The sequence below is a fragment of the Protopterus annectens genome, chromosome 12.part0 (genome assembly GCF_019279795.1).
Source record: "Protopterus annectens isolate FY-2018-M chromosome 12.part0, PAN1.0, whole genome shotgun sequence".
NCBI classification, from domain to species: Eukaryota; Metazoa; Chordata; order Ceratodontiformes; family Protopteridae; genus Protopterus; species Protopterus annectens.
This window is the reverse complement of record NC_056746.1, coordinates 968,547,266-968,691,444: the sequence shown is the minus strand read 5'-3', so window position 1 is coordinate 968,691,444 and position 144,179 is coordinate 968,547,266.

Genomic DNA, 144,179 nt, shown 5'->3' with positions numbered 1-144,179 from the left:
TTGTACTTTATAATGGGTCTGATGAGTGACGAGTAGAGGGGCACAATAACCTCTTTATTTCTAGATGTGAACCCCTTAGTAATTAGATGGGCCACATAGAAGGATTTCAACTACTTTGGCAATATGATTGTCAAAGGAGAGATTACTATCTACCTGGGTCCCCAGATCTCTTATTACCTGTTTGGTATTAAGGGGGCTGCCACCTATGTGGAAATTCATGGGTGTTTTGTTTTTCCCAAACGGGATGACTATGCATTTTTTGGCATTTAGCTTGAGGCCATGACTTTGACACCAGGTGTCAGTCTCAGTAAGGCCCTTTTGGAGGATGTCCGTGTCAGCCGGTGAGTCAGTTATGGCTCCCAGTTTGCAGTCATCAGCAAATTTGGTTAGCCATAGTCTTCCTGTGTTTGCCTATACTTCTGAGAAGTATATGCCGAACAGTAGGGGTCCCAGGACCGAGCCGTGCGGGACACCACTTGTGACTGGTTTAGAGTTGTACCTGGAGCCCGCTGTTCTTACCATGTGAGTTCTGTCTGTAAGCCAGTTGGCAACCCATCTCGTGACGTAGGGGTTTATCTTCAGGCTAGTGAGTTTTTCTGTAATACCCAAGTGGGGAATGGTGTCAAAAGCCTTGGCAAGGTCAAGGTAGGCTGTGTGAACCACCTTTCCTTCATCTATGGCCTTGGTGACTGTCTCGAAGAAGTCAGCCAGATTTAGTAGGCATGATCTGCCCTTAACAAAACCGAACTGGGTCGGATCAAGTGTTTGGAGGTTCCCAATGTCTTTGTTAATGAGTTCCCTGATGATGTGCTCCATAGTCTTGCAGACCAGGCTAGTCAGGCTTATGGGGCGATAGTTACCAGGGTCAGTTGCAGCCCCTCCTTTGTGGAGAGGAATAACCGTTGCTGTAAGCCATTGTATGGGCATGTAGCCTGTGGAGAGGCTGAGGTTGAACAGCGTGTTTAGGTGGGGGGTTATAGTTCATTCTGTAGTTATGCAAGACGCAGCCTGCGACACCATCTGGCCCCATTGATGCTGCATTTTTGGCCTTTGAAAGGGCTGTTTTCACCTATGCGTCTGTGATTTCCAGGACACTACACTTTTCCAGTATTGTTGTGGGCCCTTTTGGGGGTGAGAGGGGGGGTGAAGTTTGCACTGAATCTATCTGCCAGGATGTTGGCAATATCAATAGGTTCAGTATATTTTGTGCTATTTTGCACTAGTTCAGTGCATATCTGCGAGTTGCCACTTAGATCCTTAACATAGCTAAAGAAGGCTTTGTGGTTATCTTTTGAATCCTTGGCTGTTTTTCTTTCGAAGTTAGCCTTGGATAATTTTATGAGGGACCTTAATTTCTTACTGATACTGATCAGGGATGTCTTTCCTTCTTGGGATTTGCTTTTTTTCTGAACTTGTTTCCTCCTTCTACTGTATAGTCTGTTCATGGCAGGGGTCCACCAAACTGGTTTCCTTCTCTTAGAGGAGTGAGTCTTGGTTTTGCTAGGGATGGCATGATGTAGGTGCTCATAGAGTGCATTTGTAAATGTTTCTGCACCTTGGGCAGCATTATCCTTTAGTGTAGGGGCTGTGAAACTTACCACCTCTGTCTTAAGTAAGGTGAAGTTTGCTTTAGAAAAGTTTTTTACTGTGGTTTCCTTAGTTGGGGGTGGTGGTGCGGTGTAGACATCCAGAGTGATTAGTTTATAGTATGATCTAACCAGTGACTGGTTGACCTCCGGTGTGGAACACCTTTCGCCCATGTTGGTGAAGACCAGGTCCAATATGTTTTCACCTCTGGTAGGGGAGTTTACCAGCTGATCCAGGGTATTTGAGTTGATGAATTCCAGGAAGTGCTGGGCCTGGGAGTTTGTACTCGAGTAGTTTTCCCAGTTAATGGTAGGGTAATTGAAATCGCCCAATATCAGGGTGTTCGGTAGGACCTTCACGTTTTCCAGTGTCTCCAGAAAGGTGGAGTGGTGGTCCTGGGTCATGGAGGGTGATCTGTAGCAGGCCACAATTTGCATTGCAGATTTGCCCGATGTTAGTTGCACATGGACGATCTTAGAGGTATCAAGCTGTACCACTAACCTGGAGGTGTAGTTTATTATGAACAGTTTATTATACATGAAGATGGCAGACTCAAATATACTGCTCAGTCCCAGCACTACACATAGAATATTATCATATTTTCAGTAGCCAGTGTGGTCTGCTGCAGGACATGTAACCATGATGTTTAAAGCTAATGACAAATGCATACAGATTCATAGCAGTGATGTATCATCTGCAGAAATCTCATCCATTTCCTTCTGTCTCCCCATGTCTTTCAACAGTGCTTCTCATAAACAACAGAGCTCATCAGTTCAGTTGCTAAGAATGATACCCAAGGCATTCTATTAATCTACTTAGCCTACCATTTTTTAAATAAAATGACCCAAATGAATATATCAAATTAAAAAAAATGTTTGGTATTGACAGTTGGCAGTGCCTTTAGCTAGATTACTTGGTGCCCTGGGCAGTTGGTACCCCATAAAAGAACAGGAGTAGAAAATCAAAACAAAAAGTCTAGGGACAAAGAATTATTATACCTGTACATAACAGTCGTACAGCTCTTTCACCTTTTGAAACATCTTTAAGTGATTTTAACAAAGAGTTACACTAGCTCATTGCTACAGTTCCTAAAAATCACATGAACACATGCACACATACACACCCACACACACACCCAGACACTCTGCAAACAAACCATTTACACAGCCACGATCAAGCGTATCTAAATTAATAGTAATACTGCGCTCACACTCAGCTAAGCAGCTGCTCAGCAGAAGTAATGGCTCCATTGCTTTGCAGGAAATGATCGTCACTTCTTCTACAGGGCTAATCATGCCCACTAACAGTTTGGACCTGGGACAGCTTCTTGCTTTGCCCTATTTTAACTATGGGTTCATTTCACAGTACAGCTGTTTATTTAGACAGTGTGTTTCATGTCACATAAGCATGTTCTGATATATGGCTAGAGCATTTACCAATATGGCTCAGTCATAACCCATGTAAATGACCTGAGACTTACCTCCATAGACTATATGAAGAGAGACATCATGGAGCTCTTAGAATATGTGTCTCAGGCTGGTATGAGCCTAGCATTGAGCAGCATTTTACCTTTTCTGAGGATGATGCCACAATATGAACAGTAGATGATTGACTTTAATAATTGTCTTAGCTTCTGGTGTCATTCTAATGGGTGCAATATTTGTCAGTGTGGAAGGAGATGGTCAATAGACCACGCTGCTTTGCCAGGGATGGTCTGCACCTCTCCCCTCTAGGCTTTCAAATATTAGCAAAAACATTGTTTTTCCCATAGTGCCTTTTTTAGGCACTCTCAAACTGAAAGTACGTCTGACATAGCAAATCAAAACCAAGAAAATCTAAAGGCATTACTGCTCAATGCTAGGAGTCTAAACAAAAAATACCATTCTCTAGAAGCTCTCTTTACCCTAGAGAATGCTGACATCTGTGCAGTTACTGAGACATGGTTTAAAGCTGTGGTAAATACACTGACAGTGCTAGGTTATAATGCCTTCTACACATTTAGGCCAGCTACTTCACAGGCAGGGACTAATGGTGACAGTGTCTCTATTTACATAAAAGATAAATATACTTCAAGGCACTTGAGCTGCTCCATGTTCAAATATTCATAGACAAAAATCCAATAGCACTTCCTTGCAAGCTATTGGTCCCCCTCTATGACCCAGAAAACCCATATCATGTATTTAAACTTATTAAAAGCACTAACCATCCAACCTAATACCATATTCATGGGTGACTTTAATTCGACTACTATTGACTGGGAATCCTATACGACACCAAATGTACATGCACAGAGATTCCTGGATTTTTTAAACACAAACACCTTGGACCAGATAGCCAATACATCAACCAGGGATGCAAACATACTGGATCTGGTTCTCAGTAATATGGGAGAGTGCTACACACCTCCTACTGTAATGCATTCCCTGGTAAGGTTAGACCACAAAATGGTCTTCTTTGAAGTAAAAATAAAAACTGGACCCCTGGCTAAACCTAGAATATTCAGGAACTATTATAAGGCTAACCTCTTGCTATTAAGTGACAACCTGGTTAAAATTCCAGGCTCCCTTAAACCCTGAGAACACTGCTGCCTATACAGAACTGTTCACAGAAACCCTATATAAGCATGTTAATTGCTGCATAGAGGCAGCTGTACCCACCAAGAAGAAGTACAGAACTAACCATAAGGCCTTCTATGGTTACGTCAAAAACCTAAATGGCAATGCTCAGGTCTGTTCTGAGCTAGTACAAAATGGAACAAAATACACTGACCTCAATGACATTGCCAACATCTTGGCTGATAGGTTCAGTGCAAATCCCCCCCCCCCTCACCACCTACAGGGCCTATTACTATTCCAGGGGATTGTGTAACTCCAATTATTACTGATAAGTTGGTTAATAAGGCTCTATCTAAAGCTAAAAACACTGCCTCCATGGGACCAGATGGTGTCCCGAGCTGTGTCATATGCGAACTTCAAAATGAATTAACCCCGCATCTGAATACCCTGTTCAGTCTCAGCCTCTCGACAGGATATGTGCCCATAGAATGGCACACAGCAATGGTGGTTTCACTGCACAACGTTGGGTCCACAACCGACCCTGGGAACTACTGACCAATAAGCCTGATCAGTCTGATCTGTAAGGCAATGGAGCGAATCATTATGGAACTCATAAATGGAGAGATTGGGAACCTCCAAACACTTGACCCCACACAGTTCGGCTTCATCAAGGGCAGATCATGCCTCCTGAACCTGGTGGACTTCTTTGAGACAGTTACTCAGGCTATAGATAAGGGAAAGGAGGTACACAGTTTACCTTGACCTTGCTAAAGTATTTGACACCATTCCCCATTCGGGTATTATTGATAAACTCACCAACCTGGGCATAAACCCTTACGTCACAAGATGGATCGCAAACTGGCTCTCAGACAGATCCCACAAAGTAAGAGTAGCGGGATCTATGTCCGAAACCAGACTAGCAATGAGCGGTGTGCCTCAGGGCTCTGTCTTGGGGCCCCTCCTGTTTGGCATATACTTCTCAGAAGTACAGGCAAGCACTGAAGGACTGTGGCTGACCAAGTTTGCGGACGACTGCAAACTGGGTGCTATAAAAGAGTCTCCAGCCGACATGGATATCCTCCACAAGGCCTTAATGAGACTGATGCATGGTGTCAAAGCCATGGTCTCAAGCTAAATGCTAAAAAATGCGTAGTAATCCCCTTTGGAAAAAACAGAGTACCCGCAAACTACCACATAGGAGGTAACCCCCTGAAATCTGAAGAAGTAATAAGGGATCTAGGGACCCAAGTAGATAGTCAGCTTTCCTTTGATAACCATGTTGCCAAGGTGGTTAGAAAATCCTTCTATGTGATCCATCTGATCACTAAACAGTTCACATCAAGATCTAAGAATGTAGTGGTGCCCCTCTACTCTTCCATCATTAGACCCATTATTGAGTACAATGCACCAATTGGAATGTACCTGGCTAGGCATCTCCAGCAGCTGGAGAGACCACAGAGGTACCTCACTAAGAGGATTACTGGCCTCAAACAGTTGCCCTATGCAGCACGATTGAAAAAACTAAGGCTTTTCTCTGTTGCATACTGCCTTCTCAGAGGCGATCTCTGTCTAACATACAGAGCCATGTCCAACCCAGAACTGTTGAACATGCTCCATCTTAGCAAAACAAAATCTACTCGAGCTACACGCTCTAGGGATATAAACCTCAGCACAGAATGATAGAACATGCTGGAGGGATAGATTCCCTTCGCAAAGACTTCCCTTGCTATGGAACAAGACCCCGATCTACATAAGACAGAGCCTCTCACTATCACTCTTCAAGAGGAACATTGATGAGTGGATGGGTAACAGAAAGTTCACAGCAGGTATCATACCAACAGCTCTACTAGATAGGGCCAAGGGTACTAGCTGCTAGATCAAGGGCCTAGGGAACTAACCAAAGGGGCAGTGAATACCGCACAATGTGGCTGGGCTAATATATGCCTTCGGGCAGATAGCCCAGTACCTACCTATGAACCTATGAACTCAAAAAAACAAGCCACCCTGGTAGAATCACAAAATCAATAGGCTGTATGAAAGGATGAAGAAAATCTTGGCAAAAATTAGGAGATTCTCATCAAACTAAACAAACAACTCAGAGGACAAATAAAGTCTACCAAAGGCACATATGAGGTGTGTTTGGCTTCACAGGTCAAGGACAACCAGGAAAGCATTCTTTAGCTATGTCTGCAACCTCAAAGGCAATACACAATTGTGTGCAGAGCACATTGTAAATGGAGCTACCTATACTGAGCCACAAGGCATTCAGCTCCAACTTTACCCCTCCCTCCCCTCAACCTTCCCTCAGGAAATATCAAATATAACTCCCCCCCTACAATCACTAGAGAACAAATCCTTAATGCTCTCTCTAAGACCAAGAACACTGCAGCAGTGGGTCCAGATAATATCCCAGGATGCTTTCTAAATAGCATGAAACATGACCTATCAGGGCCTTTGGAATTACTATTTAACTGTAGTCCCCAAACAGGTTTTATGTCTCATGAATGGAGAAAGGCAACAGTCATCCCTCTGCACAAAGGTGGGCCATCTACACATCCTGGAAACTACAGACCCATAAGTCTCACTAGTCTTATATGCAAAGCCATGGAAATAATTATCATGGAGTTGATCAATAGAGATATAGTAAACCTCCAGACACTGGACCCAACCCAGTTTGATTTTGTCAAGGGCAGATCATGCCTACTCAACCTAGTGGACTTCTTTAAGAAGGTCACCAAAGCAATGGATGATGGCAAAACTGTTCACACTGCCTACCTTGACCTGGCCAAGGCATTTGACACAATACCCCACTTGGGCATTGTTGACAAACTCAAGAGGTTAGGTACAAGCCCATATGTCACCCAGTAGATAGCCAACTGACTCACAGACAAGACCCAGGAAGTTAAAATTTTGGAGTCCACCTCTACAAAGAGGCCGGTCACAAGTGGAGTTCCTCAGGGATCAGTCATTGAACCGCTCCTTTTTGGCATTTACTTCTCAGAAGTCAAGGCCAATGTCAGTTTAGATGACTAAATTTGCAGATGATTGCAAATTAGGAGCTGTCATTGAATCTCACACTGACACAAATGTTCTCCAGGAGGAGGTGACACAGACAAACAACTGGTGTCAGAGCCATGGACTAAAACTAAATGTTAAGAAATGCATAATAGTATCCTTTGGGAAGTCATCCATCCCTGGTAACTATCATATTGACAACACAGCCCTTAGAGTTGTCCCAGTATTCAGGGAGCTAGGGACACACATAGATAGTAATCTAGCCTTTGACCATCATGTGTCTACTGTGGTGAGGAAATCATTCTATGTTGTGCAATTTATAAACAAAGGTATGGCATCTATTTATTTATTTATTTCAGTTTGATAACCAAGGAAGTCCACTGGGCCAAGAACAGCCCGTTTTCAGTGGAGGCCCGGGGAGAAAAGCACCAATGACAATCACATACACATAAAGCAATACAATCATTTTCAGAAGGCTAAGGATAATGCATAATACACTGGAGGTATAATAAACTCATGCAAAGAAACATAGGGGGAAGTTTTGTATATACAAAATTAGATACAAGTAGATATAATAGAATCTGTAATAGAATTTAAATAGGATTAGGTAAGATGCAATAGAAGACTGTCCAGTAGGCAAGTGAAGGTATGAGAAGTAGGTGTAGCAGAGTATGGAGAAGAGAATGGCTAGAGGTGGAGTTATGTTGGAGAGTGGCATGGGCATGTCCAATCTGAAGATAGATGTGAGAGCAAGAGGGATTTGAAATTGGTGTGGTCTGGTGTATTGCAAAGGGAGGGAGAGAGTTCCATAGTTTAGATATAGAGCAGGATAGCAGGAGGTGGCCAGAGGGACATGAGGGTTTGAAAACTTGTATGAGTTTTTGGTTTTCTGATCTGAGTGAGCAAGTAGGAATGTAGGGGTTTAAGGCGGTAGTGAGAGAGGGGCAGCTAGAGTGTTTGAAGGTGAGCTTGTGGCCAGTGGTAAGTTTAAGGAAATACAGGTAGTTTGGTAGTTCGAGCCATTGCAGAGCAATGACACAGTGGCAGTAGTGGGATGAGTTTTTTGAATGGGTAACAAATTTGCTTATTTTATTGTAGCAGGATTTGAATTTGATTTATAGGGTGAGTTGGAGATTGATTAGCAGAGGAGTGCTGTACAAAAGAGAGGGGAGAAGGTAGGAGGAAGCTAGCGTTTTTCTGGTGGCGGGGATGATATAGTGGTTTGTGCCTGCACAGGAGTCCTACCTTTTGGTGTTTTTTTTTTGATGGTGGTATGGATATTAGTGTCAAACTTTAGATGTTCATCAATGATGACACCGAGAAGTTTAGTATTTGATGCAATTTCGATGGGGATGTCATTCTGGCTGAGTATAGAGGAAGAGTTTGTGTCGATAGGGGAGTTTCTAGAGGGAGAAAAGATCATCAGTTTAGTTTTATTAGCGTTCAGGGACAGGTGATTGTTTCGCATCCAGGTTTCTGTTTTAGAGAAGGATGACTGAGTTTTTAGGATTAGTTTTCAGGGGGAGTATGACGAGCAGGTGATTGTTAAATCATCTGCGTACTGGATTAGTGATGAATTAGGGATGGCACGGTGATAATTATTAATGAATATATTGAGGGGTAGAGGACCTAGAACAGAATCTTGGGGCACTCCAGTGGGGGTCTGTAGGAAGGGAGAGGTTGAGGATTTCTATTGTATGGCTTGTTGTCATTTGAAGAGGTAGCTAGAGAACCAGGCTATGGTTGAAGTAGAGAGGTTGAGAGAGGAGAGTTGGGATAGGAGTAAGGGGTGGGAGACAGTATCAAAAGCTTTGGATAGGTCTACGAACAGTGCAGATATGAGTTTGCCAGAGTCACGTGCTTGGTTAATGGTCTTGAGAAAGAAAAGAGGGCAGTCCTGGTACTGTGACCAGGGCAGAAGCCGTAAGTCAAAGGAAGCCATTGTTCCACTGTATTCAGCATTCATCAGACATATCATTGCATACAATGCCCCCTTTGGTATGTACGTAACCAGGCATATCCAATAACTGGAACATCCATAGAGGTTTCTCACTAAAAGAATACAGAGTATAAGTAAAATGTCCTAGGCGGACCGCCTCAAGTCACTATCCCTGTATTCTGTCTCCTACAGGCTTTTGAGGGAAGATCTATGCCTGGCATACAGGCCATTGTCAGACCCCACTCTGATGGGCCTCCTGCATATCCACAAAACAAAAAACACCAGAATTACCCGTTCTAAAGACAAAACTACCCGTGATATAAATATGACCTGCTGGAGAGATTGGTATGTAACCCAGAGACTACCATGTCTATGGAACAGGATCCCCATCCATGTGAAGCAGAGTTCCTCCCTAACCCAAATCAAGTGCAACTTGGATAATTGGATTGGAAACCAGAAATGTATCCATGGTTTGGCACCTATGTCTCTAATGGACACAGGTATCCTGTAAATGGTTAATCTCCTAGGCCCATGCTTACACTTATCAAGGGTATCAGAACTTGTCAGAGATTTGGGATGGGCTAGGCTAGGCTTAAAAAGGACCTTGTGGTCATTAGCCTAGTAAACACCTATGAACCTATTAATTACTTCATAAAGGCAATACTTCAGCAGTTGAACAGAATTATTACTCAATTGATTTTAAATTATTTTTGCTGGTGAGGAAAGGAGAAATTGGTAGCCCTGTTGGGCCGATGTTGTCAATAAAAATGAGCCATAAATTTAAAAAAAGACAAAGCTGATAGTAGTAATTTCTACTAAATGCAGAACTGACATAGGATTGGATCGCAAAGGAATGGATCCTTTGAGTCTAACTGAATAGTGGGCAAGCAGGCAGGCTACACCACTTATACTTAGCATCATGTCCAGAAATTGGCTCTGCTGAAGTGTAGCCTTAATTGTTGTCTGATCTGCATTTTAAATGGTGTACTGTTCTGTCTTTTTAAAAATTCATTACATTTTCAGCAAGTCACTCATTTTAGGATGTTTTAATGGATGGTGTACAGCTTATAGGACTTTGCATACTGAGAATCTGAACAGTACAGGCTTTATTGTAAGCCTTTGTAGTATATAGCTTGTCACTGGAAGTGCCTGTTCACAAATGTACTATATCCAGTATCTGAATTTTCTTGCCACAACATCTACAGTCATGATTTGTGATTAAATACATCATTTAACCATTTCAGACAAACCCCTAAGTGTACATCTTACTCCACACTTGTCTGTACTCAGTCTAATTCCAGTGCTATTGGCCCAGATAGAGATCTCTATCATACATTTATTAATATAATCATAATCATCTTGTGAAGTCAGAGCAAACCCCATCTTACAGCCATCAATGTATTTATTCATCCAACCATATTTTATTAATGGAAATGTTGTTAACACAGCATTAAACAATAATGGGCCCAACACAGAACCCTGTGCCACCCCTGCTGATATAATACAGTGATCAGAAATATAACCCCAAACTAAAACTACATGCATCCTAATCAGTAACCACTTCATATACCAGTTAATAAGAAAAATATTTAAATTATCTCTTGAAGGAGTATCATGTATTGTTTTATGCTGAAGAGTATCAAAGTTCTTGGCCATATCTAAAAATATAACCACTACAGGCAGAGAAATATCAGTTGTCATGGTAATATGGTAATAAAGCTTAATTAAATTAGTTAAAGTAGATCTTGTGGTACTGAAGCCATGTTGATGTAAATCATATAATTTATTTAAAGCTCTATCTTTTAATATAAGTTCTGTTAAGACACCTTTCAACAAACTTCCCTAATGCAAAGGTCAAGCATATAGGATGAAAATTATTCATATCTAAAGTATTTCTTTTTTTATATATTGGGGTAACAGCTGATAATTTCCAAGAAGATGGTACAGTGCAAGAAATTAATAGAGAATTAAATACTGAAAATAAAGGACAAACCAACTCATCCTTTAAATTCTTTAATAAGACTGGATGAATATCATTCAGACCTGCAGAAGTTTTATTTTAAAGCTTACTTATTATTGTAGCAATAGTATGCATAGAAATATACCGACAAGAAACCATTTTGTACTAATTTAGAAAAAATAAATGGATTATTACCAACAGCAGTAGATGCACCTGAAAATGTCTATTAAAAGCATTAGATATAGAATTATGATTAAACAAGCTGAAGCCATATAAACCACTAACATAAATTACATTAGAATTCTTCCTATGTGAATTGATGTACATATAACAATTCTTTTTATCATCAGCTGATGCCGCCAACTTTATCTCATAATCTGATTTATTCTAATATTCTTCCACAACATTGTTTTCATTTCTCTCCTCTTCTGACTGGAAGGAGACTTTCTATAGTTCCTGAACAACCTCTTCTTTTTCCTATAACATCTAATCAGCCTTTTATTCCACCAGTCTGGAAATTTATTTTGAGTTTTACTATTAACAAAGGAGAGCTGAAGAGAACTAGTCAAAATCCTTTTCAGTGCATTATAACCAAAACATGAATGTAATGCCTCCATGTTGCAATTTCTATTTGTAATACTGTTCTTAATAATATTATAATTAATTTTATTATAATTCTAACATTTTTGTCTTGTAAGTGAAGGCCTAATGGACATGATCTCAAAACTTACTCAGTTATGATCAGACATTCCTAGTGGCATACCAACAGTAAACTTACTAATGTGACCTGGATCATTCATTAGAATTAAATCCAATTTTTTGGGCTGGATTCAATAAAGCCAAGACAATACATATGATAGTGCAGGTTTTGTATTCAGTAAGAGACTCTATATGCCGTGTACATCCACCCAAACACTGTAAACATTATGGCATGGTAATTACTGCATAAGCAGCTGAACTGTATACTAATCAACAATCCAAGATTGAGGGGCTATTCAACAAGCTATAAAACAATTGTGTAGACTCAGTGCAGTTTTTGCCTGCACATTCCAATACCTATTGGAATACAGCCATGCAAACTACTCTACATGGAAACAATGTTAGGGGATACTCTTGTTCTTATATATGTATATGTGTAACAGGCCCAAGTCAATGCTGCTGCTGCTACTAATAGACTTTGCCCAAGAAGGAAAAGGGTGTTTAGACCCTGTTTAACTTTCCACAGTTTGCATGAGGTGGAAATTGTAGAGTGCTACAGGGTGGATAAAGATACACTACAGGAACACTGCAGCTTCATTTGTCCTCAACTCACAGCCAGGGCAAACTGAGGGAGACCAGTATGTGTGGAGACTAAGGTATGTGTAGCACTTTGAATATTAGCTATAGGAACCTTCCAGAGACCAAACGTGGGCATGCTGGGGGTGTGACAGGCATCAGGAGCCAGGATCCTACATCGATGCCTGAATGCCATGCTGCAGCATGCTAGTGATTACATATAGTTTTCCCATATGCCACAGGGCAGACCTACCACCATGCAGGATTTCTACCCTGTAGCACACTTCCCGGAAGTGTTGGGTGCCATAGACTGCATGCACATTTATTTCATTTATTTATTTATTCATCAGCTGTTAACCAGGAAAGTCCGACTTGGAACAAACCCATTTTCAGCAGAGGCCCAGGGAGAAATGCTCCAGATGCATGTCTTTGTAACATAGGAGGAAACCGGAGCACATGGAGGAAACCCACACAGATGCAGGGAGGACATGCAGACTCCACACAGAAGGCACCCCAGCCAAGAATCAAACTAGAGAACCTCTTGCTGTGAGGCAACAATGCCACTGCTGCACCACTGCACCATCCTTTAAATCAAAACACCATCTGAAGAACAAGAAAGGGTGTACATAAACAAAAAGGTCTTCCACTCCATTAACGGTCAGGTTGTGTGAAGAGCTAAGGGAATCATGCTAAATGTGTATGCTGGCAACCCTGGCAGTTACCATGATTCACATATCTGGCACAACTCTCAACTCTATTAGGTGCTTTTAGGGGGGATATCCCACAGTTTTATTTAGTGGGGGGAATGCACCTTATGCACTTGAACTGTGGTTGATGATGCCCATAAGAAATGCACACACACACCAACTGAAAAATGCTATAATAAAGTACATACTCAAACAAGACTTTCATAGATTGTGTGTATTTGAGCTGCTGAAGTCACACTTCTAGCACGTAGATGCATCCGGGGTAGCCCTGCAGTACAATCCCCATACTTGTTGAAATTTTCACTATCTGTGCCATCCTTCATAATATTATCCTGAGTAAACTGCTTCAGCAGGATCAACAAGGGGACGGGGCACACATCCTACTACCACCACTACTGGTCACCAGAGCCACATGCAGGTGAGGAGTCAGAGTGGGAATCACAAGAATCTGTGGATGTAGGCAGAAGTAGGAGTGCACAATATACCCTCACCCTGGCCAAGAAACAATGGATAACACACACGCTCACCAAGTAAGGGGCTAAAACTTTCGTCTTACACACATACATATAGTAACATTTTTGCAAGGCATTTCTCATAATCTTTACTCACCCATGTAATGGCTGTGTACTGCTAGCATCACACAGACTCAGCCCTGAAGTAAAACTCTTGTAACTGCTGGACTTCCAAGGTAAGTGTTGAACCTGGAAAAGGACAATAAATGGCTAAGAACACAAATGGATGACATATCCTTGCATACCGTTACCTGCTAATGTAACTAAGTAGAAGGTGGGTGATTTTTACAGCAATGACATCAGTATATGACATCACTGACATGTCAATAAATGTGCTCTCTATCAAGTAATAGGCCTCATGCATCAAAGATTAAAACACTACAAAAACCTGTAAGAAAGCAGGACAGTTATTCAAAAGAGCATCACAAACACATGTATAGTAAGCACTCATTCAACTATGCACTTTGGACATCAGACAAAAGACTTATGTACCCTGCATCCAAAAGATAGAAACTTAAGGGTATGAAACAGTTATCATCATTTGTGCAGGGTGTTTTGTGTGTGTGTGTGTGTGTGTGTGTGTGTGTGTGTGTGTGTGTGTGTGTGTGTGTGTGTGTGTGTGTGTGTGTGTTGGAGGGGGCAGGGGGGCAGGAAGCCTAGGCTGACACAAAGGGTACTGAGTGAGTGTGAGTAAGAAAGACAGGCAGAGATTTTGATAAAGTATTAAATGGCCACCGAGACAGAATGAGCTGTAAGCCTCACAACTGACCTATATAGCAGATATGTGTGTATGTCTGTATGGTCTCACAAGATGAAATGTGTGTGAGTGTCTGCAAGAACACAGTCAAGCTTTATGCTAACTCTACTTCCTGGTATGTCAGACAGGTGTGAGCCATCCTTGGTGGAGGTGACAGTTCATCATCATCATCTACAACCATGAGAAGTCAGAAGTTGCACTGGCATGTCCATGCCCATAGTCAGATGCACTGCTGCTACCTAAACATGACTGATGTCTGCTGGATGAGCTCTTCTCATGAGTATGGGCAGGACCATGAACTCATGGACTACCACTTCTAGATGTGAACACCTCAATCAGTGTTGCTGACCTCCATCTATGTAGATGCTATCCACCTGCAGCAGACATTTCATCACAGACACTGCCCGTTCCATTGTGTCATTCATCCGATCCATTCAATCGGCAACACAGTGGAGACAGTCATACAAGTCAGCCTGTGCCACATCTACAATTCTAAACATGTCCTTGGAGGACCTATTGGAATGTACCTGCTCCTCCATGATGGCCATTAATATACGTCAAGTGGCACATAAAGACACTCCAGGATTAGGTGGAGGGTGGACAGCAGGCCTCCTCAGACCACCTTTAACAACAATCCTGCACGGTACCTCACCCACACTATGGATACAGCCAGAGTCAGCTGGCACTGAAACCGCAGTAAACACATTACCCTGATCAAGTGTGTCACCCTCTACTTGTCCAATATTTAAGGGCTCACTAGAGTAGGTATATGTAGACCTACTGGCTGTGTCTGATGGAAATATAGGGGTTGAAGGAATGTCAACCTCAGTGTCAAATTCAGCCTCATCATTACAGTCTGCAAGTACTCTGACACCAGGAGGTAAGAGGCCTACACTTCCACTGTCAGGATCACCTGTGATAATAAGCAACAGACAAAGGAAATAAATTAATTCCTACACTGCAATTTAATGTATGCTAAGAAACTAACACTGGTGTCACTATCACAGATGGTACAGCAATGCACACACACTCATGACACTCACCTCACAAATGTAGATAAATGCATATTTTTGTCAAATTGTCATCAATACTCAAATAAAAATGTTTGGCTTACCGTGTGCAGATGACTTCACACTTGCTAGGGAGGATGGTCCTGTAAGAAGTTAAGCAAAAGGTAAGGACACAATCATCACAATTCCAATAACAGGGGGACCAATTTATTGCCTATACATGCCCACTAACAATACTTTTAACTGACACTTGGCTGACATGTTCAACCAAAGCCCATGTGGAATGAACAAAAATGTGTTGTTGACTGTATCAATTTATCAATAGATTCAACCCCCAAAAAAGTTACAAAATAAAAACAACGATGAACTATTACTTTTACAGTATTTTACTATACAATAAATTGTTATAAATTGACATATGTAAGTTTATCTGTAAGCTCAGCCTGGGACATACTTGTCCTCCTAGAAACATCATCATTAATATCAATCACATGCTGTTGTGCACTTTCCACTGAGCTCTCATGATCTCTGACAGTGGACAGGAACTCTTCATTTGGTGTCAGTGGTGGCTCTGTCGCATCCCCCCTTGTAACCAGTAGTCCATGGGCCACTGCAGCTCTTCTCCCCCACACCCCCCCTACTTAAATATACCAACTCCGAGACTGCACCACAGTGGAGGAAATAGCAAACTCTGATGACGGCCCACCGATTTCTTTCCCTGGGAAAGAAATCGATGTTCTGCCAGTTCGCTCTTCTGAGATTTCGAACATTTCAGTTCGATTAAATTAAATTCGGCATTTTCAACATTCAAAATGCTGATAGGAACCCATATATATGTGTATGCACACACATTATTTTTCAATATTACCCACTGGAGAAATACACAACTTCAGGTATTAAAACGTAAAAGGTTATGTGGTTGTAACATATCACAGTCACACACAAACCAAGGTTTGATCCAGATCAAGAAATAACAAGACCAAACCTCTTTAAATTTTTTTGTTGTTGTGCCAACACATAGCTGTAACTTGGCTTCCCACCCTCAAATCAATAGAAAAATAATAGTTTGTACCAAGCAAGAAATAACTTATCAGTCAATTGTTATAACTGGTTTCTAAAACATTCTCATAAAATGTGTACACATTTACAAAATAAATTTGTATATGATTGCCAGTCACCTCTCCCTGTGGCCAGCACTTCCATAGAGGTGTCTATGGGCCATTTTAGAAGCTTAACACCTCTGTGTCATTGACAATATAGAGCATTTTTCACTGAAATGACATAGAAGAGTATAAGATAAACAGTTGTAATAGTAACACTTGTGATGAAAGTTAATAAGGCTATGTATCTGAGAAAGTAAAATTCTTCTTCTTCTTTGGCTGCTCCCATTAAGGGTCACCACAGCAGATAATTTGTTTCCATTTCTTCCTATCCTCTGCATCTTGCTCTGTCACACCAATGACCTGCATGTCCTCTCTAACCACATCCATAAACCTTAACTTTGGCCGTCCTCTTTTCCTGTTACCTGGCAGCTTCATTCTTAGCATCTTTTTCCCAATATACTCTGCATCCCTCCTCAGCACATGTTCAAACCAACGCAATCTAGCCTCTCGGGCTTTGTCTCCAAACCTTCCAACCTGGGCTGACCCTCTAATATACTTATTCCTAATCCTGTCCACCCTCGTCACACCCAGTGAAAATCTTAACATCTTTAACTCTGCCACATCCAGCTCTGACTCCTGCCTTTTTGTCAATGCCACTGTCTCCAAACCATATAACATAGCTGGTCTCACTGCCCTCTTGTAGACCTTCCCTTTCACTCTTACTGGTACTCGTCTGTCACAAATCACTCCTGACACTCTTCTCCACTCACTCCATCCTGCCTGTACTCTCTTTTTCACCTCTCCTCCACACTCACCATTACTCTGAACTGTTGATCCCAAGTATTTAAACTCATCCACCTTCGCCAACTCTACTCCCTGCATCCTTACTATTCCTCTATCCTCCCTCTCATTCACACACATATATTCTGTCTTAGTCCTACTGACCTTCATTCCTCTTCTCTCTAGAGCATATCTCCACCTCTACAGGGTCTCCTCCACCTGTTCCTTACTCTCACTACAGATCACAATGTCATCTGCAAACATCATAGTCCACAGGGACTCCTGTCTGATCTCATCTGTCAACCTGTCCATCACCATTGCAAATAAGAAAGGGCACAGAGCTGATCCTTGATGTAATCCCACCTCTACCTTAAACGCATCTGTCACTCCCACCACAGACCTCACTGTTCTCACACTACCCTCGTACATACCCTGTACCACTCTTACATACTTCTCTGACACTCCTGACGTCCTCATACAATATCACAACTCCTCTGTAGGCACCCTGTCATATACTTTCTCTAAGTCCACAAAGACACAATGCAACTCTTTCTGACCTTCTCTATACTTCTCCATCAACACTCTCAGAGCAAACATTGCATCTGTAGTGCTCTTTCCTGGCATGAAACCATACTGCTAATCACTAATCATCACCTCCATTCTTAACCTAGCCTCCACTACTCTTTCCCATAACTTCATGCTGTGACTGATCAATTTATTCCCTCTGTAGTTACTACAGCTTTGCACATCACCCTTATTCTTAAAAATTGGTACCAAAACACTTTTTCTCCATTCCACAGGCATTCTCTCACTTTCCAAGATTTCATTAAACAATCTAGTTAAAAACTCCACTGCCATTTCACCTAAACAGCTCCATGCTTCCACAGATATGTCATCTGGACCAACATCCTTTCCAGTCTTCATCCTCTTCATAGCTATCCTTACTTCCTCCTTGCTAATACACTGCACTTCATCCTGAGAAAGTAAAATGCCCTGACAAAAATGCTTATGCCAACAGTGAACTTCTATAAAGTGGACACAGATAAAAGTTCCATTTTCTAATGCATATTTAAATAAAAAACTCAATCACTCATATATATTCAATCATACCTTAGTAAGCTCAGAAGTCTTCTGTGCAAATAAATCCAAAATAATAGCAATTTTCTTCTTTGTTGTCCACATACACAACTGTCCTCACCTCTAGGCTCCTTAGCTACATGGTTACCTTTTTATAGTGTAGATTCAGGCCTATGAGCATGGTGAATATGCAAATGAGGTGAGAGCTCAATACAAGTGCTGAATCCCAAACGTTTGGCTTTGTGTAGTAGGCATAAACATAGTGCAGGCAGTCCCTCACTGTTTGTTGTTAATGGTTTGCAACTGTGAATGATTATTGGTATGCAGAAGAAAAACACACCAGCAATTCAGACTCCCTTACCTGCAGTGGGTGTGTCACCCAGATTACAATTACAAGTGTATAAGTAATTGTATCAAGGTTTTAATTGGAAGTGAGCAGCACACATTTCTCAGTTTCTGTACACTAATAGCCAAAATTCCCTGCCTTATTTGAAAACTGTATATTATTGTCATGTGATATTCTCATATATTTTAAGTAAAATGATACAAAATGCCCTACAGACTGCACTTCTGTGATTACAGCACAGATAAGAGAAGAATGAACATAATACAAAGAAGAAACAGAGCTGCATTGCTGCAAACAATACTCTTAAGTGGTTGTGTTATCAGTCATTCCACTTAATATGTAATTAACACATGTACAAACAACTGAGACTGTACAAGTGTTATACGTCTTGTTAATACTGTGGATGAAATGAGACTTGCTTGTCTGTGATTTGTATTCATGCTGTGAAGCTGTTTCTGTGGCAGAGAGGTAAGACACCCTTACTGTGTTTTGGAGGTTCATTAGTATGACAGTTCAAATCCAGACTTGTGTAAAAATCTGTAAAATGTGCTAAAATGTATTTCGTAATGTTGTTTATGTTTTTTCTTTTTTCTTAATATTAATATTTCAACAGCACACTGCTTAAAGCAGACATGGTAAAACGGATATATAAATTGAATTTCATGTAACTTACTTTTATGATAAAGAATCAATAAATTACATCTGTGAATCAAGTGTGTGCATGTAGCAGATCAGTAAACGCAATGAGCCACACAGTATATACTGTCTGTAGATCATGGTTCAGGTCCCACATTTATCCTTTTAAGGATGAAACCTAATAAACACATCTTAGAAGAATTATGCAAGGTGAGCTTTGCCTGTCACATTTGTGCGTCACTTACCTTTGCGCAAACATGGTCTAATAGCCCAAACAAGAGGCAGACATTGTCAATTTCAAAAAGGATACATTGTTATCTCTTTTGCTCACCATCCTGCAAACTCACTAAGTGATGTTACACAATGGTCAGCAATACCTGCAGGTCCAGAACACCTGCAGACAGGAAGCAGACAGCAGTCAATTTCAAAACAGATATATTTTTGCATCTTTTGCTTACCATCCCGCAAGCACAGTTAAGTGGCCTTGCATGACAATTAGCAAGCTCCCAGAACACCTGCAGGTCTAGAACACCTGCATACAGAAAGCATACCATAGTCAATTTTAAAAAGGATATATTGTATCATGTGTGGTTTGCCACCATGCAGATGCTAAGTGGTGTAGTGTGGCAGTCAGCACACATACATAGTAATGATTGTGAAAATACACACTTGCTTCATAGTTGGTCCTATAGCAGCAATTGTTAGCTAAGGGTTATAGTATAGGGGAGCCTAGGTTCTAATCCAGCTAAGACCAAACTTTTCTTATTTTTATTTCACTAGTTTTGAGTTTCCGCTCCTTTGAGAGAATAATATATATTTGTTAACCAGAGTAGTGTAGCAGGTCCAAATGTGAGGTGTCAGTGTAGTACAGATGTGAAACCCCCATATAAACACAAGTGTCCCATACAGTATAGCCACAAAAGAATATAATGTAATGAAAGCACATACGGGGATGTTATTGAAGGGAAACATACATATCATAAGATGTCATTACAAAGGAATCAACCCCACAATCCTGACAGTCCATAAAATGAAAGCTGAACGATGCTAAATTGTGCTCAGCTATGCTTAGCTGGAGTAAGCCTTGCTTAAATTTGTATGTTTAGCAATAATTAGCGTAGTTAAGTGGATTTGCACACTGGTAAGCAGTGCTTAGCATCTACCCGGTTAAGCAATGCTTATCTGTACTAAGCGGGTTTGCCGGTCACTTAGCTTAGCTCAGCATATTCAAAATAGGCCAATCACCGCAAAGGGTGGAAATCCGGCCCTATTTAAATCCCACAGGTGAGAATACAACTATAACCAGTTGTAGCTGATCACTGCAGGCACTATGGCTGGTGTTGGTGAAGGTGTGCATTATTGGGCACAGCGTTGGGGCATTCAAGAGTCAAGGGTCATGGTTGGGCTCCCTGTAAAACACCGTGAAGGGAGAATGCTGCAGGACCAGTACCAGGGCTCCCAATACAAAGTGGAGGTCTGGGGCCATCTCGCATGTGATCTCACCAGTACTAATGGTATCCCTTGGACTGGTGAGCAGGTCCAGCATCATTATGCTGACCTGAAGCATAGGAAGAGGGACATCTTGTACCAATGGAATGTCCCAGCAGTGTGTAACTATCAGTATCAATTATTGTGAAACAAAGTCCAGCCTAAGTATGAGATGGATAGGTATGCATAAATGTTTCTCTTTCTCCTGTACAGCTTCAGCTGCAGATGACAGGGCTGCGAACATGGATGTCCATGCCAGCAGGCTGCTAAGGCTGCGTCACGAGGCTTGTGAGTACAAATCTAGCTTGCAGTAGTCAGGGCAAATAAATAGAAAGGCTGCCAGTAGTTAGAAATGTGTATTGTTTGTACCGAATAAACGTGACATTAGCAGAGTAATCCTGATGTACAGGATATATATCAGTAAAAGTGTCAGTACCTGTCAATAAAACTTAAAACCCCAGACTGTTGTGTTTACTTTGCTATGTGGCAGCATGACTCTGAATGTGTACCGGTTCTGCACAGAAACTATGTCTCTGACAGCATTAATTAATTGAGGCTCATCTGACAAAGATTGTGGAATTGTGAAATAGATTAACTATAAGAAATGCTCCATGCACCAAGATCTGATACCTGAATAATAATGTTGTGTTAACCATTGTTTTCCATAGTTAATATGTGAAGGTATAAATACACAGTATAAGAACTATCTGCCATGCATGAATGTCAGAATTACAAAGCAGATTGTCCAAACAAGAGAGTATTATGCAGAAAACAGTCAAGAAAGAAACAACAGTTCCCCAATAGTTCATTGTGATGAAACACAACCTTGTTGTACCTTTTTGCACAAACAGGCATGGTTCAAAGCCTGGGACTGGTATTAAGCTGTATGCATAATCTCACCCAAGAATATGTGAATAATTGTAGAAACATTCAGGTATTGTTAACAGAAATTTCTTCCACAGGTCCACCAGGTAAGAAAAGGTATAAATGAGCTGTAAGAAGGCTGTAATTATGCAGTGTGGACAACACCCACTGCCCAACTCCAAGGCTGGAAATGACAGTAAGACAGGTACATACACCAAGTAGTATCCTCCAAGAAATGTCCTTCAAGTGTCACACTGTCACAGCTAGTGGCCACTGCAGATACGTAACCTTCAGTATGTGAATATGAGTAGAAACAGTCAGGTAGTGTTAACAGTAATTTCCTCCACATGTCTGCCAGGTAAGAAAAGCCATAAATGAGCTGTAAGAAGGCTGTAATTATACACTGTGTACAAACATACCACTGCCCAACCCAAGGCCATTAGTCGATGTAAAGTGAGGTAATACCTGGAGAGTAATGATTAGAGCAATGATCATTAAAGTTGTGAGCAATTGAAGCTTCTACAGTTGTTAATTGACATCTCTGTCTCTCTCTTACACTATCTGCATCAATAATGTAAACACATAAATCAACGGGTATGTTTTTCACCAAACCTACTGTTGGGACATGTGTTCTATTGTTCTACAAATATTTAAACATTTGATTATTAATGTTCCCTGTTCAAATACTATCATTTGTGGCCTGTTGCTATCAATATAACTTGCATGTCATTATAATGTCCACTGTGGTTCCATATATGCATGTGTTCTGTTTGCTATGCAACTGTTGCAAATCTGCAGTTTTGGGTTAATGGGAACACCCATGCATGCTGTTATAACTAGTCCTGCAATGTGTTGTTCATGACTAACCAACATATGTTGTAAAACTTCAATACCATAACATACCTGGGAAGGCCGATCCCAGCGAATCTGACTGTCCCACCTCAAATGGCTGTGGCACCAGGCCTCAGCATGTCTGGGACCCAATCCAGGACATCCTCGAATGCAGGTCCTTCACCACCTTTGGGGGGAACTGTCTAGGGGAGGGAGCCCCTCCCCCCCTTGGAGCGGGCGTGGACAGGACACTGTCACCCGTCGTCAGTTCTGGGGATTGGTGCATACCAACCTTCAAAAGGAGTTCAGAGATCAGCTACACCAGCTTGAGGGCCACGTGGCAAATCTAGAGGGTCAGCCTGCTCCTCCTAATTAGCCCCCAGCACTGCCACATTTGGGAACATGAAGGTGCAGTGGTGACTGCACATGGGTGGGGACCTCAGTCCCATTGTATCCATTTGAGGGCTTGTGGGGTGTTTGATTCCCCACCACCCTCCCCGTCCAAGATGTTTACCCCCCACATGTCATATACCACCTCTGTCTGCTGTCTTGTCTGTCTTGTCTGTCTTCCTACCCAACCTACCTCCCAAAACATACCTACTATCCTTCCCCAACATCCCACTCTCACCTTATTTAAAAAAAAAGGCAGTCTGTTCCACAAAAAATGTTGCCCCATACATAGCTGTCTATTTCTCACATGTGTCCACTGGACGCATGTAATCTGGTCTAAGTGGCTTAACAGCACATTACCGTTGTCCTAATCCCTCCTCAGGTGTTTGAGTGTCCAAATTCACATCCAAATTCTGTATAAATGCACAGCTGTTGTTGTATCAGAAATGGACAGCTATGGACCTTCCCTACACCCGTCCTGCACATCACTAGTTATCTTTCATATTGTTTTTCCCTCTGCATGCCCCCTTTTTTACCACTTTCCTATCATCCCTTTTTTCTTTTTTTTAAAAGAAATTAGCATGAGGGTAAGTGGGAGTAAGCTGCAGTAAGCAGCAGTAAGTGGCTGTAAGCGAGTTTGCATGATGCTAAGTGATGCCTACAAAGATTAAGCCGTTTCCCATTTAACCATGTGTTGGCATCGCTTACCATCGCACAAACCCGTGCAAACCCACTTCCTACTGCTTAAACCTGCCTTAATCACCCTGACTCCATCAGCCACTGTTCTGCCCAGCAACAAAATAGTCAGTCTTGCCAAGTCTTGAACCTAGGTCCCTCTACATCACACTCAAAGCAATGCACCATGACACCATCTGAGCTGTAGTAATGAATGCTGCTTTTTAAAATATATCATTCAGTACAGGTATAGACGAGTACGGAACAAACACTATGGAATCAGTCATGTTTAGTGTATATAAATATACACATATAGATGTGTACGGTGATAGATAAATATGAAAAAGTATAAACATCAGATATATGGAGCTATACATATAAAACAAATATGTATAGAATATATACATATATATTGTTATATAAACATCTGTATAGATATCAAAAAAGGTATATATATATATATATATATATATATATATATATGTGTGTGTGTGTGTGTGTGTGTGTATATGGGTCTACTACCGTAGATTGAAATTACACTATTTCATAGGTTCATAGGTTCGTACTAAGCTATCTGCCCTAAGGCATTTATAAGCCTAGCCAGAGTGTATGTGGCTTACACCACCCCTTAGAATGAGAATACTACGCCCTTTTAGGGTTTAGTTTACTATGCCTCTGTCTAGTAGTGACACAGAGATGACCCCCGGGGTAAACCTACGATCTCCCATCCATTCGTCGAGATTTCTCTTGAATAGAGTCAGTGAGGGGCTCTGCCTAACATGGACTGGGATTCTGTTCCAGAGTGTAGGGAGCCTCTGGGTTATGAATCTGTCCCTCCAGCACGTCCTATTTATTTCTGTGTTGAGGTTTAAGTCACTTGTTCTCGTGGCTCTTGGATTTGGATTTTCTGAGGTGGAGCATGTCCATTAATTCAGGATTGGACAGGGCCTTGTACGTTAGGCACAGATCACCTCTGAGTAGGCGGTATGCGACTGAATAGAGCTGGAGTTTTTTCAGTCGGGCGGCATATGACATATGTTTAAGACCCTTTATCCTCTTGGTGAGGAAGATTTGGGGTCTTTCCAACTGCTGCAGGTGTTGGGTGAGATACATCCCAAATGGGGCATTGTACTCAATCATTGGCCTGATAAGAGAAGAGTACAGGGGCACAATGACCTCTCTTGATCTAGATGTGAAACCCTTCATGATAAGGTGGGCAATATAGAAGGTCTTCCTAACCACTTTGGCAATGTGAGTGTCAAATGAGAGGTTACTGTCAACCTGGGTCCCTAGGTCCCTGATTACCTCTTCCGTGCCAATGGATTACCACCTATGTGGTAATTTGTCGGTACCTTGTTTTTCCCAAAGGGTATGACTATACATTTTTGGTGTTCAGCTTAAGGCCATGGCTCTGGCACCAATTATCCGTTTCTATGAGGCCTCTCTGAAGGATGTTTGTGTCCGCTGGAGTATCAATTATGGCACCCAGTTTGCAGTCATCTGCGAACTTTGTCAGCCACAATCCTCCTATGTTTGCCTGTACCTCAGAAAAATAAATGCCGAACAAGAGGGGTCCCAGGACTGAGCCCTGTGGGACACCGCTTGTGACTGGCTTAGAGTCTGACATAGCTCCAGCAACTCTGACCCTGTGGGTTCTGTCCTTGAGCCAGTTTGCAACCCATCTTGTGACATATGGGTTTACATTTAAGCTGGTGAGTTTGTCTATGATGCCCGAGTGGGGTATTGTGTGAAAGGCTTTTGCAAGGTCAAGGTAGGCTGTGTGAACTGCCTTACCCTCATCAATGGCCTTAGTGACTGTTTCAAAAAAGTCGACCAAGTTCAAAAGGCAGGATCTGCCCTTGACAAAGCCAAATTGGGTAGGATCCAATGTCTGTAGGTCCCCAATGTCTTTGTTTATGAGTTCCATAATGATCCTGTCCATAGCTTTGCAGACCAGGCTCGTCAAGCTTATGGGGCGGTAATTTCCAGGGTCCGTAGAAGCACCGCCTTTGTGAAGTGGGACCACTGTTGCCGTACGCCACTCTTTGGGTACGTATCCTGTAGTAAGGCTAAGATTAAACAGCAGCCTTATGTGTGTGTTTAGTTCCTCTTGGAGTTCATGTAGCACACAGCCCGGGACACCATCCGGTCCCATTGATGCTGTGTTTTTAGCTTTAGAGAGGGCGGCTCTCACCTGGGCATCTGAGATGTTAGGGAGGCTACACTCTGCTGGGATAGTTATTTCTCCTTTTGGGGGGGAGGAGAAATTTGCACTGAACCTGTCTGCCAGAATGTTGGCAATGTCAGTGGGTTCAGTTTATTTTGTGTCATCTTGGACTAACTCTGAGCATATCTGGGAGTTTCCACCCAGGTTTCTAACATAGCTAAAGAAGGCCTTGTGATTGTCTTTTGTGTCTTTTGCGATTTTTCTCTCAAAGTTGGCCTTGGATGATTTTATGAGTGATCGTAGTTTTTTGCTAGTACTGATCAGAGACGCCTTCCCTTTTAGGGATTTTGCTCTGTCATGTAGTAGCTTCCTCCTCCTGTTGTAAAGTTTGTTTATGGCTGGGGTCCACCAGACCGGGCGCCTGCCTTTGGGGAATGGGTCTTGGTTTTATTTGGGATTGCATGATCCATGCATTCTTGAAGGTGCCCATAGAAGGCATTTGCAAAGGATTCAGCAGTGTGGGTTGTGGTTTCCACTGGCCCAGGGGCCTTGAAGGATACCACTTCAGTCTTAAGAAGTGTGAAGTTTGCTTTTGAGAAGTTCTTCACTGTGGTCTTTTGTGCAGGGGGTGGGGGCAGGATGTGGATTTCCAGTGAGATTAATTTATGGTCTGATCTTACCAAAGAGGGATATACTTCGGTGTGGAGCATTTTGTCCCCATGTTTGTGATGATCAGGTCTAGTATATTGTCTCCTCTTGTGGGAATGGTGACTAGTTGTTCCATTGCATTTGAGTTTATGAATTCTAGGAACCTTTGGGCTAGGGTGTTGGGGCTTGAGTAATGTTCCCAGTCTATGTTTGGGTAGTTGAAGTCTCCCAAAATGATGGTATTTGGAGAGACATTCATACTCTCCAGTGTCTTCAGGAAGGCTGTGTGGGGTTCCTGAGTTTGAGAGGGTGGTCTGTAGCATGCTACAAACTGTAAGGCAGTTTTGCCTATGGTTAGTTGCACCTGGATAGTCTCCAATGCTTCGTGCGTTGCCACTAACCTGGAGGTGTGGGTATCTTTGATGAAAATGGATACTCCCCCTCCTTTTGTGGTTCGGTCCAAGTTTTGGGGCCGGAAAGCATGATATGAGGTAAAACCTGATAGTGCTGGGGTGCTCTCAGGAGCCTTGAACCAGGTTTCAGTCACCACACAGACATTGATGTTCTCCATACTGAGGAGTGCTTCGAGGGCGTGCATCTTGAGGTTTAGACTTCTGGCATTGAGCAGCATTACCCTTAGTTTTTTTCCACTTGTGTTTTCTAGGGAGGTAGGTTTGTCATTTGAGCCTTGCCTAAAAAAGGCACTATGGGGGTGGCAAGAGCCTTGGCCAATATCCGGAAGCCCAGGGGTGACAGGTGCAAGCCATCCCTTGTGAAGCAGCGTGGCTTGTCAAGCATGTCATCCCAAGCAGGCAGACATTGGATCCCCTTAGAATGACACCAGTAATTAAGCCAATTGTTAAAACTGATCATTTTGTCTTTGTACTGTGGCATCATTCTTGGTGAGGGTAAGATGCTGCTCAGGGTCAGGGTCATACCGGCCTGGGCTACATAATCAGAGAGCTCCTCTATGTCTCTTTTCATGTAGTCCAGGGAGGTACGTCTCAGGTCGTTCACACCGGCATGTACAATGACTGAGTCATATTTGTACTTGCTGTGGAGTGACCTGAGTGGTTGTGTTATGTGGCGGATTCTAGCTCCCGACAGGCAGCTTACTGTGACCTTTTCCTTGTTCAGTCTGGTGAGCGGGACGTCAGTGTGTCTGACTATGGAGTCACCTATTACAAGTGTGTCTGGCATGTTGTTTGGCCTTAAGGGCTGTGACTGTTTAGCACACTGACTTTGTGAACTATGTGTTGCATGTGCTATGTCTTGAGGTGGTGGTTGCTTGGGTGTCTGCTTTGGAGGCCTCTGTTGTTTTGGTAGATTTTTAATCAGCGCCTCCGAGTATGTTTTTGTGTGTTTATGTGTTTGGTTTGCTGTTGTGATAGTTCTATGTGAGACGGTTACCTTCTCCTCCTGACTGGCCTTGCCAGTACTGAATTGAGAGAGCTCAGCCTCCAGTTTGGCTATATAGTTGCATCTCTCGCATATATTTGTATTTGTTGGGTGGAGGAGAGGGTTGTCTGTGTACATGAGGCAATTGTAACATTGCCTCAAGATTCCCAGATTCACCAGCTGAACAGGAGAGGACGCCAGCAACTGACCCTTCGACATGCTAGAAATAGTGAAAAAGATTGCTGTGTAACTGAGTCAGAAAGGACCTATAGGGAGATGTGTACTCAACAGAATTTAGGTGAATGAAGTACTTTCTTTTGTTTAAGAGTGCTTTACCTGTATAAAAATGCTTTAGGAGCAAGTGCTGAGCTTTTCAGATAGAGTATAGGCTGTTTAGATTGCAAGTAGAACAGTTCTAAGGGAAAAATTGAAGAGCAGACTTGGCGGAGCCAGAAAAAGTTTAACCTTGTTTAACCGGCGCTGCGCTATGCGCACGACCGCGCAAAGCCGTGCAAAGGCAGATTTTAAGCAGTGAACTACAAAAGAGCTAGGAATGGTCCCAAACAACCAATTACTACAGCTTCTTGTGCTGAGGTCACTTCCCCCAAGGACAGGTAGGCTGCTCAAGGCTCCCCACTCCCACTGGTGAGCAAAGAAACTTCCTTCTATCCAAGTAAGGTAATGGACAACACAGGAACTACACCACAGCCCAGAATACAGCAATGCCTGTATACTGGTCTAAACTAGTTGAGAAAGGCGGGAAAACAAGGATTATTTCTTTGTTTTTGTTTTTGTAGAAATACACAGAAAATGCAGAGACAGTGATAAATTAGTTACACAGGCTTGCACACTTTAGTGGGCAGCCTCCACAGTTAAATTAAACAAACAAACAAGCAAACTTTCGATTAAATTCGACTAAATGTAACTTTAAGTGCAGATTTAAAAATAAATGCAGTAATCAGAAAAAAAAACAGTTCAAGCTAGTTTAAAGTAAGCAACAGAAGCTATTTCCAGTGAAAAAAAAGCAAATATACTTAAATCCAGAAGGTAGTCGCTTTTTCGAGTTCCTTGTTGCTAGGACCACTCTGTAAACCCACGTGGAGCTTGTCTGAGCAGTATAGCCAGAACAAAATGCCCAGAGGTGGATTTTAAGCAGTGAACTACAAAAGAGCTAGGAATGGTCCCAAACAACCAATTACTACAGCTTCTTGTGCTGAGGTCACTTCCCCCAAGGACAGGTAGGCTGCTCAAGGCTCCCCACTCCCACTGCTGAGCAAAGAAACTTCATTCTATCCAAGTAAGGTAATGGACAACACAGGAACTACACCACAGCCCAGAATACAGCAATGCCTGTATACTGGTCTAAACTAGTTGAGAAAGGCGGGAAAACAGGGATTATTTTTTTGTTTTTTTTTGTAGAAATACACAGAAAATGCAGAGACAGTGATAAATTAGTTACATAGGCTAGCACACTTTAGTGGGCAGCCTCCACAGTTAAATTAAACAAACAAACAAGCAAACTTTCGATTAAATTCGACTAAATGTAACTTTAAGTGCAGATTTAAAAATAAATGCAGTAATCAGAAAAAAAACAGTTCAGGCTAGTTTAAAGTAAGCAACAGAAGCTATTTCCAGTGGAAAAAAGCAAATATACTTAAATCCAGAAGGTAGTCGCTTTTTCAAGTTCCTTGCTGCTAGGACCACTCTGTAAACCCAGGAATGTTCAAAATACGATAGTAGTGTCCTACTAACACGAAAGTGCACTTCAGCAAAAGTGCACTTTCGCGAAAGTCACTAAGTCGAACAGGACATTTCCTGCACTGTGGTACGGTAGTGACAGACCTTAGGGTTAGGGCTTGGGTTAAGGATAGTGGATAGCTAGTAGGGCTATCCACTATCCTTAACCCAAGCCCTAACCCTTAGCTTCGTGACTACCAGACCACAGTACAGGAAATAGGTCTATAACTACTGCTCAGTGGAGAAAATATAATTTCCTGCACTGTGGTGCAGTAGTCACGGACCTTAGGGTTAGGGCTTGGATTAAGTATAGTGGATAGCTAGTAGGGCTATCCACTATCCTTAACCCACGCCCTAACCCTAAGGTCTGTGACTACCGCACCACAATACAGGAAATAGGCCCGTAACTACTGCTCAGTTGAGGAAATACAATTTCCTGCAGTGTGGTTCAGTAGTCACAGACTTTAGGGTTAGGGCTTGCGTGGATAGCCCTACTAGCTATCCACTATCCATAACCCAAACCCTAACCCTTAGTTCATTTTAGTGACTTTCGTGAAAGTGCACTTCCGTTGAAGTGCACTTTCGTGTCAGTGGGATACTACTATCGTATTTCGAAATAGTGTAATTTCGATCTACGGTAGTAGACCCGTATATATATATATATATATATATATATATATATATATATATATATATAATCATAACATGTGGTGGAGTCATACCCAGTACCATACCTCTATACCTCTTAGTGCAATAATTCTGGACAAAGCCTGTCAAAATGGGGGGACAGTGGTCCAAGAACAGAGACATAATGTACGTACTGCAGTTATAAATGTAGAATGTTGCTACAGTAACATTGTGTCAGCATACATGTTCAGAAGGATGTCAGTTCTGAAACTGAAATGTATGTTATCATTTACTGACAGAAATCCTCACATCATCATAGTGATTTACCACAGAAATGAAAATAATGATTCTATGGAACAGAACATACATATGAGCAATAATCCTGGACAGTCTGAAACAATCTGGCCAGTCGAGAGGTATGCTTAGAATCCCTTAGTGCAACAACTCTGGACCAAGCCTGACAAAGGGGGGTGTAAAGCCATGAAACTGTGAACATATCCCAAATGCTGGAGTAGATAAGGTGACACAGTTGATGCAGTAACACCATCCTGTCTGTTGTACCATATATTGACTGGAATAACCCAAGTCTAAAACCAAACTACTCCCCACTAGTTACTGACAAAAATCTTCACATCATCCCACTGATGTGTCAGACATACACAACACATATGGGGACTAGTTAACAGTAAATCTGTTAAATATTGGGACATAACATCACAGTAGGGAAACTACACTGAGCTGCTAAGCATGTCACCAAGTACTGTCTAAACATCAGGCAGACTGACACAACATAAATCCAGTTTTGCTATGGGGGAATACACATGTAATTGCAAATATATCAGGCACTACAGGGATGTAACAGCACTGACCAACAGACACCAGTGTGAAAGTGCATACCCAGAACCAATCTCACCACATTCAAAGTGACATACTGGTAAGTCACAGGAACAGTAGAGTATATGGACTGTGTGAACAAAATAATCAGCATGTTTTCCACTCAGACACTACACCTATATATACTGGCCCAATTCACAGTGTTGTCTGATGCCTGAGTGTGGTATGGGACATGTATCAGTATGCCCCTATAAGCATATACAGCTGATAGAGCACCAGAAGCTGGAGCAGCATGCAAAGTCAGATAGAAAAGACCCCTCAACACTTACATCTACCCCCCCCCACACACACACACACACAGGCCAAATAACACATTCACAATACACTGCTACACAACCCTGACAGTCTGTCAACAATTGCCAGAAATACACAGTCCTCTCAACTGTATAGAGTCTCACCGAACATCCAGGCTTTGTCCTCATGTATAAGCCTTCTACATGTAACATGTCTGGCAGTCTGATACATCACTGGGATGATATCTGGAATGAAGTCACTATATAATGCTGTACTATACCTATCCACCTCTTACAGCATGACATATGGACAAAGCCTGACATACTTGGGGGCAGAGGCCCAAACACAGGGACATTATTGACATATTGCTGTCATAAACTGAGAAAGTTGCTGGTGTAACAGGATTGTTGTAACATATCTGTTCTGACAGATATGAAGTCAGAAACATACATGGATGTTACCATCTACTGACTGCAATCCTCAGAGTATGCTACTGAATTTCCAAGACCAAAATATGTATAACACACCAAATATAAGAGTCCAAATTCAGGCCAGTCTGCAGATAGCCCTACAGTTGAGAGTTATGTCAACCACATAACACTATCAGACTTAAATTCATGCAGAGCAGCCATATCCACACAAACCTTGTCAAACTAGCATTCCTTCAACTGTATAACAGCAATACTTACATTCTGTCCCTATGTGTGGAACATGCTTCCCCAGTTTGTTGGGCTGTCTCCACAGTGTTTGTTGTAAGAGGTATTCCCAACTACACTCTGTGATGCTGTTCGGCACACACCTCCATGAAGTACTCCTCTCAGGCAAGGAAAAGAGGCAACTACCACATGAAGAACTCCATTATAGGAGTGTGTTTCCATGGTATTGGGTATGGGAATGATACCACGGCTGTTCCACATACAATTAGCAAGTGGGAGACTCCAACTGGTGCACAGGTCATCAGCTGCTCATGAGCATTACTTACTAAAGGCAAGCTGCTGCCTATACAAAACAGATGTATATCCTACATCTGTCTCAGAGAGAGAGAGACAGGCACACACACACACACACACACACACACACACACACACACACACACACACACACACACACACACACACACATGAACAGACAGACAGATACACACGCACACACACATACACACACACACTGATGGAGTATACCAACTGAACTGAAAACAAAATAACACAGCTATGTCAAACAATTAAGCATGTAATGGAATGTAGTAGAGGGCATGTAAACATGGAAAATAGGAAGTTCAAACAATATTATGTCTTAACAATACATGCTGTACTGATATATTGCTGAGCAGAACCTATGGCCATAGAAACTGTGTGTGTCTGCAGTGATATAGAACATAGCTCAGGGCCCTGAGCCACCCCAGGAAAGGATGGCTCACATACGACCATTACTGGAGTGTGTGTTGCACAATAATGACTGTGACACTGCTAGGCCATGCCCAGTGCAAATCATACCATCAGTAACTCTGCTACGTCCAGCTCTGACTTGTGCCTTTTTTTTTCAGTGCCAGTGTCTCCAACCCATACAACATAGCTGGTCTCCCTACCCTCTTGTTGACCTTCCCTATCACTCTTAATGGTACTTGTCTGTCACAAATGACATATGACACTCTTCCCCACCACCCACATCCTGCCTGTACTCACGTCTTCACCTCTCCCCCACACTCGCCATTACTCTGAACTGTTGTTCCCAGGTATTTACACCTATCCACCTTTGAAAACTGCACTCCCTGCATCCTCACCATTCCTCCACCCTTCCTCTCATTCACACACATATATTCCATCTTAGTCCTGCTGAACATCATTCCTCCCCTCTCTAGACCATACCTCCACCTCTCCAGGTTCTCTTCAACCTGTTCCCTATTCTCACTACAGACCACAATGTCATCTGCAAACAGCACAGTCTAGGTGTACTTCTGTCTGATCATGTCTGTCAACCTGTCCATCGCCACTGCAAATAAGAAAGGGCTCATAGGGGACGTTTGTTCCAAGCTTGGGCTACGGAGTGTTTCTATAAAAGTTTGCCTTCTGTTTTTTTGGGTTGATAGATATCTAGCAGTTGCTGATTAGAGGTAAGGAGTGTCCGAGTTGGAGTATAGACAGAGACAAAGGAAGAGAGAGAGCAGGACAGGATGAAGGTTTGTAAAGAATGCAGTGTAACATTTGAAATTGTGATAGCAGTAGTTGTTGGGGGAGTTCAAGCCACTGGAGAGAGATTAGGCTGAGGCAGTGATGTGCATTGTATGGAGAGTTTGTGATAAATCTAGCTATCTTATGGTAACTTTGTTGAAGTTTGTTCAAGGTTGTGGTCTGAATGTTGGTAAGAACTGGGGCAGCGTATAGAAGGGAGGGGAGGAGGAGGAGTGCCTGTGCAAGGGAGAGTCTGGCATTAGGGCTAGAAATTTTTTGTTGCAATACAGTAAACCTAGTTTCTGGTGTGTCTTTTTTATACATTGGAGTATGTGCTGGTTAAATTTGAGTTCATCAATGATAACTCCAAGGAGTTTTGTGTGGGTTTTGGGTTGGATTGTTGTATTGTTAGAGGAAGTAATAGCAAAGGTGGATTTGTGGTGAGTGAGAGAATGGAGGAGAAAGAGTAAGAGTTTGGTCTTCTTAGGGTTAAGGATAAGTAGATTATCAGACAGCCACTGTTCAGTGGATAGAAAGGCATGTTGGGTTAGGGTATGGAGTTCAGAGATATTGATGGAGATGAGAGTTGAGTTGTCAGCGTATTGGATGAGGGAGGATTGTTTACAAGATGTATAGAGGTCATTGGTAAAGACATTAAACAGCAGGGGACCCAAGATGGAACCTTGTCATACTCCGGTTAGGACAGGTATAAATGGAGAAAAGGATAACAGCCATTTAACAGATTGCTGCCTGCAGAATAGGTAACTGGAGAACTAGGCAAGGGAGGTGGAAGATAGGTTGAGATTAGCAAGTCTAGATAACAGTAGGGGTGGGAGACTGTATCAAAGGCCTTGGAAAGATCTAGGAAGAGGAAAAAATTAGTTTATTGTTATCTTGGGCCTCAGCAATGGTATGTGTGAAAGATAGGAGGGGAGTAGTTATGCTGTGGTTAGGACAGAAACTGTGCTGAGTGGAAGTGTGAAGGTTATGCTGGAGGAGGTAGTTAAGAAGCTGTGAGTGAATGCATTTTTCAAGAATCTTAGAGAGGGGGGATAGGATGGTGATGGGTTGATAGTTAGATGGGTCTGTTGAGTTTCCTCCTTTATGTAGGGGAGTAGTGAAGAAAGATTTCCATAGGATGGGGATGGTGGATTCCTGAATTGATCTCTTGATTAGAATAGATGCTGGATAGGCAATGGATTCAGCAGCAAGTTTGAGGAAGGTAGAAGGTAGATTATCAGTGGAGGGAAAGCAAGGTTTGAGCTTTAGAAGAAGAGATTTGATGTCAGAAGTAGGAACAGGGTGAATGAATAGATTTTTGTCTGGAGGGTTGGGAGGGGTAGGCAAAGAAGTTGTGCTACAGTTGGAAGGTATGAGTGTTTGGATGGTGTCAATAAAGTGTTTGTTGAGAAGGGTAGCTGTTTCCTGAGGGGATGTGTTTGGGTAAGGGCAGGGGTTAGAGGGACTGTCTGGAGAAAGAATTCTGTTAAGAGTAGACCAAAACTTCCAAGGGTTGGATTTGCTATTGAGCTGAGCATAGTTGCAGTAGGAATTTTTGTCATTATTAGTTTGTTTCTTTGTAAGATTACTAAGATGCCTATATTTGTGTAGCAGGGGTAGTTCTTTTGTTTTGATCCAGGCTATCCAAGCACTATCGCTTTTGTGGATAAGGAAACTAGTTTCTTTGGAAAGTCAGGGAGTATAATTGGATTTAATTATAATCTTCCTAGAGGGAGCAAGGGATTTTAGGGTATTCGGGAAGATGCTACTAAATATACTGACTACGTCATTGAGAGGGACTTGTCTAAGGATGGACCAGTCAGTACTTGAAAGAATAGAGTTGAATTAGGATATGTTAAAGTTAGAGAGTTTATGATAATCTCTGTAAAGGTGGGGTTTGGGAGGTTGAGTGGAGTGTCTTTGAACAGAGGTGGGGAGGTGGTCACTAAGGGAGTCTGGTAGTGGGGTCGTGGTAGTGGTGGGGGGAGTTGCTGAGAATCTAGTCAATTATGGAGCTGGAAAATGAGTTTTTATGGAGGCTGGTGGGGGAAGATATCAGTTGATGGAAACCATGTAGGTTGATACTGAGTTGTGGAGAGTCAGTTGTAAGTTTGGACCAGTCTAGGTTGACATCTCCTAAGATGAGGGTTTCATAGGGTATATTGTGGGAAAACTGGGATAGGATATTCTCTATGATGGGCACATTATTCCCAGGGGAGATATAGATGGAAGCAACAGTCAGTTTCTTATGAGGATTAAGGTGGCAGTTTAGGATGATGAGTTCAGCTGGTTGCAAGTCTGGGATGGGTGTGGTGGAAGGATAGAGGTTGAGACTATTGGAGTAGGGGATGACTACTCCAACCTCTTTTTTTGGGAATCTGTCAAAACAATAGATATTATAGCCAGGTGGGAGTATTTCATTGTTAGTGATATGTTGTGCTTAAGCCAAGTTTTGGATAAGAAAAGGATGTGAGGGGTGGTATGGGATATCCAGGTGTGAAGTTCAGTGATTTTGTTAGTTAGGCTTTCAATATTTAGTGAGAATATAGACAGGTGCTTGGATAAGGATGTATTTAGTGTATGAGGCTGGGGATTGTGAGAGGTCTGCGGTGAGGGGAAGGTGGATGAAGGCTTGAGGGGTATGTGGTTGTGAAGAGAGGGGCCTGGGTTGGGGTGGATATCCCCAGATCTGAGTAAATTTTTGTGAGTAGAGAGAGTAAGGTAATAGGTAAATGAAGTCTGTGTAGCTTTGATTTAGATTTGTAGGTAAGTGGGAGGATTTGAACTCTAGGCAGTTTATGAAGACATGAGGTGGAGAGGTTGAACAGCACTGGGGAGATAATAAAGGAGGATGTTGCTGAATGAGTATCATAGGTGTAGGAGGGGGGAGAGCTTAATGGGTAGAAAAGGTGGGAGTGATAAGTGGTTAGAGCAGAGAGGAGTAGGAGGAGTATAGTGGAAATAAGAAGGTATTGCATATTAGAATGTGGGTGGAGAGGTTGTAGGGTGGATATAATAGTTAAGGGTAGGAAGTGATGTTTTAAGCTTGCCAGGAAGTTGTTAGTCAGTGGATGATGAGAGAGGAAGAGGAGGGAGTGGTAGGCAGGCAAAAGCAAGTAATCACAGCAATTTAACCTGAAATGCCTAAAAATAAATGGAGAACAATGTCCAGGAATAGGAAAAGGTCTGTGCGAGTGTACAAGCCACAAAACTACTGAAAAAATACAGTAGAACAGTAACTGAAAACAGTAGGCAAACAGCTACACTGTATCTAGCCTGGGAAAAAGGCTGTCCCTGTTGATTGGAGGGAGGGTTTAACAGGTATCCTACAGGACGCTATCTAGATAAGATGGTATACAACAATGGATGGGAAGGGCAGCCTGTGTTATTTCATGTGTTTGAGCTGTAAAAGAAAAGGGAAAACATGAAACTACCACATCAGAAATGGGGTCAGATAGATGGATCACAGAGAGGAGTTGAGACTGAAGGAAGGAGTGTGTAGAGGACAGAGTAGATTAAAAGTATAATGGACTACATTACATTAGTAGGAATGGTACACTAGTGTATAGGTTTTCAGTGATGGCTAGGTGTGTACACTCTCTTATGGTGTATGAATATACAGGAATGTCTCATAATGCCTGAGCTTGTTTGGACCCCTAGTAATGATTAGATATATATATATGAGCCCTTAGTGATGGTTGGCTATACCATCCTGCAGCCATTCAGTGTTCTTTTTTATGTATATGCTTCCTCCTATTCCACCCACATCTGTTGCTAAACCCCAGCTAAGGCCTACATATCACAATAGCAATGATTCTAGGGAATCTTAGGTGTTCAGCATCAACATTCCTTACCGTGGGTTTAGTAACTGTAACAAAGAAAGCAATGTTTTTTGTATTATTATTATTATTAGTAGTAGTATTATCATTGCTTTATTTAGATATAAAATATGCAAGGCAGATTTTTGTCTTTCCCTCCCAAATCAATGAAACTTAGGGGATGTACCAACTCCTGAGTCTTAAAGATACCAAGTAAAATCAGAGTCATAATGAAGCCTACATAAATGACACAGTGGATATACTTTTAGATATGAAGCAATTTGGGAATCTTAGGTGGAGATGTCACCTTTTAAATCTTTTGGCATTTACTAACAAGTTAACATCAGCATTTGATAAAGGGATCACATGACATACTTCTTGTCATTGCCTTGATAAGGCATGGGACAGTCCCACATAAGGAAAAGAGTGACTAATAACATTAAATGTCAACGTGATTCAGTAATAACCCAACAAGACACAAGTCAGAGTAAGAGAGGTTACCTGTCTATCTTGTTTACTGCTGATGCCCCATAGGCATCTCTTATAAGGCAAGTTCTTCTTAGACTGTTCTTCTAATATCTAAATGTGAGACATATGTAGATGATTGCAAACAATGGTGGATTTTTATAGGGGTGATACAAGCAGCTCCAAGGCAACCCATGTGCACCACAAGAGAAATGCTTCCCACAGCTACTTTGAACTGCAGCATTACCAGCTGTTTTACTTTTGATTTTACTGGCCAGTCCATCATTTAAACAATGATAAGAAAAACATAACAAATTCTACAACCCCTCCACCAAAAAAAAAAAAAAACACCCATAGACCTAATCCTTTAACACAAGATCAAATTACAACAAGATGACTTAAACACTCACTTTCATATTGTATCGATAAATATTTTGTTTACAAGATGAGCAAAACTTATTTGCCTGAAAAAGAAGAAATAGTGCATGGATATCAATAGTGCTATCATTTCAAACAGATTTGGAGGTGGGCAAAGAAAAAAAACATGCATCTGTTAAAAGCATTGTGTTCTAAGTATGCAAAATCACTGCATATCACATTCAATTTCCATTTCCTGAGTTAGCCTCCAGCAAATGATGCTTCCTGATTTGCATACCCAGAATGCAGCACTTTTGCCATATAGATTTTTTTAACCTTATAATCATTATTATTCAAGAAAAAAACTGCAGACTTGTCTCACGCCTTGTGTAACCTTTGTAAAATTAAAAGGAAAACCACAAGTGTCAGTGAAGCACTGTGTCATGCAAAAAAGACTTTAATCCACTGGTTTAGCACTTTCAGCCCAAATATTAGGCCTTCATCAGAACAGACTGTTAAAAATCTGTCCCATTTTTATAGCATCATCAGTACACATCAAACCAATCAGATCTCCGTTTTCTTAAAACTTAATATAAAAAAATATATATATGTGTATAAAATACATCCTAAATAATGCATTCATTTTTAACAAGCATATAAACTATTTACATTTATTATAATAGGCTTTTCTTTTCAACACAGCTTTAGAGTTGACACCATTGTTAAGCCCTGGTGCCCTGCATGCATCCAAAAGAACCTGCCATTTGAACTCTTTAAAATCTAGTTCTCCATCTCTGTCTCCATTGAAATCCACTGGAACATGATCTATAACTGTGAAAAGAAACTTAACACTGTCATTGTTACCCACGCAGTTTAAAGTGTGCTTATAAAGAGCATTGTTCATATTTCTCTTTCTAATGGCATAATAATGTTCATACATCCTGTTTTTAAGTTGCCTATTGGTCTTCCCAATATAAAATGAAAAACAGGTGGAGCATTTTTCCATGTGTACTACAAAGGTAGATTTACAATTGAAAATGCCTGGAACATGTCACCTCTTATTCTGGGTTACAATATCAAATTCTGGTCCCTCTGAAATGTATTTACAAAAAACTGCAACGTTTGCATTTAAAAGTACCTTTGTTAACTTGTGGCTGTTTTCTTTTTCTACTTTCTAACATTTCTTTGAAATTCCTTGCTCTTGTGTTAACAAAAATGGGGGCTTCTCCTACTACCATCTGAAGATCTCTGTTAGAAACTAATATTCTCCAGTTTTTGGACACTATATTTTTGATTTCTTTTCTGTCTGTGTTAAAGGTTGGCAACATTGACGTAACCCAATCCTTCTTGCCCTGTGTGTTACGTCAATGTTGCTGACCTTTAACACAGACAGCAAAGAAATCAAAAATATAGTGTCCAACAACTGGAGAATATTAGTTTCTAACAGTGATCTTCACAGTTATAGATCATGTTCCAGTGGATTTCAATGGAGACAGAGATGGGGAACTAGATTTTAGAGAATTCAAATGACAGGTTCTTTTGGATGCATGCAGGGCACCAGGGGTTAACAATGGTGTCAACTATAAAGCTGTGTTGAAAAGAAAAGCCTATTACAACAAACGTAAATAGTTTTTATACTTGTTAAAAATGAATGCATTATTTAGGATGTATTTTATACACATATATATATTTTTTATATTAAGTTTTAAGAAAACGGAGATCTGATTGGTTTGATGTGTACTGATGATGCTATAAAAATGGAACAGATTTGTAACAGGTTGTTTTGATGAAGGCCTAATTTTTGGGCTGAAAGCACTAAACCAGTGGATTAAAGTATTTTTTTGTGTGACACAGTGCTTCACCGTTACTTGCGGTTTTCCTTTTAATCATTATATATTCATCTTGAAATGGGGGTACTATAGATCTCTTTGGCTTGTTCTGTCTTTTTGTGTAAAAAGATAGGTAGATAGACAGACAGATAGATAGAGATACAGATAGCAATATAGATATAATTGTTGACTTATCCCAGCTGTATTAAAAAGGCTTTGCACAGTATGAAAATACCTGTATAGAGTTACTTCTTTATTATGTTTATATATAATCATATGTTGATGATATAATATATTAACAAATTTGATAAATTGAGTAAAATATGAATGGTATACAGTGTTAACAAGTCTGATAAATTTAGTAGAAATTACGTCTTTATGCATTATGAATTTACAAGTAAGTGAATTGGTAATGACTTCTCTGTTCATGTTTCTACATTTTTACAGTAAGTGAGAGAGCGTGTGTTTTTCAGGCTTGAACGGGTTTCTTGGCTTGGTAGAGTCTCTACCGGTGTGTGGTAAAAGGTACTACAGGCAATACCAAGTAGGAAGCTGGACTGACTGCAGTTCCTAGTTCAATAATACAGATGAAGTTGTACTGCAGCTACCTGGACATGGGGGTGGGGTGCTGCCTTTGACTTTGTATGTGCAAAGTAATGGAAATTGTGAGTGGCCCTCAACCACCTTGGAGGATGTTACACAGTAATGGAGACTGTGTGCTGTTCCCAAACTCCTTGGGAACAGCTTTGTTCATATTGTTAAAAAAGATTAAATTCCCTGGCATACCTCTCAACTGTCTCTGATTTAATAGAATGCCCAGATGTTGTCTTGTATTTTGCCCCATTATAAAATTTTTGATTTTCTGGTAATCACTGAGAATTGCGGTCATAATTCTTATAGTTTAAATAATGTATGTTGATGCAAAGCCTGTTGTTACATCAAATTTTTAAAATTATATGAGTAACGTTTAAAAATTGACTCTGATATTGGACCTTTGTCTCCCATTTATTTTTATCTTTGTCCCTGAATTTTGAGCAAAGAAGTTACAAGTTAAATTCCCTGTGGTATTCTAGCCCTACAGCCACTTCCCTCCTCCTGTATGTGTAAATGCAGGAATGCTGACCATGCCGACCATCATGACTGCATGTATCTGTACACCTTACAGATACATGGATCTGAATATCCTCATGGCACAGCAGCTCCACTTGTGGAACAAAACTGGTACTACAGACAGGCTCCCTGCCTTCAAGACGAGTTGGTTCTTATAGATGGAGTTGTTCTGCCTAAGAAGGTAGTGTGGTTCATTAGTATAGAATATTCCTAAATCAAATTATTTTGCCTGAGTGTAGTGGTTCTGCACTGAAATTAATATTTCAGCATTCTGAAGTACTGAGTTTGGAAAGTTTATTCCTTCTGGGTGATATCCTGGGTGGCAAGTTGGCTTTTAATATTCAGTGTATTTAGGTGGAATGGTAGACCCTGTACTCCCTGGCTCCCCAGTTTTGGAATCCAGTCCTGAATTTTTCTTAGTCAAGAATTTTGTTTCTCAGTGGAGCAACACAAATTCACCACAGAGCATCTAGGGAAGTATTTTTTCTGGGGCTTAGTTTCCCCAACCCCCTACTTAATTTGGTCACTTCCTCCAGAGTTATTACAGTATTGTCTTGGTCAGTTGGATGGTGTCGAAAGGATGCAGGAAAAATTTGAAGTATAAGGCAAAATGTGAGAAAAGGAAGAAAAAGGCAATCTGGATGGTGTGAGGAAGACAGGATGGGGGAACCAATTGGGCCCCTGTGGACGTGTGCAGGTGCGGAGCAGAAGGCAGTGGGAGTGCTGCCATGGATCACTTTACCTTGTGCAAAATTTCACTTAAGACAAGCCCTAGAAAAAAATTATACATTTTATCACAGAGAGGGTGGTTGATCAATTGGCTGTAACAGACATCCTGAAGACCAGAAGAATCAAAGTTTTAATGAAATTCAGCATTACTCAAAACATTAAGTAGTTTGCAAGGGGGAGACAAAAAGTTGAAAATGAAACTATTATGTAGAAAAATGATTAAGTTACTATAAGGGTCATTATCTGCATTTGTATTCTATATTTATGAAAATGAATATTCTCTGAATCGGAAAAATGTTTGCAAATTGTGCACTGTTCACTATGACCCTATGCTAACTGCTGCCCATCTCGGAATGTGCACTGTTTGTCATGACTCTATGCTAATTGCCATCCATTTCAGACTGTATTGTATGTCCCACATGCTTCCACTATGAGTGGATGAAAGTAAATGCACCAAGGATCAGAATCCCCAAACTGTAATCACTGAAAAACATCCTGTCAAAAAAAAAAAACAAACACTTTTTTACATATTTTTGCATGGGTATGCCTCCTTGCATCCCCATGTGAGGGACAAGCCCCCACCTTCAAACTTATATATATATATATATATATATATATATATATATATATATATATATATATATATATATATATACCAATTCCATGGTTGCAATAACGCAAAGAAGGGAGAAATTACACCCAAAAGGGGAATCAGTTCCAGCACAACTAACTGACAGTGATTTTCTATGGATGAACCTTGTGTAGCTGAAGCTCCAGCAATTTTTGTCCACCAGTAGGCTAGCCATTCCACCTCTCTTTGCTGGCCTTATTTTACTTTCTTCTCTCTTCAGTGTTACCTTTACTTGCTGCAACATAGTAATGCATACCACTCCAGATCCTAAACTCTGTCTTAGGAAAACAGAAAAACAACCAGTGACAGTCATATTATAGAGGGCCAGAGAGGGCATCTCCTTTATTTCCATCAATAAAAACTTGATTTTTAGTAGCATGTAGAAATGTGTATGCTAACAATTAATTGATATGATTGTATTGCAGTTTTTTTTTTTTTTGGAGGGAAGAGCTATTTGCTGAAAGGCAAGGGCTTCAGCCCACACTCTGCATGTGTCCTTGATCCAGTTTGCTGTCAGTTCAGTGTTTCACCATGGAAGTCTGAAAGAAATGTATGTGTGTATATTTATATAAAGATATGCTTAGAGGTGGTTTATTGATTTGTGAAATATATGTTTTTTATGGACAGGCTGGCTGACAGCAGTAGCTACTGGCCACTTTCTCCTTCCTAATAGATAACTTGTTAACTGTTTTAACAATCAATGTTTATCTCCACTAGATGTTGAACTAGTTGTGGTCAGTGAAATTTGTGTCCTCATTTAAGGTTAAAATTTTGAAACAAAGAAACTAGTGGTCTTAAAACTAAGTCGATGAGCTCAGTCACAATAATTTCCAAAAATCATACAACCCAGGTAGTGTTCCAAAGCAACAAGACTTTATTCGTCACAGACAAGCGATCCTCAGTAACAAAAAAATCAGAAATATTTTAACAATGTTAAACATATCAGCTTTTATATACTTAAAAGTAGTTGTGGAAAATGTACGTATTGTTTAATTTTAAACCAGCCTATTCAATGCAAACAGTATAAACAGAGCCATAAAAGTGCATTTTAGAACAAGTAGCCACCCCCACATACTACTACTGATTAGATCAAACTAATCCTAGTTAAGGAAAACATTTCCTATCTATCTTGCAACCCACATTCCAAAACCAGGTATTAAGAAAAGCATAAAATACACATAAAAAGACTTTTAACTAAAATCACTTTTGTCTACTTAATGCAATAAAGCCTTCATCAGGTCTGTGACAAGAACCAAAATCAAGGAAAAGCACATAGCTATCCAACGATAAACATAATCTAACTAGTACACTGCAAATATAAAAATATATCTGTCTGATAATATCATCTAGTAAATATCCATCCATGTGTATTAGTGTGCATAAAAAACTAAGTAATTAACAACTCATAGGGCCATGTGCAATGACAGCCCTGCATTTTATGTGGGTAAGACTATGAATAAACTGAACAGGAAGATTTCAGGTCATCTTTCTGACATCAAATGTAAATGCCAGAGGAATACCTTATCCAAACACTTATTAGAACACCCCAGACATCTTGGTTTTAAGTTTATCATTCTGGACTGTATGGAGATGGTTGAGTTTGAAGGGGACGTCAATGGAGTTTAGGAGAAAAAAGAATTATGCTGGCAATTGAAATTAAATGCATTCAGAAAACCAGGACTTAATTATTATTGCTCTATTAAGAGTGTATTGAATTTATGTAAGCTGCCACACAATCTGTAAAGATGTTTTAGGAAATTTTTTGAGGAAATATTTTAGTACTAAAAATATACTAAACAACAATAAAAATTATGTGTAAAATGTATATAAATGTATATATGTTTAATTACATTAACCTCAATTCTGCTTTTATTAGCTTTATTGCATCACACCAGAGATTTAAACAGTAAATTCAAAACACACATTTTTTTCATGCCTCTATTACCATGTAGTATTGGTGTAATTCCCCCATTTACCATACTGGTGCACGTTCATGCACACTTTTATACATTACTAGTTTACTTCATCCACTGACTGTTTTCTGTATTTTTATATGTTTTTCTACTAGTTTTCATTGTATAAACATGTTTTGGGGTTGGAAACATGAAAACTGTTATGGCAGTTTTTTTTTTTTTTTGCAAAGCACTGACATTTTTTCTGACCTGTTAATTACTTAGTTTTTTATGCACACTAATACACATGGATGGACATTGGACATTTACTAGATGATATTATCAGACATATGTATTTTATATGTATAGTGTTCTAGTTAGATTATGTTTATGGCTGGATAGCTATGTGTTTTTTTTTCTTGATTTTAGTTCTTGTCACAGACCTGATGAGGGCTTTATTGCATTCGGTAGCTGAAAGTAATTTTAATTAAACATTTTTATGTGTATTTTATGCTTTTCTTAATACCTGATTTTGGAATGTGGGTTACAAATTGATAAGTAGTGTTTTCTTTAATTAGGTTTTAGTTTGATATAATCAGTAGAAGTGTGTGTGCGGGTGGGTACTTGTTCTAAAATGCACTTCTACGGCCCTGCTTATACTGTTTGCCTTGAATAGGCTGGTTTAAAATTAAACAATACATACATTTTCCACAACTACTTTTAAGTACATAAAAGCTGATATGTTTAACATTGTTAAAATATTTCTGATTTTTTGTTTCTGAGGATTACTTGTCTGTGACGAACAAAGGCTTGTTCCTTTGGACCACTACCTGGGCTTCATGATTTTTGGCAATTATTGTGACTGAGCTCATCAACGTAGTTTTAAGACCACTAGTTTTTTTGTTTATTTTTTTCCTCAACATTCGTGGTGGTGAAGTTGGAACTAGACAGATTCCTGTGCTTGTTCATTTTTTTAAGGTTATAAATTTGGACGCTGAACTGAGGCATGCACAAAATTGTGTCCACTGTTTTTTTTTCAGATTTAAAGTAAAGGCAATGAAGTTTTATCTAACAAATGTAATAAAAAAACACATAGATTAGTACATGCTTAAAATCCTATGGAAGGAATATATAGCAGAGCATGTGTGGTTGTGTGGGGGGGGTCCCCAAAATAACAAGAGGGCAGGAATAGCCCAGGGCCCAAGATATACTTAATCCATCAGAGAGTACAAAACAGCTAATATAATTATTTTAATAAAGATGATAAAATGATCAGTGATGGCATAAAAGAATTACACATCTGGTATATTAATAATGGATTCACATTTATATATATATATATATATATATATATATATATATATATATATATATATATATATATATATATTTCCCACAATATTTTAGCAGTGATATATTTTCATAGTAAGGCATCAACTTGGCAGTTGTAATATGCAGATGTGAAGAGAACATTTGTTTCTGCACGTTGAGATCAAATTTCTTATTTCTGTCGTCTTGCTTTGAAGCTGGGTAATGATACTTTGCTGTCAAGTCCACTATCAACCTTGGCCTGGCTATTTTACTTCATCTGCACCACTGGCTCTAAGAAGCCCCAATGTAATCCTTCACTAGGTGACCCCCTCCCCCCTTCATGGGCATAGCAGCTTAGTTGGGCATTATGCCACAAGGTCAGTAACAGCTATAGTTACTGCATTTGTGCAACAAACTACCTGGCACTGACTTATACTTTTTGCTTGCCAGATTTGCTACATGTTGTTTTCAGTAGGGGTGCATCATGAACAATGTGAAAATCATTTTCAGTTCCTGACCAAAATGTAGTTTTGCATATTGGCTGCAAGCACAAATGTGTGCAAGTAGTCATATAACACTTATTCAAGTGGCAAAATGACAGACTCCAGAATCGAACTCATACCTCAGTCTTAAACCCAGAATTATGATAAAAATTTTTGGGGCTGCCCTATACTTCCTAATAAAAACTTCAAAGTAACTACATCCCCAACTAAGTGATATTGTGTTGGGAAGGAACCGATTTAAATTTGGAATTCTGCATTTATCTATGAGAAGATTATAAGGTGCAGCATTTTTTCACTGAGCAAGAGTTATATAATATTTGCAAGGATGTTTCAAATGGTAAACTAAGCCAAAAATGCATGTATTACGTTTTGGAATTCATCTCCAAATATTGATGAAGTTATGGGTCAATATTTTGAGGAAGGAGTGATCTTAAATAAACATTGACTTTTCAGTGTTATATTTTACCACTTAGCACCTTATTATTTCTCCTGACTTTCCAATGCCATTCACTGACTTACACCTACTCACCATATTCTAAAGAATCCACATAGTTTACAACACACTTCCAGTTTATTATTTTTAATAAGCTCTTAGACAAGCAAGGGAGATGATTCACCCCTTCGGTCAAGGGTGAGTTCCTCTAATAAGTATATTAACATTCATAGCCGGCCTTGGGCATAGGCTACCTAGTCGGTCGCCTAGGGTGCCGCACTAGTAGGGGCGCTTTTCCAGTATTTATTTGGTGTAGGTAGACCAGGATGGGGCACCAGGTGGTGGGGTGAGGGGGCACCATGGAGCCCTTTTGCCTAGGGCAACAGTTGACCTAAGGCCGCTCCTGTTAACATTATGGGAATTACCTAAACAAAATCAGGGAATGCATGCAACTAAGTCAAGTTCAACTGTCCACTGAAACACACAAACGTGTTCATCTCAGCTGTCAGTGTGGTTTCAGAGTGAAGTTGTAACTCTAATTTAAAAAGGCTGCTAAATGGAAATTCATAGGGTCAGCTATGGACATTAGGTTATGTGGGTACTGACCCTTAATTAAAGAATAGGATGAAAAGTTATTGGAATATCAACATAAATAGTAAGGTGTTAGGCGCTGAGAGGTGCCAGCGAATGAGAGGAATTAATAGTTATGTTGATATAAATATAAATACTAAAAAGGAATTAATAGTTACATTCATGTAAATATAAATAAGAAAAGAAAATTTGATAGTTTATATAAACATTCTTTGTAAACTATGCTGCAAAAAATAACTGAGTACAACAAATATGATTCACTTGGATAGTACAGCAGCTATAATAAACATGGAATGTTTTTTAATTTTGTTATACTTTTATATATTGTGAACAGAAAGATAGGACTACAAAATGCACTGTGTCAACAGAGAAATCAATACAGAGAGAAATTATTTTTACACTGTCATGAAACAGGTGGGATTAATATCTACACATACCATGTGACAAAAAGAAATAAATGTGATCCTGATTAGCATGCTAGAGTTGTGAATGACATGTTTGTGAATTCTGTTGAAATTCGGTAAATAATTTAATCATTTCAAAGCAAAACTGCTGGATTTTTAAGTATGTGATAAGCTCCTCAGGTTCCCCTTCCCCAAATAGAGGAATCCACCCTCTGCACCTACTTCATTAATATAATCAACTCTAAGGTCACTGCACTTTGTCAAAAGGGAAATATCCCTAATTAAAAAAAGAGTGTAATTTTCTATTCAGTAGATGTTCACATTAACGTTGATCTTATAACCAGTGTACACTATTGGCATGTTGGCAGCCTGGCTTCCAAGATGGCCCAATGTAGGCAAAAGAATGGCAAGCACTCATCATAGTGATTCCATCTTCCGATTCCATGTACCTTGGGGAAAGTGAGGTCCCCTAAATGATGCCCTTCATACAGTGAAGCAGATCAATTGTAATACTAAATTCCCATATTGTACAGTGTAGTCACCAGTTAATGAGGATAAAATATATGTCACTCTCTTGGGTGAATACTAGGCAAACTGTCCTGAAGGACCTCGTTAAGCCTAGTTAATATCCTGAAGTCAGGATTAAACTCTGTACTTTATGTCTATGAGGTGAAGACATTATCCATTATGCCAAACCCACCCCAAAAAGTGGATGTGCTGGATTAGAACTCTGGTTCACCTCTGTTCTGATCATGAACTCATCATGCTTACACTTCGTGCCACAGGGAAAGCTCAGTACTAAACAGTAGACTCCAGGGTGGCAACAATAAAAATAAAGGTAGAGGGGCTTCAACAATGCTGAAAGAAATTATTTTAAAGAATGTCGTCATCCTTTCAGTGTTAGAAGGCAGTTGTGACGTCATTAACCAAACAGCTTACTGTAAATGGCGCAGGGATGAAAGGGGTTCCTTTTTTTTTCTGGTGTGCCAAAAAGGATGTAAACTGCAGAATACCTTACATTTGCTATATCTGTTCATAGGTTCATAGGTGTGTACTAGGCTAATGGCTTTGGAGCCTTTACAAGCCTAGCCCATAGAAGTGCCCTGGCATCGTGCTGCTGGACGTTAGTTCCTAGTGCCTTTATCAAGTAGAGCCACTGGCGTGATCCCCGGTGTGAACTTGAACTTTCTATTTCCCATCCATTCATCAAGATTTCTCTTGAAGATGGCCAATGAGGTGGTCTGCTTGACATGTATGGGAAGTCTATTCCAGGGCATGGGCAGTCTCTGGGTTATGAACCTGTCCCTCCAGCATGTTCTGTTGATTGTGGTAATGAGGTTGAGGTCTCTGGAGCATGTGGTATGGAGGGATTTGGATTTCTTTAGATGTAGCATTTCTAACAGAGCTGGGTCAGATATGGCTTTGTAAGTCAAGCGGAGATCGCCTCTTAGTAGATGATACGAGACAGAGAATAGCTGGAGATTTTTGAGTCTGTTCATGTACGACATGTGTTTAAGGCCTAGGATCCTCTTCATGAGATACTTTTGTGGCCTTCCCAGCTGTTGCATGTGTCTAGTGAGGTACATGCCAAATGGGGCATTATACTTGATTATTGGCCTAATGATGGAAGTGTAGAGAGAGAGATGATAACTTCTTTCTTCCTGGATGCAAAATCCTTAGCAATGAGATGTGCCACATAGAAGGACTTTCTGACCACAGTGGCAATGTGGTGGTCGAAGGAGAGGTTGCTGTCAACCTGTGTCCCCAGATCTCTTATAATGCTTTCAGTATTCAGTGGGCTCCCATTGATGTGGTAATTAGAGGGAACTGAGTTTTTCCCAAAGGGGATGATGATGCATTTTTTGGTATTAAACTTAAGGGCATGGTTTCGACACCATTCATTGGTCTCAGTGAGGCCTTTTTGTAGGATGTCTGCATCACTAGGGAGTTAATAATGGCTCCCATCTTGCAGTTGTCTGCAAACCTGGTCAGCCAGAGTCCCACCATGTTGGCCTGGACTTCTGATAAGTAGATGCCAAACAGGAGAGGACCCAAGACCTATCTCCATGGGACTGCACTCGTGACTGGTCAACAGTCTGACTTGGAGTCTGCTACTTTCACACTATGGATTCTATCTGTGAGCCAGTTTGCAACCCACCTAGTGATATAGGGGTTGATGCATAGTTTGGTGAGTTTATCAATAATGCCTGAGTGGGGAATGGTATTAAAGGCCTTGGCCAGATCAAGGTAGGCTGAATAAACTACCTTGCCCTCATCCACAGCTCTGGTGAGTGACTCAAAGAAGTCAACCAGGTTGGGCAGGCATGATCAACATTTCACAAAACCAAATTGCGTGGGATATAGAGTTTGGAGATTCCCTATATCCTTGTTAATTAGATCCTTGATGATTTGCTCCATAGCCTTACATATCAGACTCATCAGGCTAATGGGACGATAATTCCCAGGGCCTGTAGTCGCTCCCCCTTTATGGAGAGGGATGACTGTACCAGTGCACTATTCAGTAGGTACAATGCCTGAGGTGAGGCTGTGATTGAACAGGGCAAACAGATGTGGTGCCAGTTCACTTTGTAGTTCATGTTGAACACATCAGGGGATATTGTTGGGTCCCATGGAAGCTGTATTCCATTGGGGGGGGGGGTAAAGTTGGCACTGAATCTGGCGGACAGTATGTTGGCAATATCTGTTGGCTCAGTATAGGAGGTATCATTCTGCTGTAACTCAGAGCAAACCTGGGTATTGCCATGGAGATTCTTGATATAACTATAGAAACTTTGTGGTTGTTTTTAGTGTCTGTCACAATTCTGCCTTCATAGCTGGCTTTAGAGGTTTTGATGAGGGATCTCAACTTTTTGTTGAGGCTAATAAGGGAGTTTTCCAGTCTTGGGAATTCACCTTTTTCTGCAACAGTTTCTTCCTTCTGTTATAGAGTTTATTAATGGCAGGGGACCACCAGATTGGCTTCCTTTTTTGGAGGAGAGTGTCTTGGTTCTGTTGGGTATGGATAGTTCCATGCATTTATGTATGTGTTTGTACAGTGCATTGGTGTATGATTCAGCAGCCATGCATCTATTTTCTATTGACATGGGTGCCGTGAAGTTAGCCACCTCTGTTTTTAGGAGCCCAAAGTCAGCTTTGGAGAAGTTTTTCATGCTGGTTACCTTTGTGGAGGGTATGGGTGAGATGTGGATTTCCAGGGTGATTAGTTTGTGGTTAGATCTAACCAGGGAGGAATTGACTATTGGTGTAGAGCAATGGTTACCCATGTTGGTATGGTAATATTGGTATGGTAATAACCAGGTCAAGGATGTTGCTTCCTCTCTTAAAGAAGCAGTTAATGCTAGCTTTCTGTGTTCACTATGACTCCTAATGATAGTTCACCTGAATTCCATGAACTTTAACTGCATGTTTCCATAAATAAACCCCAATGTCACTTGCCTGGGCTGCACTTGAAAGTCAAACATTTTCTAGTTAAACACGTTTGAATTTAGTAATTTTATTTTCTTTTATCACCATTTGTATAGTTGATAAGTGGGGTCCTCTTTCCAATTACAAAGGAAGGTTTTGAAGTAAATTGTCATAATTTGTATTGCTTTCACACTGGAGTCAACTGTTTTGCACTGAAAGTTTTCTGCAAATTCTGTAGTGGTATATTTTAGGTCTGTTTTAAGAGGTCAAGTCTCGATTAAAACATCTCGTTAATGCATAGAGAATTTGATGGTTCGGGGCACTTTGTTGTGGAGTGTAATGTTCCGTTCAACAGTCGTTATCAGATTTCTTCTCATGGAAAATAATTAATCTGTACTTTAATGTATTGCATGATAATTGTATCAGAATGAAAAAATGGTCGAGTATTTCAATTGCCAGGAGACTTTTGGTAGCTGATTCCTGAAGTACTCCCACCTCCACCTTACCTGTCACTCCCAATGCAGAACTTACTGCTGTCACACTAGCCTTGTACATATCCTGTAGCATTCTTACAGATTACTCCACCACTCCTGACAACCTCATACAATACTACAACTCCGCTCTAGGCATCCAGCCATATGCTGTCTCTAAGTCCACAAAGACACAACGCAGCTACTTCTGACCTTTTCTGTATGTCCCCATCAACACTCTTAGAGCAAACATTGCATCTGTACTGCTCTTTCCTGGCATGAAACCATGCTGCTGATCAGTAATCCTCACCTCCCTTCCTAGCTTAGCTTCCACCACCCTTTACCATTACCTCATGCTGTGACTGATCAGTGTTATCCCTCTGTAGTTACTACAGCTCTGTACACCACCCTTTTTCTCATAATCAGCACCCAAACACACTTTATCCAATCCTCACGCATCCTCTCACTTTCCAAGATTACAGTAAACAATCCAGTTAAAAAGACCACTGCCATTTGTCCTAAACACCTCCATGCTTCCACAGGTTTGTCATCTGAACCAACAGCCTTTCCATTCTTAAACCTCTTCATAGCTATCCTTACTTCCCCCCTGATAATCTGTTGCACATCCTGATTCACCATACCCACATCATCCAACCTTCTCACTCTCTCATTCTCTTCATTCAACAGCCCATCAAAGTATTGTTTTCACCTGCTCGACACACTCTCCTCTCTAGTGAGTTCACTTGTACCATTATCATTTCTCAGACTTATTTGCTGCACATTCTTCCTAGCTACATGCCTCTATCAAGCCAATTGGTACAGGTCCTGTTCTTCATCCTTGGTGTCCAGTCTTACATACAACCTTTCAGATGCCCCATCCTCAGCCTTTGCCACCACTCTCTTTGCCATGCACCCCATCTGCCTACACACCTGTCTACTTTCTTCATCTGTCTGACAATCCACTTCTCCTTGGCCAGTCTCTTTCTCTGTATACACCCCTGTACTTCCTCATGCCACCACCAGGTCTCCTTTTCCTCCTTCCTCTGTGCAGATGTCACACCAAGCCCCGTTCTACTCATCTCCCTTACTAGCTCAGATGTAGTTACCCAGATATCTGCTGACTCTTCACTGTCACCCACTGTCTGTCTTAACTATTCCCTGAACTCAACCTCACAATTACCCTTTCTCAGTATCCACCATTTTATCCATGGTGCTGCCCTCACACTCCCCCCCCCTCTACTTGATCACCAACGACATCCCACAGAACAACCTTCCATGCTGCCTAACTACACTTTTCCCTGTCACTACTTTACTGTTACCAATCCCCTTCAAACAGGCCTGCCTGCATAGGAGATAATCCACCTGTGTGCATCTTCCGCCACTCTTGTATGTCACCCTATGCCCCTCTGTCTTGTAAAACTATGGATTCACCACACCCATGTCCAACCTCTGTTGCAAACTCAACCACCATCTCACCTTCTGCATTCCTTTGCTTAACACCATACCTACACATTACTTCTGCATCCCCTCTCTGTCCCCTTCACCAACATGCCCATTGAAATCTGCTCCAATCACCACTCACTCACCCTTGTGTACATGCATCACCACTTCATCCAACCACACCAAAGTACATCTGTCTCATCCATCACACACACAATTAACAGAGCATATGCACTAACAACTGTCAATATTACACCGTCAATTCCCAGCCTCCTAAACATCACTCTACCCGACACTCTTATCACCTCCACAAACACTTTTGGCATATTATTCCTTCAGGTTAATCCCTACACCATTTCTCCTCCCATACATACCATGATAGAACTATTTGTACCCGACTCCAATACACACAGCTGTACACCCCTTCCATCTGGTCTCTGGCACATACAATATATCCACCTTTCCTCTGTCCAGCATATCAGCTAGCTCTGTCCCCATACCAGTCATACTCACAACATTAACAGTTCCTACCATCACTACCACACACCTACCTTTCACCTGTCTGCCTGCATATGAGCATCAGACATCCTCCACGGTATGTCTGTGAATGCAAAGGCTACTGCACTATCAAATGACATATGTGTGTTACATCAATATGAAGAAGGTGTCACTAATTGGAGCCCATAGCCCACCATGTATATGCATTGTCCTGCAGATGTCCTGTTCTGACAGGTTGACATGACTGACTGAGCAGCAAGACTGTCATTACAGTGTGCCATACCTGACATAGAACAGAAATGTATAGCAGGTATTACCTGTGCATATGTGTGTATGGGTAGGTGTTCCTGGCTGTCTGATAACAACTAACATGGGATGCAACATGTCAGATGAATAAGCTACACATGTTGTACATGTGTGTAACCTTAGTTACACCTCTACAGCTACTGGTTGTGTCATTGCCGTGACACAGGCATGGATAGTATAATAAGCATGAGTATCACATTGAAATTGTAGAGGTGGACAACTGTGTTATGACCTTGTGTCCATGCCTACTTCAAACAGATATATGACCACCCACATAGGTGTATGGCCTCAGCAATACCTTACTTGTAAAACCTGTCTCCACTAAAGTAGAGACCACCCCTTTGCTGAACAGTAGCAATGGACAAAGCACATAATGTGATGATATATTGGTTGTACAGGGCAAAGTAGGAGCAGGCACCAACTGGGCAGCATGCCAACTTTAGCTGAACAAGCATAGTAGGTCACAGGTGGATTACTGTAAGGCTAACTATGAGTACAAATTGGACACATCCACTAAGGGCAATCACAAGGCCATCTTCACATATGTCTGCAGTCTCAGAGGCACCAACCCAACCCACCTTGTAATGGTGGTCAATCACAGCACATTCACACACACCATAGCTACAGCCAACCTGCTGCAGACAGGTTTATGGCAAATATCACCCCCCCCCCCCGGATCACCATCAGTATAGGTGGATATGCACAGCACACGCACCCCTCCCCTCATCATCATGGACCAAACTGCCTAATCAAAGTTAACAAAAGGAAGTCCCCTTGGGGCTTGATAACATTCATGTCTGCATCCTACATGAGCCCAGGCATATGTTTCCAGCTCCATTACACACTCTATGCAAGCAAAGCCTGAGCACTACTGACATCCCATCTGCGAGGAACATGAACACTGTCATCCCTCTACACAAACATGAATGATGAATGGTAGTCTATGCAATGTACTGGCCCTCATTGAGGGGAACATGACTTATCAGGACCAGGAGTACAATGCATGTTCATACAGTGCTGCCAGGTACAGGGGTATGATGTGCTTGCAAGTGGTGGCTAATGATAGTCCATGTGCATGTGCTGGCTCTGTAAAGACCTCTGGGCAATGTCTGAGGTCCTGTGATGTGTTTCCCTGTGTATGTCTTCCAGGTCCCATGCAGTGGCAACCACCTTACACCAGTGCGGAGACAGCAGCCATCACAGAAGCTGTAATCTTAAACTATGCCATCCTTTCTGGCCATGGACCAGCAAAATCTGCAGTAGCAGACTGCCCTGTTGGATGAGATTGTCCACAGAGTGAACATGTTGGGCCACCATGGATGCACATACGATGAGGTCAGGCATAGGGCACCTGACCTGATATGTCGTACCCGGCAAAGGGCTGCTGCTGTAGCGAGGGACTGTACTCATACCGGTGGGTGGCCAGCCACACAGGCCCCACATACGGTGACAGAGGAGCTCCTTGCCAATCTTGGGGTAGGCCCAGGCAACAGGCGAGGAGCATCCAGGTAAGGCCAAAGTGCACATCAATATAATGAGGTAGTATTTAAACTATCTTCTACAGTGTCTCTAGATGCATGTGTCAGTGCAAAATGGATTAGTGGGTGAGGTGTAGTAATGCACAGAAGTGCACATCTATGCTGAAGGACAGTAAATTGTGGAATATCATACTGTGTACTGTACCTGTGCAGAAACGTACCGTTCATCTTGTACCAATGCCTAATGTGAATCTGCTGACAATACTTCTCCCTCACAACTACATAGGTCCCTCTGGTCTGCATATGGGACAGCAGCTGGAACCCAGCAAGTATGGAGTTTCACTGTTGTGGCTCACCAGTACCCCAGGCATGCTAAAGTTCATGCATGTGACCATGCACACAACGGTTACACTCAGCCATTTGGCAATATCTGCATGTTCACCTGTGGTAGTGTTTACTGCATTGCATCATGGTGGTCATGACGGGAGCCTATTTGCAGGAGATGTCACATCACATATCTGTAGCATACCTCACAACATGTCATTGCAGAACACCTGGACAAAGACCAAAAAATGGTGGGGCAAAGGTCCAAAATCAGGGACATATTGTAGAATTTAGTGGTATACAGTGCATATAAATGGTGTACACACCTGTTAGAATGGCAAGTATGTGTGATATAGAAAAATGAGAGCACAATAGACAAGTTCAAAATACTGCCAACCTTCCATGTGACCTATAACCTGTACAATTCAATTGTAAAGCAAACAAATCTGTTAGGGCAGCAATAATGACACATAAGAATAGTACAACAACCTAGATGCATATGTGTGCACAAGCTGAAGCTAGTACTGTGTTGAGGCAGCTTTTGATATAACTACAGCAGTGCATTTTATTGGGTACACAACAGCCATCAATTACAACTCTTTGATTAACAGCAACTAATGGTCAGCTGTCCTACCAGGATTGTTCTAACATATACCCAGATGCCTGCTACAGCAACAGCCATGGTTCACATAGAGCTGACAAAGCTGCTAAGGGACCACATGTTTGGGATGTATCAGCCTGGAGAAGGTACCAAACCATTTTCACAGCATTGCACATACCATGGAACACAGTGCAGACAGTCATTAAAAGGGGGTGAAAATATGGGGCTACAGTGACATTGCAAAGGAGTGGATATCCCACCAAAGTCTATGAGAATACAAAACCAAAACTGGCCAGGAATGCTGCCAGGAGTCCAGCAGCAACAGTGAAGAAGTAGCAGGACTCTCCGGTGAGTACTTTGTGTGTACTATATGTCACAACAATCTTCCATGGTCTCCATATGTCCTGCCTATAGGGTAGGGTTGGAAGATGGCAGAAGTTCCTCACACCAAACAATATCTAGGCCTGGTGAAAGTCTGAAAACAATACATCAGGTCTTCAAAAAGCAACTGGGAAAATGTGTTATGGTAATATGGGACCATGGCTGAACTCTTTGGCCACAATTCTGACAGGTGTGTGACAGGACACAATATCACCACTGCACATCATCACAACACCGCCGCCATGGTAAAGCATGGTGATGGCAGTGTCCTGCTTTGAGGTTGCTGTTCACAAGCTGGAACTGGGGCTGTAGCTAAGTTAGAGGGGATTATGAACAATTCCAATAATTGGTCCCTTGTGGCTCCAAAACATTCTGGTGTCTGCCACATAGCTGTGGATGGTGAGGAATTCCACCTTTCCACACAACAATGGCCCAAACCATACATCCAAATCATCAAATGGATGGCTTCACCAGAACACATGCAATGTTCTGCACTGGCCGAGTCAGAGCCCCACCTACATCCCATAGAATATATGCAGGGCGACCTGAAGAGAGCAGTCACAGGAGATGCTCTTGCAATCTGACATAGTTGCAGGTGTTTTGCAAGGGAGAGTGTCCAAACATTGGCAAGTCAAGGTGTGCCATGCTGATATACACCTTCCCAAGAAGACTGCATGCTGTGATTAAATCAAAAGTTGCTTTAACAGAGTATCACTTTAAGGGTGTGCACACTCATGCAACCAGCCTATTGTACCTATTTCAGTTACCAGATGTTACCAGTAACTGATGTGTATGTTCTTCAGTTGGAGTGCACAGATTATATGTCATATGAAGTGATGGAAATGTTATGACCTGATTTCTCAGGTCTGATGTGATATATCACGACAACCTGGTATGCTAGCAGGTGTGTGTACACTTAGTATATCCACTGTAAGCTTGGGAAGTTGTTTGAATAACTGTCTTTGTTTTAAAATACATGCACTGCAGGTTATGCATTCTGCACCTCAAATTAGGACATTACTTAGTGGCACCAATCTACAGGCCAACCCAGTAATGTATCAGACAAACTCAGGAGTTATGAGGAACAAATCAAACACATGAGCCACACATATAGACATTCAGCAAAACCCTGTACAGTTGGGGGTATGTTTTGTAGGAGTTGCCACAGTGCTATAGAGGTGAACTGCAATAATTTACATGGGTGCAGTGTGTTCTAGGTTAAGCACCATCATCTAATAACACCACTCACATATCCCAGAGTTGTATATTAGTAGTAACGGTAATTGGAAAGGGCTGCACTGCATAATGCTGAGGGTCCGTCCTGAGTGTGTATGTTATTGTCTGAATGTGTGTCATGAATGCTCTGGGTTGGCTAGTGTGAGGTCTGTGTAATACCTATGAGGCACCTCACCTATGTGTGTGTGTGTGTGTGTGTGTGTGTGTGTGTGTGTGTGTGTGTGTGTGTGTGTGTGTGTGTGTGTGTGTGTGTGTGTGTGTGTGTACCAGCAAACCTTATAGTGCTGGTAGTAATTTACATGTGTTGGTTTTCCCTCACAGGTGGACATGGTGGCTGCGGTCACTCCCACTCTGATACTGATGCCAGTGTCTCTGCAGAATCTGACCATTATGATACTCATATTGAGGCACAGATAGAGTTGTCAGGTGCTGATTCTGTGCCATCAGTTGGCATCCCACTATTGTCAAACCCATCTGCACATGCTGTCACAATGCCCGTACATATCCTGTCACCCGTGGCTACAGATAATGGACAATTGACAGGTGGTGGCATGGAACAGGCTGCTGTAATGACTATGGCAAGTGAGGGTGCAGGCACTAGCTATAGCCAGAGTGCTGGTGAGGTCCCACACAGGCAGATGAGCAGTGGTGCTCGGAGGAGGATTGCAACCCATCATGCCCCTGTTGCAAGTGCCATGGCAACAATCACCAGACGCATGTTTCAGGCTGTCATGGGGGCACAGGCATGTAGTGAATGTAATACCATACATATACGCAGGGTCAGGGATGAGTATGTCCCAGGTATCCATGGCAATATGAGCTCACTGCAGCCATCTGTCAGTGTACTGGGGTAATGGATCGATGGTGGGGGGAGACCCTGGCACTCCTCGTCTGTGGAATATCTGTGCTTGAGCATTTGGCGAATGCTGGCCAGCAGCCATGTGGCTGTAGGACAGCACCACGATCAGCTGAGGGTCTACGTGGCCATGCACCATCACATTCCTATGCTGGCAGTACCACCAGCACTACTGAAGGATGTGTGCTGTCCATGCCATGATGCAGCAGGCCATGGGCATGTGATCCTGGCCGGTCCCAATAGGAATGTGGATCCAGCAGGCAGAAGTCACCAGGAGGAATAGTACTGCATCTGAAATCGGCCCTGGTGGGTCCAGTGATACCCATGGCAGGCCCAGTTCCCTTGTCGGTGGCCAGAGATGGTGAACTGTACACCCTGCCATGTATGGCCCACAGCTGTCCAAAATACACCTGTGTAGGTTGCCCACATGGCGTGACTGTGTGCATATAAGCACACACACATCACCACCAGAAAAGTCACCTACACACACACACACACACACACACACACACACACACACACACACACACACACACACACACACACACACACACACACAGCACCACTGCACTGCCCATTTAATGAACACCCCCCCCAAATCCACACACATGATGTCAACCATATGGCCCAGTCTAGGCTTCTGGCAAACATACACAACACCCTGTGCATATGATGATAACTGTGCCACATCCATGCCATCCATACCATCAATGCAGGGGCATGCTTATATGGGTCTGATGCACAGGGTGACTTTAGTAGAGTGTAGCTATTTAATGCTGTGTTAGGTGCTATCATTTGGCATTTGTAATGGGTACACATCACAGTGTGTGTCTACCTTTTCAGCCATGATGCATTATTGGTGTTAATAACACTAAGCGAATGTGTTCTTACATACTGTATTCTGTGTTCCAGGTGTCTGTGTGTCAGCAGGATGTTGCCCTGCAGGCATCAGCAATGAGGGGTATGGCAGTGTTGTAACACATTGAGCACGTCATTGTTGAGGTACAGCTGTATCTGCACACATTTCCCAGGTCTGTGTAACAGTTCTTGCATGTGCCTCACAGCTTACAGTGCTGAGGGGATGTATATAAGTCTATGGTGGTTGACATCAGCTCTAGTAGAATGGACAGTGGTAAGTGTGGTGGCTGGAACACACCTCAGATTGCTAACGCCCTCAACCCCAGAGGAAATTGTGTCGACCAGACAGAGAATACTGTACACACACACACACACACACACACACACACACACACACACACACACACACACACACACACACACACACACACACACATATGCATGCACAAGATCACAGTTGTCAGTGTTGTGCTTGAAACCCCTACCCATCAAGTTGTGGTACCACACAATTATGCAGTTATTGCCAGTGGCACAGGACTACTAGTGTGATGAGTGCTACAAGGTACCTGTAAGGTGAATAACATCATGTGGCCTTGTGTGGTATGGCAATGGTGGCTGTACTGGGTATGAGAGTACTCATAATAGTTTTGCATACAAGTCTACACACTCACAACCACTGCTATACACACCAATGCAGACACACACACACACACACACACACACACACACACACACACACACACACACACACACACACACACAAACACACTTGCCAGTACTGACATTTGCAGACCAACCTATCTTGTTATTCATACCATACTATTCCATACTGTTGCACAGGACTTATTTATTTATTTATTTTATTTATTTATTTTTTTTTTTTTTGTTGTTTGGGGCTAGTCCAGCTGGATATATGTGTTTTTTTCAGTGGTGAGGAGGGAGAAAAAACTCCAACGAATTTACATATAAACAAGACAGAAACAACAAAAAAAAAAAAAAAAAATTTTAACACAGACAGACAGAACATAAAAATACTTGCAGAGTCATATAGTCAAAGAATTTATTATTTAAAGTTTAATAGACATTTATATAGATTCTAAAAAATATAAATATATATATATATAAAAATGGAAAAAAAAGAAAGAAAGTTTTTTTTTTTTTTTTTTTTGGTAAAGGGATAAAGAGTGTCTACAGATACTACTACGGTTGATGTGAACAGCGGACCTCATACAGTAGACTTAAGAATGTGTACTGTGTGTACCATGGCATAAAATATGAAACCATGCCCATCTAATGGATTCTGTTCACACACAAACACAAGATACTTTTCAATCACGCACATTTGCCAGGACTGAGATTAGAAACCCTACATATCTATTTATTGTTACTACATTGTTACTCATTTATAGCACACGCCATGCAGGTTATGGAGTGACACTTGTCCAAAGGTACTTCTAAGGTGAGGAACATCACCAGGCCTTGCAAATTATGACAATGGGTGATGTACTGGGTGAGAGAGGCCTCACAATACTGTAACCTACACATATACACACTTGCACACAATAATACACAAACACACACACACACACTCACACTTGTCAGGACTCATATTAGAACCCCTAGCTATGTGGTTATTGGTATTATAGCATATATACCGCAAACACCACAGAGCTTATAGGTTGTGAAGTGTGCCAAGGTACCCATATAGTGAATAACATGTACAGCACTTGTAAGGTATGGTAATGGTAGTTGTACTGGGTGAAATGGCCCACCAAATAATTTCACCCACATCTTTGCACACTCACAAACACTTTCATACACACTAATCCATACACACACACACACACACACACACACACACACACACACACACACACAAACACACACACTTGACAGTACTGAGACCTATAGGTTCAAAGAGTCATAGGTGTGTATTTGGCAAATAGCCATGGAGGCTTTACAAGGCTAGCCCATGGGAATACACTGGCATCATGATACCTGACGATACACCCCAGTGTGTCTACTGAGTATAGTCACTGGAATGATCCCCAGGGTGGGTATTCTATTCCCCATCCACTCCTCCTGATTTCTCTTGAAGAGGGCCAGTGATGTGCTTGGATTGACATGTATGTGGCATCTATTCCATAGCGTGGCCAGTCTCTGGGTTGTGGACCTGTCCCTCCAGCATGTCCTGTTGATTGTGAGGATGGGGTTGAGGTATCTGGGGAATGTTGTATCGGCATATTGGTTTCCTCAGATGTAAAATTCCTGACAGGGTTGGGTCAGACATGGCTTTGTATGTCAGGCAGAGATCACACCTAAGTAGCCAATATGAGACAGAGATTCATTGGAGTTGTTGGAGTCTGCTCATATGGGGCAAGTGTGTAGTACCTAAGATCCTCTTTGTGAGGTACTTTTGCAGCCTCTCCTGTTGTTGCTGGTGTCCAGTGGGGTACATGGCAAATGGGCCATAGTACACATTGACTGGCCTACTGAGGGGAGTGTACAGGAAACACTGTGTTTTTACTTCTCCGATTCAATACCCTGAGTCAGGAGAAGTGACACATGGAAGGACTTTTGGAAGACAGTGGCACTGTGGTGGTCACCATAGAGCTCACTGTCAACCTGTGTTCCCCATTCCATTATACGAACATCAGTGTTCAGTGGACTACCATCAATGTATTACTTTATGGGAACCATGTCATGCCCAAAGGGGATGGTGGCACATCATCTGGCATTGAGGTTATGTCCAGGGTTCTGACAACAGTCATAGGTCTCAGGGAGGCCTTTGTGAAGGATGTCAACCTCACGTGGGGGAGACAATAATAGCACCCACCTTGTAGTCATCTGCAAACATTGTATTGGGTTGGTCCTTAGAGGTTTAGATCCCAAACATGAGGGAGCCTAGGTCCACAACCTGTCAGACTCCACTCGTGACTGTTCAGCAGTCTGACATGGAGTCCGCTGCTTTCACACTGTGGGTTCTATCTGTGAGCAGGTTTGCAGGCCACCTATTGATGTAGGGGTGGCTGCTTTCCTGAGTGTGTTTGTGTATGATTCCTGAGTGGGGAATGATATCCAAGGATTAGATGGGCAGCCTATCTTGTTATCTTTTCCATACTGTCACATAGTATTGCACATGCCACAATGCTTATAGAGCTACAGACTGTCTACAGGTCCCTCTACAGTAGATGACAACTGTGGGCCTTGTAATGTGGACAATGGGACATGTACTGGGTGGGCAACAGCAAAAAGTAGCAAAACCCATCCCCCCAATGGATTCGGCCCTCACATGAACACAACCCCCCATAGACAGGATACTGTTCACACACACACACACACACACACACACACACACACACACACACACACACACACACACACACACACACACACACACACACACACACACACACTTGCCCAGACTGAGATTAGAACCCCTACGTATTACCTGTTATGCATTTATTGCAAGTGCCAGGGAGCTTATAGGGTGAAAGTTATCCAAAGGTACTTCTAAGGTGAGGAACATCACCAGCCCTTGTAAAGTATGGCAATGGGTGATGTACTGGGTGAGAGAGGCCACAAAATACTTTAAACTACACAAATACACACTTACAAATATTTGCCAAAACTGGGATGAGAACTCCTACCTAACTAGTTATTTGTATGACAGCATTACGCAGTTATCGCATGTGACATAGAGTTTATGGGGCTGAAGCCTGACAAAAGGGACTTCTAAAGTGACTGATATCTGCAGGACTGCTAGAGTAAGGAAAGGGGAAATGTACTGAGTTTGAATGGACCCAAAAGCTTTAATTTATAAACACACACACACAGACACACACACACAGACACACACACACACACACACACACACACACACACACACACACACACACACACACACACACACACACACACACACATTTACATTTGCCAGGATTGAAATTAGAACTTGTACCCAACTAGTTATTTGTACTATAGTGTTACACAGTTATCACACATGCCACAGAGTTTATAGGGCTGAGGCCTGATGAAAGGGACTTCTATGTTGACAGACATCTTCAGGACTGCTAAAGTAGGGCAATGGGAAGTGCACTGGGTGGGGAAGGCCTGTTGATTCCTAGATCCTAGTGACATTTCTCTAAGTGTATGAGCATGTCCAGTGTGACCTTCTATAGTAAATGTGAGACTCCATTCCAGGGGTTGTACTCCAATCTGGTTTGTTTTGTGCTACAGCCATACCTCTCAACCTGTTGGTGCAGGATATCTGGAGATAGTCTATCAAAATGGGGAGACAAGGGGTCATACGGTGATTGTGACTATTTCTCTCAATAATGTATGGGTTGCTAGGGTTACAGGGCTTGTTTTAGCAGACATCTGACATATATGATGTTTGACACTGTCATGTATTGTATCAGTACCTCGTGACATAACTCCTCAGATCATCACAGCGATTTACCAGAGGAATACAGGATGGATGATGCACACACAAAAATATGGGCCAAATGCTACGCATTATTGCACAATCCAGCCTGTTGAGAGGTGTGCCTACGAGAAATTGACTTCTGGAGCTGTGGAAATGGTCCAGCAATTTGGTGATATATTACAATGGCAGAATCTCTGTGTATTTCTCTTCTGGCCTAGTCTGATTTCCAGTCCATGGTTGGGTAATATAAGTCAGGCAGGATCAGGCTGACAGGCAGACTCCAGATAGATTTATGGGGGATAAGATATGGGGGGGGGTGTCCTGGGTCAGATATGTTTGCCTATAGCTGCCAGTACTTTACATAGGGTTTTCTCAAAGGTTGACAGCACTTGGAGGGTCGTATGTGTGTGTCAGATTGACCAGCCTGGAGGTATGTGTGTTTGTGTGTGTGTGTGTGTGTGTGTGTGTGTGTGTGTGTGTGTGTGTGTGTGTGTGTGTGTGTGTGTGTGTGTGTGTGTGTGTGTGTGTGTGTGTGTGTCTCATATATGTATGGCCCACCTCATTTTGCTTGGATGGCCGCATTTTGGGGTTAGGATGTTGCACAGGATGAGTGATCAGGGAAGGGTGTGTTACTCCCCATGGCTGTGGGCCAGGGTTCTGTGGGTGCAGACATGTTACCATCTTCCAGGGTTAGGACTGCCTGCAATGAGTGCATTCCCATGTTTACACTCCTAGCCCTGCCTGTCGACTGTACAGAGTATCACAGCATGTCCACATTCATGACTCATATATCTAGCTGGTTAACCAAACAAGTGTGGTTTTCAAGGAAAAGTGTTTTGCAAGTCACTCAGGGTTGAAGCCGGATATTAGTGATAGTTGATACTGCAGTTTCAGACTTCATACCCATCAGACATTCCATGCTACTACAATCATTCCATCAACTTTCTAACATTATTAGAGCAGTATATTAAAGGTGTCCTTCTCTTTGGACTGTTTTCACACCATTATTTATGGCTTTGTCCTGATTTCTGGCTCTCTGGCACAGGTTTTCTCCTAGCAGTTAGCAGCATGGCCTTTCTTTGCATTTTGTAGACTGTGTTATGTTGGTGTTATGGACCCAATGGCACTCCCTAACAGGGCACTGTGGGTGAGGCATGGGCATTTGCCACAGGTCTGTAGGCCAGGTATGACAGATGCAGGCCATTTGTAGCAAGGCAGTGCATTCTGATGATCATATGTTTTTAGGCTGGCAGCAGTGGACAACCCTGGGATGGCACCAGTAAGTTGACTGTTGGTGTTGCTGGCGAGTGCTTTCTGTTTATGCTGAGCAATCACTCTAGTTGACGGCTGGATGCTGCTCAAGGTTAGGGACATATTACTGCATTTGTATGGGACTATGGGGGGGACACATCTGTACACAATACACATTTTTAAAGACTATGCTGATATTTGCTTAACATTTCGGTCCCATTTAGCATAGTGGTATGCCCTATCTTTGAGATTACAGGTGTAACAGTATTGACCACAGGTCAGATTGTTCTGGCATAAACATTTGTAGTTTCAGACTTCTTATCTTTCAGAGTCATACTGCCATTGTTAGACCTGCTGTGATATTACTGTGTAAAGGTCTGTAGGTGGAGATTTCATGGATGTCACCATGTGGGATGACATTTCTGTATAGTTTTCTACAGCTGATCTGCTGGGTAAGGCTGGGGGTGGGTATGGGACCCCCACTTTGACATCCATGCATGTGACCTATGAACCCCCCCCCCCCCGGTTATTTGGCTCACCACATATACTGCAGTGGTATTTATTATTTATTTATTTATTTTACATTTGTTGACCAGGATAGTCCGACTGGATACATGTCCATTTTCAGCGGAGGCCCGGTGAGAAAAGCTCCAAACTTACAAACAGATAAAGATAAGCAAGTTACAGTATATGCAGAAACATATTGTATTAACATACAAGTTACAGTCTTACATTTCAAGCCTATGAAGAATACAGTTTATATTCAGAATTATATACAAATATGTTACACGTTCTCTTATCAAACCTATAGGTGCAACTATATACAGAGTATCTGCAGAGATGTTACAGTTTCTCTTTTCAAACCTTTTAGTGTAAGAGGTAAGTCGCTGTGAATAAAAAATTACAGGGATATGGAAGTAGATTAGTCTTTAGTCAGGGTTAGAGCAAGGACATAACCATTGTGTTTTAAAATACTGGATTAGATTGTTTTTAACTGATTAAGGGAGGGTTTCAGAGTAAGGTCAGATGGAAGTGAATTCCAGGTTTTGCCTACTGAATTTGCAAACAAAGATTCTCCATATAGGTTGTTAGCTTTGACAGACTGAACTAAAAGTTTTGTAGTGGAAAGAAGTGGCCTAGCATTTTTGTAGGGATGGATAATGTTTTAACGGAGGGAGTTTTTTCTTGATGGTTAATAACCTTGAATGATACAGTACATTTATTATATTGAATTAGCCTGGGGAGTTCTAGCCATCCTAAGTGGTTTAGGTTTTGACAATGATGTGCCCTGTAGGGAGTTCCGGTGGCAAACAAGGCAATTTGATTGTAGCAGTTAGAGAGTTTGCTGAGATCAGTTTTGTTCAAGTTAGTGAGTATTGGTGAGGCATAGAGTAGAGTTGAAAGAAGATGGGTCAGGGCAATGGCAGTCTTAGCTAGAGGGGTGAGAAAAGGTTTGTTTTTGTATAGGGAGCCCCGTTTTTTATTAACTGTTTTAATAGTTTGGTTTACGTGCATATCATATTTGAGGTTGTTGTCTATTATAACACCCAGCAGTTTGGTATATATATCTGGTGAGATTATGGTTCCATTGTTAGATGTTATAATAAATGAAGGTTGAGAGGATTTGTGTGCAGGGGAGAAGAGCAATAGCTTTGTTTTATTGGGGTTCAATATTAGCTGTTGATTAGAGATCCAGTTTTCCAATGTATTAAAGGTTTTCTGGGTTAAACTAAGTAGATCTGTAGGGGTAGAGGCTGAACAAATCAGGGTGGAGTCATTTGCATAGTGTATACAGGTTGAGTGCGGGATTTCAGTGTGGAGGTCATTGATACAGAAGGAGAAAAGAATGCTACCTAATATGGAGCCTTGAGGGACACCAAGGGTAATAGGAAGAAGGGTGGAGAGTTTGTCCTGCCAAAAGATAGCCTGCTGTCATCAACTAAGATAAGATTGAAACCATTGTATGGCATGGTTGTTTAGGGATATTTTCTTTAGGGTAAGTAAGAGTAGCTTGTAGTTAACCATGTTAAAGGCCTTGGAAAGATCGAGAAATAGGGCAGAAGATAGCTTGTTGTTGTTAAGGTTGGAATTTATGACATTAGAAAAGGAGAGGAGGGCTGTGCTGGTACTGTGCTGTGGTATAAATCCACGTTGGGAGTTGGCCAGAAGATTATGTTGAATAAGGTAGTGTAAGAAGTGTTTAGGGATACACTTTTCCATAATTTTAGCCAGAGGGGAAAGGATAGCTATTAGTCTATAGTTTGACAGCTCAATGGAGCTGCCTCCTTTGTGGAGTGGTATGATGTGATATTTTCCAGATAGAGGGGATAGAGGCTTCAGTTATGGTTCTGTTTATCAAAATAGAGATAGGGAATGCTATAACATCAGCAGCTTTTTGCAGGTAGTCTGCAGGGAGGAGGTCAGCTGAAAGGGTGTTTGTTTGATTTTTTTAATTAGGGCTCTAATGAGTGAAGTCAGAACTTTTTGGAAGCTGAAGGAGAGAATGTCACTGGGTTTAGGGGTTTCACATTAGGACAAGTAGGATTAGGTTTGCTAGCAAGGGCCTAGATGGTTTCCGTAAAGAAACTGTTGAAGGTGTTGGCAATGGACTGCAGTGATATTTGGGTTGGAGCTGAGGGGGTTGGACTTGTGGATTGCCCTGGGTGGAGGTGTTTGTTAATACCTGCCCAGAACTTCTGTTGCTTGTTGTGGTGTTTCTGCTGTAGATGACAGAAATAGTTTTTTTTTGTCTAGTAATATGGATTTTTTTGTATCATTCCTATATTGTCGAAATTTGAGTTGATCTTGTGGGGCTTTAGAGGAGCGGCATGTGTTCCAGACATTATTTCTTTGGATGATCTTTAATTTGGTTTCTTTAGTGAGCCAGGGGGCAATTTTTGTTTTAATACTAATAGAGCATGCAGGCGCATGGTTGTCAAGGATGGCTAGGAATGTGTTATTAAAGTGTGTTACTGCCTCATCTAGTGGTAGCTGTTTTAGAATTGACCAATTGCATAATTTAAGCTCTTCTAAGAATTTATTAAGGTTAAAGTTTTTGTAATTTCCTGTTGTTTTATAGGTGGGTAGATGTGGACATTCAACTTTATGCCTAATAGTATACATTAAGAAATGATCACTGAGATCTTCAGGGAGAGTACCTGATTTGTACATGTGGTGAGGGCTATTAATTAGTATGCAATCTAGGATATGTTCTTTATTGTTAGGCTTGCTGATCCTATTACAGGAGGTTATAGTTTGTGCAAAACAATGTAGGTGTAAGTGGGTGGTTGGGGTTTCTGTAGTGCAGGTATTCCAATCTATATTGAGGTCCCCTAGAACAATGGTCTCTTGGGGGTAGGCATTGCCTGCGGGAATATAGACACATACCATGTTTATACATTTTTTTTTATTATTTGTAGTTTGGAAATCATAATTTCTGCTTTGTTAAATTAGAGTAACATTTAGGGTGGTTTTACAGAGAACAGCAACCCCTCCCCCTTTCCTGGTAGTACAATCTAGCCTGAGTATATTATACCCTGGAGATAGAATTTCATTATGTGGCATAGTTGGTTTTAACCACGTTTCGGTCAGACAAAGTATGTTGGGGGAGTAGGTTGTCAGGAGGGCATGGAGGTTGTGGACCTTATTGTTGATGCTTCTAATCTTTAAGTGGCAGGTCAGTAGGGAGTTGGGGGGGTCTATTTTGGCTTTGTCTTATGTTTGGGCTGTTATGATATGATTAGAGCTAGTGTTGTCTGGGGATGGTGGCCCAGGATTGGGGTGGATATCCCCATCAATAGTAAGGGTGTGGGTCAAACTAGCTATGAGCTTTAGAAATTTATTTATCAGTTGTTGGTAGTATTTAGTTTTGGTGTTAACATATCTGGGTATAACAGGGTGGGTGTTAGCAAAGGTATAGGAGTTGGCATCAATGGACATGAATGAGTGGGCAGAAAGGTTTGAGAGGATTGGGGTGGTAGTAAGGTGTTTGGGATGGTTGAATCCTATATGGGATTGGTTTTCATAGATGGTGAGAGAATAAAGGGTGATTAATAAAGGTAGGGTGTAGAGTAGAGGTGGTATTTTAGAAGACTTGTAAGTATTAGAGACATAATGGGGGAGTATACTCCTGGTAGGAAGGCAACCTAGGTGTAGGTGAGGAGATGGGTTATAAATGAATTCCTGTTAATGGTTGGCGATAGTGGAAGGGGTGGGTTATAAATTAATTCCTATTAATAGGTTGGTAAAAGAGGAGGCGGGGTGTGGCTGAGGGTTTATAAATATAGAGGTACTGAGGGTGGGTGGGAATAGGGGGCAGGGAGGGGTGCGAAGCGAGCCTGGAGGGCGAGTGGAGCAGGGCTTAACCACACCAGAGTAATCCTCAGAGCCTGTGATTAAAGGAAGAGGCTTTTCCTTGCTTTTTTACTTGCTTTAAATTCTAATCTGCATTCTGTTTTTAAACACAGACAACAACTTTAACAGTACAACTTGGTGGAAAGTGCTTTTCCTTGCTTTAAGTTGCTTGCTTTAAATTCTAATCTATGTTCTGTGTTTAAACACAGACAACACGTTTAACAGTACAATTTGATGGAACCTTTTAGCATTAGGAGCCTTATTTAAGGGCTAGGAAGTTTGGTGCTGTTGACCCATTACGGCTGAAGTAAACAGTTTAAGCAGAAAGACTTTAGAAAAAATAGTAACTTTAGTTAAGTTTGTTATTGAAAGTAGACCAGTGTGGCTATCCATTTTTTTAATGCCTAACTGGGTGCAGTCCTTCTAACTGTGCAGCTTTTCAGGGTGGGAGTCGTGAGAAGTAATAATACCTAATAATAGATATTTAGTGTTAGCTCATCACCAGAAATAGGACCATAGCAAAAGATAATTGAACAGTGTTTCATGCCATATATAACACAGTGACTGAGAGAAAAAGCATCATCCTTACATTAAAAGTACACTGCACTGCCCTAAAAAACTGTTTCAAGTATTTGGTAGCTAAATAGAGCAAGTAAGCAAGATATAGCATGCATAAGAAGAAGAAATGCTAACCAGGGTCACACTATTATGCATACATCTTGTATCTTTAGCATGAAAATAAAGTTCAATGGTAGTAGCATTTGGGAAGTAGGCTGTTTGTACAGAATCTAGGATTTAAGAATTAGACTAAACAGTGCAACAAAGTTATACTGATCCACAAACAATCACTTCAGTTTAGCAGCAACAAGAAAGCACAAAATCAGTTGCCCAATGCATTCGTCAGCCTCATATATTAATGGACATTTAAACATTCAGAGGCAGCATAAGATTTCACATATTATTATCACAATATTATCACATATTATTAAATTTGTTAACTAGGGTGGTACTGCATAGTGTGGGTAGGCCAGTACTGGGAATGCACTTCCTGCTGTCCCACAGAGCTGTCAGTTGTCTGCAGCTATCTCAGTAAGCTACTCCATTCCCTTGCATGCTTGAATCAATACCATAGATATGCTATCGGAACATTCTACTCCATTCATTTATTGTTAAGGAGACTGACTTACCTTGTGCCTGAGGCTGTTGTGAGGGCGGTGGTTGAGGGCTGACTATGCTGGATGCATACAGTACACTGCCTATACATGGTAAGGTATAGGTGGTGTGATGTTTGGCATCCATTTTACTGGGTGAGCAAGTCAGAGAGAGAGATCAGTCCCTCTGGCCCTACAGTGTCAGTGTATGTGCTATGCGTTGCCTCTTTGCCAAGGAAAGGGCATACTGGCCACACCTCTGTCTGCCTACAGGGGCATGCTCAGGATGTTTCTCCTCAGAGTCCCTCTGTGCATGTGGAGACTTTGGCAATGGTGAGGGGCTGTGTGGCCCTTCCCTGTTTTGTTCCTGCTACAGCTGTTTCCAGAAGATCATATTGTGTAGCATGGTACATACTATGAACATGTGTGCACATGTGGCAGGAGAGTACTGCAAGGCTCCACCAGATATTTCATGGCAGTAGAACCATGACTTGAGCATCCCAAACACATGCTCTATAATGATCCTAGTTTGTGCGTGTGACTCATTATGGCATTCTTGTGTGGGTGTGTGTGCATTTCTGATGGATGTCATCAGCCACGGCTCCAGTGCGTAGCCAGCATCCCCCACCAGATGGCCATATGGGATGTCCCCACTGGCAAACGCCCAGTACAGCTGTGACAAATGCCAGATTTGGAAGTTGTGATAGCATGCAGGGCTGCCATCACACACGTTCATGATATCACACATGACCTGGCAGTTGGAGTGGAACTGCTTGTGGTTTAGGTAGAAACTACCCTGGTCACCGGGTGGTGCTTTGATGTGGATATGCATGCAGTCTATGGCACCCAGTACCTCTGGGTATTCTGCTACATGATGGAAGAGATGCATATTGCTGGTCTTCTCCTCATGGGTGCTGGGGAAGTAAATGTGGTTAGCGGCATGTGGTCGCATGGCATCCAGGAACCGGTGGAGTATCCTGGATGCAGATACCTGTGAGACACCCATGATATCCCCTGTTGGCCTTTGCAAAGTACCTGTAGCTAGTATTCTTAAGGCTGCATATACCTTGGTATCCACTGGGATTGGTTCCCCTCTGTTCTTTCTGGGTCTGAGGTGAGGCCAGCACAGCTCAACAAGTTGCGGAAGTATGTCCATGTTCACCCTGTAGGGCTCCACTGTCTCCAGATCATGTAGCCCCTGGTAGGTTACCCTGAATCTGAACACTCTTCTCCTCCTCCTCCTCAGTCTGAGTTGGTTGTCAGCATTATCCTCCTCACCACCCTCAGTCTCTAGCATATACTGATAGATCAAAGAATCAGCAGCCCCTAACATGTTTTGTTAGTTTTGTCAGTTTAAAATTTCCCCGAATGTGTACACCAGTGGTATAGAGTTTGTGGGAAAAAACAGACTGAAAGGTGTTTGCATAGTTTATAGTAGTGTGCTAGGCTGCTGCCTGTGTAATGGGCTGATTCTGATACATTCCACCTGATAGCTATGGTAGTTCTCCTTGTTTACCTTCCTTCTGCTGTTTCTCTTTCTCATTTCCTCCCCGTTTAAGCCCCGATGCATGATGCACATACTTGGTGCTCAATTGTAAACAGTTCTGCTATTTCCTGTATTTTTTTCTTTTTTTTTCTTAGGCCCAGTGCATGCCGCACACACCCTTTTAGCTAAAGTAAACACTTTTAAGCAGCTTTTAAGCAGAACTGGCCCTCCCCTGGATGTGAATATGCTCTTCATTTCATAGAATAAGTCAATACAGCCTCAGACACAACCCCTTGCTTTGCTATGTTTAGCTAAGTGCAAACCCGGGCAATGAAGCTCCAATGTGCTTACAACAAGCATGACACACCCCCTTTTCATGTTAGCTGCTCCCCTGCCTACACTCTCCTGTTCTGGTGCCTACACAGTTAGGTGCAATGTGTGGATTTAGAATATTTTGTGAGTCAGTAAATTTCCCCTCATTTGCATACCCCACTGCCTTAGTCCATAGTTACTGCTCTGGCACAGAGCCTTTCCCCTTGACAACCAGTATTCCCTGGTAATGTTTTGATTCTGCATGCCATTGACTATAATGGCAAAATGCAGATTTCCCCTAAAATTGAGTTTTTGCATTTTTTTTTTATTTTTAGCACAATCTTGTTTGCGTGCCACTGCCCTATGCTTAAATGGACGATATTGGCCCAAAAAATACTTTAATTTTTTATTAATTTAAACACTTTCCCATGCCAATGACCATATATTGGCCATTGGCATGCCTAAAGTTTATAAAAATGCTTTTATTTGAGCTATCATGCCTCCGTTTTGCTATTTGCAGAAATGTGTTCAGTTAGTAGCCAAACACATTTCTGCAGCTAGCACTGTTCATACCTCTCAACCTGGAAGCATCAAAAATCTGGACAAGGCCCATGAAAAATAGGTACAAATCTGTACACTGCTTAACATAAAATTTGCATACATACTTATGTAACCCCACCCAGTCCAAATGGAATTGTGGGATACCAACTTTTAAATGTAAATTGAAAAACAGACAACCAAAATATGTCACCAGAGTCCCCCTGCAGCCATTCCAATGTTCCATTACCTGGCTATTTCACCCCATTTACCATCAACACTAATGTGGACATATTGCTTTACTTCTACAATGATTATTTGGATTTTATTTTTACACTTTATAGCACAATGCACAAACACTAATAGACATCTTCTAAACAAAGCAATATTGTCTCACAATGAAAATAGACTTGGCATAAAACGTCTCTGCCCTTGAAACTCACATTTATTGAAACAACATTGCAATCCACACCACATCCAAAGAAATTGGATCTGGGCAGTGGTGGATAAAGATTACCTTTGGGCTGTTTTCAAATCATTGGCCCCTTGCACACAAAACAAGAAACATACATGTGTTCTTTGATGCGCCTTCCTGACTTTATTAAATTATATTCATTGTATAATACAGCACACTTGTTAGACAGAGCGCATTTTAAATTTATTGTTTGAACATTTTTCCAGTAGGCAATGAAACAAAATGCATGAACCAATAATGACAAAACTGCCCAATTCAGAACATTTCCATCATAGAAGTCTACTTCCACACCCACATTATAAATATATATATATATATATATATATATATATATATATATATATATATATATATATATATATATATATAATGACAGTAGTGTAAGCCATAAGCATCTTGTACAGCTTCTCACACTTATTTTCAATTTCAGTTTTTTTTGGGGGGGACAAAAGACCAAAAACCTGGGTGACGCATTTTAAACATTGCTTGTATAATTTTGGAAAGTTGCTAGAATCAAATGTTGTGTTACCACCATGCATTTCACTAGCAAGTCTTGAACCCAGGACCCTGTGCACTACAATCAGAGCAACATACCACTATGCCAAATCAGCAGTTTCTTGAAAGATAGGAAGACTAAAACTTAAATGGCTATCATTTGGTGAATTCAGTTCTCACTTCTCACCATAGGTCTTAACTCTTAGCACAAAAAACCTGGACAAACCCAATAATGGGGGAATACAGCCCCAAAATAGGAACATATTTCAAATACTGATCTTATAAACTTAGAAAATTGTTAGAATAAAAGGTTTTGTCGTACCATTTATTTTCTGAAGAATATAAAATCTGAAATTCAAATGCCTGTCATTATTTAATGAATTAAATCCTTCCACAAAAATCCTGAAAACCACAGATTTTATGAGGAACAAATCAAAAATATGACATAAATTCACAAGTGGTGGTAGCTAGGGACTTCAGGCTCTTTCTACCTTGTGCCCAAGGTAAATTGTTTGAGCCTGATTACCTCCAGCCACCAGGTGTATTAAAATTGGGGCATTTTCACACATGAACCCATGCACATATACGCACACACCTACATTTGAATAGACTTCACAAACAACTTAATTTGGTGCCCCAATGTCAGTGATTAAAATGCATCTACAAGAAAACTTAGAAACACACTTTTCTTCACAAAATGCTATGAAAGTGCAATATCTTTATGAACTTGTGTAAAACCTGACTTACTAACATATACATGGCAAATACAGTTTTAGAGCAATATCATTTAAGACACATACACACATAGCTCTCAACTGTCCAGAGAATCAATAAATAAAAAATAGTGTTAACTGTTGAGACTGTGTGCTGAATATGTTGATATGTGTTTTGTACATCATTCTGTGTCACACAGACACTTGTTAAATTTGTCTGTGTAAACTGTTTTGGTCTGTATTGTGTTTGAAAAGGGTCTCTGATTGCCACTCTCACCCTTTATACAAACAAGCAGTCTCTGATCACCACACTCACCCTTTATACAAACAAGCATAGATAAAAAATAAACTGCCTTATTTATGTACATGTTACAATCAAAACTCATATTTAGATTTGTTTTAAATGCATGCTTCATAATTGCATTTTCAGAAAACTAACCCATGAGAAAGCATAGCCATAACTAAAAGAAGACACCGTCTCCTATCTGCATGTGATTAAAAAGCACTAGCTGTTCTCAGTTCCATCCTAGCCATATCAATGTTTTATTTTATTTTTTCAAATAAATAGAAGTAGAGAAACAAATACTGACAACTTGACATGCATCCAACCATGGAAGAACGCACACTTACATAAAATGACAGTTGACTCTAAAACTGGCATCTAAACACACATCATAAAAACAAGTTATATAAAACTTGCATAACTAGTTCTCTGGAAGGCTAACTTTATTGCACTAAATATCTTTAATGAAAGAAAAGCATATGTGGATGTAATACATCCCAGTACAGCTGTACTTCAGGCAAGAGGGTTTTGAATTCTGAAAACCAAACAAATTATTTCAGCGTCCTCAAAATACAATGCCACTGAACTTTACAAAAAAGAACATAACCAACAAATGAAATGCACCAAAACAATCAGAAAAATTCTATCAAACAGAAAAAAAATGGTGAGTAATTCACAGGCCGCAGTAGCTGCAAAACCCATCCATTGTCCACAAATCTCAGTCCCACTATAACTCGTTCTGGCAGACTGCCACATACTCACCATCCAGATGGATGCCTCCTGTGACAGTCACTTTGTATGACCCAACACCTTTTGACAACAAAGCTAAACATCCAACCTCTTACCCCTTGTCGCTCAACTACAGCTGGGTAATGAGCTCCGAATTAAAGCAGTAGCAACAAAATGTAGGCACCGCTGTGCTAAGATAGACTGACAGAAACAGAACTCAATCAGTAAAATCCATAGTGCAGTTACTGTAGTAGAGATAGCACATGCTGCCCAATAATTGTCAAAAGAGACAAGGTGAGGTGAGAAAAATATCAGTTCTCACAATTCCTTCCCCCCTAACTAATAATTTAATAGCAAAGATAATTTAAAAAAAAACTAATACAAACATACCTTTCAAGTGTATCCATTATAGGGAGCTTTTTTATTTTGAGTCTTAAAAATGTATTGTTGCTCTATGTTCCATTTTGAAAATGTGGCATAAACCGCATAACCGTTCCTGCTTGCAGAGCATTTAAACAGTCCTTGAGCACCCAGCTGGAAATGTCTGCATGTGAGCCCTTGAGCTCAATTCCGATAGGCTGGTAGCCCCGACGGAGCTGACGTCATCGTGCATGGGAAGACATTAGCTGGAAAAGTGAAAACATAAACAAAATGAGGAAAAAAATTGGAAATGAAGGGGTGCCACTCAGGAATCGTGGCACCCCATTATTTGGACACCAAAACTCGGTAAAGACCGAGTAATTTGGTACGGTTGGGAGGTATGGCACTGTTCCTGCACGGATGCCTGCCTGCTTCCTGAATTGTAATTCACCTCATTTGCATGGTTTTCACCAGCAAATGAGATAATTAGCATTCCGCATGGCTTTCTGTGCAGGAACAGTGTCAGCAGGCTCATGTACGTCAGATCAGCTGTTTGCTGAATTGCTCAGTGGCCACATTCCACGCAGGACAGGCTACACTGTTCCTGCACGGACTATAAAGTTTAATGAATCCTGGGGTAAGTTTTTTCTGTTTTGCATGGGTTTGAATCCAACATTGTTCAAATTAATGCTATTAATGTGTTAAGCCAGGTTGTTAACTTTTTGCCTCTAATACATGTCTGCAAAGTTAAATCAAATAACAGTTACAGCAGCAAGCAATCCATAAAGTAATGCCAACTATCAGATTAACCTTCCTGTTTCAGAAACTGCTTTCCTGTTTCCTGTCTTTTTGGCACTCTTTCTCTCTACTTAATATTGCGTAAACTCAGTTGGCCTGGTTGTTCCGGTTTGCACACTAGCATTAAATGCAATAAAAATGAATTGGTGAGAAAACTCTCTTAACTGTTGTTGATTGATTTGAATGGACATGTCTGGAGTTTGAAGGGAAAGTGCTTAGTTTAGGGCTCAAAGGTGGGGTGTGAAGGAGTCCAGAATCTTTACTGGACTCCAAGTGTCACAGCTGAAGGCTGCTGCAGGGGGACTAAACAAGGTCTCAGTACAAATCTGAGGCTTAGAATAGTCTGGCCAAGACTATCTCCAGTCCGACTGGCATTCCATGCACTAGAGAGCAGTGTAGGCACCACTATAATGACCTCAAAAGGCACAAGCAGGATACACTCAATCAGTGGCTGGATGAGTTTAGGACTGCTGATGTCCCACAGTTGTGTAGGTATTCAGATAAAGATAATTTAAATTAGATAGAAAGCTGGATATAGGCAAGACTAGCATGCTTAATGCTCTTCTCCTTTTCTCTCCTTTTTATTCTACAGCCAACCAGGAGATTGCAACAAACAGGGAAGCCAATATTTATTGTTTAGACAGACTTAGGGAAGCAAGGGGTATGTAAGCAGCACATGATAAGTATTATTTTATTTAAAGTATTGCTCCTCTACACACTAATAGCAAATTAAGCATGCATGTCTTACCTGTAAAATCAAGCATGCATGTTTCACTCTGTAGCTCAAGTCAACTGTAGGAGTCATTTATAATGCTGCATTCAGATGTTGTGGGTTCCAATCCTATAGGTAAAAAAGTAAATAATAATTTCAAAAAAATTGGCATACATGCCATGCTGTTTAATTAATCTGTATTATTTGATCAAGCATAGGTGTAACTTATTCATATTGTAAGGATTACTTGCAGCAATCATCAGTTATAGTTTGTAGGGGTTAAATAAATACTTAATTTAAAAGTAGAAATAAATTATTTTATTGTACTATTTATTGTACAGTATGTCTCTTACCCCATACCTTATCTCTCTTTTTTTATTTTCATATGTGTGGTCATAACATTTTGATGTCATAAATTTCTGACAGCTCACAAAATGATTTAGAGCACAAAAAGGTAGGTCAACCAGTGTGGCTCAGCCTTCCCCTGCTCCAACGGCTGCTGCACTGAAACCCAGCACATCTGGAACCCAACCTGACAGCACCTCCTCTGCAGCCCTTTCAATACCTGGCCCCTCCACATCAGGTAGCATTACCCCAGAAGCTGGTGCAGTGGTATACTCCAGGAGTATTGGCAAAGGTGTGTATTTTGTCATCCACCAAGAGATGCCAAGGATGGTGTGTGAGGTCATGGAAAACACTATTGATGCACACCTCATCTGGATGGAGAAGATGCTCACTGGAATGTTGGCTAAATGAAAATATCAAGCATTCCAACAGTAATCCAATATATCCAAAAATACCAGGTAACACCACAGCTCCGAAGGGAATAAGGCTTTAATAAACAACAAACAAAGACATGAATTCACTGTGAGCACTTTTGCATTCCCTTTGAACGCTTCTTCAACAATGTAAAAACAGTTTAATTCCAAGTTTAAATAGCAAAAAAGCCACCACAACACATTGTTAAACAATTAATCAACCTACAAACTATTAAAGTAATAGCTCATAAAAACCACATGGTGGCAATATTTTGTAACTTAAGAAACAAATGCCTAACTAAAATAAAACATCAAATCTAACCTTAATAAAAAATCTGTATAATTTCATATATACCTAATGAACAGTCATGATTATTCATACATTCCAAAATATTAAAATCATGTATATAGAATATATGAATACACAAAATTATACGAATGCACATACTAAAATAAACATAAATAATCTTTGTTTATTCATACGCATATGAAAAATAAAAAGTCCATAAACATTTTACTCAAACCCATCAATCTCAATGTAAAAAGGCTTAAATACTCAAAAGCAAGCATCAAGCCTATATATTTACTTATGTGGTAGTGGTCTATCAACTAAAAAAGGTTTTAATGAAACCCTATCATTCAGCTCACTATTCCTGTCTGCAAGCCTTATTCCCTTTGGAGCTGTGGTGTTACCTGGTGTTTTTTGGATATATTAGACTATTGTTTGCTACAACAAGGCTCTTTATCCTCAAGTTGTTATCTGCTGTTTTTTGCGCATTCCAACAGTAAGCTGAGGAGAGGGACAGTGATGACAGTTCTGAGGGTGAGGACTAGATACTTACTGTCCCCACATTTGATGGGTATGGGCAGGTGATGTCCCCTCCCTATCCCCAATCATGGTGTCCCCCAACCTGTTGTGTCCCTCACCATCCCTGTCTTTTGTCTTGTTTGTTCTGTTTGTCTGCATCTGCTTCCTCACCTATCCTACTTACCTGATGCAGAAATACCTAAGTCCCTTACCCAACATTCCTCTTTTACTGAAATAGAAATTCATAAATGGGCACCTGTCCCAAAAAATAAATAAATAAAATTGTCCCATACATAGCTCTCCACTTCACACATGTATATTCTGGACAAACTTTATTGGGTCCAATTTTCTATACAATATAATTGTGTTGTTATCACCCATCTTTGTTGAGATGACTGTCCAAATTCAGCCAATATTCCATACATATTCATGTTACACTGTTGAAGAAGTGGATAGCTATGGTTCTTTCCTACCTCCCTCCTGCACATTCCTATATTGCTTTCCCTTTGTTCTTCCTCCTGCTTGCCCCCATTTCAACACTTTTCAATCTACTCCATTTCATACCTTTAATCTGGTCAAAAAATAGAATCGCACACCATACACATAAGAAACTCCAAGCTACTTTTTGTCCCCTTTGTTTGCATGGAGTTTTGCATCGCACACAACTACCAAGCAACAGTGAATGGATCTTCATGTCTAGTGGCATGGTGTGGTTAAATCTGCTCAGTGCTGCTTAAACCCACTGCACTAAGGAAACACACACAGTTAAAGTATAATACTCTGTGCACAAACTGGCTACTAATAAGCAAGTCAATGTGAAGACATACTCCCAACCATAATAAACTTTGCTGTCTCTTCTCTCCTTCAATTTACAGGTAGAGTTTAAATTATTACTCACCCCCTCTGAGGCCTTCACTGATAAATTTCCACTGATTGCTTCTCTGGTTTCTCTGCATTCCACCTGGTTTACACCCCTTGTGCTACCCCTTCCCCCAATACTCAGTCTATATTAGAATCCTGCTGAGCATGGAGCCATCTTTAAATTACTAGTCTCACGCCAGGACACAACTGCTCTTCAGCAATTGAATTTTGCTTGTTGGTAAGCCATTAGACCTCAGGAATTTGTTTAAAGTGTTCAGATTTGCAAAGTCACACTTACTTTTTGCTGCCCATTACTCTTGTCTTGGTGAGCTCTGCCCCTCTCTGTTCACCCTCGCTAAAGCTCGAGCCCTCTCCGCTTCCTTGCCCTGCTCCCTATTCCCTCCCACCCCCACTACACCTACATTTATAGTAATCACAACCACACCCACAGCTGAACCTCACATCACCTTCACCAATCACAGCTCCTTAAATCAGATCACATTGCACCACACCCACTTGCTCCACCACAGAATACTCCCAATCATTCTTATTCCCACTAAGCATTATTACATCACCCCACACTACTTACCCATCCACATATACTGCAACCCTATAATTCCTATCCACACCTCCACCTAGAACCAACTTAAACTTTATAACCATGCCTATCACACAACTAAGTATAGTCTGTCTTCTCATAATTCTTTATAACTCCACAAGTTATCACTCTAGCAGTATCACTAAACTTAGCAGCCCAACACTGTATTATGCAATCTCATATACAGACACCGCACATTATAATAATATCTGCCCACAATTGTTCAAGAACTACATAACAGACCAATTCAGAACTAAACACATATGCTCTCATTCCTACTCCAAAAAAAAAAAAAAAACACAATACTTTCTCACACTCATCACCAGACTCCAACATCTGTATAAACATTCTAACACCAGGCTCAGCATAAGTGGGGACATCCACCCCAACCCAGGCCCAAATCCATCCTGTCCAACACAAACTGCTCCAACACAAGTGTCAGAACATAACACCTCCACTATTTTCATCCCTGGGCAAATCAACAACAGCAGCAAAACCAACTATCTTTTAATGCTAAATATTAATATTAGAAGTATTAAAAATAAAATATCTGAACTCCATGCCACAATAGCACACTACTCCCCAGACATAGTTGCTTTAACAAAAACCTGGCTAAATAAAAACATAGCTATCTCAGAAGTTCTCTCTACTGGCTACAATATCATTAGACAAGACAGACACTTCGTAAAGGGGGTAGAACTGCCTTATGGTACAAGTCCAACTTAACTGTACATCAATTAACAAACTCCTACCCTAATAATTGGGACATGCTTATCTCACAACTTCAACTTCACTCTAAAAAGGTCATCACCACAATTGTGATCTGTATTCCACCTGGTAATACACCTGATAGCCTTGAAGACTTCTTGTCCTGGTGTTCTTCCACATACTCACATGAAACCCTTATTCTGGGGGATTCAACCTAAATTGGTTCACCTGTATATCAAAACCACCAGTGAATCTAATAAATATACATGGCTACCAGCAGCTAGTCCAAATTCCAACTAGATGTGATAAAAAATCTAAAAGGGAATCCATCCTTGACTGGGTTTTAACAACCCCACATTGTACCCCCACACAGGCAGTCTCCCAGACACCTTAAGTGACCACAACATAATATACCTTATACATAGTAAAACAAGCATATGCAAAACCACTAACTATAAATCCACTAGAAACACAAAAAAATTCCTCTCATGAGGTCAATACTTTATTCTGTAACTGTGACTGGACCCCCCCCTAAAAACCCTCCCACTTGACCAGGCTGTAGCATATTTCAACAAAACATTTCTACAACACCTAGACACTATCGCTCCATTGCGCAAAACCAAGGTTAGAACCTCTGCAAACGCCTGGCTCAGTAAAGAAACCAAACAAATCCTCAAGTCCAGAGATACTGCCTGGCTTTGCTATCAAAAAAACAAAGAAACACAAAGCCTAAGTACCAAGAACTGCACAACCGTGCAAAAAAATGCATTAAGCTGAACAAAAAATCCTACTACACGACATTACAAACTAAATACCAACACAACCCCCACAAAATTTTGAACAAATGTAAACCAGCTACTAAAATCCACCCAAAAGACTACCCCAAAACCAACCACCCCTGACACTAAAGTTCCCATCAAAACACAATTCAACTCTCACTTTGTGAACTCAATTCTATCCTTAGTATCACAGGACAGTTCCAACCTCAGTATCCTCCAACACAAATAACACTAATACAAGCTTTACCCTCAAAACAGTTTCCACCACTTCTATCAAAAGCATGCTCTCCAAACTAAAAACCACATCAACAGCAGCTGACCTACTCCCCAGCTATTTCTTGAAACTCACAGCAGATGCTATTGCTATCCCAATCTCCACTCTCATAAACAGATCAATTGTTGAAAACTATGTGCCCAAACTGTGGAAAATATCCTATGTTACACCCATACTTAAAGGCGGGACCACAACTGAATTTAATAACTACAGACCCATTGCTTTACTCTAACCCCTGGCCAAAATCCTAGAAAAATGCATCCATACCAGGTGCTAAAATATCTCCTAGACAGCAACATCCTGTCACCTACTCAACATGGTTTCAGACCTGCCCACAGTACCACTACAGCCATCCTCTGCTTCACAGACACAGTAAACTGTCTCAAAAACAAAGGCCTGCAGGTGTCAACTATTTTTTGGGATATGTCCAAAGCATTTGACACAGTCTTGCACCAAATCCTGCTAAACAAATTAAACCAATATCACCTATAAAATTCCACTCTTACCTGGTTCCATAGCTACAGCTGACAGGTACCAAGCTGTGAAATGGGAAAATTCTCTCTCTCCTCAGCTGCCCATAACTATAGGAGTCCCACAGGGTTCTATCTTAGGACCACTACTATTCACAATCTTCACAAACGACCTGCATACCTCCACACAGCATGCATCTGTCATTCAGTAAGTAGATGATACTACTTTAATCTGTGCTGCACAAAACATTCCTACCCTCCTGCAAACAAGTCATCTAACATTCTCTGACGTTGAAAACTATCTTACCAAAGCCCAACTTATCCTCAATCCAAAGAAAACTCAGCTTATGATTACAACCAGTTCTAACAAAAACACTGATAACAGTCAATTCACTAGCTACTCCACAAATGCTACTCCAATCGCTCCAGTGGCACAGGCTAAGCTACTGGGAATAACCATAGGTTCCCAACTAAAATTTGATAGTCATCTCAACTTAACTATTAAAAAAGTACATGCCAAACTGGGATCACTCTACAGTATCAGACCATTTCTTACCAACAACACAAGGTCAGCTATTGCTCGCTCTCAACTTCTATCCACCCTCCTTTATGCATCTCCCATTCTGACTAATCTCAACAAAACTGAACTAAGCAAAATGGAAGCCTGCTATAACAGAATTGCCTGCTTTGCTGCAAATTGCTCATATAGAACTCATCATTGTACTGCTTTGAGACAGCTTCACTGACTTGAACTGCCCAACCTCCTAACCTACAATCAGCTCTGCCTCGATCATTCTATTACCTCCCCAATAAGTGTCCTACCCTCAAAAACCTAATACATCATTCAGCCAAAAGGCCTCTGAGATCATCAAGCAAACTACTACTAAAAGTCACCAACAGCTACAGTAGCTTTGGAGACACACTATATAGTAGTTCAGTGGCTAAAAAATGGAACTTTCTCCCCACTAGCATACAAAACACAATGTCCAAAGCCTCCTTTAAAAACCTCACTAGGCAACATCTAAAGCAAAGTTGGCAGTGCCATGGCTGCTCCCCAGGCTAGTGAAAGTGGATAAGGTGCACATACTAAACCTTGAGCACTTGATAATAGTTTTCACTCTTACTCACAACCACTGGCTAATATACAATGTATGTACTGTGCCTGTGCAATATGTATGTATTCTACCTATGTTCCAAATTACAGCTGTACACCACAAATCTATTAATTACCTTTATTTTTAAATTAATACTTTCTTGTTCGTTCTCTCCACTGTATCCATTAATGTGTTGCATACCACTGTAAAAAAATGTCTATTGTAATTTGTTTATATACTGATCATGTCTAAATATCTAAATGTATCTGTAATTTTTCTATGTGGAGCTTTTCTCCCCGGGCCTTTGCTGAAAAAGGGCCTTTTAGGCTCAAACACCCCTGGTTAACAAATGTAAAATAAATAAATAAATAAAGGCACTTATATTAAAAATTTCATTTAAATAACAATTTAGTATAATGACTGTATCAATATGTAACTCCATACTTGTACTGTTGACTTGAGTACTGTTTGTTTTTATATAGTACTTCACTGCAGTCATTCCCTCTCACATTTCAAATGATTATCACATGTAATTATTTAATTTCATCATGAGTACATATTTACAAACATTAGAGCTGGATTCGAACCCTGTATCATCTGGGCTCAAAATAAGAACTCAGTGCTTTTACACCTGCTGCCACAAGGTCACTAGGTAGCAAGTGTGTTTCTTACTAAAAGTGCTGACTGCTGTGTCTCTCCACTTAGTGTGTTTGCAAGTAGGAAATCAAACCAATAGAACTCATTTTATCAATGAAGCAGAGGCCCAAATTTGCATTTTGCTTAACTACCAACAAACGGGAAAGCAGTATAAATATTTTTTAAGGTTATACAATTTATGACACATTTCTGATATGAGCTAGTTATGAACACCATAGTATCTGTTAGCTGTGTCTACCATAACCAATATGGATAAATACTTCTCAGGTTCAAGTAGGAGTCCTTAAATGCTTATCTCGCATGCCAAACACTTTCCCACCGATTGAGCAAACCAGCTGCTTGGTGGTGCACTATGGAAAGTGCTTATTAGCATGAATTACTTATGTTTACTGCATAGTTAGTCTTTATCCTATTAAAGTGTGTAATTAATGTATGCGACATATTGGGAAATAGACGAAAATGTCTAATTTCTGCTACATGCATTCCTGACAGATGTTTGAATATACTTTGTAAAGCTGTCTGTTAAAGTATACCTGTACATTAGAAACACAACAGGAAATACTACATCCATATTTTGCACACCACTCTCATAACAGGGTGTGTCAACCAGATCATATAATTACAATGGCATCATCTAGAAAGAGAACTCTGACAAGGCAAATATATACTTCAGTGGTGTTGCATTTGCAGTCATCACATAATGTGTTTTGCAGATGGGAACAAAATAATTACCTGTGTGATAGATTAACACAGCAGCCACATTATTTGTCTGTCTCTATGTATCTGTAAGTGTGTGTGCATAGTCAAAGTAACATCAGTCTGTATCCTACTATCATCAATCTGGTACCATGCAGAACTTTAATATCTTGACAGTTATAAATGGCTACCCATCCATTTCATACAGGCCTCCCATCATCTTCTCCCAAACACCCACTAAACTGCTGTTGTGTTCTTACAGTTGGTGGCTTTTGCTGTTGCCCACCCCTACTGTGACTTTGTGGTGAACTCATCCTAGAGAGGAAAAAATGGTCAAACAGCTTCTGTGTTATGTACTTGTCTCAAAGTGTGGCTTTGGATGGATCTTTTATATTGGTTTAAAATGTTACCTTTGTGTGAATTTCTGGTTATCTTGCTAAAGCTCCATTATGCCTGACTGAGAGTATTTCTTAAACAATCTGAATTACAACACTACATAAGTATATTTTTTTGCACTTTGTCTAACTGTTCAGCGTTTCTTATCAGTACTGCACTGGTTTTACTTATTTGCTTATCAGTACTGCACTTTTTATTCATTTGCTTAACCACACTGTACTAGCATTGTTTATTTGCGTATCTACACTGTTTTTTATTTATTTGCTTTACAGTACTGCACTGGTTTTATTTATTTTTTGCTTAACTGTACTGCACTAGTTTAATTTTTTGATTAATAGTACTGAACTGGTTTTATTTATTTGTTTGACTATATTATTTACTTTTCTGTGTCTCCATTTATATATTTAAAATCAACTAAGGTTGATATATTTCCAGCCATGTAGTATATTGCCTTGTATAAAATCACAGACTTAATAATCTACTTAATAATTTGGTTAAATAAGATGTACCATTAAAGTACATTAGGTCTATATATTATTATGACAGCTACTAGGTAGGGCAGGACCAGCTCGAATGTCACACTGATGGGGGAAGGGATGTGAATTTAACATGTGTACCAATAACACTTTGTTTTACAGCACAATAAACCACTCCCATGCCTGATAAAAAATATATATACTTAGAAAGCTTGTGAGGAAATTATTACTCTATTTTTGTTTTACTTGGATCACTTGTCTGTGTACTTAATAAAGGATTTTCGACTGGAAACAGACCACCTGCCTTGCTTGGATTACTTTCGAATACTTAGTAATGCTGTAGAATTATATATTTTCTATTATTACTTTTTGACTTGACGAGTTTATGTTTGTTACTTCTACTACTATTGTCTGATCTGATTAATATACAGTGATTAACTAGAAATATGTGGACTGAAAATCTTCCACACAGAGAAGTTTCTTACACTGTTTTTTTTTTTTTTTTTTTTTTCATTTATATATTTGCTGACCTCTGGTTGAAATTTTGCTTTTCTCCCACCCAACTGCTGTTGTGTTCTTAAAGCTGGTGGCTTTTGCTGTTGCCCGCCCCTTCTGTGAGTTTGTGGTGAACTCATCCCAGAGAGGAAAAACTGGTAAAACAGCTTCTGTGTTATCTGCTTGCCTCACAGTGAGGGTTTGGATGGGTCTTTTGTCTTGCTGTTATAAAAATATTACCGTTGTGTGAACTTCTGCTTATCTAACTGCTCAGTGTTTCTTATCAGTACTGCACTGGTTTTATTTTTTTGATTAACAGTACTGCACTGTTTTTATTTATTTGTTTGACCGAATTATTTACTTTTCTGTGTCTCTGTTTATATATTTGCTGACCTCTAGTCGAATTTTTGTTTTTCTCCCACCCAACTTCTGTTGTGTTCTTAAAGTTGGTGGCTTTTGCTGTCGCCCACCCCTACTGTAAATTGGATAAGGGACACTCCTCTCAGTCCCTTCTCATTAGGTCATTCTACCAAATACAGAGATCATTTAGGAAGACCAAACCCCTTAGTTCCATAACCTTGAATTTTCTTCTGTTCCTCCTCTCTCCCTTACCACTTTACTAACAAAAAAAACTCTTCTGTTCCTCATATCTCCCTTTTTTACTTTATTAACAAAAAAAATTCTTCTGTTCCTTCTCTCTCCCTTTGTACTTTACTAACAAAAAACATTTTTTGTTCCTTCTCTCTCATTTCCACTTTACTAACAAAAAAAACTTTAGTCAGCTGATTTTACTGTATTTGTGTTTCCTCCTCCTACACTATTACTTTATCTTGCTTTTTCTGCTACTTGCTGTAGCTTGTTCTCTAAAGTGTTCAATTGCATCTTTTCTGTTGCATTTATTACTGCTTATTTATAGCCTGTTTAAATTGTAAGTGCTTTTCTATGCCTCAGTTTTGGTTTAAGCACTTGGACTTTAGGCTTAACCCTTCGCTCTCTCTGGCCTTTTTCTCAGATTCTGACAAATACGGATAGGCAATTTCCTATAGATTCTCCTGCCAGTCTGTTTGATATGGGCATCCTGAGACAGTGTAGAAACTGCTTAATGTACACTAACAACCACCTACTACTACCACCTAGGAACACAATTTGAAAGAGGTAAAATTACATTAGGAACCTAGAAGCTATGTTCTCTCCCTCACAGGCCAGTATATGTGGCACTGAGAAGGATGTCAACACAATCACTACACCTCAAACACCACCCACACCTGCACAATACACACCCACATATGTGGAGGTCCTCAACAAAAACATACCCAAGCAAAGGAGACCTCTGAGGCAAAAACACACTCGGTCTTCACAGCCATCCACACCACAAACCATGCATAGTTTATACACCTATGGCTCACAACCACTAAGACTTAACCGTAAACCCAAAACGAGTAAAATAAAAATAAAAAATGCCACCAAACCTGTTCAGAATGGTCACACTTGACAAACTTTATTAACAGAAAAAGTCTTTTTCTGTTAATAAAGTTTGTCAAGTGTTACCTTTCTGTACAGGTTTGGTGGCGTTTTTTATTTTTATTTTACTAATTTTGAGTGTCCGCTCTTTTGGGTGCTTTTTCTGTTATTTTAACCATAAACCCAACATATTGTCATAGGAGACTCCATTGTGAGACAGACAGATGTGTCTCTCACCAGGCTGGATAAGGAGAAAGTCTTGGTTAGTTGTCTGTCAGGGGCCAGAATCTGTCATATCACACATGCACTCAGGTCTCTCAATAACAGGTATAGTTATCACTCTGTCATAGTCCATGTTGGTGTGAATGATTTGAGACGTACCTCCTTAGATTATATGAAGAGAGACATGATTGATTTCACTGAATATGTGTCCCAGGTGGGTATGTCCCTAGCCTTAAGCATTCTACCATCACCCAGAATGATGCTTCAATACAAACAGAAAATGTTTGACTTTAACAATTGGCTTAGTTTCTGGTGTCATTCCAGGAGGATCTAGAACCTGACAGCCTGGAAGATATGCTTGACAGACCACAATGCTTTGCCAGAGATGGCCTGAATATGTCTCACTTGGGTTTCAGGCTTCTGGCAAAGGATCTTGCCTCCCCATAGTGCCTTTTTTTGAAAAATGATGAGGTTAAAACTACCAACATAAAAATGTCAAAAAACCCCCCAAATTAAAGGTCATGCTGCTAAATGCTAGGAGTCTAAACATGAAACTGTACTTATTGCAAGCATTCTTAAACCTGGAAAATGCTGACATCTGCTCAGTCACAGAAACCAGATTCAAAGCTGTGGAGAGCACCCCATCCTTACCTGGTTACTAATGCCGTCATACATTCAGAACCCAAAATGTGAGTAGTAAAGCCAAAGGAGGTGGAGTTTCAATATATATTAAAAACATACACACCTCCAGGCTGGTCAAACAGTACGATGCACAGGAGACACTCCAGGTGCAGTCAACCATTGACAAGACCCCTATACAAATCATAGCTAGCTACCGGCCCCCATATCTAACTCAAGATGCCCAATCTGCCTATCTGGACCTCTTTGAATCTATCAAGAGTCAACCCTTTACCTTGATCCTGGATGAATTTAACTACCCAAACATAGACTGGAAAAACTACTCATGCCAGAACACAAATGCTCAGAGATTCCTTGATTTTGTCAATGCAAATGCTTTGGTCAGCTGGTTAATACCCCCACAAGAGGTGATAAAATCTTGGACTTGATGCTAACCAACATGAGTAACCACTGCAGCATCCCTGCAGTATCATCGTCACTGGTAAGATTGGACCATAAAGCAGTCACTTTCAAAGTCACCATATTCCCCAACCCCCCTCTAGCTAGGATGAAACAAAAAAAGTCTCCAAAGCTGATTACAGCCTCCTGAGGTATGGTATAAACAGCTTCACAGCCCCCTCCCCTCTCTAGGAACTGATGCCAGTATCCAAAATTATACCAAAGCACTATACGAACATTTATATAAATGCATGGAATCAAGAATACCTGATAGGACTAAATCATCATCCACAAGTAAGAGTAAACCTGTCTGGTGGACATATGCAATTAATAAACTCTATAACAAAAGAAAAAAAAATTGCTGTCCAGGACCAAGAAGGAGCAGGTGCCCAATTGGAAGCAGTCTCTCCTTAGCCTGAAGAAGCAAATAAGAGCACTGGTGAAATGCTCCAAAGCAACCTTCGAGTCCAATTTGGCCAAACCTACTAAAGACAATCATAAGGCCATCTTCACATATGTCCACAATCTCAAAGGAATCACCCAGATCTGTTCAGAACTAATGGTCAAGGACACCACATATACAAATGCCATAGATATAGCAAACTTGCTGGCTGACAGATTCAGTGAAAATTTCACCCCTCTTTCCCCCATCATTAAATCAGTACATTCCCAGTACCTGCCCCCTTCCCTTATATCTAGGGATCATCACTGCTCTCTCAAAGGCAAAAAAATACTTTCTCCATGGGATCCAATAACATCCAAGGCTGCATCCTGCATGAACTTAGGCAGGAACTTGCAGCAAGCCTGAGCACTGGATTTGTCCCAGCTGAGTGGAGGACAGCCACTGTTATCCCTTTACACAAAGGTGGAGTGTCCACCGATCTGGGAAATTATAGACCCATCAGCCTAACTAGCCTGATCTGCAAGGCCATGGAATGGATTATCATGGACCTTATTAAGAAGGACATTGGCAGCCTCCAAACTCTCAATCCCACACAGTTTGGCTTCATCAAGGAGAGGTCATATCTGTTGAATTTGGTCAACTGTTTTGAGACAGTCACCAAAGCCACAAACGAGGGGAAGATGGTGCACACCACCCACCTTGACCAGGCCAAAGCCTTTGACACTATTCCCATCTCAGGCATAATAGATAAACTCTCTCAACTAGCCAGCAATTCATATGTTACCAGATGGGTAGCTAACTGGCTCACTGATAGAACCTACCTAGTCAAAATAGGGGAAGCCACCTCAAGCAGTAGATCCATATCGAGCGGAGTACCCAAGGGTTCAGTCTTGGGGCCTCTGTTATTTGGGATATACTTTTCTGAGGTGCAGGTCAAAACCAGTGGGCTATCGCTGACCAAGTTTGCAGATGACTGCAAGCTGGGCACTGTCATCAATTCTCCTAGTGACATGGACATCCTCCAAGAGGGTCTACTCCAAACAAATGACTGGTGCCAAAAACATGGTCTCAAGCTGAATACCAAAAATGCATTATCATCCACTTTGGGGAGAGTGATGTCCCCACAAATTATCACATTAATAACAATGTCCTAAGCACACAATCAGTCGTGAGGGATTTGGGCACCCAGATTGATAGCAACCTGACTTTTGACCACCATGTTGCTTCCATTGTATGGAAAGCTTTCTACATGGCCCACCTCATAAGTAAGGATATCTCATCCAGGGACAAGGAGGTCATAACAACCCTGTATTCTTCCCTTATAAGGCCCATTATTGAGTACAATGCCCCATTCAGCATGTTCCTCACATAGCACATGCAGCAGTTGGAAAGACAACAGAGGTTCCTCCCCAGGAGAATCCAGGGCCTCACAAATCTACCACACAGATAGGCTAAAAGCCCTATCCCTCTACTCAGTTTCATACAGACTCATCAGAGGTGACCTTTGTCTGGCATACAAGGTGATCTCAGACCCCGCCTTGATGGGACTGCTGCGTATCTGCAAGTCAAGCTCAACTCGAGTAACCCGCATGAATGGTCTCAACCTGGTCTGTGGCATTAATAGAACTTGTTGGCAGGACAGATTTGTGTCCCAGAGACCCCACATCTGTGGAATAGACTCCCTCTCCACATCAAGCAGAGTACCTCTTTACCCCTTTTTAAGAGCAACCTGGATAACTGGATGGGAAATGGAAAATACATTCCTGGGATTCCACCTGTGTCTCTGCTGGACAGGGCTATTGGGTGCTTATTTGTCTAACCATGGGCTAAACTTTTGGCTAGGTTTATAAGCACCTCAGGACCAATAGCCTAGTAACTTCCTATGATCCTATGATCCTATGATGATGTCATCCACTATAAACTGTCCAGCAGCATTATAAAAGTTAGACCTGTGCCATAGCACTTGTGTTAAATATTGAATTCTCTAGCTGGTGTAAATAGGCAAGGCTTCTAATCTCACTGCAGTGAATGTTTGTGTGTGTGTGTGTGTGTGTGTGTGTGTGTGTGTGTGTGTGTGTGTGTGTGTGTGTGTGTGTGTGTGTGTGTGTGTGTGTACTTAGAGGAGTGTAACTGTGTTTCTTACAGCCAGCATTATAGCCCCATGGAGTACAAATATTGTGACAGTTGTACATGCTTACACATCCATTTCAATCAGGTCTCTCAACACTTTCTCTCCAACATCCAGTCATGATGTTGTCCACTATAAATTGTCCAGCAGCATTAAAAAATCAAGGCTGTGCTGTGGTGCTTGTGTTAATATAGAGTTTTTTAGCTGGTGTAGTTAGGTAGAGGTTCTAATCTCACTGCGGTCAACTTGTGTGTTTGCGTGCATCTACTCACATCAGTGTAACTGTGTTTCTTACAGTCCCATGAAATACAGCATTTTGACAATTGCACATGTGGTAGCATTTTTGCCTCACAGCAAGGGGTTCTCCCATTTGATTCTCGGTTGGAGTGTGGGGAGTGCCTTTTGTGTGGAGTCTGCATGTCCTCCCCACAGTTGGGTGGGTGTTCAAAAGACATGCGTAAATGGGTGTGCCTTCGTTGAAGTTGAACATCGAGCTGGCACCTCGGCATTTATGAAAATCTACTACCAATCACTAGTGGACCGGAGTTCCGCTGTGGCGACCCCTAACCAGGAAAAACCGAAAGACAAACAACATGCCTACACATTCATTTCATTCAGGCCTCCCAACATCTTCTCACCAACATCCAATGATGATGTCATCCACTATAAATTATCTGGTGGCATTGCAAATGTTAGGCTTGTGCTGTTGTGCCTGCATTAAATATTAAGTTATTTAGCTGGTGTACTTAGTTAGGTAGGTGTTCTGATCTAAATGTAGTCAAGGGGGTGTATGTGTTCATTTGGTTATCATTCGAGAGAGAGTTATACACTATCTTCTTCTCACCAGACATGGCTGATGTCATCAGCTATAAAATGTTGTCAGAGACTACAAAAGGTATACTTATGCTGTGGTGCTTGTGTTCAATACTGTGCTTTATAAACAGGTAAGTAGGGGTTCTATTCTCACTGTGGTGAATGAGTATATGTGTGTGCTTTCAATGGACAATCGAGATAGCATTTTACACCAGCATGTGAGATGCTGCCATTGCCATCTTCTTCTCACCAGAGACTGCTGATGTCAACAGCTATAAAGTGTTGTTGGCCACTACAAAAGCCAGACTTGTGCTGCGGCACTAGCGTCAAGTACTGTACTTTGTAATTTATTTTATTATTCATCTGACATTTGTTTACCAGGAAAGTCTGACTGAGTGGGTGCCCATTTTCAGTGGAGGCCCAGGAAGAAAAGTTCCAGAGATGATTAGTATATTACATTTGTTTACATTAGATTATTACAAAGCAACAATGGACATTTTTACATACAAGAAAAAATATAAAATAATGGATAGCACACAATTTTTACATATATCACATGAAACATACTTGGACATTAATTAGAGACATTAGATATAACTAAGAAGACTATATACATGAGACAAGTGGTCTTTACAATTATATGATTCAGATCAGAATGATTCTGTTTGATAGTTAAATCATTTTTGTTTATTACAATGTACTTAGTATACCTATTTTATAGTACAGCTTTGATAGAGCAGGAGAGGGAAAGTAGTAGATAGAAGCTTATGTGTTTATTAGTAAAGTGTGGGTATGGATAGGAAAGAAACAAAAGGGAAACAGTAAATTTAAGGGATAGGGTTTCTATTCTCACTACATTCAATTGGTGTGTGTGTGTGTGTGTGTGTGTGTGTGTGTGTGTGTGTGTGTGTGTGTGTGTGTGTGTGTGTATGTGTCTGTGTGTGTGTCTGTTCACTTGGTTGATATTCAAGAGAGCATTTTACACCAGGGTGTGAGATGCTGCTATTACCATGTTCTTCTCACCACAGACTGCTGATGAGATCAGCTATAAAATGATGTTGGACACTATTAAAGCCAGACTTGTGCTGTGGTGCTTGCATTAAGTACTGTGCTTTGGAGTTAGCTAGGTAGGGGGTTTAATCTCACTGTGGTCATTTGGTACGTGTGTGTTCACTTGGATGACATTTAAGAGAGCATCTTATACCAGCATGTGAGACACTGCTACTACCAACTTCTTCTCACTAGAGACTGTTAATGTCATCAGCTATACAGTATTGCTGGACACTATAAAAGCCAGACTTGTGCTGTGGCACTTGCATTAAAGACAGTGCTTTGTTAATATGTTCTATTCTCACTGCAGTCAAGTGTGCATGCATTCAAAAGTCACTATGGTGGCAATTTTAGAATGATATTCAAGTCCACAGTTATGGCAGACCCTCCTCCTAACATCTTGTCGTAGCATATACTGAAGATGCCAACCTGTATAACATGCATTCTGAAAATATTCAAGACAAACCAGTGTTGTGTGCAGTACCAATAACTACTGTGTTTGCAAGCTGCTTTACCAACACATATAGGGGTTTCAATCTGATAACAGGCAACTTGAGTATCTCTGCATACAAATATCACTTTTGAGATGAATTTCTACAGGGATGTGACTCCACATTCATGCCCTGCACTCCTCCCAACATGTGGTCCTTGGCATACAATGCTGCTATTATACTCCATAAAGTGCAACATGACAGTGTTACAGTCAGATAAATGTGGTGTTGCTACTGTGACATTGCTTGCCATTCATCTTCTAAACCTACACAGGTGTAATATTCCAATCAGGCAGGGTCTGCTACTGTGTGTGTGCATGTGTGTATGTGTGTGTGTGGTTGGTGGTACATTATAGTCATTATATGATCTTTGGAATCACTCTTCATTTCACTACCACTTGGGTAATTTTTCACGCAGCCACATGCATCCACCATCCTCCTTTTTCCTGGTCACATGACATCTTTATGGCAGAGGAGTGGAAGATGTCATGTCAAATATGCTTACACACATTATGAAGCAGAGTCTTTCCATGGGCCTCTGCAAACCATTTCCAGACCACTGCATGCATGATTGCTAATTCTGTCATGGTGTGGTGTACATGTCCCACATGAACAGTGGCAGGATGTAATGCAACCCAAAAAATATACACACAAGCACAATAATCTTACTGTCTTCCACAATATAGATATAGGGACATTTTTAAATGGTCTAGAAATGGCTAGAAGTTCATGTGATGTTGTCCGTTAAGCTAATAATGTCCTATGACTATATGAACAGTTGACATGTCAATGTTGCTGTCATTGGCATGTGCTATATTGAGGTGTGGATGTACAGTTTGTATACAAGACAGTATTACAATCTGCTAAGTGAGCTAATGTATTGATGGCCATTGCTACAGTACATGCTCCTTCTATAACAGCTGTAGTAATATAGCTCCTGAGAACTGTTTACATGGTATGATACACTTTTATGTATATTGTTGGTTTATTAGGACATGTGTTGTTCTGGAGCAGATCAACCTTTTACACAGTTCCCATTCTACCATCATAGGAATACTTGCAGTATGGCACAGGTGTGCATGTGTCTACATAACATCATTGAATGTCTTGTAACAGACATCAGTATGAATCCATATATTAATTACATGGCCATATAAGTTTTGTTTCATACACATGCTGTTACGTTGTGATATAAATAAGTAATGTATCACATATTTGAATTCAATTATAACAGTGTGGAATTCTTTATGAGTACAGCTGTGTTGCTATACCTAAGGATAAATGAGGTGGTTAACAGCACCATTGTGTGACTATTAGCATGTAGGTTAGGAAATGTTCTGCATGAGCTACAAATAACTGATCTCTAAGGTGTCCTGGTATGGCATCAAGCTGATTAGACACAGCTTGTCTATGAAACACATATAGGTATATGTTGTACATTTGATGCAAGTATGTGACATTTGTACAGTTGTATGACTGTGTTCATAGTACCAGGGTGTGAAACATGATGAATGACCAAGGTTGAATTTGTAGGTCTTTTCACAAATCATTTATTCCAGTAAATGTGAAATGTTAAGGGGAATATACAACTAACCACAGATATGTATGTGGATGCCAACAGACAATCTGCTAGATGACAGTTTGACACATGTCGCCACCCTGTCACTGACACCACCCTGTCACTGCTGGCCATCAGCCAAAGTATACATGCAAACATTAATCAGTTTTTATTCTAAGGAGTGCAGGGGTGCACTATCTATAGTTAATAATACAGAATAAATGGACCCTGCCAACATCACAGGTTGCCTGTAGTGTGACTCAAAACATGACCTACCACACACAGTTGGATCTATACTTCAACACAGCCTCCAGATAAGCTAAATTCCTGTAGAAGTGTGTACAGCAACATGAATCCTTCTGACTGGGTAATGACCATCAGCTGATGCATAGAGTTATAGACCCATTCTGCCTCTCCTCATCTGTGAGGTAGATCAATGAGTCATTATAAACCTTCTCTAAAAGGACACTGCTAATATCCTGACTATGTACCAAACTCATGTGTGATCTGTTCAGGCTACATCATGTCTGTTACATCTGTTCAATGTCCACAACATGGTCAACAAGGGAATGCATGATGACAACTCTATCATCCTGCATAACTTGACATGGCCAAGGCATTTGACACAAATCCACACTCAGATATTACTGAGAAACTGTTTCAAGTGGCCATAAACATGAACAACACCAAGTGGATAAACCACTGGATCATATACATGAACAATAAGCACGTTGAAGTGTGTGAAATGACCTATATTTAGAGTCCACAGATCAGGTCCATACCTCAGGACTCTGTGCTAGGCCTTTTCCAGTTCATTATTTAAGTCTCAGATGTCAGGAATAACTTAGACATCTTTTGTCTAACCAGCTCTGTGGATGACTGCAGAGTGTGGATAATCATTGAATTGAAGTGTGCTATTGGTATAATGCAGATAGTACCGACACAGACAAAAGATTACTGCCACAGCCATGTAGACAGGGATGAGCAAAATTCATGGGGGGATTAGTTCTGTTATAAAAGCAACTACACAAGCTAATAATAATATAGACAACACACCCCTATGAGCAGACCAAGTGGTATATGACCTGTGTACTCAGGTAGATGGTATGTGGGAGTTCCACCAGCATGTGCCCACAGTGGTGGCTACTCCTTTGCATGTAGCACAAATCCTGAGTATGTTTGGGATTCACTTCAAAAGGCATTATACTTCCATAGTTCTCAGCCCTCATCACATCAATAATTGAGTGCAGTGCAACCTTTTTCATATAGTTCCCAACACATCTTCCAGGGATGACTTACTCAACTGTACCACATTTGCTATGCTGAGCTTCCACAGATCATATCAGCCATACCTAAGTATTATTTTTGGTGCATAACCATTAGGGGTGATTGTGCAGAACCCCCCCTTCCCCCTTCTACGTGTTATACAAGATTCATGTGCGATACATGTTCCTGTGATGCACACAGTAAATACATAACTTATTGGCAACATTGATGGCATGGGTTACATTCATGACAGTGTAAATTGTGGCATATATATGGCATGCACAGGTCTATATTATAACAGTGAATGCTTAAAATAGAGAACGCTGTATAATTGATCCTAAAATGTCAAAACGGCAAAATGCCGAACATACGGAGCAGCAATTTTTTTCCCAGGGAAAAAAAATCTCTGCCCCATAAAAAATTAAAAAAACCCCACAGACACAAAATAAAGTGGGGGGGGCTTTGCCCCCACACACCCCTACTTAAATATACCAACTCTGGGATTGCGCCATAGTGGAGGAAATGGCAAAGTCCCAAAATGGCCTAGTGATTTTTTTTTCCCTGGGAAAAAATTGCTGTTCCATTCGTTCAAGATTTTGCCGCTTCAGACAAAGAGGTTCAATTAAACAGCGTTCACTATTTTAAGGATTTGCTGATTTAATAGGGAGCCGGCATGCACACCTGTCACCAGGATTGCTCATAGTTTCAAATACAGGTGTAACAGAGTCCCTCCAAACACCTCCAAAAGATGTTAATTTTTGAGGAAGGTGTGCATGGTTCCCCTCATAGATTGCTGACAAAACATGACAATTATACAAGTGTGTTCTTGCAGATCCATCTATAGTCACTCACATATGTTATGTCACTGACATGGATTAATGCTGTTAGTATGCTGGTATTGTCCATGATTGTGCGTGCTTCTATCTACTGTTGCCCATGAGACTGCTATGTGTCCCACTTGGTTTAAACCTGTGCTGACATTACATTCATATTCAAGCAACTCATTTTGCACAACTTCACAATATGCACCTAACCCCTATTGTATATACTGTCCTTGATAAATGTCCTCTCTGTTGTTCATGTCAGGATGCTTATATCATGAAGAATTCTCTCCATTAATATGTCACCTTGAATGATAGTCACATAATAGACAATAACTGTGCGATAATATGACTATACCCATACAAGAGCTGTACACAGCAATACATACTGCATCATGTAGATATGCCATTAGTGTTCATGCTGCAACTGTCTTGTCATTGAAGAGTACGTACCTTGACATGCCCTCATCTGCTGTATGTTATCATGTTTCACCTGTCCTTTTCCCCTTCCTTTATTCCTAAAAATTATGTGTGTAACTGTTTTCATTACACACATTTCCCCAGATTAGTATATTTATAATGCAGTTTATGGACCCCTGATTATTACCACCAAACCTGTATTTCAATATGCCTAATGCATGTATGCACTGTACTTTGCACTGACTATACTTTCCTATAATGTGTTACAAATGTATTCCTGGCCTTAAATTAAACCCTGGGAATTATTGTGGGTGTCCACTCAATCTCGCAGACCTAGTTTGCCCATAGTAAATGGGTTTGTATGTCTACAGGTGTTTCTGTTGCTTTATACAGTTTTGTGGATTAGAAAACTGTTGCTGGCCACAAAATTGCACTTGTATTCATGTAAGCACAATACATGGCATGTGCATCCAATTAGCACTGCTGCTCGTCACGCAAACAAGTAAACTCCATGCAGGCTTTGCATAAAAGTCTAGACAGAGTTTATTGAATCACCAGGTTTATCTTTGCTAGTATTAGTAAATACAAACTGATTTGAAGGCATATTTAGCTGGTTCTTATGCCTACACAAGTAGTTACTCAGTCTCAAAAACAAAGTGCCTGATCTTAAGGCTTTTTAGCAACCTGAATACATCCATATCTGTTTTGTTACTGAAACTTGGTTTTGTTGTAAATGTGACACTCCCACCTTAAATGGGAATAGCTCTTAATATACATTTAGGCTTGAGGGAAACTGCAGGTGCATTTCCATATTTGTTATAAAACATATATCCTCCAGAAAGGTTCCCTAAGACCCAGACAGTCAAATTCTGACAAGAACTAAATAAAACAATAAACCAACACCAGAAATGATGTCACACACAGAATAGTTTAATAAAGCATAGAAAATGATAAGCAAGTTTGTCCTTTAATACAATAAGGACTTCTTCAGATAAATTATACAAAAATGCAGCCTCATAAATCTATTCTTAAAAATTATGTGCTAAAACACATTTAACGTAACTTGCCAATAAAGTTCTTTGGTCTCAAGTAATAGCATCCCCAGCAACCTCCTCACACAGGAATTGGGACCTTCTCCACTACATAAAAAATATATATTTTGTAAATCTTTACATAAGATAGAATGCCTATATAATGCATTACTAGGATCTTTAGATTTAATAGCATAGTAATGTTCATAAATACTGGTCCTTAACTGCCTCATGGTTTTACTAATGTAAAAAAATATCACAGGAAATGCATAAAGCAATGTAAACTACCCCAGTGCTCTTACAATTGCATTTAAAATTGTTTTTAAGAGTTCTGGGATATGTTGTAACTGTGAAATGAATATTATTGTATATGAACCTACAGTGGAAACATGAGCCACATTTTACCATACCATGTTGCTGATTCTGTCTACATGGTCTTTCAACAATATTCTGTATATTCCTATCTCTTATATAAACAAACTTGGAGATGCGAAGGTCCCCAGTTGCTCCCCCTCCAACTTTTTTGACCAAATTCCAATTTTTAATAGTAATTTTTTTAACTTGCTCACTCTTATTTGTGTAAGCTAACACCATTGTTTTATCAAACCCATTGCCCCTATGTGTAACCATTGAGGTGGTTGTTATCCTTTCCCAAATGACAGGAAAATTTCTACTGTTCCTTTCACCACACACCATTCTTAATATTATGAATCAGTTCTTCAGGATATCCCCTTCAATAAACATGCCATATAACTTTTCACACTCTTGCTAAAACATAAGCTCCTCAAAGACTAGTCTAGATAAGCTAACAAATTGACCTTTGACTAGATTCTTCATTTGCCAAAAAAGGATGATGACTAGTAAAGTGTAGATAAGAACTGGAAAAAGTCAGTCTACAAAAAAATAGAGGACTCATAAGTATTACCCAGACAATTCTTATAGATAGTAATATCTAGATCAGGGGTGGGCAAACTTTTTGATTCGTGGGCCACATTGAGTTCTAATATTTGACAAAGGGGCCGGAACAGGAGAAGATAGATGGCATGCTTTGAAAACATCACCTCATTGGGGGAAAAATACACAACTGCTACAGCTGTACTTTCAAGTAATGTGACCTCCTCTTGACTTGACAGCCAAACAGTATGCATATGTATACCTGTGCACATTGTTTTGCTATTAAATCACTAGGAGGTCTCATTACTTGCAATTACATCTACATTTGGGAGTCATAACTAGCTCAACATGCAGTTTGAGTTATTGCAATGCATCTTTCAGTGTTATGATTAAAAATGTGTTTAAACTGAAGACTTAAATTTCTTTATTTCAATGTGTAATTTTTCAGATCTTGATTGTTTAATGGGTTATATAAAAATGCAATAATTCAAATTAAGGTATTTGCTTCCTCCCTCTTCTTCAATCTCACTACAGAAATCCCTGACATTCACTTTAATAAACAGGATTTGATTTCTCATCATATGCTGTTCCATTGCTGTGACAGAAAAGTAATCCATAACCACATAAATAAAAAAAAAAAATTTAAATCTCATAAATGTACAGCATACTTCACTTTATTTGAACTGCATTACACTAGACATGCCTGGAGAACTTTTCATAAACATGCTGTATAACTATAGCTGTCAGGGGACAGATTTGGGGTCCGTGCATTTATGTACATTTGCATCTGGACTGGAGTACAATGCAGTTGTACAAATGAAAGGAAAACTACAGTAGTATACTTTAAAGAACCAACATGAGCAGGAAGGAAATGTCCAAAGTTGAAAGAAAGACATTTCTTGTGGGAAGGGCTGATAAAGAATGGGAGGCTGAGTCTGTGATGAATATTAAGCAAGCAAAGCAACCAAACTATAATGCAGTTCAGTGTGACAACCCAACTGTTGGGAACACACTAAAAGTACAAATATTCAATGGAGTGCCTAGTGATGTGGAGAGAATGCACATTTTACTTATTTTAAGCAGTCAGATCATTTCTTTTTTTTGAAGGATAAGGCAAGAGAATAGATAATGAAGCAGATCGCTCACACACACACACACACACACACACACACACACACACACACACACACACACACACTCTTCACCTTTCAAACCTGCATTCACTCACTTTCTCTCTCCGATCGCACACACACACACACACACACACACACACACACACACACACACTTGTTACCTTAAAGAAAACTTCAAAGCAAGTTGTGCAGCAACTCCCATTCTGCCTGGAAAACTCTGCAGTTTTATGGTGTAAAAGTCCGTTGAGCTTAAATCCAAAACGGCGGGCAGTCCCATTATCCAAACAGATGCGCTCCCGCATGTCCCTTGATCTTAATTCTGACAGGCTGGCCAGGCTGGCGTCATCACGCGCGTGATGGCGTCAGCTCAAACTCTGAAAAATGAAAAGTCTAAAAAGGCGAAAAATCGAATGAAGGGGTGCCACTCGGGAATCGTGGCACCCCATTATTGGGACCCCAAAACTCGGAAAAATCCGAGTAATTCGGGATGGTTGGGAGGTGGCGGGCCGAATCAAAACATTTAACGGGCCGCATGTGGCCCCCAGGCCGTAGTTTGCCCATGCCTGATCTAGATAATCAGTACTAGTATTGTTCATGTACTAAGTGAATTTCAAGAAAGAGGTTGTATTGTTGATATAATCAATAAATTAATTAATTAAGTATATTAACATCTTTTGCCCACAAAATCAAAATGTCATCAATAAATCTTAAATATAATGGTATATGGTTCCAAAATGTAGATAGTACAATATAGTGTTGTTCCCAGAACCATAAAACAACATTAGCAAAGGCAGGGGCAGATGTAGCCATCATAACCACACATCTAATTTGCTTAAAATACTCTTAATAAAAAATACAAAGTTGTTAAAGAGTACCATTTCTATAAACTTGACAATAATGTTAACGCTGAACCTGTAGTCAAGGCTTCAAGAAACCAGTCAAGACCTAGCTCATGTGGTAAGACCAAAAACAGATCCTTAACAGCAATTGTAACAAACAACCCTGCATCAATATAACCAAAACTACCAATTTTTCTTAAGCAATCCCAAGAATCTCCACGTATGTAACTCTTGTCATTAAAACATCTTTTAACCTATAGTCAACTCATTTAGCTAGTGGTTCCATTTTGGATTGACCAGTAGTGACTATGTGCCTGAGGAGTGGATTTAATGCTTCTTTTGGGTCTTGGGAATGCCAAAAATAGCTGGCACTGCATGATGTTCTACCTTCAAATATCTGATAACCTTAATTCCAAACCCAAATTCCAAATCAAAACCTCCTCTAACCATAAATCAATTTTGTGATAAGCAATATTGATTTGGTTCTTGGTAGTTGGCTCACAGAGTTCCTCATTACATCGGTATCAGCCTATACAGGGTGGTATCCATAATAACCACACCTCTGCCTCTATCAGGTTTCATGATTTGAATATTGGGATCACCCAATAAATGGTGTAAAAGTATGTATTCCTTGTTGGTCAATTTAAAAACTTATTTGTGTTTTGCTGGTCTAATGTCCTAAGATGAGATGCACATAGCTTCTCAAATAATAAGGCAGGTTGTAATGGGGGAGTATATGTACTTTTCATATAAAGTACTGTACTATTATTTAACTTATCCCCCAAAATAAGAGAAAATTAATTTTCCTAGCAAATAATTTAAGTTCCCCAAGGATATCCACTAAACCAAAGTTTTTTATGGCATAAACGTGAAATCCTTATTAAAAATGTTGACCAAGTCATCAGTTATATGTATCTGACTGTAGTTATAAATCTTGGAGCTACTGAATTCATATGACACTTTAAATTCAGATGGACTAGTAATACCATCCCTGTACATCTCTCCAAATTCAACTCCACCTAGGACCACAACATCAATATCAGTGGCAAAAGCCATCTTGGTTTCAGTGGGAGAAAAGTTCAAACATAGATCTACACCAGGATTAGAATCTAGAACAACTACAAGGCCTACATCTGAGCCCACTATAAAATCTGAATCATCTGTACAATTTAATACCTCCCTGTCCCCTTTCTGTCTTTTCCCCACCAGTTCTGATGTTGATCCAAATACAAGGGGATTCTACTGTATTCCCCCTTTTTCTCTGTTCCATAAGTCTGTAAGATCTCCTGGAGGCTATACATGGGGGTGGGGCAGGATATGTTGATATGCCTAATGACTTTTGATTATATCAACAATACAACCTCTTCCTTGAAATTCTGTGGGGTCCACAAACTGAACTCAGTGAATTCCATTGCATCCTAAACAATAATTATCAATCTATAGCCTGCTGTAGATCACCTTCCTTGTCCCCAGGTGACCATGATAGATTCCTAAATGTACTTTCTGAATTTCCTATAATGCAACATATTTTCATGATGGGTGATTTTTAATTATTTATCATTACCTTAGTGCACCTATGCCTCAAATGTTGGTTCTGCCCAAACATTCCTGGACTTACTATATTCTATAACAAATGGTAAAGCAGATCAATAGGGGGAAGAACATTTTACATCTTATCCTGACCAACACGCTACACACATGCACCACTTATCTTGTATATCTACCCTGGTTAAATATGTTCAGACATTAGTACTCCTCTCATTTAAAGTCTCAGACATCCTTGCAGTGAATAATCCTGGGTTGAAGGACATCAGTTAGCTTGTCACAGAACGTGTAGCTTTGTCTGTCAAATTTTACCTTTAATTTAATCTCCCATTCCCATGCAGCATCAGCTGCTACTTATACAAGGCATTTCTACCCCCATCTACAAAAGTGTATAGATCAAGCAGCCCCTACTAGAAGCAAATATGAAGGGAAATTTAAAAACAGGTGGTATACCAGTACATGTATACTTTATAATAATTCTAAAGTCCCTTTATAAAACACAAGATCCTTATCCATAAAAGACATTAACAAAAAGATCAGCATAGAGATAAAAGTAACAGAAGATTAAAGCAAATAATGAAGTGAATCTAACATCTGAATTTAAAGATAATAAATCTTTCTTTAATTACATCAAAAAACTAATACACAATAGTTTCCTGAACCAAGTTTGACTCTAAAGACATCACGTGTATGCTTGCAGACAAATTTAGTGTCAATGTTATTCCGATAAGTCACTGAAACTTGACAAATCACTTTACCTCCCCCTCCAAAAAAATAAAAAAATCATCAATAGCATGTCCTACCTGTACTCTCCAAAACAAAGTGCAGTATTGTCACTTTTGGTGAACAGCTCTCATCTACAGCCTGCAGAGTAGTCAGCACCCCCAGTTTAAACAGACAAGATTGTCAGGTATCTATACCTGTTCACTTAGAGACTATGTGGTGATCTGCATCTTGCATTTTGTGCCATGTAGGGTATCACTCCTCTTGATCTCTTGCATCTCTGCAAGACAAATAGCTCCACAAATAATTGAACTAAAGAGTTTAGTGATTGTCACCATATAAATAAAACATGCTGGTGGAAAAGGCATAGTATCAGAAGTGTGCCCCATCTCTGGAAGAAACTTCTCTTAGTGAGTAAAGCAACACAACACTCTCCCATCCTTCATGGTAAACCTGAATGATTGGATGGGCATCCATATATTCATTTCAAGATGTTGTGAAGGAATCAGAAGAGACAGAAAATGCAAGTTGATCTGCATCAGACTCATACAAGAGACAAAGACACAATGAAATGCAAGCTAATCCTGCAGGAAGTAATGAATAAATAGTCAGACACAATCACAGAATTGGTTCATAGTGTGTTAAAATGGTCACTGCAGTGGCAACGGCATAATTGTGGATAGAATTATTGGTGTAGGTCTAATTGATTTGTATGATGGCCTAAGCCTGTTTTCTTCTTCTTTTCTTCTCTGTCTCTTGTACCTCAGGTGAAGAAGATGCTGACTGAAGAATGTCTGAAGTATGACCAAGGTACATTACTGTGAAAGCAGAAAGGAAGAGCAGAACATTGCAAAGGCCTCTCAGCAGTGGAGGATCAAAATAGTGGTTCTGATTGGCAGCCAGGTAAGTGATTGCCTGTGTCTTGTTTCAAGTGTTTTTATGAGCCTGATAATACAGGGTAATTGAAGGATGTTTTTGTACAGTGCTTGTATGGACTCTTTATATTGCATGCTGTGAGACACTTACATTGTTGACTTAGTATGACTAATAAAATCAGACTAGCATGATGATGTGTTGGAAAGCTGAGTATATACTGAAGTAGGAGTTTACTGTTTTAGAGTGACATGGAAAATATTCATGTGTTGTGCTGCATTCTCTTAAAATAGTATGCCGCCAATATCTGATAAGGGGCAGATCCTGTATTTACTAACTGCCATGGATATACTACAGAAGGCTTACCTTGTGAGGGATGGTTCAGTTAAGTAATATTTTTTTTCTTTTTTATCATTTGATTTTTTATGCTTCATATTAAATTATTAGGTTGCTCATCTACGAATTATATATAACTTAATTCACTGACAGCGGAAGGGATAGGTTATACGGGGTTTTAGTTTTATAGAAAAAGTAGTGAATGCTAGTCTGGCACCTTTATTGTCTGACATGTCTTTGGACAAATGAATAGGCTGTCAAACTGTAGGACAGTCATCTTGCATAATGCTCAGACAAGGTCTTCTCAGACTGTTATTGTATTACCAGTTGGGTATTTAATGGGTGTGTTGGTGTCTACATGAAATCTACCTTGTACCACCACTCAAGAAATCATTTGGAGATACCTAAACACTTTTATGTGTGCATCATCTTCTTTATCTGATTAAAATTGCCATGAATTCCATACATTCAGTTTCTTTGACTCTTAACATGTGCTCTTCAAGATATCATTATATTATTATTGTTTACCTGTACATATGAACAGTTATTAAGAAATATTAGTCGACATTTATATTTAAAACAAACACTCCCAGAAGACACATAAACTATCATTTTATGCATGCATTCAACTTTAAGGTGGAAACATAAAGTATATCCAGTATCTCAATCAAAATTCAGTGTAGTCATGGTTACATAAAAAAGACAGTATTGTATCTGTTGCAAGTCCCACCAACAGATTTCATCCTTCCATATGCAGCCACCAGACAAATTTGTGTATCACAAAAATACCACAGTTGCTGGGCTGTACAGCTGTCAGCTCAGCTACCCTACCTTTCTGGTACAATTATTCAATAATCAAAAGTCGAATCAACTTCAAAAAGAAAGGATATGCATAACTTTTTTAAATCTTTTGACACAATCCCTCACTCAGGCGTAGTAGAAAAAGTAAATAAACTAATGATAAGCCCATATGTCACCCGCTGGATTGACAACTGTTTCCCAGTTAGGAATCAGGAAATCAAAACAGGGGAAGCTACCTCCACAAAAAGACCAGTCATTAGTGGATTCCCCCATGATCCAGTGATGGGTTCTGTCCTGTCTGGCATCTACTTCTCTGAAGTAAAATCCAATTGCATAGGGCTCTGGCTGACTACATTTGCAGATAACTGCAAGCTAGGAGCAGTCATTGAATTCCCAAGCCATAGTCCTCCTGCAGAAAGGTTTGCCCCAGATAAATAACTTGTTCCAAAATCATTAATGTAAAAAGGCCCAAAAAAATGTATTATTGTTACTTTTGTAAAGTCATTTGTCCTGGGGAACTACCACATTGACAATACACTCCTAAGTGCTGACCTAGTTCTACGTTTGGGAACCTATTTGGATAGTGACCTAACTTTCAACCAACACATGCCCATTGTCATAAGAAAGTATTGCTCAGCTCATAAACAAAGGGATTGTATCTAAATCAAGGGATGTCATTGTCCTTCTTTACACAGCCCTCATTAGGCCATTCATTGAGTATAAGGTTCCCTTTGCCATGTATCTGTTCATACATGTGCAACAACTGTATGCTTACAGAGATAACTTACTAAAAGGATACAAGTCTTAAACCATATGACCTTCCTGGGACCAACTCAAAGCACTGCCACAATACTCGGTGTCCTACAGACTGCTAAGAGGTCACCTGCGTCTGGCATAAAAAGGCATTCTCTGACCCAATACTGATGGACCTACTACATATCACTAAGTCAGATGGCATCAGAAATACTCAGTCTAGGGATCTAAACCTCATCTGCAACATCAACAGAAAGATTTAGAGGGGCAGGTATATCTCACAGAATACTGCTGCTCTAGAAGAGACTCCCCATCCACTGTCCAGATTCAAAGCCTCACTTGGATCTAGAGATGGGTAATAGAAAATTTACCCCAGGACTGTCCCCTGTACTGCTAATGGTCAGAGGCAGCTCCTAAATGCTTTATCCCATGAATGGGTCTCTTCAAATTATCTATGGTATGATCCTAGTTAATCTCACTAGGGGTTATTTGTAATTATCAACCATGGGTTGGGTAGAGCCCATCTAACACCAAACAGAATAGGTTAAGTCAAGCACCAAAACAGAAATTGACATACTGCAACTGTCTTGTCGGTGAAGAGTACGTACCTTGACATGCCCCCATCTGCTGTATGTTATCATGTTTCACCTGTCCTTTTCCCCTTCCTTTATTCCTAGAAATCATGTGTGTAACTGTTTTCATTACACCCACTTCCCCAGATTAGTATATTTATAATGCAGTTTATGGACCCTTGATGATTACCACCAAACCTGTATTTCAGTATGCCTAATGCATGTATGTACTCTACTTTGCATTAACTGTACTTTCCTATAGTGTGTTACAAATGTATTCCTGGCCTTAAATTAAACCCTGGGAATTATTGTGGGTGTCCACTCAATCTCGCAGACCTAGTTTGCCCATAGCAAATGGGTTTGTATGTCTACAGGTGTTTCTGTTGCTTTATACAGTTTTGTGGATTAGAAAACTGCTGCTGGCCACAAAACTGCACTTGTATTCATGTAAACACAATACATGGCATGTGCATCCAATTAGCACTGCTGCTCGTCACGCAAACAAGTAAACTCCATGCAGGCTTTGCATAAAAGTCTAGACAGAGTTTATTGAATCACCAGGTTTATCTTTGCTAGTATTAGTAAATACAAACTGATTTGAAAGCATATTTAGGTGGTTCTTATGCCTACACAAGTAGTTACTCAGTCTCAAAAACAAATTGCCTGATCTTAAGGCTTTCTAGCAACCTGAATACATCCATATCTGTTTTGTTACTGAAACTTGGTGTTGTTGTAAATGTGACACTCCCACCTTAAATGAGATTAGCTCTTAATATACATTTAGGCTTGAGGGAAACTGCAGGTGCATTTCCATATTTGTTATAAAACATATATCCTCCAGAAAGGTTCCCTAAGCCCCAAACAGTCAAATTCTGACAAGAACTAAATAAAACAATAAACCAACACCAGAAATGATGCCACACACAGAAGAGTTTAATAAAGCATAGAAAATGATAAGTAATTTTGTCCTTTAATACAATAAGGACTTCTTCAGATAAATTATACAAAAATGCAGCCTCATAAATCTATTCTTGAAAATTATGTGCTAAAACCCATTTAACGTAACTTGTCAATAAAGTTCTTTGGTCTCAAGTAATAGCATCCCCAGCAACCTCCTCACACAGGAATTGGGACCTTCTCCACTACATAAAATATATATATTTTGTAAATCTTTACATAAGATCGAATGCTTATATAATGCATTACTAGGATCTTTAGATTTAATAGCATAGTAATGTTCATAAATACTGGTCCTTAACTGCCTCATGGTTTTACTGATGTAAAAAAATATCACAGGAAATGCATAAAGCAATGTAAACTACCCCAGTGCTCTTACAATTGCATTTAAAATTGTTTTTAAGAGTTCTAGGATATGTTGTAACTGCAAAATTAATATTATTGTATATGAACCTACACTGGAAACATGAGCCACATTTTACCATACCATGTTGCTGATTCTGCCTACATGGTCTTTCAACAATATTCTGTATATTTCTATCTTTTATATAAACAAACTTGGAGATGCGAAGGTCCCCAGTTGCTCCCCCTCCAACTTTTTTGACCAAATTCCAATTTTTAATAGTAAGTTTTTTTAACTTGCTCACTCTTATTTGTTTAAGCTAACACCATTGTTTTATCAAACCCATTGCCCCTATCTATAACCATTGAGGTGGTTGTTATCTTTTCCCAAATGACAGGAAAATATCTACTGTTCCTTTCACCACACACCATTCTTAATATTATGAATCAGTTCTTCAGGATATCCTCTTTCAATAAATATGCCAATAACTTTTCACACTCTTGCTAAAACATAAGCTCCTCAAAGACTAGTCTAGATAACCTAACAAATTGACCTTTGACTAGATTCTTCATTTGCCAAAAAAGGATGATGACTAGTAAAGTGTAGATAAGAACTGGAAAAGTCAGTCTACAAAAATAGAGGATTCATAAGTATTACCCAGACAATTCTTATAGATAGTAATATCTAGATAATCAATACTAGTATTGTTCATGTACTAAGTGAATTTCAAGAAAGAGGTTGTATTGTTGATATAATCAATAAATTAATTAAGCATATTAACATCTCTTGCCCACAAAATCAAAATGTCATCAATAAATCTTAAATATAATGGTATATGGTTCCAAAATTTAGATGGTACAATATAGTGTTGTTCCTGGAACCATAAAACAACATTAGCAAAGGCAGGGGCAGATGTAGCCATCATAACCACACATCTAATTTGCTTAAAATACTCTTAATAAAAAATACAAAGTTGTTAAAGAGTACCATTTCTATAAACTTGACAATAATGTTAACGCTGAACCTGTAGTCAAGGCTTCAAGAAACCAGTCAAGACCTAGCTCATGTGGTATAACCAAAAACAGATCCTTAACAGCAATTGTAACAAACAACCCTGCATCAATATAACCAAAACTAACAATTTTTCTTAAGCAATCCCAAGAATCTCCAAGTATGTAACTCTTGTCATTAAAACATATTTTAACCTATAGTCAACTCATTTAGCTAGTGGTTCCATTTTGGATTGACCAGTAGTGACTATGTGCCTGAGGAGTGGATTTAATGCTTCTTTTGGGTCTTGGGAATGCCAAAAATAGCTGGTACCGCAGGATGTTCTACCTTCAAATACCTTAATTCCAAACCCAAATTCCAAAACAAAACCTCCTCTAATCATAAATCAGTTTTGTGATAAGCAATATTGATTTGGTTCTTGGTAGTTGGCTCACAGAGTTCCTCATTACATCGGTATCAGCCTATACAGGGTCATAACCATAATAACCACACCTCTGCCTCTATCAGGTTTCATGATTTGAATATTGGGATCACCCAATAAATGGTGTAAGAGTATGTATTCCTCCTTGTTGGTCAATTTAAAAACTTATTTGTGTTTTGCTGGTCTAATGTCCTAAGATGAGATGCACATAGCTTCTCAAATAATAAGGCAGGTTGTAATGGGGGAGTATATGTACTTTTCATATAAAGTACTGTGCTATTATTTAACTTATCCCCCAAAATAAGAGAAAATTAATTTTCCTAGCAAATAATTTAAGTTCCCCAAGGATATCCACTAAACCAAAGTTTTTTATGGCATAAACATGAAATCCTTATTAAAAATGTTGACCAAGTCATCAGTTATATGTACCTGACTGTAGTTATAAATCTTGGAGCTACTGAATTCATATGACACTTTAAATTCATATGCACTAGTAATACCATCCCTATACATCTCTTCAAATTCAACTCCACCTAGGACCACAACATCAATATCAGTGGCAAAAGCCACCTTGGTTTCAGTGGGAGAAAATTTCAAACATAGATCTACACCAGGATTATAATCTAGAACAAATACAGGGCCTACATCTGAGCCCACTATAAAATCTGAATCATCTGTACAATTTAATACCTCTCCCCGCCAGTTCTGATGTTGATCCAAATACAAGGGGATTCTACTGTATTCCCCCTTTTTCTCTGTTCCATAAGTCTGGAATATCTCCTGGAGGCTATACATGGGTGGGGTGGGGTTGGGGCAGAATATGTTGATATGCCTAATGACTTTTGATTATATCAACAATACAACCTCTTCCTTGAAATTCTCTGGGGTCTACAAACTGAACTCAGTGAATTCCATTGCATCCTAAACAATAATTATCAATCTATAGCCTGCTGTAGGACACCTTCCTTGTCCCCAGGTGACCATGAGAGATTCCTAAATGTACTGTCTGAATTTCCTATAATGCAACATATTTTCATGATGGGTGATTTTTAATTATTTATCATTACCTTAGTGCACCTATACCTCAAATGTTGGTTCTGCCCAAACATTCCTGGACTTACTATATTCTATAAGAAATGGTAAAGCGGATCAATAGGGGAAAGAACATTTTACATCTTATCCTGACCAACACTCTACACACATGCACCACTTATCTTGTATATCTACCCAGGTTAAATATGTTCAGACATTAGTACTCCTCTCATTTAAAGTCTCAGACATCCTTGCAGTGAATAATCCTGAGTTGAAGGACATCAGTTAGCTTGTCACAGAACGTGTAGCTTTGTCTGTCAAATTTTATCTCTAATTTAATCTCCCATTCCCATGCAGCCTCAGCTGCTACTTATACAAGGAATTTTTACCCCCACCTACAAAAGTGTATAGATCAAACAGTCCCTACTAGAAGCAAATATGAAGGGAAATTTAAAAACAGGTGGTACACCAGTACAAGTATATTTTATAATAATTCTAAAGTCCCTTTATAAAACACAACATCCTTATCCTTAAAAGACATTAACAAAAAGATCAGCATATAGATAAAAGTAACAGAAGATTAAAGCAAATCAAGAAGTGAACCTATCATCTGAATTTAAAGATAATAAATCTTTCTTTAATTACATCAGAAAACTAATACACAATAGTTTCCTGAACCTAGTTTGACTCTAAAGACATCACTTGTATGCTTGCAAACAAATTTAGTGCCAATGTTATTCCGATAAGTCACTGAAACTTGACAAATCACTTTACCTCCCTCTCCAAAAAAATAAAAATATCATCAATAGCATGTCCTACCTGTACTCTCCAAAGCAAAGTGCAATATTGTCACTTTTGGTGAACAGCTCTCATCTACAGCCTGCAGTGTAGTCAGATCCCCCAGTTTAAACAGACAGGATTGTCAGGTAGCTATACCTGTTCACTTAGAGACTATGTGGTGATCTGCATCTTGCATTTTGTGCCATGTAGGGTATCACCCCTCTTGATCTCTTGCATCTCTGCAAGACAAATAGCTCCACAAATAATTGAACTAAAGAGTTTAGTGTTTGTCACCATATAAATAAAACATGCTGGTGGAAAAGGCATAGTATCAGAAGTTTTCCCCATCTCTGGAAGAAATTTCTCTTAGTGAGTAAAGCAACACAACACTCTCCCATCCTTCATGGTAAACCTGAATGATTGGATGGGCATCCATATATTCATTTCAAGATGTTGTGGAGGAATCAGAAGAGACAGAAAATGCAAGTTGATCTGCATCAGACTCATACAAGAGACAAAGACACAATGAAATGCAAGCTAATCCTGCAGGAAGTAATGAATAAATAGTCAGACACAATCACAGAATTGGTTCATAGTGTGTTAAAATGGTCACTGCAGTGGCAACTGCGTAATTGTGGATAGAATTATTGGTGTAGGTCTAATTGATTTGTATGATGGCCTAAGCCTGTTTTCTTCTTTTCTTCTCTGTCTCTTGTACCTCAGGTGAAGAAGATGCTGACTGAAGAATGTCTGAAGTATGACCAAGGTACATTACTGTGAAAGCAGAAAGGAAGAGCAGAACGTTGCAAAGGCCTCTCAGCAGTGGAGGTTCAAAATAGTGGTTCTGATTGGCAGCCAGGTAAGTGATTGCCTGTGTCTTGTTTCAAGTGTTTTTATGAGCCTGATAATACAGGGTAATTGAAGGATGTTTTTGTACAGTGCTTGTATGGACTCTTTATATTGCATGCTGTGAGACACTTACATTGTTGACTTAGTATGACTAATAAAATCAGACTAGCATGATGATGTGTTGGAAAGCTGAGTATATACTGAAGTAGGAGTTTACTGTTTTAGAGTGACAAGGAAAGTATTCATGTGTTGTGCTGCATTCTCTTAAAATAGTATGCCTCCTATATCTGATAAGGGGCAGATCCTGTATTTACTAACTGCCATGGATATACTACAGAAGGCTTACCTTGTGAGGGATGGTTCAGTTAAGTAATATCATTTGATTTTTTATGCTTTATATTAAATGATCAGGTTGCTCATCTACGAATTATATATAACTTAATTCACCGACAGCGGAGGGGATAGGTTATAAGGGGTTTTAGTTTTATAGAAAAGGTAGTGAATGCTAGTCTGGCACCTTTATTGTCTGACATGTCTTTGGACAAATGAATAGGCTGTCAAATTGGAGGACAGTCATCTTGCATAATGCTCAGACAAGGTCTTCTCAGACTGTTATTGCATTACCAGTTGGGTGTTTAATGGATGTGTTGGTGTCTACATGAAATCTACCTTGTACCACCACTCAAGAAATCATTTGGAGATACCTAAACACTTTTATGTGTGCATCATCTTCTTTATCTGATTATAATTGCCATGAATTCCATACATTCAGTTTCCTTGACTCTTAACATGTGCTCTTCAAAATATCATTATATTATTATTGTTTACCTGTACATATGAGCAGTTATTAAGAAATATTAGTTGACATTTATATTTAAAACAAACACTCCCAGAAGACACATAAACTATAATTTTACGCATGCATTCAACTTTAAGGTGGAAGCATAAAGTATATCCAGTATCTCAATCAAAATTCAGTGTAGTCATGGTTCCATAAAAAAGACAGTATTGTATCTGTTGCAAGTCCCACCAACAGATTTCATCCTTCCATATGCAGCCAGCATACAAATCTGTGTCACAAAAATACCACAGTTGCTGTACTGTATAGCTGTCAGCTCAGCTACCCTATCTTTTTGGTACAATTATTCAATAATCAAAAGTTGAATCAACTTTAAAAAGAAAGGATATGCATAACTTTTTAAAATCTTTTGACACAATCCCTCACTCAGGCATAGTAGAAAAAGTAAATAAACTAATAATAAGCCCATATGTCACCCGCTGGATTGACAACTGTTTCCCAGTTACGCATACATTCAACTTTAAGGTGGAAACATAAAGTATATCCAGTATCTCAATCAAAATTCAGTGTAGTCATGGTTCCATAAAAAAGACAGTATTGTATCTGTTGCAAGTCCCACCAACAGATTTCATCCTTCCATATGCAGCCAGCAGACAAATCTGTGTATCACAAAAATACCACAGTTGCTGGGCTGTATAGCTGTCAGCTCAGCTACCCTACCTTTTTGGTACAATTATTCAATAATCAAAAGTCGAATCAACTTCAAAAAGAAAGGATATGCATAACTTTTTAAAATTTTTGCTCATAAACAAAGGGATTGTATTTAAATCTAGGGATGTCATTGTCCTTCTTTACACAGCCCTCATTAGGCCATTCATTGAGTATAAGGTTCCCTTTGCCATGTATCTGTTCATACATGTGCAACAACTGTAATGCTTACAGAGATAGCTTACTAAAAGGATACAAGGCCTAAACCATATGACATTCCTGGGACCAACTCAAAGCACTGTCACAATACTCAGTGTCCTACAGACTGCTAAGAGGTGACCTACGTCTGGCATAAAAAGGCATTCTCTGACCCAGTACTGATGGACCTACTACATATCACTAATTCAGATGGCATCAGGAATACTCAGTCTAGGGATCTAAACCTCATCTGCAACATCAACAGAAAGATTTAGAGGGGCAGGTATATCTCACAGAATACTGCTGCTCTGGAAGAGACTCCCCATCAACTGTCCATATTCAAAGCATCACTTGGATCTAGAGATGGGTAATAGAAAATTTACCCCAGGACTGTCCCCTGTACTGCTATTGGTCAGAGGCAGCTCCTAAATGCTTTATCCCATGAATGGGTCTCCTCAAATTATCTATGGTATGATCCTAGTTAATCTCATTAGGGGTTATTTGTAATTATCGACCATGGGTTGGATAAAGCCCATCTAACACCAAACAGGATAGGTTAAGTCAAGCACCAAAAGGGAAATTGACTAGGCTTAAAGGGCAGCTAGCCTAGTACTTACCTATGAACATATGACCCTATAATCCACCTGTGAAAAACTGAAAGGCTGCCAGCCCAGCTAGACAGAATTCTCTTAAATGTAAAAAAACTGTGTTAAATGTTGAACTTCAAAAATGTAACCACTGTGCACTCTGCCGGAAGAAAGCTGATAATGTAAAGCATTTTATGACTGTTTGATCTCAAAGCTCGGAGACAGAATGTCTGGACTTAGGAATTCTTTCTATTATTTTGAGACCAGAGTTAATTGCTAAATTTTACACGTATAACGTCTTTTATTGCTGAGGTTTCCTGGCCAGGTGCAAGATCAAAGAACTGTTAAAACTCTTAGTTTCTGTTAGCTTTGGAACCAAAGAAGAATTATATAATCTAAAATGAGTCAGCAGTGATGTTTTACCAATTTAAGAGATCTCAGAGAGAAAGAGAGAGCATTTTGGATTTTGTTTGAAGAACATCGACTCACCAGTACTCTGCCTTTGCTCTGTATGTAAGTAGGATCTTAGACTTTAGTGTCGCTCTTAGAAATAGATAAATAATAGTAAGTTTAGTCTGTTTTCTATATTTATGTCAGACTATTCTACAGTATTATTTTATGCATTTTCCTGTAATCTCTGAACTCTTGACTAGCACTGTGTTTAATTGAGGGGATTTGTCTTGTATTTTTATTATTTATTATTAAATATTTTTAAACCTTTCAACTGTGGCTGTTTTGTGTAAAGATAATTTAAGCTCTAGAGTACAATACATTGCATGTATATAATGATACTGTACAAAGCAACTCCAATAAGCCTTAAAAGGTCTGGTCACAATTACTTACTGGATAATAATATTGCACAGTAAAATTGGACCCCCTTTGGGAAGGGTCTTATTGGTAGCTGATAAATAGGGGTTCTGGTGGCAGTGGATTACTACCTTTCAGCCTGGACACCAGAAGTGTCTGTGTGGTTGTATATAAATCACATCTGAAAGTGTGTGTCAGCTATGTGGGCAGGGACACGAAGCACTGGTTGGACAGAGGGAGTGCTGGGAGGACTTGGCTTGGAACCCTGGTAAGGACTCTACTCTATAGCTGTGCCAGTGGGGAGTCTTATTGGGGATCTGGAGAGAAAGGGAGAAGCCAGCCCCAGACTGACTGTGATCTCTGTGTGCCCTTAAGGGAAATTGTACTTTACTGTGTGTGTATTTGTTATCCCTCCCAATGTGGACGCCCCTGACTGTGCTAGTGGTGAGGACTGAGGCTCCTTGATTACTGGGCCAGTGCATGGGTGTCATGCCACTCATATCAAATAGTTTGCTATTTTAAATCAAAATTGCACTTCCTACAGATACATAAGCTTTAACATAGACAGCAATGCATATCTATTCCCATATAAGGATAGCATGAACAAGCACATGTAACATTAATCCAAAGTCATAATGGATTTAAACACTGTTGTAGGAAGTTTATTTTTCGGAAAAAAAGTAGAAAACTTAAACATTAATGAGACCAGAGGCAGGGGATGATTCTTATGCAAAACACATGGAAACTCCAAAGTATTGGAAGCACATGATGCATTAGATACAACAGACCCAGCCAGGAGTTCCAAAAAAATCAAAAAAATCATCCATATGTCGTATTTAACTATGTACAATTAAATTACTATGTCCAAGCTCTGCCCACAATACCATCAGCAGTCTTCTATTTGGGTGCACCTTGAAATCCAAAGTATTTCAAATTAAGCCAAATTTACATTGTAATAGAGGCCTGTTTCCCACCAGGGAATGCTCCTATTTCATTCAAAGGGCAGTTTGTGCCTCAGCAAGAACCAGTCCTTAACAGACCTAACACATCTCTGAGTTTTAACTTGCACAGGATACCATCTTTTAGAAGGACTCAGTAATACAAAATTAAAAGGGCATAGAGTTTCTCTGCAGTCTTATAGACTACAGCTTCAGTTTAATAACATGTGTCAGAGTCTTCTTCATTTGAGGCCAGGGCCTGCTATCCTGATCAGTAAACTATTAGCTCCCCTGTCAAGAGATGGACTATTTCTCTGGAAAGGCAAATACATGACCCTTGAATCAAAAACAGTCAGGCAACATACCTCCTTAAACTCTTTAATAACATTCCGTACTACTAAATTCAAAACACCTTCCAAGATCAGTCACAAGTAAAGTTAGCACATCAGTAATACTTTAAATGATCTAATCAAAGCTACAGAATGTTATCCCCCATTTTAATTTTTAACCCAAAGCAAAACATACTTACCTATCAACAACAATAGATTCCTCCCTCCAGGTGAACTCATTCAATGTATTACAATAGTGTTAAAGTAATTGTGATAATTACTTACATTCATTTCAATTTACTGTTAAGTTTTAAGAATGACAACGCAAAGTTAGACTTGCAAACTTTATGTTCTTCATTCATCATTCTCTTTCAGCTTTTCCCGTTAGGGGTCACCACAGCGGATCATCTCTTTCCATTTCTTCCTATCCTCTGCATCTTGCTCTGTCACACCAACCACCTGCATGTCCTCTCTCACCACGTCCATAAACCTTATCTTAGGCCTTCCTCTATTCCTCTTACCTGGCAGCTCCATCCTTAGCATCTTTTTCCCAATATACCCATCATCCCTCCTCAGCACATGTCCAGACCAACACAATCTCGTCTCTCTTGCTTTGTCTCCAAACTGTCCAACATGAGCTGACCCTCTAATATACTGATTCCTAATCCTATCCATCCTAGTCACACCGAGTGCAAATCTTAACATCTTTAACTCTGCCACATCCAGCTCTGACTCCTGCCTTTTTGTCAGTGCCACTGTCTCCAACCCATATAACATATCTGGTCTCACTACCCTCTTGTAGACCTTCCCTTTCACTCTTACTGGTACCCGTCTGTCACAAATCACTCCTGACACTCTTTCTTCATTGATGTCACATAATGTTTAGAAGTGCAAAGAAAAGGAAACAAATATTCAAACAAATCCTCAATCTTTGGAAAGGTTTGGAAGAAATGACCAATGATACACTTCAAATACAAAAAAAAAAAAAGAAAAGAAATCACTCAGCCACTGTCACAATATAACCAGTCATGCTATTTTCATTCAACTAAGAATAATCACTTAGCATTTTTAGCAATAAGTGCAATACTATCTTGCGCCATATTCCTTTCAGTGAGAATGCCTGTATTGTATTATATTGTATTTACATATTTCTTTCAGCACTTTGTATGTCTGCTTATTGAGATTATGATAGCTATAGATATGTGGATATATAGGCATATAGATATAGATATATGTCTGTGCTTATTGAGATTGTGCTATATCTATATATTCCTATGATGCGTATATCTATCTATTCTACATACTTTGTGGTTAGGATTTGTTTACCTATGTTTATTGTATATTTGTCAATGCCATTTGGCCTGGGTCATGCCTGAAAGCAGTCCTGCACCAAACCATTTGCTCAGTTAGAAAATATAAATATCAATGAGGTCTCTATAAAAACATGTAGTCAAATTTCTGTATATAATGCCAGTCTAGTACTTGGGCGTCAGGCTGGCAACTCGGCACCATAAAAAAATCTACTGGCAATCATTAGCGGACTGGAGTTCCGCTGTGGCGACCCCTAACCGGGAAAAGCCGAAAAGACAAACAACAACAATGCCAGTCTAGTACTATGCATTTATGTATACTGACCCATTGCAGTTACTGTAATCAAAGGCTACCTGTGTATTTGTTAAAGACTAGGATATCTCCATCCTGGAAGTGTTTTTTCCCAGGATGGTGTCAGATCACTTTTCCACGAACTAGTCAGCTATATAGGTGGTACCATAGGATGCCACTAAATGTGAATCCCCATCCTCCACCCCTTCTGTGTACCCTGTCACCACCATCACCAACAACAACAACAATAACAAATGCTGGCTTTGACAGAAGGCTACAGAAAATGGTATGGGGGCTGCATGTAAGTCCCTATCCAATACAAGGCACATTTTTGAAATATAAACTGAAAATTCTAAACTGATAATAACAAAATTTCCTACTGTCAGAATAGGTGTTATTACAAATAATGCAAAAGTGTTGCACCCTGATAATCCCAATTTGTGTCCAACAGGTGATATAATAGTATAAAACATATCTGTGAAAGCCCATTGCTAATTTTATGGTGCTGGTTACTAACAATAAAAATCTTATAACAATCATTAATTTGAAAAACTTTCATAATGTCTCCATCTACTGTATCTTAAACCTCTTAGATGTAAATATTTCATCTAAAGATTGTTAAATATGTCCAAAAGCATATATCTCCTATCATTCATGTATTGTTTCAATTTACTACACATTCACAAAACAAACAATGTCATCTTAAGGCCTTATCGTCTGTTTCTTTTTGTATGTTAGTGCATATCTAAGCTTTCAGAAGTGTCATGCTTCACATCAGAATATTTCCACATCTATTCATTTTGGAATTCTTGTAAGCCTATAGCATTTGCACTCTTCATGTATTGCAAACAGAAAACTGCTATCTTAATATTCAGTGTTTTATGAACATTTTTTTGTTACTCTGATAAATAACCATAATTTATTTATTGTGCAAAAGGTTCCCTTTATTAAGCAAATATATAACTTCATGGTCTGATTAAATAATATATTGTTGTCTAAGAGAGAAGCCATCCTGTACTATAAGTAACCATTTTGCAAAATCTATGTTGGCAGTATGATGGATTACTGTTAAGACCACAACCTCACAGCTGCAATGTTTGGAATTCAGTCCCAATGTATGATCATAGTCTGGAGTTTTCTGTGTTCTTCTTGTGTCTGGATATATTTTTTTGGGGGGTTCTCCAATCTAGTTTCATCCTACCTCTAAGAAGTGTGTATATTACCTAAAATAAATTACATTATCATCTCATCATTAAACAAAAGTCAAATGAATGAATACAAAAGAGCAAGCTTTTTAGATTGAATTTAAAAAGATTGAAAAAAAAAAAGACAAAAAAAAATATTTTATACATACCAACACCAAGATTGCACAACAGTGGGGTAAGGGCAAATTCCTAGATATCACTGTACTGTGATCTTGCATGCAAAGCAGCTGTGAGGGATGACAAACACGCATAGAAGAGCTTTCACGGGTAAAGATTGCAACTGTCAGCCAAATTCAATAAACCATACATGGTAGCAAAAACTTTAGATTCAGTATGTGCGGTGTAGAGGCGTGCACCACCTCACAAACAAGGTAAACACTTTGGCAGTCTAATTACAGCATAAGAAGCTGAACTGCACACTAATCAACCAATCCAACACAGTGGCGCTATTCAATAAGCTATAAAGCAACAGTGTAGTCTCAGTGTTGGTTTTCCAAAACCTATTGGAATACAGCCATGGAAAGGAGTCTACATGGACAGAATGTTAGGGGCTGCTGCTACTTTAATTCATTTGTATGTGCAACAGGCTGAAGCCAATGCTGCTGCTGCTGCTGCTGCCAATAGACCTAAGCCAAGAAGGATACAAGTTTTCAGGTCCCATTTAACTTTCCACAACCTATATGATGTGAAAATTGTAGAAAGCTACATGGTGGATAGGGACACACTACAGGAACTCTGCAACCTCTGCCATCCTCAGCTCAGAGCAGGGTCAACCGATGGGGAACCCATCCTAGTGGAGACAAAGGTATGTGTAGTACTTAGAATCTTAGCTACAGGTACCTATCAGAGACCAACAGGGGATGTGCTCAGGGTGTCATAGGTATCAGCATCCGGGATCCGCCATCAATACTTGAATGCTGTGCTCCAACATACCAGTGACCACATATATTTTCCCCATAGTCCTGAGGAGAGGGCCAGTAATATGCAGGAGTTCTACCATGTAGTACATTACTCAGAAGTACTGGGTTACATAGATTGCACACATATAGAAATGAAGGCACCAACTGGGGAACAAGAAAGGGTCTACATAAACAGAAAGGTCTATCACTCTATTAACTGCCAGGTTGTGTGTAATGCCAAGGGAATCATCTTGAACATGTGTGCTGGCAACCCTGGCACTTACCTTGACACATATATCTGGCACACCTCCCAACTGTATCAGATGTTTGCTAGGGGGATATCCAACAGGATCATTTATTGAGGGATGCCAGTTATGCACTGGAATCTTGGCTGATGACACCCATCAGAAATGCACACACACCCACTGAAGAATGCCATAATGAGGCACACGTTCAAACCAGAAATATCATATAGTGTGTGTTTGGGCTGCTGAATTCATGCTTCTGGTGCCTAGATACATCTGGGGAAGCCCTGCAGTACAATCCATGGACACATACTGAAATATTCACAGTATGTGCCATGCTACACAACATCATCCTGAAAAAACAGCTTTAGCAGGATCAGCTAGGGGAAGGAGCATACATCCCACCACCAATGCCAAGTTAACCAAAGCCACAGGCATCAGAGGGGGAACCACCAGCTGCTGTGGATGTAGGCAGATGTAGGTATGCTCAACATGCCCTCGTGCTGGTGAAGAGACAACGCATAGCACACTGACTTACCACCTAGGGGCCTAAAACCTTCCTCCTACACACACAAATATAGTAACATTGATGCCAGGCAACTCTCACAGCCTTTCCTCCCCAACTATTGGCTGTGTAGTACTTGCATCCGACAGAGTCAGCCCTGAACTAAAACTGTGGCAGCTGCTGCATTTACAAGGTAAGTCTAGAACATGGATTGCATTGTGTAATAATATGAATGAGTGGCATATTCTTGTATTTCATTACATAGTACTGTAAGCAAGTAAAATGTGGGAGATTTATACAGAAATTACCTTAGCATGTAACAGCAGAGACTTATTTGACTTATATAAGTTCATTATTAAGTAGTAGGCCTCAGGCATCAGATTCACACAGTCATACCTCTCAAAAGTAGTGATGATCACTGCATGCCCTCAGTTTAGCACCATACATTTGTATCGGAAAATCATTAGAGAGAGAAGTTAGAAAATAATGATACACATTGCAGTTTCAGACTTTACAACCCTCACAAGATCATTCACAATACAGTTTTGAAATTTTGATGCTATCAACTGTTTAACTTTCTAAGGTGAATATAAGTCAAAGGTGCAATAATCAGTTCAACACCACAAATGCAGATATATTAAGCACTAGGTCAGCTATGCACCCTGATCATCAGACACAAAGCTCATATATCCCTGCATCGAAAAGATAAAGAGAGGTATGACACATTTATCACTTGATCCAAAAACACAAGAGTCCAATATATATAGCAGTAATTAAATCAGACGTCAGTAAAATGATTTATTAAGTTGAATAACTTCTTTCAATCAACTATATTGAGAAAGGATTATTTCCGAAAGCTTTGCTCGCTATTAAAGTGGTTTTTTACTAACGTCCTGGTTTTTGTTTTACATTTATCACTTGCACAGGGTGTTGTGTTGGGGAGGGATCCTAGGCTGACACAAAGGTCGATGAGTGTGAGTGAATAAGAAAGAGAAGCAGGAAGACATTTGGCTAAGCCTACAATTGCCCAGTGTGACAAATGAGTTTTAAGCTGCATGGCTAGACCATGCAACTGTTGTGTATGTGTCTGTAGGGGTCTCCCAGGTGAAAATGGTATGTAAGTGTCTGCATGAACACAGCCAAGCTCTGTGCCAGCTCAACACCTTGGTATGTTTGACAGGTATAAGCTATGCATGGTAGAGGTGGCAGCTCATCATTATCATCCCCGATCATGAGAACTGGCTCTGCCAGGAGTTGCACTGGCATGTCCATGCCCAGAGTCAGATGCACTGCTGCTACCTGAATGTGACTGATGTCTGCTGGATGAGCTGCCTTCACAGTGATGCCCAGGACCATTACCCCATGGACTGCCATGTGTGGGTGTGGACAGCTCACCCACTGATGGATTAGGCATGGCCACATTGGTTAACAGCAAATGACATTGCTGACTTACACCCACGAGGATGCCGTTCCCCTCACGGCAGACGTTCCATCACAGATAATGCTTATTCCATGACAGACACCCCTTGTGTCATCACAGACACCCCATGTTCTAACATGGCATTCATCTGATCCATTCAATTGGCAATACAGTGGAGGCAGTCACACATTTCAGTCTGTGCCATGTCTACAACCCTGAGAATTTGTCTGGAGTGCCTATAGGAACATGACTCTGCCTCCATAATGACCATGAACATACATGGAGTGGCACTGTAAGAGACACCTGGAGTAGGTATAGGAGGGACAGCAGGTCTCCTCTGAGCACCCCTAGCAGCCCTCCTGCATGACACCTTGCCAACACTTTGGCTATGGCCAGAGTTATCAGGTACTGAAGCCACAGTAACTACATTTCCCTGATCAATTGTCTCATCCTTTATCTGTTCAATATCTATGGAGTCACTGAAATGGGTAGGTGTAGGCCTACTGGTGGTGCCCAGTGCAATTGTAGGGGATGGCTATATGTCAACCTCAGTGTCAGATTGAACCTCTGCATCCCCCAACTGTGCCTGTATTTGGCCACCATCATAATCATCATCATCACAGTCTGCTGATCCAATGACATCAGATGGCAGAGGTCCCACACTTCCACTGTCATGATCACCTGTGATGAAAGGTAACAAACACAGGAAACAATTAAAAACTACCATACTATAGTCCAGTATATGCTAATTAACAGTGGTGCCACTATTACAGCCAGTACTGCAATACACACAACAGGCTTCATATTAACATCACACACTAAAATATTTCTTTAAATTGCTCAGCAGTACTGACGTAAAAATGTTTGACTTACTATCTGTGGATGGTATTTTCCGTTGCAAGCCAGATGATCCTGAAAGAATTTAAACAAAAGGTAAGGGCAACATCATCACAAGTAACAGTAACACAGGGGGTAATACTTTCACCCCTTTATATGCCCATTAGCTATACTTTCAGTAAGAACTTGGCTGACAACTCCAACCTAAGCCAGTCAATCAGAATGTGTTGTCAACTGTAGCAACCTTCCATCCCCTCCCCCCAAAAAATGTTTGTGACACTTGTGACACAGAAGTAATGTACTGATTTCAGTTGTTTTACTATACAACAGTATTCAACTGTTGAGAAAACAAAGCATACCTGGAAGATCCTCCTGGGACATTTTTGCAATCCCTCACACTGTGGCACTGATGCCCAATACATGCTGTTCTGCACTCTACTGGCAGCTGTCTGGATCCCTGACAATGGCCAAGAACTCTTCATTCAGTGCTAGTGGTGGCTCCATAGCAGGACCTCCCCCAGGAGCCATCTGGTCAGGGCCCACTGCAGCTTCTCTCCTCCATGCAGATGTGATCATGTCAGTGGCCCTGTGGTGCACCTTCTCATATATCCTGATGTGGCCACCAACGGAATTCACATCATCCACAATCTGGTGCCAAATTTGTATTCTGTGTACCATATCTCCCCATTCCCTTTCAAGCAGGAAGGCACCACGTTGCCTAAAGGGATCCACTATGACTTGATTCTCAGCATCAGTGAAGGGGGGTCCCTGATGCATGACATGCCTGGTTGGCATACTCCTAAGTGTCCTAAAAGACAACAGAAGGATAATACACATAAGTATCAAATAACTACAGAATAACTGTTGATTAAACAGTAAAGGTAACCTCTCAGTATTACCCACTGGAGAAACATAAAAATGTCAAGAGATCTGAAATATAAACAGCAGGCTGGATGCAAAAAAGGAGAAACAATAGCAAAATATCCTTGTTTGTGCAATAACAGTAACTCAGCTTTGCCCCCCCCCCCCCCCGCAAAAGAACATGCAAATGACACATTTTGCTAACAAACCATCTTTGAAATGTTAAAAGTGCTATCAGAGGAACTCTCCCTGAAACATTTTTACTTATTTAATCACAGAGCATTCCAATTTAAGGTATTGGTAATCATGTTACATCTGAAATGCCTTGACAAACATGCCCATGGCATCAGTACACTTCTAAGTAATGCATACAGATAAAAGTGTAACAGCCTTTGCTTGAGATGTTTCTTATATACATTCCATCATATGTAGTATGTAGCTGACAAAATGCAAGCATACATTCTGAAGTTCAGTAATCCTCTGTGCAGATATATCTCAAAGAAATAGTGTATGTTCAGTATTCTCCACATAAACAAGTTTCCTCACCATCAGTTTGCCTAGCTACATTGTTGCCTTTTTATAATGGTGTCGATTCAGGGCTGTTAAGATGGTGAAGATGAAAATGAGGTGTGAACTGATTAGAATTGCTGAATCCCAAACACTTGGATACATGTAGGATCCCTCAGTGTTTGTTTTCAATGGATTGCAACTGTGAGTGATTACAGGTTGGGAGAAGGAAAACACAACAGCAATGCAGGCTGCTTTACATCCAGTGGGTGTATCAGGTTAGATCTACAAAGTGTTAGAAGGTTGCAGATGTAAATAAACAGCACACAATTCACAGGTTGTGTTTCTTAACATTCAGCCTGCCCTTCATTTGCTGGCAACTGCATGTGTTATTATTTCCAGTTAATATCCTCACACATGTTAATGCCAATGATATAGAATGGCTTGCAGACTGTATGCCTCAGATTAGTGGTTAGATAACTGAAGAATGATGAACAAACGCAGAGAGGTGACACAGAGCTGTATATTTGCAAGCAATAATGATAGCAGGTTGTGTAGTCACTAAGTGCATAACATTAAAAAATAATGAATGCACCAATAACAGTTGCATGGTTTCACATTGCTGTAGATGATATTGCAGTTGGTTGTGTGCAGAATGATTTCTTTTCCTTGCTTTAAAGCTGTTTTGTGGCAAAGAGGGATAAGGCACACATCCTGTGTTCTGAAGGTTCATTGGAGTGAGAGTTTAAATGCAGTTCTATATAGACATATCTCATGTTAACTATCATTTTCTTGTGTGTATGTCATAGATTTAGTTTTCCTCATTTCAAATATGTGTCCCTTTTTTTTCATTTTCTGTCTTTTTTTTTAATTATTGTTCTTGTTTTTGGCCAGTGTTTGAGTGATGTGGCGCATAGTACAATCACGGCAACAAAGGAAAAGAATGGCAGGTTTGGCTGTGCTTATCTTGTTAGCACAAAGTGTAGCAGTGCTCATACTGGATAACAGGACCACCCAGGAAGCAGACAGAACCCAGACAACCAAAAATAGAAACCAGATACTTTCAATTAATTCTAGTGGGTACTGCACAAACCTACTAAGTGGTGTTGCACTGCACTTAACAGAGTGACCTTAAGAATTATTATTAAATTATGGAATGTCATGTAACTAGTCCTGTGGCAGCAGGTGTAAGTGTTGGGCTGGAGTACAGATGGTCCTGGGATATAGTACAGGGTATGCAACTTTTTTTACTGTTGTGACATTGCAAGTGATAGCAATGAATTGAAACACAAACAACTGTTATTTCAGCTTTTTTGTGGAAACAGGTTTAAGTGTAGGACTGCCATACACACGATCCTGGGTTCTAATACAGGATATTCCATACACTTTTACTGTTGTTCCATTTCCCATTATACTTACTCTCAGTTATAACACTTTAGATAGTGGACCTGATCTTAATTATATGTATGATAGATGAGACACTGCTATTGGGTTATCAGATTAATCTTCCAATTGCAATTATTTTATTCTTCACTGACTGGCACTGCTGCTGTCCATGCACCATCATGCAAATGGATTGCATGGTTGTGCACACTCCAGTAAATGTGATAACTGGAATTGGGGGGAAAGTGTCATTCTCCATTGCTCTAGATCTGATGGTAGATGGACATTGCTAGTGTTAGTGGGGAAGGTGCCAGGTTTAAGGCATACAGGTGGGGTGTCCAGGACCCCAGGATATTTATTGAACCTATCCCATCTTTCCCTCCAGCTGAAATCCTGGCAGCTAACTTTAAACTTAATAACTTTTCTACTATCACCATTGCAGCCATCTATACTCCTCCAGGTGACAACATTCCCCTGCTGGAAAGCATTCTCTCATACCTATCTGAACACTGTCCAAATGAATCTATACTCCTCAGGAATGTTAATATTAACTGGCTAACTCTCAATTCCCCTATGTCTACTTCTTGCATTAACTTACATGCCTTTACACAATTAATCTCAGAACCTACCCACTCCAATAACTCACACAACCCTAGGACTCTAATAGGTTGGATACTAGTCTCTGTTCCTCCAAATATCATAACTCAGAAACACTATCAAACTCCCTAAGTGATCACTCTCCAATAAAAGTTCTTAGGTTCTCTCCCCACTTTACTAGACCACATAGATATATAACTTGTCGCAAACTATCTAACTTCTGCCCCAACACTTTTAAAACCCTCCTTGCGAGCATTAACTGGAATTATCTTACTGAACTCCCCCTCAATGAAGCAGTCCAATCATTCATCACTACCTTCCTTAACATACTTAACTCACTTGCTCCTCTCCACACAGTTCATATAAAATCTAATATAGCCCCATGGTTAACCAAGGCTACTCACACCCTAATGAAAACAAGAGACAGGATGTGGAAAACTTGGCTAAGAACCAAGCTCCCTTCTGATTTGCAAAAGTACAAGGAACTCAGAAATATGACAAAAAAAAACACATTACTAAAAACAAAAAGGATTTCTATTTCAACCCCCCAAATGCCAATAAAATCTAATCCCCCAAAATTTTGTAACTCAGTCAAACAAATACTGCATCCTGGAAACCCTTCTTCTCCTAATCCCTACCCAAATAATACACCTGAAGAAACCGCCTCTATCTTTAACACCTACTTTATTGAATCCATATCTAAGATGATTAACACTAACCCCTCTACAACTAACTCTTCTAACACCTCTGACCCTTCTCCTTCTATCAACTCCCACAATACTTTTACCTCAGACCTGTACCTACTACTTATATCAGATCTCTACTCACCAAATTAAAACATTGCTCTACATCAGCTGACAACACTTCCCCCTTCTTCCTCCACAAAGCAGCTGACTCCCTTGCTCTCCCTGTATTCATCTCGATTAACTGCTGTATCTCTGAGTCAAAAGTCCCATCTATCTGGAAAGAATTTTACACACTATTCATAAAGGAGGTAACTCCACTGAAATCTCTAACTTTAGACCCACTGCTATCCTGTCACCACTCTCAAAAGTACTAGAAAAATGCATACACAAGCAAACCATGCAATACCTACTTCAGGAAAGTCTGCTCACTCCCACACAACATGGCTTTCACCCTAAACACAGTACCACCACTGCTCTCAGTTCCTTTACTAACATTATTTCCCTGGTCAGAGATAACAACAAACTCATCTCTTGCATATTCCTTGAACTTTCAAAAGCTTTATAAACTCCATCCTCCACCCAGGTAAAGTCTGTACCCCTCCTCCTACCATCCCTCACTCCTCCAAAAATATTGCTACCTCATTCAACACACACTTCACACAAACCATACTATCACTAGCTAAAAACAACCCTCCCTCCCCTCCAAGCCACACCTTCAACTAGTAATCTCCCCACTGCCTTCTCTTTTTCTCCTGTACCTACCTCCAACATAAAAAAACTCTTAACTAAACCTAAGCCCACCAGATTAGCAGCAGACAACCTCCCAAGTGAATACCTACAAATCGCAGCTGATGCTCTGGCCTACCTAGTATCCATCTTGATTAACCAATCTCTGTCAGAAAGTTACGTTCCCACACTGTGGAAAGTATCAGATATAATTCCCCTTCATAAAGGCAGCCCCTGCACAGAATTAACCAATTACCGCCCCATAGCTATTCTCTCTCCACTCTCCAAAATACTAGAGAGATGCCTACACTCTCAGGTCTCAGACTACCTCCTTACTAACAACTTCCTTTCCAGTACTCAACATGGTTTCCAACCAAATCATAGCACCACCACTGCCTTGCTTTCCTTTACTAACACTATCCTTCAGCATAAAAACAATGGCTATCTCTCCTCTGTTACTTTCCTAGACCCATCTAAAGCATTTGACATGTCCCACACAAACAACTCATCTCTGTCCTCAGTAACCTATCCTTCTCTCAATCGGTCACAAACTGGTTTCAGTCTGACCGCCAACAATCTGCTGTATGGCCGAATGACATATCTCCCCAACTACCTGTCTCCATAGGGGTTTCCCAAGGATCCATCCTTGGACCCCTACTCTTCTCTGTTTTCACCAATAATCTAGCCTCTGCCACCAAACATGGCACACTCATACAATACGCAGATGACTCAACCATCATCTACTCAGCCCAGTCCCTACCCAAACTGCAAAAAGTCACACAGGAAGCCTTTTCTTCTGTTGAAACTTGGTTGTCCAATGCCTAGTTAATACTCAAACCAAACAAAACTAAACTACTCATCTTCCAACCCACCAAACATACTCAAAACAACTCTCACTTTAACATCACAGCGAAAGACAACACCACTATATACCCAACTGAACACACCAAATTGCTAGGAGTGGAAATAGACAATAAACTAAAATTTGACATTCACATATCTATGACCATAAAAAAGTCCACAAAAAACTAGGAGCGTTATACAGAAATAAGCAACTTCTCACAAAAGCATCAAAGATTTCAGTAGCAAATTCCCACCTTATCTCCACCCTACTTTATGCCTCTCCAATATATACCAACCTAAGGCAATGCGATGTAAACAAGCTAGAGACGTGCTACAACAAAATCGCCAAATTCGCCACAGGGGCATCCTACCGTCATTACCACTGTCTCTCACTTGCTGAACTGGGTTGGCTTGAACTCCCTCACCTCCTTCAATGGTATCAACTCCCACTCGCCCACAAACTAGTAAACCATCCACTAAATGTCCCATCCCTCCAGAATCTACTCCAACCCTATCACACCACCAGACCACTAAGATCCAGCAACAAAAATCACTTGCAGATCACTAAAGCCAATAACTCTGCTGGTGAAGCACTATTCTCTTGCACCATAGCCAAATTATGGAACTCCCTCCCACCCACAATTACCTCTGTACCATCATGCACCCACTTCAAAACTTTACTAAAAGCACACCTAAAAACATGCTGGCTGTGCCCTTGCAACTTCCACTCTAATATCTCCCACCCCATCCAACCACTACCTTTCTTTCCACCCCACTAACTACCTTGATTATAGCAAGCTCAGATGCTCATAAGCCTAGTACTTATTATACAGCAGGAACCTCTTAATGTAACATCTGTTAATGTCTGTTATGTACTTTGCAGATACAGATTCTAGTTGTCTACTGATGTACTATGTTCTTCATTTGTAAATATGTTTGTAATTAATTGCTATGTTAATCAAATTGTTAATCTCTATGTAATCCAATGTAACTACTGTCTGTTTATTTTAACTGTGGAGCTTTTCTCCCCGAACCTTCGTTGAAAATGGACCTACGTCCAGTCGGACACTCCTGGTCAACAAATGTAAATAAATAAATAAATTTAATACTGTCTCTCACCTACTACTTCTGACAAAACTTACTGATCTTAACTTCTCCCCCACTACTGTTACCTGGTTTTCCTGCTATCTCACTGAACGACTACAGTCAGTGAGATGGCACTCTGCACTCTCCCCTTCTCTCCCTGCTAAAACGGGCATTTACCAAGGATCTATTCTTGGCCCACTACTATTTAATATCTTTACTAATCTACTCTATACTTCTTGCCCTCAGGCATCCCTTGTACAACATGCAGACGATTCTACAGTCATCACCATCTCTGACTCTCCCTCGAAACTCCTCACTGCAACTCAGTCTTCCTTTACATCAGTTGAAACCTAGCTGTCCAATAACCAACTAATTCTGAACCCAAAAAAAACTAAACTCTTCCTCTTTCTTCCCAAAATTTTAACCATCTTAAATCCACCTTATCTATACTGTCTCTCAATAACACTCCAGTTGTAGTGGAACCTAGCACAAAACTCTTAGGTGTCACTATAGATGAGCAACTCAAATTTGACTTACACATCAACAATTGTATCAGGAAGACCCATCAGAAACTAGGCCTTCTATACAGAAACAAAATGTTTCTCATGTCTAAAGCAAAAGTAACCCTCTCTCATATGCACCTTCTGCACCATCTACTGTATGGCTTTCAAAATCACACAGACCTTAACTCATCACTCCTAGCTAAACTAAACTCAACCTACAACAAGGTAGCTAGATTCGCAGCACATCACAATTACAAAACCCATCACTGTCTCTCACTTACATACATAAACTGGCTTGAACTACCTCATCTGCTTCTCCTCTCTCAGCTTCACATTATACACTCTGTCCTTTACCAACCTTCCTACTGTTCAAACATATCTCCTCTTATCTCCCACTACTCTCCCACAAGATCTCTCCTTAGCTCCCACCAAGACCTACTACTTGTCTATAAACCCAAGACTACAATTGGATGCAACCTCTACAGCTATCATTCTACCATTTCATGGAACAGGCTCCCACTACAAATTAGATCACTAAAGCAACCTAGACAATTTAAAGTAACTGCTAAAGAACACCTAAAAACTCTCTAGACTTGCCACTGTACTCACTCTCCATAAACTTCCATTCAACGCCTAAACAGTCCACTATCCTCCCACTACCTTTTATCCATCTCCTACTGTCAGTGTCTGTTAACACTCTCTACCCCTCCTAATGAGTCTAATACCTGGCACTTTAAAATCCACAAACTATCTAAGCCATAGTCCAATATTCTTTCTAACTATCTCTCATTTATTTCCTCTATGTCTATACTTTATAGAAACATATGTTATAATGAATTTATTGCTTTTCTATACTGTATAAATATGTCTCTATTTTCATTGTCACCTTTTAAACCTTGATTTGTGAATAATTGTTGTAATCTTACTGTAAATTGCTTCTGCTAATTTTGCTGTATAATGTACTGGAGCTTTTCTCCCCGGGCCTCCGCTGAAAAAGGGCTATTCAGCTCAGTCGGACTAACCTGATCAACACACGTAAAATAAATAGATACATATTGGACTCCTAGTCAAGCATGATAGCGAAAGGCTTCTGTGGGGGGACTATTCTGGCTCCAAGTAGAAGTCTAAGGCGTGGGATAGTTTAGCCCATTCTGTACCCACCGTCACTGGCATCCCACATAATGGAGAGCAATGTAGGCATAATTTTAATGACCTACAGAGGAGGAAGACAGATATTGTCAACTGTTGGACAGAGGAATTTAGGACTGAGAACATCCCACATCTGTGTAAGTATCAACTAAAGAGACTACTTGTAAGACTTAGCTGAATATAGGCTAGACTGGTATGTGTTATGTCTTCTGTTTTTTCCCCAGCTGCCAGTGATCAGGAGTTCAATGACCAAGCCCATGGGGCTAGATTGGAGAGACTGAGAGAAGCAAGTGGTATGTACACAGCAGAAGAGACATGTTATTGCAGCATTAAAAGTTAAAGATAGCTTTTTTTGGTATTTTATAGAGTTGTATCAAATTGAGTATGCATATCCCAACTGTAAATACAAGTATGCATGCATTAATCTATAGCACAAACCAATTGTAATAGTCCAATATTAGACTTCACTCAGAGGTTGTTGGTTCAAATACCACAATTCACAACTATACCATACTGTTATTTCTTCAGTAATATTTATATTACATTAAAACCTCTATACTAATGGCACAAATGCCCTGCTGTATCTCTATAATTGGAATAGGCATATATGCAATATATGCACATTTCAAGGATAACTTGCAGCAGTCTGTAATATAGTGTATATTTGTTAGGATGTAGACATAACTGTAAAACTTAAGACACTAGAGTTGTATAATTGTATTAGTGCATTGTATGTCACATATGATGGCACTAATCTTATCTCTTTTCTTCTCTCAGTCCAACACTTATCTCTTATTTTTTTATTTTCTTTATTTTTACTTTATTTTATTGTTAAAAATATTTTTATGTTATTTTTATTTTATTTTATTTATTTTTCTTTTCTTTTTTATTTTTATTATGTGTTATCAAAATGTGTCCATGTCATCCACATCACTAAATGCTCCACAGCTCAGCAAGTTAGGCCAGCCCCATTGGATCAGCCTGTCCCTGCTCTACCAACTGCAGCACCAATTCCCAGCAAATTTGGGGACCAACCTGGCAGCACTGCCACTCCTGATCCTGCACTACCTGTACCCTTATGTAGTCCTACCCCACAGGCTGGTTCAGAGATACCCTCTGGGATCAGTGGCGGAGATGGTGATTTCATTACCTGCAGGGAGTTTCCAGGGATGGTGCATAGGGTGGTGAGCTGTACCACTCATACATGCCTACACTGCCCTTGTGTTGCATAATAGCATGAGGAGGAGTAGATGTCAAACAATGCAGCCACCTGCAGAGTAAGGGGGCAGTGATGACAGTCTAGTTGGTAAGGACTTGATTCTCACTATCACCAAGCTTGATGGCCATGGGCCCAGGTTGTCCACACTCTCACCCAAATCATGGTGTCCCCCAACCTTTTGTCCATCACTATCCTTGTATCTTGTCTTTTTGTCTTGTCTGTCTGTAATTGCTTCTTCTCCTACCCAACTTACCTGACTCAGGCATACCTACATCCCTTCCCCAACATTCCTCTCTCTCTCAAATAAAAAATAAATAGGCACCCGTCTCATAAAAAAAAATTGTCCCATACATAGCTCTCCATTTTGCATACATGTCTTCTTGACACACTTGATCCCATTCAATTGGCTTGGCTATACAACATGACTTTGTTGTGGTCACCCCTCTCTCTGGAGGTGACAGTCCAAATGCAGTTAATATTTTGCACATATTTTCAGTTTACACTGTTAAAGAAATTGATAGCTATGGTTCTTTCATACCTCCTTCCTGCTTATTCCTGCCCTGCTTTCCCATTGTTTGTCCCCCTGTTTGCTCCCCATTTCACCACTTTCCTATCTACCCCATTTTCACCACTTTAATCTGGTCAAAAAGTAGACTCACACACAACACACATAAATTGCTGCAAAAGCAATGGGTCCCATCACTTTTAGGATTCCATGTTTGCATGGAGGTGTGCATCAGACACCAATGAGCAGCAACAGTGAACAGCGGCAAAATTGCTTAACCCTGCTGTGCTATGCAAACACGCAGCTACACAAGCACTATAAAAAATCATGTTATTGCATTATCAATGTTTAAATAAAAGTATTTACAAGTATTTGATAGATCTGGATTTGAGCCCATTACCATCTGGACCCAAAAATGAATGTATCATTGCATTAACACATGCTACTACAGAGTCAGTTAAGTAGCAGATGTGTTACATAGTTTCAATACTAACTGTCACACTTTAGCACTGTGGTTCATGTTTGCATACTGCTTAGCTATGTGCAAACATGTATATCTCACATGTGTATATATACTTTGCCAACCATCGTGCAAACCTGCTACTCGCTGTGCTAAGGAAAAGTAAATATTATTATGCATTATTGCTGTTTACTGTCTATTTTCTGTCTATGACATAAAACTACATGTGAAAATATTACAAACTGAAGGTGCTGTCTAACAATATGTCACATATTTACAATGCAGCCATGTGTTGCTATCCCCCAAGCACTGCAACCCTGGTGTCTCAGTACATTTTCCACACGTATATCACATACACTACAGAAAGTAATATCAAATGTGTGATATGCAATGTACATCAATCTGGTAACATGCAGAACTACAACTATTGACTCATAAACCCAAAAAGCCTTATCTGCAAGGCTAGGGAAGGAATCAGCATGTTCCTTATCCATAGGGACATAGGTGACATTCAGCACACTTAACCCGACCAATTTTGTTTTTCTCAAAGGTAGATCTTGCTTATTGAACCTTGTGGATTTCTTTGATACCGACCCCAATGTTCTAGATGAGGGATAACAGGACATACACCCTATGTTGAGTTATCCATGGCCTTTGACACTATCCCCCATTTATGTCTCATAGTGAAGATCTCCCATCTGGGAATTAGGCATGCAGTACTAGATGGATAGCCAACTGGCTCACCTACAGAACACACACTCTCAAAGTTGGAGACTACACCTCCACTGCTTGCCCACTTACCAGTGGAGTACAAAATGGATCTGTGCTGGGCCCTCAACTGTTTGGAAACTACTTCCCTGAAGTGCAGGCAGCAGTAGATTGCCTGTGGTTTACCAAGTTTACAGATGACTGGTAATTGGGTGCACCCATCTAGAGTCCTTCAGTTATGGCAATCATATTACAGAAGGGGCTGACACAGACAAATGACTGATGCTAAATTCATGGACTGAACTATAAGCAAACAATACCTCATTGTTCTTTGTGGTAATGAAGTACCCCTGCCAATTATGATATACATAGCACCCCTCTAAGCTCAAACACAGTGTTGTGAGACTTGAGAACACATGTTGATAGGAATCCACACTTTCATCACTATGTGTGCATAGTGGTGAGACACACGCACTGCGCACCTCATACATATGGACATCCCATCCAAGACCAGAGAGGGCATAGCTCTGCTGTAGTCTACACTTATCAGACCACTAACTGAGTATAAATGTCCCTTCTGTCTGTATCTCACCAGAAACCTGCAGTAAATGGAAGAAACCCAGAGGTTTGTGACTGAGAGAATCCAGGGCCTCCAAACATGCTATACATACATGAAAAGATGGAAAGACATGTCACTGTACTCAGTAGCATGCAGGCCGCTGAGAGGAGACCTATGCCTGGCCTACAGAGCAATCTTAGACCCAGCCCTACTGCAAAAGCTGGACATCTGCAGATCAAATGGGACAAGAATAACTTGCTCCAAGGTTCTCAACCTAGCCTGTGACATACCAAAAAGTGCACAAACTGTATAACTAAAACCAAATAAATAACAGTGATGGATATAAAACAGCTTCTTTATTTACTGGTAAGCACTTTTCATTTGTCTCAAATAGAAAACTTCATCAGGGTCTGACCAGTGATTGACACTACTCTGTAATATGCTCCCACTACATGTGAAACAGTGCTCCTGAATGACCCTGTTGAAGTACAGCACTGACAACAGGTTTGGTTATTGTAAAGTCACCTCTGGGGTGGAACCTATGTGCATCATGGACAGGGCCAGCCAGTGCTGCTCACAAGATCACTCTGCTAACAATGACCATCTAAGTATGCTCAGTAAGGGTACTTGTGTTTTTACACATTTAGGCTTATAAACAACCTAGAGCCATTAGGCTAGTAGCCTCCTTTGAGCCTAGGAAGCTATGAACTTATGCAGGCCTCCCAACCTCTTGTCTCCCATATGGCCTTCTGATGTCATCTACTACAATGTGACCAGCACTCTTGTAAAAGTCAGGCTTTTGCTGCAGCGCTTGTGTAAAGTACTGTATTTTGTAGTCTGTGTACTTAGATAGGTAGGGGTTCTGTCCTCACTACAGTCAAGTGTGTGTGTGTGTGTGTGTGTGTGTGTGTGTGTGTGTGTGTGTGTGTGTGTGCGTGTGAGAGAGAACTGTTGCGTGACATTACAGAAGCATTTTACACCACCACATGGGACACTGTTATATTATCCTCAACAGACACTGCTGATGTCATCAGGTATAAGGTGTTGTCTGACACACCCAAAGTCAGACTTGAGCTGTGGTGCTTGCATAAAGTACTGTGTTCTCTAGTTTGTGTACTGAGACAGATAGGAGTTCTAGTCTCACTGTAATTAACTGTGTGTGTGTGTGTGTGTGTGTGTGTGTGTGTGTGTGTGTGTGTCAGCTTTTGCCTGACAATACAGAGAGCAGTTTACACCATCATGTGGGACATTATTGTATTCTCCTCAACAGACACTGCTGATGTTATCAGCTATATCAGACTTCTGTATATGCAGTACTCTCACCAGAACAGGGTCAGAGACTGGCCTGGATGCCAGGGAGAAGTAACCTCATCCTATAAAATAAAGATTACAGTGACATAACTTTTAATCTATCCACATACATCATGCCATGGTTTGTAGGCCCTATGTTATCTTGCTGAGAAAGCCCTTTTGGTCTCTCCAGCTGCTACATGTATCTGGTGAGGTACATGAAAAAGAGTGCATTATACTCTATTAATGTTGTGATAAAGTTTGACTACAGTGCTGTCATACAATCCAAAGATCTCCAGTTGATGGCTTGATTTATGATGTGTACAACATAGGCTTTCAAAAGCAGTGTGGACACTTGGTGGTCGAAGTTCAGAGTGCTATCTGCAGGTATTCCCAGTGCTTGCATCACTGTGTTTCTGCATAGCAGAACTGTTGTTAATGCTGTGATTAACATGGAATTCCACTTTTCAGATGGACAGCATTATAAACACACATTTCTGCATTAATTTGTAGATTGTGTGCCTTTGTCACCATTTAAATGTGTGTGTTCACTCCTCCTGTACTGTGTTATCACCATTGGTGGACTCAATGATTGCACACAATATGAAAGAATCAGCAAACTTGGTAAGCCTAAGGCCATATATAATTTAGCCTGAATTGTCGAGAAATAGAGTTCAAACAGTGAAGTGCCAAGCACAGATCCCTGAGGTTTGCCAGTGGTGACAGCTCTACTGGCGCAGGTTGATTCACCAGCTTTCACATGATGTGTTCTGTCAGTGAGCCAATTTATTACCCATCAACTGACGCAACGGTTAATCCCCAGCATGGAGGTTTCCTCAATGAAAACTTTGTGGGGGATCAAGATAGGCAATATACACTGTCATACCTTCATCCAGGTCTATCACATGGAATAAATGGGCTATGACAATATCACAGATCACCTATGTCATGACTCAGCACATATACCTTCCTTATATGGTTGAATATACATTACAACACACCCTATACACGGCTTAAGTCTGCATACAAGGGTGTACATCAACATGCATCCACCACAGCACCTGATGCATGCATGTATAGAGACATCCTGACTCTCCTCGACTGTGAGGTAGACCTACATGTCATCATGGACCTCCTCTACATGTACACTACTAATATTCCAGGTGTGTGCAGCAGACCTGTGTGAGCTGTTCATGCTAAATCAAGTCCATTACATCTGATAGATGTCCTCAAATAGGTCATCGGGCATGCATGATGACAACAGTATCATCATGTGGAACTTGACCAGGTCAAGGTATTTGATATAAATCCACACTGAGGTAATCAATAAACTCTGTAATATGTGGCCATAAGCAGCTATATCACCAAATGGGTAGACCAACATATGACATATGTGTCATCTCACTAAGTAGACATTTGTGACGTGGCCTGTATCTCAGGTCGAGTTATCAGGCTGGTATATCAGGGGTGTCTACTAGACCCTTTTCTGCCCATTAGTCAAGTGATGGGCATCATAGATGACATACACATGTGTCCAAACAGCTGCCTGAAGGACTACAGATTATGGGCAATCATTAACTCCAACTTACACAGACAATATCAACACACAGCAAAAACAGCTGCCACACTCATGATAACACCGGATTTGTTGAATCAGGAAAAAAACACACTGCCCAAGTATAATGTGGACATCACACCGTATAATCAGACAATATCAATACATACCAAAGATTGCTGCCACAGCCATGACAATACCTGCTATGACAAGAAAACATGGGGAGATTTGTTACATCAGGAAAACAAACACACAACCCTAGTGTAATGTGGACATCACATCCTATAATCAGACCAATAGGTATGTGAGCCATGTTCTTCGGTAGAGGATAAGAGGTACATCCACCAGCATGTGGTCACAGTGCTGACTACTAACTTGAATGCAACACAAGTGCTGGGTATATAAAGGACATGCACATCAAAGGCCATAATACCTTCGTGGTTCCCAGCCTTCATCACACCAATAACAATAATAATATATGCCATGCACACAAAGCAACTAGCCTGTATTGCCCATACTGTCGCATACAGGTATAGCAGTATCCCTCCTAACACCTCCTGCAGATATTACAGTGCCAGGACAGTGTGAGTGGTTGCCCTCATAGAGTGTGGGTGTATCATAATAGTTGTTCACGTATGTGTGTACAGTCTCATTTCTTATCACCCCACATCACATATGTTATGTCAGAGGCATGGGAATAGTGGTGTCATTATTCTGATATTGTCCATGTTTGTGGTTGGCTCTTGTAATGTTTTCCATATTCTTTTACCAGTAGCTACCTTGCTGGAGATCTCTGCTGAGAGTATATTCATATTCAGGCATATCAGTTTGCAGTGTTTCACAATATGGACCCTACCCCAGTTGTATGTCAGATACCTGATAAATGTCCTCTGCATTATTCATGTAAGAATGTTTACTTCACACAGACACCCCCCCATTGTTATGTCACATTTTTATTGTTCAGTCTGTATTGTACCATATAGATATGTGCTTGGTGTTGCTGCTACAACCACCTTCCATTGACATGCCCTCTTCTGCTGTATATGAGGGAGTTTCACCTATCCTCTTTCCCTGTGTTGATTTCTACAATTCATCTGTGTGTCCCTATTCAATACACACACTTTTGCTGAGTGATCATTTTACATGTTAGTCCATGTCCTGTTACAGATTATTAACACAGCTTCAGTACAAAATGCCAGAATGGATATCACAAAATACTCTGCACTGTAGATACACTGTCCTATTTTGTGTTTGGACCATATACTTCACATAATTCATACCTCTCAACTGTCCAGATATTTTCAGGGTATCCAGATGTTTTCCTTACCAAATTTGTGGCTTTCTGACATATTACTGGAATAATCGTTGGACTGATGTGACTCAGTATTACATACATTTGAGTGCATACCTGTCAACTGTTGCAATTTGTGCAGAATGTCAAATTTTTGTCTCATATTTGTGTTCTTTTCCTCATAACATTTTTATTTTCTGAAAAATCACTGGCATGTCATTGCGGAGTGAAGTCAGAAACGTATGACTGACATTTGAATTTCAAACTTCATGCTCTTCAGAAAGTTCATGCTAATGTACAAACTATTATTCTATCAACTTTCTAAGTTTGGAAGTGCAATATTAAAAATCTGTTCCAATTTTTGGACCTTTGTCTTCCGATTATGTATGCCTTTGTCCACATATCTTTCACAAAGATGATGATAGATCTGTCTGAGTTTCATTCTTCCAAATTTCTATGTGACATATATGGCAAATATGTCCCTATTTCTGGTTAAATGTCCCCGCATTATGTTGGCCTTTGTGGAGATATGTTGCAATAAAAGATTCACAGGTATCTGTGAAGCCCTGGTGGTCATTGTAGCATTCTGCACAAATCTGTGGACAGTAGGTGCACTGCTGTAAACAGAATTGTATCCAACTTCACTTACATCATTTCCTGGTTAGCAACACTGTTGCTGGCCATGAAACCTAACTTAGGCGTGCTGTGCATCATTAATATGCATTGCATGCTACCACTCGCTTCACACCGCCATGCAAACATGCAAACATTTAACCGACCAGCAATCATAATGACCTCACTGTGGAACTTGTCTTCTCAAGCCAATCAAAAACCATGAGCACGACATCCACGAACTCTCATAATATTCCAGGTTACATTATTATTATTAGTGTGATATATTGCTTATACCAACTTCTCTTAAGCTTCTCTAAAGCTTCTTTTTAGGTTACATTCCTGAAGCTTGGAGAACAGCAATAGTGATGGCGTTGTACAAATGTGACCCATCCATAGACCCTGGAAACCATAGACCCACTCATGTCATATGAGAATCCATAGAATGCATTATTTCTAACCTGATAAATTTAAATAATGACAAGCCTTTAGTTCTGGACTTGCACTAATTCAACTTTATCAAAGGCAGGTTGTGTTTCCTTAACATCACTGATTACTTTGAAAATGCCACTGTAGCAGCAGTAATAGTAGTAGTACAAATAACATACCTTAACCTAGCTAAGGCATTTGTTACTATTCCTCATGAAGATGTTATTGACAAACATGTTAGCCTGAATAAAAATCCATATGCTGTGAGGTGGATAGATAACTGGTTGACTAACAGAACTCATGTTAGAGTTGCAGGAATAAACCAAAGTGTAGTTTTAATCAGAAGAAAGATAAATTACCCTTTACAAAAACATATGACAACTGTTAGTAATCCATAGCATTTAGAAATGTGCATGCTTACATTATCACGTTTGAATAAATGGAACTGTTATCATTTTTGCAGCTCTGTACATACAGGGGGTGTAGTTTAACAGATTTGCAAGTCATTATACAGAAATTTATTGTTTATTTAGCATGTCATATGTCATTGTTTTGGCAAGTAGGAAACTAAGGTTTGAAGGCCTTAGGAAAATTATGAAAAGAATATCAAGAATGTGCCTTAATATAGGTATGTTTGATATAATGACGGGGCTGCTGTTGGAATTTTCAAGTACTAGAGATTATCTCCCCAAATTTGAGTGAGAGATGCTGTTTATCTGTTTAGAAATATATTAGCTGGTATTCATTGCTTTCGGGTTATGAACTACATGGAAATAATCTTCATTATAGTGTGAAATTCATTTTGAAAAAAAAAAGAATCTTAAAATAAATGTGTATTACTTACAATAAATGCTTATTAGTTATTGCAAATGCATTTGAAGGGTTTTGATGGCTGAACTGTGTGAATGACTGCTCAGAAGTTGCTACAATCTTACTGCTGATAATTTCAAGTCAGATATAGTTCTTATCTTATAACACAAGCCATGTTTAACAATTTCAAGTCACATATAGACCTTATCTTATAACACAAGTCATGTTTAACATTTTTCTTAATCTGGAAATCTGTAATTTGCTCTTGATACAGCTTATTTTCATCATTCTGTTTTGTTTATTAATTATTTTGTGTAGGGGTACCACATATGTGGCCAAAATAGTATTACAGTGAATAGCAGCTCAGTTCTTGGATGCGATGCCTTTTGTACAGAGTCTGTACATTTTCTATGTGTTCATGTGGGATTTCTCTAGGTAATTTGATTTTTATCCTTAGATATAAAATAGGCAGATTGGTGAATCTAGGTGTGCAAGCAATGTGTATGTGTGTGTGTGTGTGTGTGTGTATGTGTGTGTGTGTGTGTGTGTGTGTGTGTGTGTGTGTGTGTGTGTGTGTGTGTGTGTGTGTGTGTGTGTGTGTGTGTGTGTAATACAGAAGAAAAGTGTGACACATTACTTCCATTCCCCTACTTGCTCAGTAAACTCTGAGGATGGTTGTGGTTGTTTTATAAGGTTACTACTGGATTGATATAGGAGTCAGATGCAACTTGTAAGCATTGACGGACTACATGACTTACCCATGCTAAGATTTTGGTTTAACTATTAAGGGTACTAGAGTAGCATTCCATCTACCTGTCTTATTATTTATTTATTTTCAAATATGATTTTTATTTATTTTTAACTCTCATGTCCAAAATTAGCATGTAAGTTCAAGCTTTGACAAATACATATCATATGTACACAGATTTCTGAATATATAAAATTCAGAGCATGACACTAGAGATTTAACAAGTAAGATAAAACTTAAAATAACTGTTGTATAATAAGAGAAAGAAAAGCAGAAACATAGAACATGACTATATACACTATGTACATATAGAGCGACGAAAAACTTTATGAATTTCCAATAACTATTAATTTTTAAGACTCATCCTAACAAAGTCAGTCAAGTACAAATCTATGTTGTGTAAGTGTGGTATGATATTATTTTATTTGTATGTGTTATATCTTTAAGTTTTTTCAGCCTTAATCTCTTAAGATATGGTCAAGAAGGAGACTCTACTACTTTAGATCATGTAATTTCTTATTTTGATTAGTTGTAATTAGTTTATGAGAAGATATATACTTAATTGCTATGTTTTTAAAGCCAATCCAGGACATTTGTGTACGGTCTAACCAATTTTGTGTGATATATAATGTGACTAGAGCAAGTGCAATTAACATATGTAATTTTTGTCTTGGTAATGTACTTGAGTTAATGTTAAGTATTGCAAATTCATAAGAGAGTTGTTTCTCATCGTCCCTCTTTTTTAATCTCACTCTGAGGGAAAACCATAGTTTCTAAGAACATTTGTAACTCCAGAAAATATGTAATAAGTCAGCACTTGATGCTAAACAGGATAAGCATTTTGAAGAGATGTCAGTTTTGTAGTGATTGAATTTTTCTGGGGTTAGGTAGGCATTTTTATTACTCATTAGTTGGATATATATACGTTTTTAAAAGGTATAAGTTTCGGGGTATTTTTGATAGCTTGAGATTTTTTTCCATGTAATATTTTTCGGTCTTAAGAGACCAATATTTTCAATACAGCAGGGCCTATTGCTATTTAATATTAGTTATCAATTTATATACACTTGACAACATTTTACTTTTTAATAATAAAAGTTTTTGTAACATATCAAATAGACTTATTTCATCTTTGTTGAAGTCCAAGTTTTCTGCTAAAGAGGGCACAGGTTTTCTTAATTGCTATAATATTATTGTGTAATTTTTGTTAAGATTATTAAGGGTTCTAATTTCCTCTATAGGTTTTTCTGCGTAGTTTATTATATCCCACATATTCCAATTTCTAATTTTTGAATAGTTATCTAAGTTAATAATTTTTGTTCATCTTAATAGTTGGATTAAGGTATATTGGTTGGAACAAAATTAGGGAATTAGCTAGTTTTACTGAACTCAAAAGCTTTTGGAATACAAGTATTTTATTTTTAAGCAAGGCATGTATTTTTATGTGTTTGAGATTTTCTTGTTTAATAATGGGAAAGGATTTAGGATT